The sequence below is a fragment of the Plecotus auritus genome (assembly GCF_963455305.1).
Source record: "Plecotus auritus genome assembly, chromosome: 6".
In the NCBI taxonomy this organism is placed as follows: Eukaryota; Metazoa; Chordata; class Mammalia; order Chiroptera; family Vespertilionidae; genus Plecotus; species Plecotus auritus.
This window is the reverse complement of record NC_137773.1, coordinates 20808287-20931053: the sequence shown is the minus strand read 5'-3', so window position 1 is coordinate 20931053 and position 122767 is coordinate 20808287. Positions and strand designations below refer to the sequence as shown.

At 46.3% G+C, this 122767-nt stretch overlaps 1 protein-coding gene across 2 annotated transcripts; it reads right to left on the bottom strand.

Annotated features, from left to right (window-relative positions):
• Positions 1-1083: 1083 nt before the first annotated feature.
• On the bottom strand, positions 1084-65891 carry GLRA1 (glycine receptor alpha 1). Of its 2 annotated transcripts, none has more exons than XM_080676302.1 (9): positions 64981-65891; positions 34377-34504; positions 28945-29012; positions 15348-15571; positions 12251-12333; positions 10941-11078; positions 9875-10089; positions 5598-5744; positions 1084-2230 (listed from the first exon to the last, which is right to left on the bottom strand). In XM_080676302.1, exons 1-9 carry the CDS (start codon positions 65034-65036, stop codon positions 1940-1942), a joined length of 1350 nt encoding a protein of 449 aa, XP_080532428.1. In that variant the 5' UTR covers positions 65037-65891; the 3' UTR covers positions 1084-1939. The 2 variants fall into 2 exon arrangements, with proteins under 2 accessions (XP_080532428.1, XP_080532427.1); XM_080676301.1 differs by having other exon boundaries at positions 1804-2254.
• Between the last annotated feature and the right edge of the window lie 56876 nt (positions 65892-122767).

Below are 122767 nucleotides of genomic sequence, written 5' to 3'. Positions count from 1 at the left end.
CTGGAACACAGTTCAGCTCTGGTCTGCACAGCCCGAGAAGGGGAGGCTTGACTCACTGGCCTTGGAAGCCCCTGTAAACAGCCCTGTCCTCAAGCCTCAGAGCCAAATCCCTTTTTGGCGGCATAGTGCATCTCCTTTACCTAAGTCCTTCTAGATCCTTGTCTTGGCCTCTGCAGGCATCAGCGGTTGTGCCTCAGGGAACAGGAGAAGAGTCCCTATGGGAAGGTGCTTTAGGGGGAGGGGTTAGGCTCCCAGCGTCTCATCTGGGTCCTGCCCCGGGTTGGGGACACTCTAAAGATACAAGTGAAACCCCAAGCCGTAGTACAAACTGATTGTCAGCTCCGTCTTACCATCGACGGACTTTGAGCCAAAGCAAGACACTAAAGTGCAAAGAAAGAAGTGGAACCCGGTGTCCTGGTTACTGACCAGAGCGGGGAGAAGGCCAAGCCCGTGGTGCCAGTGCTTCAGGCCTGGTGGGGTTGGCAGAGAGGGGCGGAGGCTGCCAGAGACAGCCCCTCTTTCCTCTGTAGGCCCCCTCGCAGGCTGCCGTCTGGGGCAGCTGGGCCCTTCCGCTGGATCTCCCTCCCCTTACAATCCATGTTCTAGTCTCTCTCCTTTCTTTCTGGGGTGCCCTACCTATCCGGGGATAGGTCTGGCATGTCAGAGTTAGAAGGAAAGAGAAATAGTTGTCCAACTTTCCTAAATGTTAAAGCTAAACAAAGCACCAAAAAAGAAAAAAAAAAGACTTATAAAAATATAATGGGGTCATCCCCCCAAGCTCCCTCATTATTTGCGGTACATGAAATGTCAAAATATAATGAACAGACTTTCTACATATTCCCATTTCTTCCCACCCGTATATATCTAAGCTGTAGCAGCTTCAGTACCCGCCTCTCCCTTAAAACTTCACTCTGCAGAACCACCTGTAATAAATTCATTCATTCCACAGACCCCACCTTCCCAAATATACAGCCATTTGCAATTCCAAAGAGACTTTCCAAAAAAATAGACATTTGAAAAAAGTGCATCTGTTTACACTCAAGTCTACGCACATTATTTCTTGAGATTATTACTTTTTTTTTTAACCATAAAAAAGATTGCATATTGGCAATATAATGACAAGACCATGGTGGCATTTCTGGGCGGCAGTGGACAGTAAGGGGGCGGGTGCTGGAGCACAGAAGCGAGAGGGCGCAGAGAGGGGCGGGCGCGACCCTTAGCCTGAGACGTGAGGACTGCGCAGGGTTATCTGGATTCTCCATCCTTGCGCCTCTGACATGTCCCATCTCTTTAGTCATTCCCTTCTGCGCTCCACCTCTGCCCACGTCCACTGCCCACGCTCTGGCCGCACAGCCCTGTGGAAGCAGAGGCGGAAGCTTTGGCATGTGTCCACCTGGGTGGGCGTGAAGACAGGCATGGCGTTTGGAGGGGTGTGATGCGGCCACACACCAGAGCAAGCTTATTTGTGACTGTTTCCACTCTGGGAAAAATTGTCCATCACTTCCGTGACTTTAACAATTTAAGCAGTTACTAGGCTGATAGGTTAAGAAACATCGTTTGTTCTTGTGGTTTTGCATTAATAGTAAGCATGAATATATATCATATATTACATTGCTTTCCTTCTGCTCTGGGGCAGGCTGCACTCTCCTTCCAAACAGCCCATGGACCTCCCCACCCCCACCCGCCCCTCTTAACCCTTCCCTTCCTTCCCACCCCTCAGTTCCTATGTTAGAAACCCCCCTCCCCCCAGCTCCCCGTGGTTAAATAGAGAGTGCCACATTCTAAGACTCATGCATCACTGCCTCTTGCTATTGCACACGGTGCAGAGAGAGAGTGGGAGTCGTGTGTGCGTGCCCCGCCCTCTCCTGCCTCTTCCTCGCCTCTCAGATGCCTGTGCTGGTCCCACCGCCCGCTCCCAGCCTCCCCCGTCCCAGACCCGTCACTGGTTGTGGACGTCCTCCCTGCGGACGATCTTGTAGATGATCCAGTAGAACATGTTGAAGATGAGGAAGGCCATGGGGAAGCCGATTCGCGATATTTTGTCAATCTTCTTGGCCCTCTGGATGAAGAGTTTTCGCATCTCCTCCGGGGACTTGGACGGCGCAGGAGCGGGGTTGGTGGTGTTGTTGTTGTTGGCGCCCTTGACCGAGATGCCATCCTTGGCCTGTAGACAGGCTGGGCCCATCCCATAGGCAGAGAAGTTGAAGCGGCCCTCTCCGGCCTCATCCTCCTGGAATAGATTCAGCATGGGGCTCTACTTAAAATAAGACAGGGGCTGGGCACCCTCCCTGCAAGGCACTCCCCTGGGGCCAGGCCACACCATCTGCCCCCCAACCCCCTGCCTCCCTGCACCACTGGGATTCTGAGGCTTTCTGGCTGGCTGGGGAGTTACGCCTTATAGAGGGGCGCCGCTCACGTGCCTTAAACAGATGCAAACCAGGGGATAGAAACGAGGCATAGGGTCCTGAGACCCGAGTTCACCTGACAGCTCTGTTACCTTCTAACTGTAGGACCTTAGGCAAGTCACTTTCTTCTGTTTGTCTCAGGGTTTATTTTATTGCATTTTTACCTACAAGTGGGGTAAGAGTCATCTCACTACCTCAAAGGTTCTTTTGCCCATCAGAGGTCAGAGATGAGTACACACTCTGGATGCTGCTTTATTGGGAATCCAGGGGACAATTTGGAGAGATCCCCTGCTTTGCTTCTGTTGCTTCCTTGCCCTCCTCCCCCATCCCCATCCCCAGTTAATATCTTCTTGTGTGTGGGTGGGGGCAAGGGGGCGAATTCTCCAGGAAGGAGCAAGTGCTGTGGGCCTCACCTGCATTTCTTAAGCCAGGAAGCCACAGCTTCTTCCTATTTCCATGTCCCCATATCCCTGGCGGTTGTGGCCTCAGACATAGCTCTGGGCCTGTATCAGGGTTTCATTCAAGGCCCTTCATTATTTGGCTCCCACTTACCATTACAGGCTTTTCTCTCCCTGTGCACACCTGCCAGCATTGTGGCACTTCCTGAGTCATCCCTGTGCACCCCACCTCCCTTAGGCTCACACCAGCACGCCTGCTGCCCTGTCCTTCTCATCTCTCCCTTCCTGAGCTAAGTCATCTTGCCTGGATCAGAATCATGGAGCCCCATTGTCTGCTCTCATGGCGTGTAGCTTTGTATCCTTTCCATGTGAGCTCTGAGGGAGGACCCTGTCTGCCTCTCCAGTCTCATTTGTGCCGTTGTCTCTCCAGCGTCCTGTGCTCCACTCACCCTGAAACATTTCCATGGGGTCAAAAATGCCATGCTCGCTCTCTAACTCCGGCCCCTGCTTCATCTGTCCTCTCTGCCCGGGGCACACTCCCACCTCCAGTCCTGCTTCCAACTCCTTCTCTTCCACTGAATTAATTCTTACTCAGAAGCCTTCTCTGAGCCCAGAAACAGGCTAGGAGTCCCTGCATGTTCTCCATAAGGTCCCTGTACACTGCCTCTCCCCCCTCCTTGAAGCTCTTAACATGTTGTGTTCCTTGATTGATGGCTACCTCTCTCATTAGACTGTAAGCTCCGTGAACTCAGAGTAAAATCTATCACATTCATTGACCCCTCAACACTGAATGAACATATGAACAGGGGATGATCACTTAGCTCAGAAACGGAGAGACAAGAAGGATAAGGGCAGCAGGCATGTTGGTAGTGAGCCTAAGGCAGGGAGTTGGGGATGCACAGGGGCAACAGAGAAAGTGCATAAATAATAAATGAGAAGATGTCAGCGTAGGTAAAGGCTGGTACTCGCCACCTCCCACAACCACATCAAAATTACAACTAAATTACAGAAAAACCATCATTCAGAACCACCTGAAAGCTGGCTGAATGGAAGTCCTACAATAGAAAAGTAAAAAAAGCATGTTGAGACTGGTAGGAGAGGCGGAGGCATGGAATGGGCTGGTCCAGCATCCACGTGTACCATTTTTTTTTTCTAACCCAGAGGGAGATCATCCCCGCAGAGGCCACTGTGAGAAGCAAGGAGTCCCAGTCCCACACCTGACCCCCCTGCCACCGAGGGTCCCAGAGCTGGGAAGAAAAGCCCCTGTAACTTCAGGCTGTAAAAACTAGCAGGGGTTGTGGCTGAGGGACATGGAGGTTTCCTGAGATCCAGGTGTTTCTCTTAAAGGGCGAGGCATGAACTTACTCAACTCACTTCCTCTGAGCTCCAGCGCCAGGAAGCGTTGGAAGATGTAGACACATACAGGGAGGAACTGGATTGTTGTCTGGCATTGGGGCTGGAATTTGGGGGCGGCTCACAGGGGTCATTGTTCCTATGCTGAGACTTCCTCTGCCCCAGGACTGACTGGCAACCATATCTCAGTCTCCATCAACCTGGAACACACTGTTTGCTCTGCTCTGCTGATTCCCTGAGACCCCGCTCCATCCAATTTGTAGCCCCACCCAAGCTGTATGTAGCAACTTTTCCATATGAATGGCTTATCTTGGCTCAGCCTTCAGACTTTGCTAATATCTCTCAAACAAGCTGCATTTGGTGTCAGTGTGCCCCAAACTTATCAATAAAAGGCCCAAGATTGGGCACCAGTACCAGCCTGCTTTGCTTCACAGCTAGGCCTCACCTGGGCACTTCCAAACCTGATATAAATAGGAGGAATCTGCAGATCTCTCTGTAGCTCCTGCCGGGTAGCCTCAGGCAGTGGCTGACTTTGCACCTCCTGGGAGGCCCCAGAGCCAGTGCACCTGGTAGACAGCTTCAGACCATACCAGATTACAACTCTACACATCTACAAGCGACACTCAAGGAAGGGGCAGACTTAGTGAGCACCAAAGCCCCACTGAAGCAATCCTGCTCCATAGGGGTGTCTCCTGCACAGCAGTTCTCCCACTGTAGTCACAGCTAGTCCTCACAGCCAATTGGCCTGGAGGTCAAATCCTCCCAGTGACACCAACAGCAATCAAATGTGAAGATGAGGCTGGAGAGAAGAGTGGGTTCTCTGATCTTCCAGGGGAAGTAGCTATGGACCAGGTGTGGGGCCAGTTTGCTCCCACAGGCTGCACACTCCCCAGTGGCATTTGGTGGTTGGTGACTTTTCAGAGATGACCTGCCAAATATTCCTTTATTCAGTCCCTTAGTGAGAGAATCCGCTCATGGGAGGATCTTTCCTGGTGGCCCTTCCTTGGAGGTAGGAATCAGAAGGCTGGAATGTGGACATTCTACTCTAAGATCTCACCTTCTGTGGTACAGTTCCCCTCTGGAACCACGCCCACTGAAATAGTGCAGCCCTACAGGTAACACCAATTAGCATCTCACAGCCTGCCATGCTTTGGTTTTTTTAGTTAGTCATTAACTTGGTGCCATCAGCATTTGCTCTATCAGTTCTGTCTTTGGGTACAACCTGATAATTTCTACAGTGTTATCACAGTTGAAAGAGTGACTGCCTATAGACCCAATCTGGGCCTTATTTATGGGAGAGGAAGCCAGGACTTCTATGACTTTAATTCCTGTTTCATGCCTGCCTTTCCCACTGAGAAGGATGGTCCAGCAACACAAGTATCACAAGACAAGGCTGCCACCAGCTGTCCCTCCTCCCTTGGGCAGTGACCCAAAGGCCTACCTTGTGGTGTCTTCGCTTCCTCCTGAACCGGAGCAGCTCTTTGTGCTGCCGAGACACGAAGTTGACAGCAGCATACTCAAGCAAGGCGGAGAACACGAAGAGCAGGCACACCGCCATCCAAATGTCAATGGCTTTCACATAGGACACCTGAGGCAGGTTGGGGGAAGAACACAAGGGAGTGAGGGCACAGGAGGGTGGAATATTGAGTGTGGTGGAATGTTTTCTGCTGCTCAGTAACTCCTCTCATCCCCCACTGCTGTCCTCTCCTCAGCTGGGATGTTAGGGTGGAGGTTACAGAAGAAAAAAAGAAAAATGCATCAAGAAGACTGGGCAGAATATTGGGCACAACAGAACACGGTGCCTGGAAGAGTACTGGCGAGAGGAGAACGGTGGGCCCAGCACTATTATTCAGTGGAACAGAATGCTGTATTTAGTCTCAGGAAGAAGGAACAGGATGCCACACCTAATGTCAAAGTGGAGAATGCCAGCAAATTGTGGAATAAGAGCAGAATGTTGTGTCGCTCCTCCACCAAAGCAACAAGAGAACCAGCAAAAATGGTCACAATAAACTTTTTTTCAGAACTCTGGTAATTAGCCGTTAGACCAACAGCAATCCTGTGAGCATTTATTTAAGGAAGACAACTGAATCTCAGTGAGAACAGCAAGCTTTGTAGTATTTTAAAAAGCAGCTTCATTGAGATTTAATTCACATACTGCACAACACACACATTTAAAGTGTTCAATTCCATGATTTTTTTATACATTCACACATAATGTGCAACCATCAGCACAGTCCATTTCAGAACTTTATCACCTCAAAAAACACACACCAAAAACCTAGTAACTTTTAGCTGTCATCTCCCTATTGCCCCAATTCCCCTACCCCCAGTCCTAAGCAACTAGTAATCCATTCTCTGTCTCTATAGATTTCCCTGTTCTGGACATTTCATATGAATGGAATAATATGTGACCTTTTATGACTAATTTCTTTCACTTAGCATAACATTTTCAAGGTTTATCCATATTGTAACATGTATTAGTATTTCATTAAAATATATGTATATTGATTTCAGAGAGGAAGGGAGAGAGAGAGAAAAACATTAATGATGAGAGAGAATTATTGATCATCTGTCTCCTGCATGCCCCACACTGGGGATCAAGCCTGGAACCTGGGCATGTACCCTGAATGGGAATTGAACCATGATCCCCTGGTTCATAGGTCGACGCTCAACCACTAAGCCATGCCGGCCGGGCAGTATTTCATTTTTAATGGCCAAATAATATTCCATTGTATGAATATACCACATTTTGTTGATCCATTCATCAGTTAATGGGCATTTGGGTTGTTTCTACCTTTTGACTATTATGAATAATGCCTCTACAAACATCTGTGTGCAAATTTTTGTGTGGACATATGTTTTAATTTCCCTTGGGGCTTTGTGGAGTTTTAAATTGCCCCATTTCTATCCCCTTCTCTCAGCTCCATGCCAGCCTTAAAAACCAATGTCCTGGCAGCTACTGATGGGGCAGAACAGAGTTGGAGCTTGTGCAAAGCTCCATCTCCAGAGGACATCATTATTGGACCTAATGGGGGGCGGGGGGCTCACTGAAAATTGCTGGCCCAGTGTGAACAGCCTTTCCCTGGGGGCACTTGATGAAAACAGTGACAACTGTTAAGCATCAGATAACCACTGAGGCAAACAATAGGTTGATCAAAAAGCTTAAACAGAAAAGTAGGGGTGAGATGTCCATAGGGGCTTGAAATTGTGTTATTCCTAATTCCATAATAATTATTCAATTAATGTTAATTTTTTAGATGTCATAATATCATTGTGATCCCTATTCTTTATTGTCATGATGTGGGTAGCTTTCAAATACTTGAGCAAAAACTGCATCTCTCTACCTACTTCCCTTGCCCACCTACCTATCTATATATAGAGGGACAGAGATAAAGGGAATGAGCCAAAATGCTAACAATTGGATGCAGATAAAGGGTGTTATGTGCTCAATGTGTGTTATTTCAGTGTTTCTGTATCAAAACAGAATGTCAAGTGTGGCATTAATTGGACCTTATGCAGCACATTGCACTTAGCATGAGGCTGAGGGAGCAGAAGGTGGTGTCAGTGTGGAGCAGTGCAGGATGTTGCATCTAGTGTTGGATGGATAAAGCAGAATGTGTCTCCAATGACAGCAGGAATGTAGGCAGACGCAGTGCCTAGCGTTAGAAGAGAGCACAGCAGAATGGGGCACCCGGCATTCACAGCGAAGGGAGCAGAACCTCGGATCTCAAGCACAGGGCAATGGAGGAGTATGTGGTATTTGGCACTAATAGTAAATGAAGCAGAACATTATGTCTGATGTTACAAGTGAATTAAGCGGAATGTGAGCTCTAGTGTTAATAGTGAAGGGAACAGAAAGGTACATTTACAGTGAGGGCAGACTGGAGGAGAGTTAGTGTCTTGCTGTCAGTAATGAATGAAGCGGAATGCTGTGCCTGGCCTTGGAAGAATGGAGCAGAATGTTGTGTCTGGCCTAGAATGAATGAAGCAGAATGTGTACCTGGCATTACTAGTAAACGAAGTGAAATCTGTGGTCTAGGATTAATACTGAATGGAGCAGCATACTATTTAAGAGTTAATAGTGAATGTACTAGAAAGTGGTGTTTAACATTAGAAATATAAGTATCAGATTAAGGTATGTGTAGAGGAGGGTTAACATATCAGGAATAACATATGAGGCTGCTATCTTACAAAGGACCTGCTTGCAAGGCTGGCCCTTGAAGGACATTTGGGAAATTGGATTTGGGGGTTGTTCCCACTTTCCCTAACTGATAAGGGTGCTTGTACTGCTTGTACAAACAACATGGTTTATGCTGAACATCTGTTTTCCTTCGGGTGGTCTGGAATTTTGTTATGTGCTAGGCACCCAGCACCCAGTAAAAACCTTCAATAATGAATCTTTAAAGAAAAATAAGTTTTTTATTGATTTTAGGGAAAGGTAGAGGGAGAGAGAGAAACATCAACGAGGAGAGAGAATCATCGATAGGCTGCCTCCTGCATGCCCCCTACTGAGAATTGAGCCCACAACCTGGGCATGTGCCCCAACTGGGAATTGAACTGTGTGTGACCTTCTGGTTCATGGGTTGAAGCTCAACCACTGAGCCACACCAGCCTGGTCCAATAATGAATCTTAAATGAATCTCTAAACACTTTCTCTTTCTGTCTCTCTGAGCAGAAACATTTCACACTTGTGCTGCCTTTTGTTGCTGGGGTAAGAGGGTGCTCTCTGTGGTGCCTCATGGGAGGGAGGGAGAAAGCAAGGAAGCCTGCCTATGGTTCCTCCAGACTCTGCACATGTCACTTTCCTTGTCATCTAGCTGTGCATCCTGGATATACCACTGTAAGACGTCTTAGCCTTGAGTACAACTATATGCTGAGTCTTTGAGTCCTATTAAGTCTCTGAACATGGGGGTGGTCTTTTGGAGACCCCCAACACAGTATCTACATTAATGGTGAAAGGGATGGAATGTTGTACTCAGCACTAAAAGTGAATGGAGGAGTTGAGTGTTAATAGTAAATGAAGCAGAATGTGTGTCTAATGTTGGTAGAGAATGGAGCAAAAGATGTCTGGGGATTGTATTGAACATAATGTTCTTCCTTCTTTCCTTCCTTCCTTCCTTCCTTCCTTCCTTCCTTCCTTCCTTCCTTCCTTCCTTCCTTCCCTTTCTTTCTTTTTTAAAAAAATATATTTTATTGATTTTTCACAGAGAGGAAGGGAGAGGGACAGAGAGCTAGAAACATCGATGGGAGAGGAACATCGATCAGCCGCTCCCTGCACACCTCCTACTAGGGATGTGCCTGCAACCCAGGCACATGCCCCTGACCGGAATCGAACCCCAGGATCCCCCAGTCCACAGGCCAACGCTCTATCCACTGAGCCAAACATGTCAGGGCCCTTTCTTTCTTTCTTTCTTTCTTTCTTTCTTTCTTTCTTTCTTTCTTTCTTCCTTCCTTCCTTCCTTCCTTCCTTTCTCTCTCTCTCTCTCTCTCTCTCTCTCTCTCTCTCTCTCTCTCTCTCTCTCTGTTTTGCATTTGTTTTGAACATAATGTTAAATCTGGAGGAAGGTTTTGGTGAATCAGAGTGCTGGACCCTGCCAAGTGTGGTAGATGAAGAAATAGTGACTAATTCCTCATGCTGTCCTTATTGCAGGTAGGGGAGGGAGATGAGTGTCCTCCTACCTGTCCAGGTGTTCTGTGTGCTTGGGCAGTGGGACTTACCTTGGGCAGGGATGCTCGGGAGCCAGAGCTCTGGGTGGTCATGGTCAGCACGGTGGTGATGCCCAGGCCCACACGGGCTGGTGCAGCATCCATGTTGATCCAGAAGGAAATCCAGGAGAGGATGACAATGAGCAGGCTGGGAATGTACATCTGGATCAGGTAGTAGCCCATCTGTCGCTCCAGGTGGAACCGAGCCTCAATGCAGGTGAATTTACCTGCAAGAAATGATAATGAGAAGGCAAAGTAGCCTAGTAGATAGGAACAAGACTTTGAGGTCAGAACAATCTTGTCTATGGAAAATTGGGGATGATGATGAAGATGACAGTAATAATAATAAAAAATACCTACCTCACATGTTTACTCATATGGTAACTGTGATGAGAGAATGAGATGGTGCCTATAAAGAACTTAGCACAGTCCTCACACATCATTAGTGCTCGGGAATGTCAGTTGCGATCATCCTCATCCTCACTATTTTGTTGCCAAGAGTGGGCCTAAGTGGACCATTCTCTTTCCTTCTGCCAGTTTTCTTCCCAAAACATGACTTGATCCTGTTACTTCCCTTTGTAAAACCTTTCTTTCCTTCCTTCTCTCCTCATACAAGAAGGTCCCCATTACCTGCAGGGAAAGTTCAAACTCTTTAGTCTGTCCTTCACAATGGAGCTCTGCCTGCTTTTCCATCCCATGTCCCTCCTTTCTTCACCTTAATCGGGACCACCTATACTCCATCCCTTGCCTTGAGCAGTTCCTCTGACACAGAGGTCCTCCCAAGACCAGCTCTTCCTTCTGCCTTAGGAATTGGGTCCATTTTGAGTTAGGTACCATGCTGCCTGGAATAAAGACTATCTCCCAGCTTTCTTTGTAATGAGCTGGGGCCTAAGTTTAAGTTACTTGCCTCAGGACTCACAGGAAGAAAGGGTCGGAGCCACTTTAATAAATATATAACCACTAGTAATAAACACAGAGCTCTGTCCATCATGTTGAAGCAATGACTGAATGAATGTTTGAGATGATCTCTGGCCCTGGTAGGGGGTGGGACCTGCGGAGGGTGGCCCCTCACACCTACCTGTGTTGTAATGCTTGGTGCAGTATCTCAAGTCCTTCTCCTCCTTCAGGATAAACTGGGGCAGAGTTAGTCCATCTGCCACCTGTACAGCTCCCTGCTCCTGCCACTCAAAGATGAGGTCATTCATGGTATAGCCAACTGGGATGGGATCAGAAGAAGAAGAAGCAGTCACCACCCAGAAGCACTTATTTGAGGCGTGTCTGGCTTTAGGGTTAGAGAGAGAGGCACCAGGCACTTGAGGGAACTCATGAAACCATGTTGCTTCCTCCCCCATCCACATAGGAAGTTAAAACTGGTTTAATTGTTTATATTTACCCCACAACCCTTCTCCTTCTCTCCCTACAACTCCCAGCACCCTACCTTAGCATGTCCTGTTGCCCCTCCCCCTTACCTCCTGGTCAAGTTCAGTTGACATCTGCTATTCCTGCCTGTACACCATCCTTGCAAGCTCCCTCCTTTGCTCACAGCAGACTTTCCTCAGGGGAATGACTCTACGGGGTGCTTTTGTAGTGGAACTATCATTTGGGGGCCAAAGTGTGAGATGCTGACTCAACTAGGCCTTTGTCCCAGGACTTTGGCCCTTGGGTGAAGTCACAGGAGGCTCAGCGGTTGACTGGTGCTGATTCTCTCCAGAGGTGTTGCTCCCGAGGGGAGGACCCATTAGTCCCTGCTGCCTAAATGCTCTGCCCCAGTTTCTGTACTTCTGGTTTCTCCTACAAGTCCACGAGGAACCTCCATATCTTTCCATGTAATTCTGCTTTTAAAATGCGTCTGATTGCTCTCTGGGTTTACAGTCAAAGAATCCAACTACCTACCCCAGCTGTTAAAATCCTGGTTCACTTGATCTCCATAAAGCCTTTTCCAATACCGTCCCTCCTTCCCAATCAGAAGGAAGCCCGCTTTCAGCCATGAGGCTACCCTCTTTTCTATTTCTAATAGAACACTTACCACTCGCTGCCCTGTGTTAGCCAGTCATCTGTCTCCCTGCTGGAGGGAGCATTCCCGTAAGTTCAAGGACCATGTCTTATTCCAGCTATTTCCTGTCAGTCCCAGGGAGCATGTTCACGAGGGACAGGGGACAGTGCCTCTTTGGAGAATGCTGCTGGCTCCAGAGCTGGGCCTCTGACAATATAAGGGGAGTTATATTTCTGAAGCATTCTCTAAGAGCCAAGCCCCTCATCTGGCCTTTTGAGCTATTGCAGTAACCTCCTGGGGCCCAGCGGTTGGGAGCAGCTGTGTGGCGATTTCTGCCAGTTCTGTGGTTAGAGGGGAGACTGGTTCTTTCTAGAGGCCTCACGTGAGGGACTCACAGCTTTCCAGTTGCATGATACATGTCTGGACATCCATGGGGAAATTCTTCAAGTCCATGGGGCAGGCCAGCGTCAGGGTGATTCTGGGGAGAGAAGGGAGTCGAATGATGCTGGGTCCACAGACCAGGGAAGTTGTGCCTCCATGCTAGTTACTACCAGAAACCACTTAACTTGGAGAGGTCAAGGGGTCAAGGAGGTCAGGGAACCAACATATGTACATTTCCACACTTCAGATATGTAAATGGAGCAGAGAGGTGAAGGTCACAGAGAGTCAATAGAACTTCTGTGTTTCTTTGGAGTCTGTCTGGCTCCTAGGGGCCTGCCTTTAGCAAGGTGCCTGAAAGACCTGGAGGCCGGGGGCTCCCCTAGCCCTGCTCTTCTGCAGAGGCCTCGGGTAGGGACAGGGCCTGAATGATCCTTTGAGCAGCACCAGGCCTCAGGCATTCCCAGGTGCACTGGCAGCAGGTGCCGCCAGTGGTTCCTGACTCCCTCCCTTCATACCCTAGGCCAGGGGTGGGCAAACTTTTTGACTCGAGGGCCACAATGGGTTCTTAAACTGGACCGGAGGGCCGGAACAAAAGCATGGATGGAGTGTTTGTGTGAACTAATATAAATTCAAAGTAAAGGAGCGGAGGGGAGAGCAAGAGAACCCTCCGCTCTTTTGGCTCCGAGGTCCGGATAGAACAGCCGAATGGGCCGGATCCGGCCCGCGGGCCGTAGTTTGCCCACAGCTGCCCTAGGCTCATCAAAAGTTATTTCAAAAGACTCCTAAACAGTTGGTGTCCAAACACAGCTGGCTCACATCTGTGGGCTCCTGCTGGTGTCAGCTGGGAAGTGGTGGGCATCCCTGGCTTCTGGGCTAGCTGTTTATTCTGGGTTATTCAACCCTTGCAGAGGCCAGCAGCCTCAGACCCAGAGGAAGCCCCCTTAACAGAGCCTGCGGTCTGCAGCTCCGGCTGGGATACAGGCTTCTGCTTGAATGGCTTTGCCAACATCTGAGCACCTGCTGCAGGGGACGGAGAAGAAACAGCCTTAGATCATCAGGCCAACTCCCGCATTGACAGGTGAGGTGCAGAGGAGGGTAGGTAGGGAGGGACTCGTGTAAGGTCACACAGCAAGCCAATGGCTCAGCATCTCCCAGCCTTGGGATGCTGAGAGTGGATGCTGGCTGGCTGGCTTCCCAGCACTGCTGTCCTGAAAGGCACCAAGTTGGTGGTGATCACTCAGTGCTGACAACCTGGCGGCACATGGTGAGATACCAGGCCCTGTGTGAACCTATGCCCTCCAGCTCACACCCACAGCTCCCATGTGGGTCCCTTCAAGCACAAAGTAGAAGAGAGGGGGAATGAGAGAGGGAGATGAGAGAGAGAAGGGAAGAGGAGGAGGGGGAAAGTGAATGCAGTTGATTTCTGAAGTTAAAACCTCCAAGGTGGGGCAGCTGTCACACTGGGTTAATTTCCTGAAGTTGAATGACCTTGGGAATATCACTTTCTGCTGATTTGTTCCTCTGTCATACTGCACTAGGGCCTAGGTTCCCAGAGACATCAAACTAGCCTGGCAGCAGCAAGAACCAGGCAGGGTGACCCTCCCTGACCGCCAGCCAGCCACGGCCTTGGTGCCATTTCCTGAGCCCACCACCCTTCCAGTCTGGATGGGCACTGGGATGGAGTGGGCTCCCAGGTTGGGAAGGCATCTGCCTCTGGTTCCTCCCAGCCTGCCCCTCTGTGGTGCTACTTTCCCTGCAGAGATTTCTAAGTCCCCTCTCCCAGCCAGTCTGCTTTTCGGCCACATCCGAGGATTGGGACCTGTGCAGCCTCTCCTATGAGCCTGGACATTTAAAGTTCACCTTCCAGCCCAGTGGTTGAGCATTGACCTAGGAACCAGGAGATCATGGTTCAATTCCAAGTCAGGCCACCTGCCCAGGTTGTGAGCTGGATCCCTAGTAGGGAGTGTACAGGAGGCAGCTGATAGATGATTCTCTCTCATCATTGATGTTTCTATCTATCTCCCTTCCTCTCTGAAGTCAATACAAATAATTTTTTTTTTAAAAAGCTCACCTTCTAATGGAAATGAAAAGGTTTAGTCCCCTGAGGAATGCGAGGATGAGGAGGGGGAGTAATTTAGGATCAGTGCTCCCTTTAAGCCCTTTCAAATAAAAACATCTTCATTCAGCAAATATTTGAGTGCCCATTGAATGCCACGCCCCTGTTCTTTAAGGTTCTGAGTAGACATCAGATTAGCTGTGGGAACTTTGCTAAGTACTTAACTTTCAGGTCCTCACTTGTTTAATCTGCAAAATGGGCACAATAAAACCTACTTCATTGGGTTGTGAGGAGGATTAGAAATCATCTGTGTAAAGTACCCAGACTAGTAAGTACATTTCAGTGAATGGTGATCTGTAAGAATCACATGGACATTAGTCATTTTCTTCATGTCTTGGGGGACAAGATTGGGAATTAGGTGGGGAGGGGTAGCAGGAGACTCTGAAAGCTTGCCTCTGACCTGGTATAAGGTAAGGAGGATGGGAAGCATTTCCAGAAGGGATGGAGCAGCCCTGACTGGTACCTGTGAGCAGTGCCACTCACCAGCAGGCCATTTACAGTGAAGTTGCTGGAATTTTTCAGGTTTTGTGCCTTTGCTCCTGCTATTTTTAAAAATTTTGGTAAGAACATTTAACATGAGATCAACCCTCTTAACAAGTGTTGAGGCATTCAATACAGTATTGTTAACTATGGCACCGTGTTGTCCAGCGGTTCTCTAGAACTTATGCATCCTGGTAGCTGCATGCTCCTGCTATCCATCGTTGCCTTTGAATCCTCTTTTTCTTTATCAAGATTCTGGGTAAGGGTTGGGGCCTAACTTCTCCCAGATGCTTCCTGGATCTCCCTGGTTAGGCTAAACCACTCACCCCTAGGACTTTGCCCAGTATTTCATTCTCACTTGCTGAGTCTACCTTACAGGTTGGCTCTGCCCATCCGGCAAAGGTGTCAGGTTGCCAGGGCCCCTTCACCTGTTTGACCCGCCTCTTCTGTCTGCTCCCAGAAGACAATGGGTCAGGGCAGGTGCTGAGGATGGAGGCGATGAGCCGTGGGCTCACCTGATGCTGTAGAGGACGTTCCCGCTGCGGGAGATCCGTAGCAGCTTGTTGTCCGTGGTGATCTCGTGGAAGTGGGCCCCCTTCTCGTTGGCGAAGAACAGGTCCGGTTTCCAGATGGAGTCCAACATGGACGGGTCCAGGTCCAGTGAGTCATCGGGGTATTCGTTGTAGGCCAGCCGGGGGTCGTTCCACTGCTGCCGCAGGAAGATGTTGACCCTGTAGTCCTGCAGCCGGGGGACAAGGGTTAGGCCCAGGTGCTTCCGCCTGTGTCTCCCAAACCCGCTGGAGGATGTGGTTCGAGTGTGGTGGCAGCTTAGTGGGAGTCGGACAACAAGTCCGTGCATCAGGCAAAAACCAAAGGAGTTCTAACTATCCCAGAATGTTCTCTAACTGCCCCATCGAGTATATTCAGCTTGAACTGAGATTATTTAAATGTTCTTTCTTTTTTTTTATTTAATAAATCTTTATTGTTCAGATTATTACAATTGTTCCTCCTTTTTTCCCCCTTAGCTCCCCTCCACCCGGTTCCCACCCCTCCCCCGCCACTGTCCTCATTCATAGGTGTACGATTTTTATCCAGTCTCTTCCCACACCCCCCACACCCCTTTCTCCCCGAGAATTGTCAGTCCATTCCCTTTCTATGCCCCTGATTCTATTATATTCACCAGTTTATTCTGTTCATCAGATTTTTTTATTCACTTGATTTTTAGATTCACTTGTTGATAGATATGTATTTGTTGTTCATAATTTTTATCTTTACTTTTTTCTTCTTCCTCTTCTTAAAGAATACCTTTCAGCATTTCATATAATACTGGTTTGGTGGTGATGAACTCCTTTAGCTTTTTCTTATCTGTGACGCTCTTTATCTGACCTTCAATTCTGAATGATAGCTTTGCTGGGTAGAGTAATCTTGGTTGTAGGTTCTTGCTATTCATCACTTTGAATATTTCTTGCCACTCCCGTCTGGCCTGCATAGTTTCTGTTGAGAAATCAGCTGAGAGTCATATGGGTGCTCCCTTGTAGGTAACTAACTGTTTTTCTCTTGCTGCATATAATATTCTCTCTTTGTCTTTTGCTCTTGGCATTTTAATTATGATGTATCTTGGTGTGGTCCTCTTTGGATTCCTTTTGTTTGGGGTTCTCTGCACTTCCTGGACTTGTAAGTCTATTTCTTTCACCCGGTGGGGGAAGTTTTCTGTCATTATTTCTTCAAATAGGTTTTTAGTATCTTACTCTCTCTCTTCTTCTGGCACCCCCATAATTCTGATGTTTGTACGCTTGAGGTTGTCCCAGAGGCTCCTTACACTATCTTCAAATTTTTGGATTCTTTTTTCTTTTTGCTTTTCCAGTTGAGTGTTTTTTGCTTCTTTGTACTTCAAATCTTTGACTTGATTCTTGCGATCCTCTAGACTGCTGTTAGATCTCTGTATGGTATTTTTTATTTCAGTCAGTGTATGCTTAATTTCTAGTTGGTCCTTTTTCATATCCTCAAGGGTCTTTCTAAATTTATTGGCCCTTTCTAGGAAATTCTTGAAAAACCTTATAATCGTGGTTTTGAACTCTATATCCAGTCGTTTGCTTTCCTCCATTTCTTTCATTTGTGATCTGTTTCTTTGTCTCCGCATTTTGGCTGCTTTCCTGAGTTGATAGAGTGGCTTTGTGTGCTAGGTGTCCTATAGGGCCCAGTGGCTCAGCCTCCCCAGTTACCTGAGGTGGACACTCTTGGTGCACCCCTTTGTGGGCTGTGTGCACAGTCTTGTTGTAGTTAAGCCTTAATTGTTGTTGGTATCACTGGGAGGAATTGACCTCCAGGCCAATTGGCTGTGAGGATCAACTGTGTCTATGCTGGGAGAACTTCTGTGCTAGAGACAGAAGTTCTTATGAGAGAAGACTTGCAAAAGCCTCTGTGCTAAGCTTGAATGGGGCAGAGTCTCAGGGCAGAGAAGACAGCATTGGTTTCCCATCAGCCCTGCCCTAATAGGCCCCTGTGTCTCAGTGTCTTGTGCTAATCGCTGCAAACACCTCTGAGAGAAAGCCACCCTCGAGTGTTGCCCGCTGCCAGACAGTCCAGTTTCTCCATGAATGAGTCTGGGTCCTCAGAGTCTCACCCGGAACTGGAGTTCAGTGCAGTCGGAAGCTTTTGTCTCCCTCCCGCTTGAGAAAGCCAGTGGCGTACTCAGTTGCCAGTCCTTTCCGCGCGCGTGCACACCTGGATACCTCTGCCTTCTGCAGTTCCTCTGAGTCTCAATGTGCTTTTCTCTTTCCTGACAGTCCAGTGTCACCCCATATGAGTCTGGGTCCCCAGAGTCTTGCCCGGAACTGGAGTTCAGCGCAGTCGGGGGCTTTTGTCTCCCTCCTGCTTGAGAAAACCAGTCGCACACTCAGTTGCCAGGACTTTCGGCGCGTGCACATGCGCCTGGGTACCTCTGCCTCCTGCAGCTCCTTTGAGTCTCTGTGTGCCCCTCTCTTTCCTTCTAGTTGTAGAATTTCCACTCAGCCATCCTTCCTGTGGTTCTGGATGATGTCCATTTTGTTTTTTAGTTGTAGTTTTGAAATTGTTGTGCGAGGCAGCAGTTTAGGTGTTTACCTATGCCGCCATCTTGGTTTCTCCTCCTAAATGTTATTCTTTCTTTTCTGAAGTTAAAAAAATATAAAGTTCAGGCTGATATAATAAGTGCCTGTTTTCATCCTGTTAGATAAGAGATAAAGTTGAAGTCCCCCTTTTATCATCAACCTGTCAGTGCAGTAATTCTCACGTGCACTCTGGTTTGAGAGCTGCTAGTCTAGACAGATTGAGGAGACACGAGGAAAGACTAAAAGCTAATGCCTGGAACTAAAGTCCTTAGTTCCCATTCACAACCCGGGAAGCAATTAGTGGTAGGGTTAGGTCTCCAAGGCTGGGAACTGGGTAATGAAATGAAGAAATAGTTGCAAAGAAAAGTTTTAAATTTTTATTAGCGAGACATTATAAACCTGGGTCCCATGACTATCACGACACTGCGAGTAGAATTTAGGGTACATCTGAGTTTTCCCAAGAAGAAGACCATAGTTCTCTCTATTGGATTCCCACAAGAGTTTAAAGTCCTCCAAGATGAATAACAGGTCAAATCCAACTTTAAATGCTTTCCTTCAAGACATGAGCTCCACTCATGAGCACCCACTGCCGATCTTTCCCGGAAGGTGCCGATAAATGAGATGTGCTGTATTTCCTTTGTGGTGCTGCTTCTAAATGCTGATCACTCAATCTGTCATCAGCAGGGGTGAACCAAAACAAACATTCCACCCACCCCCCAAGTTCTTCCCAGCACAGTCCTCATTCCGTTTGCCTACAGAAATATCAATAGCTTTATAAATGTTCCAAGGTATTTTACAGGATTGTTCTATAATTTAATTGAAGCCTCTCCCTCCAGTCCCATAGAAAATGACATTTAGTCTCATAATCTTATGTCTTATATGTCCCGTGGTGGAGGGAGAACTTCAGGCCAGACCTGGATGTTGACAGTCAGAGACAGCTCCCGGTCTGGCCCCCTCTGACCAGGGGATTAGAAACAGCTTTCTCTCTTTGATTTAACAGAAGAGAGAGAGAGAGAGAGAGAGAGAGAGAGAGAGAGAGAGAGAGAGAGAGAGAGAGAGAGAGAGAGAGAGAGTCCTATCAGAGTAAACATATTGTGAATGGTTGGGCAGAAAAAGCCTTCAGCCCCCAAACCTCAGCTGTGCTTTTGGTGTTCTTGCCGGTGACATGTCAAGCCTGTTTACGTGGCTAAAAGGAAGAAAAGAAAGTGGCATTTCTTAAAATGATTCGTTAGGCATAGGCGCTGTTCTAGGTACTGTCACACATTTAGTCATCAAAAAACTCCTGCAAGTTAGACATCCAGATTCCCATGGCGAGGAGGGTAAGGAAGCTGAGGATTAGAAGGGCTGAGAAACTCGTCCCAGGCCAGGGCTAGTAAGTGGCAGAGCTGGGCTCTGCATCCGCAGCGTCTGACCCTCCATGCACACATCCCACGGGGTGGAGAGCCGGCTCTGTGCCCCGGCTATGCGCCTCCCATCTTCACAGCCTAGTGGATTCTGCCCGCTCAGTTTAGCCTCACCTCCTGCAGGAGCCTTCCTGCCCTCAGGCTTTTCTGGTTGCTTCCTTTTCTGATCTCCCAGCAAAACAGAATCACCAGAAACGTTTAATTTAGCACTTCCTCACTGTGTGTGTTTTATCTCCTCTCCTTGATTGGCAACAATTTGAGGGGATGAACTTGAGCTTCTGTTTCTCCTGCACCAGCCCACCCACTCACCCAGTCACTTTCTAAGATCACACAGCGATTCAAGAAAGGACCCCCGGGGATTAGACCTGAATTGCTTCTCTGGGTCTCACTGTTAAAAAAAGGAGCTAGGCTAGATGGTCTCTTAACAACCCTTCCAAATCTAATAGCTAATTGTTATTAGTTTTGTTTGTGTAATTAAGAACATTTAACTGAACATCTAGTAAATGCCAGGTACTGTTCTAGGCACTGGAGAATATACCGAGAACAAGAAAGACGCATTTATGCAGACACAGAGCCTACAATGTAACGTCTACACCGAAGTGAGGTAAGGGCTCTGGTAGGGATTAAGTACAGGGTGCTAGGGAGAGAGAGGAGACAGCCTCCCCATCTGGACTTGGGGGTGGAGGGCAGGGAAGGCTCCAGGAAGACATGGTATTTAAGGTGAGACCAGATATAGTTGAGCCAAAGAGGAAGGGCATTTAGGGCAGTTGGACCTGCTAGAGACAAAGCAAGAGTGCAGTACTCTGGAAGAACAGCAAGTGAATGAGGAGAGGAGGGGAAGCAGGCAGGAACCAGGAGCCGTCCTGAGGACTTTGGACTTCATCCTGGGAGTAATGAAGCAATGACGAGTTTTAACTATGGAGGGGCATTGTTTATGTTTTCATTTTATTGTTGATATTTCATTTTTATTTTTAATAGGAAAAGGACTATTTATTGATTGTATACACCTATTAAACTGGTATATAGTGGATACTTTAACATACTACACATCATTTAATACTCATGATATCATTAAAAACTAGCTTATTATTTCCATTTTACAGTTCTTATTCCCATTTTACAGTTGAAGGTATTCAAGCTCAGAATAATTAAGTAATTTTTGTGAATTAATGAAGGAAATAAGAGGCTGGATTCTAAGCCAGATGTTTGCTGCTAGACTTTATAAGTGCATCATGCATTTCCCTTAATCTAAGTATATGTATGCAAAACGTATTTATAACACTCTTTCATGGACAGGAATAGTCTCTATTTTGTTATTACTGATATTTAAAAATATTTTACTCTTCCTTATTCCAAAAGAAATGCATGCTGATTGTAAAAATACAAATATATACCACCTAAAAGAAGAAAAAAAGCCCTATAGGGTCTCATTATGAAATGACGAATGAAAGGCACGAGCTGAGATCTGGAGAAGGTATCTGGGTGTCCTCAGGCAGCCCCACTTCCCCTCAGCAGCTGCCATTGACTTCTCCTGCCTCATTGGTGAACAGCAGTGGGAAATGCAGTTTGGGAGAGATCAATGTAATTGGTGCAATAGCCTGAAAGCTAAATGCTGTTTTGCTCACTTAGCCCTGTGCTCACATGGGTTGGTGTTCGACATGGTGGGGGTGGGGGGCGGTCCATGTTCAGGTTCATGGGCTGGGGAGCAACATTTGAATCCTCCACCTGAGAACCTCGAGCTCCACCCCCAGTAATGCTTTCTAGGTTTCACACTTTCATCTAAGTCTGAGGCGGGAGGGATTTCCTGAGTTCTAGCTCAGCAGTCTTTAACACCGGCTCACCTTTCTTGCCTCTGAGATTCCCTGATGGTCTGATTTCTGGAAACTGGACAATTGCCATGCTTGTAAGACCAAGGTGGAGCATTAACTAGTTCATTCTGACATTCAACGGATATTTATTCAGGGCTTTCTGTGTACCCTCTCTCTATTGTGTCTAATTTTGGTTGGATTTGTGTCACCCCCACCTTGTTTTGTCTAATTTCAGATTCCAACCCTTCCCAGTAAACTCCTCTAAACTCAGCATTGTCGTGAAGTAGCATGCATGAGGTATTTTAGTAGGAGAGAGATAAGAGCCTGATGAGTGTGTTGGTGGGAAGGGGATGGAGAAACCATTGACATCAGAACCAAGAGATATCACCCAACAAGTAGACAATGAATAAGATTCTTATACCTGGTAAAGTCTCAGCAAGCACTTCAGCCCTCAAAGGGACGTCTCTTTTGTAACTCAATTCAACTCTATAGACATTATGCCCTGAGGGAGAACAGTGAGGGTGGAGGCAAATGGTCTTGATTTCTACCCTCACAGATCTTGAAGTATCTAGCAGGCCAGGCAAGATATGGACACAAACATCTACCATGCAAAACTGAAAGTAATAAGGGTCATTGAGAGCAATACCTAACAAATGGCTATTAGGTATTGATTGCTCTCAAAACATGGAGATTACTTCCAGCCAGGCTGGGTGAATCTGGAAGAGCTTTTGGAGAGAAGGTGGCATTTTAAAGGACCCTATCAGTCTATTCCATCCCCCTGAAGTTGGCTTCTCTAGATCTGGTATTATTCTGAGATGTGACCAGTACCTGGTTTCAGCTGGAAAGGAGGCCAGTTATGTGTGAGTAGGTAAATCAAGGTACACAGAGGCTAAAGAACTATCTCTAACATCACACAGCTATAAGTGCCAACTCTGGGATTTGAACCCAAGATGTTAATGTAAGAGCCCAAGTACTTAACCACTAGACTACACTACCCCGGATCTCCCAGAATTGCACTGAGCAACAGTTTGATGATGCCTCGGTGCCATTGGATACTGCCTCTGGCTGCTGTTATGTACCTCTGGATTTGTAGAGACCCACAATCAGCAGGAAGGACAAAAAGCCTCTGTCCCAGGTCCAGCAGTTCACTGGCACTCCTACTCTTTCCTGCACTGGCCCTCCAATTTGACCCATTGTCTGCTCTACATTGGAGTCCAGTGCTGGCGACTCCCCAGATCCTGACTCATTGCCTCCTTGGCTCTGGATGCCTGCTCTGTGCCCTGAACTCTCCTAAGTCACCACCCTGCCTGTGCATTCTCATTTGGATCTCACACAATCAGAGCTACATTTGTTGTAAAGAACTGTAGATGGTTTGGACCAGTGGAGCTGAGCATCTTTGTTTGTCTTTAGGGGATCACTAAAGCCCAGTGTGAGTTTAATAATTACGTGAACATGCTAATAGCAGCTACTTTTATTGGGTGTCTAACACTTGCCAGAACTTCATATACATTCTATCCATAAACCTTTCATCAATCCAACACACTGGGTATTATTACACTCATTTTACAGGGCAGGAAACTGAAATTCAGAGAGGTTAGACAGAGGTTGAGCATCTTGCTCAAAGTTCCATAGCTAGTAGGCGCTAGAGCAGAGGTATGAATCCAGGAGTGGGTAGCAGACAGACATAGTGCATTGTGTCCTACTGAACTCATGAGATAGGTTGGCTCATACATATCCTGATAGTGCTAGGTGGGGAACTTTGGCCTGTTAAGCTGTGAGACGGATTCATAACTGGTTGCCAAAGGTTGCAAATTGAAGGGCAGATGCTAACCTGGAAAGAGGACAGTGTTGGCAGTCCAGGCACCATAGTGAGACACTAACAAATGTGGAAATGCGGAAACAAGGTTGCTCTCCGAGAGTTAAACTAACAGCAGAGATACGTGTGCAGGAGGGAGTTGGGCGAGGCTCAGCATCAATCACAGGGACCTCTGTGCAGTCTCCATGATTGAGGGCTGGCATGTGTTGTGACTTAGTAAGTGGAACCTTAATTGATTTGATCGTGTCTTGTTTAGAGAACTATTTTACCAACACGTGGGAGACATTTATAAGTAGTATAAGAAAGGGCAGGCAGAGGAGCAGGAACCTGGCAGCAGCACCTGGGGAATAGGACCACACTGGGGCAGACCAGCTTTGTTGTCACCGGAAGGAGGGTGTATGTGTGGCGAGGCGAGGATGGTGTCTTAGACCTCTCTCTAAAATGGCCTGGTGAGCGTTCCTTCAAGACTGTTTTTTTCTCCAGTTCCAGGTACATCAAAACAACTTTTGATTGGCTTCCCCTAATATTCAGAAGAGTGGTCAGGGAGTGCATTCATGGAGGACGAGAGCATTCCTCTAATTAGAATGGAAAGATCCGTCATAAACGAAAATGACCTGGCAGCCTCACTTACCCGCTTCAGTCTTCTGTGGGCTTGAGTGTCATGAGTCAGCCTTGCTGAAACTGATCTGAGGGAGAGCCCCATGGGTTGTCGTAAACGCATGCTGGTGATGCCTCCCTTGGTGCTGTCGGGAGAGTCACCCTGCAGATGCTACCAAGTCTGCCTATGATTTCGCTTTCTGCCTGTGACAGATGCTAGTGGCATTTCTGAGAGCTCTCTCTGTGGCCTTCTCTTAGTCTCCAGTTTACCAAGGTTTCGCGGAGTAATGAACCATATCAAACTGGATGACATTTATTATAATTTTTCTTGGATTCCCCCAACCCATGAGTATAAGAAGTGACCTATCATTAGCTGTGTAGAAAGAATGAGGGTGTCATGGAAAAAGCAACCATAAGAAGGGATCTCATCCACAATAGCAACCAACCCCACAGACTATCCAGGAATAAACCTAACAAGCAACGTGTGAGATGTATATATTTAAAAAACAACAACTCTTCAACTTTACTGAAAAGAATAAGGGAATACCTACATAAATGGAGAGACACACCATGTTTATAAAACATACAAAAGATGTCACTTCTTCCCAAATTAATCTATAAACTCGATCACAAAAATTGGGGGCAATTTTTATAGGCTTTGACAGGCGGATTCTAAAGTTTATGTGGGAGAGAAAATAGGCTGAAAAAGTCAAGAAAACCTTAATAAAGAACAACAGAGGACTATCTCTACCAGGCATAGAAATATAATGTGAAGCCTAGTAATGAAAGTAGTGTGGCATTGGTGCAGAAACAGCCAAACAGAGCAAGGGGCAATAAATGGAGAATAGAAACAGACTAGGTATATATGAGGATTTATTTATTTGTTTATTTTTTATATGGGGATTTACTTTATGAAAAAGATAGTATTTGAAATCAGTGGAGGAATTATGGCTACTTAAGAATGATATTGTAAATATTACTACCTAATCAGAGAAAAGTAAACCACCACCAAATAGTTTTCAGAAAACTAAACTAAACCAAATGGATTAGGGAAGTACACGTTAAAAAATAACCTATAATATTATTCAAACTGCCAAATAAACACATGCAAAGATGCTCAAATTCACTAAGAATCTGAAGTGAAAATTAAAAATGACTATGAAGTACCATTAAAAAAACTTACCTGGTAAAATAAAAAATAAATGGTAATATCTTGGGTTGGCAAGGGTGAAGAGAAATGAACACTGTTGGGAGGACAGTAAATTATTAAAACTTATTTGGAAGTTAGCTGAGCAATAATATCTGTCAAAATAATAAAATGAAGTGCATGCTTTTTTGATCAAGTAATTCCACTTCTGGAATATATCCTAAGGAAATGGGCAAAGAGCTATACACAAGAAAATTCATTTGTAATAATGAAAAGCTACATAAGCCTGAAGGTCCATCAGGAAAAGGGTGGTTAAATACCATGAAATGATGTTCAGACCATGGAATTTTACAGGTAGGCCATAAAGTCTGGAAACATAGATTAAAGTCATTTTGTCATATATTGAATATAATAATACTAGTAATTACCTACTATGTTCCCAAATTTGGTGGTGTGTGGAGAGTTAGGAATGAGGTATACCAACATGTAGTGATGTGGACAGGTTCCAGGCCACGATGGAAGTGAAAAACACAAATTGTACTGCGCCATCCTATTTCTACAGAGATGTGTGTGTCTCCACAATGTATGCACAGTCAAGGGGAGGACCTAGTTGGGTGCACACTAGGTTGTTTGTCTGCATTCTTACTTCTCTCTTTCTTTTATTGGACTTATTACAAAATTTGTTGTAATAACAACAGCCATGTGCCAGAGTTGTGCTGTCCATAGCATACTGTGGATAGGCTGTCACTAATCCTCAGGGTCCTGGCCAGTGTGCCTGGCTCTGAGCCAAGCTAGTCTGACCCTTGGTAAGAGAGACTGCAGCTTATGACCTGATAATGGAAATACTGGGATTCATGCCCAGAGGACGCCAATACACACACACACACACACACACACACACACACACACACACACACGCTCTCTCATTTGTTTACATATAGTTCCACATGAATTGAGCGATATACGTGTCCCCATATGTGCACACTCCCATGCACACCTGCACACATGTATAGACACTCACACTCACATACCCATTCACATGTAAATTCTCTTTCACTTATTCATAGGTATTTGTACATGTATTCACATGCACATGCATAGACACACATATAAATATGCTGCCTCATGCTGATGCATACTTCACTATGTGCTTACATATTTGCAAATATCCACACACAATTACATAATGAAAATAGTACCATTCATGTACACTCACTCTTAAATACTTGCTCATATTTTTACATATATACAAACACAGATACATGCACATTCATACTTATACATATTCACATGTAAATTTATAACCAGAAATACACATACTTATTCCTATGCATGGCCATACACATTTCCCTTTGAGGTTACATGTGCAAATACATTCAAACTAACATGTACATATGCACATGCCTATGTGTACATTTGTACAAATAACCCCACAATACACTCATGTGCATGCATACTACTCAGACACATAGAGGCTGTAGTGCACACTCATAGTACACATGTCCAGACAAGCTGGTGGTTCCCGGAAGGTTCTAGCTCCAGATCTTGCTCTTGGAGACTGCCAGAGGGAGACTCTCAATCAGGAGCCCCTTCCCACCTCTCCCTCATTCATTCCTGTTCCAACTTCTACCTTTGTCTTACTGCTTAGACTTAAAAAGAGTCCCTGGAAAGGTCAGGTGAAGGACAGGCAGCCTCAGCCCTCCGCTGGTCTGGAATGGATCGAGACCATTGCTGCTTTGCTGGCTGCCTGTCTCTGCTCACAGGTCTGGTGAACAAGGCCAGGCCCTGGGAAGCAGACAGTCAAGCTCAGGGACTCTAGCTGTTTATAGAGCTGCTGGCACGCCTGCTGCTCCTGCAGAGCAGACACAACCTGGGAGTTCCTGGCACAGGATATGTCAACATTACCGGGGATCCAGGGTGCACAACCTGCTCTTCACGTGATTGGAGAGGTAGAGCCCTGGCTTGGAACTGGGGCCTAAACATGTCTGTTCAATAAGTTTCCTTTTGGCCTTGGCCTGTTTGGCTCAGTGGATAGAGCGTCGGCCATGGACTGAAGGGTCCCTGGTTAGATACCGGTCAAGGGCACATAGCTTGGTTGCAGGCTTGATCCCTGGTCCTGGTAGGGGTGTGTTAAGGAGGCAACCAATAGATGTGTCTCTCTCACATCAATGTTTCTCTCTCTCCTCCTCCTCCCTTTTACTCTCTTTAAAAATCAATGGAAAAATATCCTCAGGTGAGGATTTAAAAAGAAAATTTCTTTTCAGCTCTAACTCCCTATGACCAAACCTTTCTGATCCTCAGTTTCCTTATCTGTAAAATGGGAATAGCATTTCCTGACTCAGGGGGGCTGTGGTGAGTCTAAAGGAGAGAGTATATGCAGAAGTACTCCGCATACTGCCTAGCACACAGCGGCGTTTAATGTGTGATTGTTGCTGTTGTATTCTGAGTGATAAGGAAAGAGGTTCGAATGGGAAAGTGGCCCACATGGTTTGGTTGGTGGGAGCTGGGGGAGAAAGAGCTGAAGGGAGGGTCACCCTTGGCTGCTGTAGAGAGTACCCATTCCATGCTCTTTGACCTCGTGACCTTGCTCAAGTGATGTCACCGCTAGTCATCAGATTCCCTTTCTATAAAACAAAGAACTGACTTAGACGGTTTCTTAAGTTTTTTGCTAGTTCTGAGATTTTTAGATTTTTTTCTCCCCCTAAATCATCTACAAAGCAAATGAAATACATATAGATCATTAAGAACCCAGTGTGGGGAAAATCATAGTACTGTGGATGTGCAAGCTGGAGAATGGCAACTCCTTCCTACTTTGGATTAACTTTAATAAGTAAGGGGAAACCTGTGTCCCTTGGGGATCTCTCCTAAGGAAGCACATCATTGCTAGCCCTGCATTTCCTGTCTAAGATCATTGATCTCCCCGCTGGGGGCCTTGTTAGTTATCTCCCTTATGGAAGTTGAGAACCCTTTGCAGTAATGTGAACAAGACTCATTGGAAGCCTGAAGTAGCCTAGTCACAGGTGGATATCCAGAAATGGATGCTTTAGAGGAGTTTATGGAAGTACCGTCTATAGTACTTGATGACTGGCTTTTCTTACTCTGCTCATAAAGAGAGGATTTTATTTTAATTCTCACTTGAAGATGTGTTTATTGATTTTATTTTTCCATTGATTTTTAAAGAGAGTGGAAAGGAGGGGGACACACACACACACACACACACACACACACACACAGAGAGAGAGAGAGAGAGAGAGAGAGAGAGAGAGAGAGAGAGAGAGAGAAACATTGACATGAGAGAGACACATCAATTGGTTGCCTCCTGCACGCACCCCGACCAGGGCTGGGATTGAGCCTGCAACCCAGGTACATGCCCTTGACCAGAATCAAACCTGATACCCTTCAGTCCTTGGGCTGATGCTCTATACACTGAGTCAAACTGGCTAGGGCTCTTTATTGATTTTAGAAAGAGGAATGAAGAGAGAGAGAAACATTGATGTGAGACAACACTCCAACCAACTAAGCCACCAGCCAGGGCATAAAAAGATGACTATAAATGGCCTTTGTTATTTTCTCACAAGTGAAATCACTCCCTTCAAAACAAGCACAATGGATTATTTTTGTTTTCAAGGAGTGAGAAAAAAATTTAAAGTATTATTGTACCTATTTATAGTTACTAATGTAATATTTATTCCTTGTAGAAATTTGAAAAATATAGAAATGCTTAAAGAAGAAAATAAAATTATCCATCAATCTATGATACAGGGATAATTGCTTTTAACATTTTAGTATTTTTCCTTCTAGATTTTTTTTCTAGTGTAATTTATTTTAAACTTTCTACTATGGGACTTTTTAAGTACATACAAAAGTAGAGAGTAGAGTAGAATCAACCCAACATATCCATTTCAGCTTCTATACCCAGTCTTCTGCTATTCTGCAGTTGCACTTGAACTCTACAAGTAGGTCTTTACGTTTTCTTTTCATCTGAAACTTTAGCCCATTGATATGATATTGTTTTTGTAATCCTGGGTGTTTGGCATGTGCAGGCCCTGCTGGCTCTTTGGCCATTTTCAGATATATGTGCTTACCTAAAACATGGAACAGGGCAGTAAATATGTTCAGTCGCTATACCACCGGAAATCCGCAGGCACACCAGATTCCCCACCTCCTTGGGAAGCCCAATGCAGAGGGGAACTATTTCAGGGAGAGAGAGATGCCCCACAGGAAATAGCAGCTTGTGTTTTGACTCACTCACCATAGTTGTCTCAGCAATGGAACCAAAGCTGTTGATGAAAATGTTGCAGCTCACATTCACCGGGGGACCTGCCAATCAAGAGAGATACCTGCTTTAGCTTCATAGCCATGAAGAAACCCACAGGACAGGACCCATGCCTGAAACACTGACCTCAGGGATGGACACCCCTTGGTGAGGAGCCCCTTGCTTGTTCTCCACCCCACCCCCAAGCATCTGGGACTCCCAGCCACACCGCTCTGCCAGATTTCCTGGTCCCCGAGTGAGCACCAGGTACAGAGCACCAGTGTCTGAGCCGGGATGTACTTTCATTAACACAGGATGATTCATCTTCCTGCCATATGGTTGAAATCCCTTCCCCAAACCCAACCGGCCGCCTTCTAATTTGTGGCTGAAATGTATTTACGGCTACAACATTTGGAGGCCATCTTGGGAATCACAAGGAACAGTGAGTTCCTTGCCTTGAACTTATGAACCAAGAATGATTGCCTGAAAGGGCGTTGATGGGAATTACCAGCTGAGGAATCCAGAGGGAACCTCAAAGGAAGTCCATAAGTCTTTGTTAAATACTTCCTAGGCAGGCTTTTTGAATCCTGCTGCAAAAGATAGGAGAGAAGTGGAGGAATATTTGCTTTTTGGAATCATATTGCTAGAGGGACCTCTGTCCAGTTGAAGCTAAATATCTTCATTTTATGCTATTAATTATAGCACTTAGCATTTATTGAGCATTACAGGGTTTGCTGCTGGGCTGAGTTTTACTAACATGGATCTCCTTCTATCCTCTCAGTAACTCCAAGAGGAGACATGGTTATTACCTCCATTTTACAGATGAGTAAACAGAGGCTCAGAGAGGCTATTTGTCCTGAGCCATACAGTTAGTAAATGGACAAGTCAGAATTTGAATTCAGATTTGTCTGATTCCAAAGTGAATGGTTTTAAAGGCTGTACTTGTAAAAATGAGGTTGAGAGAAAGGAAGTGGCATGCTCAAGGTCATATAGTGGCAGAATCCAGGATTTTAAGCACTGGGCATCCACATGAGCTGTCAAGAGGGCCAGCCTAAATAACCAGAAAGAAATGTGAGACCGTGGGTAAGAGTGATATAAGCAGTAGGATCCTGGGTACAAGAGAAGTTCTGGAGACTGAGGTATTAGGGAAGAACTCATGAAGATGATGAACTTGAGCTGACCTTGAAGGTAGGTAAGACTTAGATTGCAATGTGCAATTTGTGAAATTTTCAGGTCCACTTTCTTGTTACTCCCCATGAGGGCCTGGGGTGGGCAAGGCAAACTTACGGTCCCTGCTGTTCAGGTGGAGCACAGAGAGTCTTAGCAACGCACTTGGGTTGATTTAGCCAGCAAGTGGTAGAGCCAAGACTTGAACCCAAGTTTCTGATTATGGAAAGAAGGAAGCAGATATCCTTGTGTCCTGTTACCATGTCCTCTCTGTCCCCCTTGAAAAAGTAGCCCAAGCATTTTACCCAAGCTCAGCCAAGATTTCCCTCTTTTCAGAAGTCTTGGTGTAGAGGGTGGAACTCAGTCTTGTGGTGAGAATCCAGGTTTTCTTTCCAGGAGAGTGTGAGGATCCCTGGGTTTTGGACACAGCTCCAGCACTCATTGGCTATTTCACCTCAGGCCCGCCCCTTCCTTGTTCTGGGTTGCAGTTTCCCCATCAATCTGGGAGAGTAGCTCCTTATCTGGGTAGTCACTCTGTGCTCCAGTGGTTTGGAATTCCCTATGGAAACTAATCATTCAACTTACAAGGTTATACAATATCAGGGCTTGGAGGTTTCTTAAAGGTCACCTGAACTGATGTGCAGGCAGGGCTGTTGGAGGTAGCATCACCAGGAGAACTAGTTAAACTGCAGATTCTTCAGCCCAACCCCAGACCCAGTGAAGCCAAATCTCTGGAGATTAGCCCAGAATCTATATTGTAATGAGCTCCCTGGGTGACTCTCATGCACAGCCAGGTTTGGGAACCTGCTATACCAGCTACCCTCTCAAAGCTCAGTGCTTGAACACCTCCAGTAGTGGGAACTCATTTTGTCTTGAGTGGTCTGTTCTGTGGTGATAGCTCTGTCTGCTAAAAAATGTCTCTTATGCTGAGTGGACATCTGCCTCCTTGTCACTTCCACCTAAACAAAGGTCCATCAGATTTTTTTTTTTTTCTCATTTAGACTCAGACTCAGGTTTTTCTTTCATTTAGCCTCATGCCATTAAGATGCCCCAAAGAGTTACTGCCTGTGCCTTAAATCACGTGCACAGACTTTCCACCCAGCCCCTGCAGTGCCTGGTGCTGTGATTCCCCTATAAAGTAGGTCCTGATTTATGTGTGCGAGAGGGCGCCTGCCCAGAGGACCCCATGGAGAGATGAGAGTCATTGACATACATCTGAAATGAAATTATCCTCAAGAAAATTACAATCTGGCTGCCTTTGGCAGCAGGATAATGTATATATTTCATTAAATATTAAAGTTTAATTTTGCTTTTGTGTACGTGTTTGCATCGGCTGTGCCCCTGATCCTGGGAACCATTGTCCGACACAGAGTCTTGGAGGAGATGCAGACTATCAGAGCCGGAGGGGCCTCGGCTGCTGGATCATTTCACAGATGTGGAAACAGAGGCCCGGCAAGTGACTCACTCTGGGTCACACGCATCAGGTAAGTAGCGGGCGTCCTAGAACCCAATATTCCTGCTCTTTTACTTCCTATTACAATTTGCATTGCCACTGTGTTCTGCGGACCGAGCTTGCTGTTCCCGGCCTTCCCTGTCTTCAGGAGAGCTGGGAGCAGGCAACATTTCTGGTGCTTGAAGAAAACTGCAGAGTGGTTAATCACTGGGTTTTCGAACAATGCAGGCCTCTTTCTATTGTGTCGGGGTCACAGAGGCCTTCTCAGGAGCTCTGTAGTTTGTGTGGGGCTTTGGGGAATCTTATTGGTATCTGAGTGCAAGTGTGAAGGGACCATGGGGGTCAGGAGCTGGAGGTCCCCTCCTCATGCCAGTGTTTCAGCCCTCAACACCAGGGAGAGAGAGAAACCTTGTTTCCAGCTCCAGGCTGGGTTCCGGGAAGCTGCACCTTGCTCAGAGCCCTGCTCGGAGGGGACTGAAGGGGCTAGAGATGACACAGGGTCGGGAGACTAAGATGATCTAGGTCTGTAGATTTTTGGGCCCAAGTGTTTGGAGGAAGGCTTTCAGAGTGGGGAGAGGAAGGGCTCTGATTCAATGATTTTATAGTCTGGGTGAAATTTTATTTCTTAAAGATGTTCACTGCTAAGTAAGTAAGCCAGTAAATAAAAGAAAAAATGACTAGCATTAGATAAAGAACTGAGTCAGAGTAGCTAGCTGGGTTAAAGTCCCTATAGCCTTGACAGCACGGCTCAGGAGTCATTTAACTGCTGTAAGCCTTAGCACATTTGTTGGTTGGTTGGTTGGTTGGTTGGTTGGTTGGTTGGTTGGTTCGTTCATTCATTCATTCATTCATTCATTCACAAAAAGTTTATTGAGGGCCTTTTATGTGCCAGGTACAGTGGTATGCACAGAGGATAGCTAACACCTGAACCCAGGATGCATGCACATTCAACAAAGGAGTCCCTCCTTTCTCAGGAGAGCAAGACCATGGCACTCAGTATGGAGTTCTGAGAGTGTCCACTAGGGGGCGTAGTGGGCTGGAATTCCTGAAAACTGGACACAATCTGATGGTCGGTTCTCCAACGTGTTTGGTTTGGACAACGGCATTGCTAAAATTTGTGACTTAGCTGCCAACCTCAAAGATTTCACAAAACCCCAGATTCAATCAAGTCTTGGAGGGCCAGCATCCCAGGGCCTGTGTTTCTACTAGGCAGTTACTGCCAGAGCTGAGAAGTAGGTGCCCTTAGACTAGCCCTGTGTTCTCTAGTTTCCTTTTCTCATGTTCCTCCTGCCTCACTCATGTGCCATATCTGCCTGGTTCCTCTGGGTGTTTGAGATTGAGACCCTGGTGAAGGGCGTGGGCCCAGTGCTATGTATGACAGCAGCCTTGGCCCTGACTTACCTGCCCTTGAGAGGACCAAGGTTATGCTAACAGTGCTGGAAGGTGTGGCCTTGGGAATAAAGTGCTGGGGGAGTGAAGGAGCCTCGAGATAAGCAGGGTGGAGGTGGGCCCCAACAAACCTCAGTGCGTCTCTCAGTCAGTTTTCTACGTGCAGAGCAGTGAGAATGGGGGTAAAGTGAGCAAATACTGGGAAGCTGTACCAGCTGTCACCTCCCTTGTTTGGTTTTGGACTTGAGCTAAAAGGAGTAGTGAGGAAGGGCACCTGGAATCAAAATTGATGAGGAGGCTGACAGTGGGTGCTTGAAATAAGATTTTTGCAGGGGTGCTGGGAGGAAGGTTCGTGAGCACAGGCTCCTGGGAGGTCCTAGGACTGCACCTGCAGGGTTCTGCTCAGCAGTGTGAGGTGGGGACAGCCTCCTAAGGCACCAAAGGAACCGACTCCCTCTTGTTGAGATCTCCCAGGACTGTGAGAGCTAAAAGAAACCCCTCAGGTCACCTTGGGGAGGGTTTGTAAACTGGCTACCCACAAGGCATCTTTGGCTCACAACAAACATGTTCTGTTTGAATGTACATATTTTAAGAATCAGGAAACTTTGCATAAATCTTCATTTCTGGCTCTTCTTGGAATACTGGGTGACCTGGCAACACGGGGCCCACATTCCTGTTGGGTAACTGTGGGCTGGGGCTAAGGAGAGGCTATCCCCTTTAGAGGGCCTGCACCTCTGTTTCTCCATAGTCTCTCCCACTCCCCATTGCCTTACTCCTGGCTCCCCTCACTCATTGAAGTTACCTACCTAATTCCTGTAGGCATTTGAAATTGTGACTCTGGTTTAGACTAGAAAGTTTCAAAAATTATTTGTTAATCCCTCGGACCTTTTCAGGAGGTGAATTTCAGTTGGAAGCCTCTTATCTAAAACAAATCGAAGTGGACCGCTCGGGGAGAAGCAGAGTGGTCTTGGTCATTGTGCTCTCTGCTCCTCCCTTTGGGGGACATGGTGGGAGCCCCAGAGCTCCCACAGATAGACAGCTTCATCCCTGCAGAGATGAGGAAACTGAGGCCCAGAGAGAGGAAGAGGGTTATCCGAGTTCAGAGAGTGAGTTTGTGCCTGAACCAAACTTGACCCTGTTTCTTTACATGCCACCTTTATCTATCTGTCTGTTATACCAGAGGTAGCAAGTAGGTTTCAACTCATACACAGACTCCTGGCAGCCAGAGGGCTGTTAAGTCTGAGTGTGGTTTGTGTGGGTGTGGTGGGGGAGCAGTCTGAGATGATTAATAGATAGCATCTGCCTAGGGCAGAGGGGAGGCCTGGGCTCCTGCCATGTATGTACCATCCAATCCCATGCTTCTTGCTTCTGAATCTAGGAAAACAGGTGCCTGGGGATCTGGAAGGAAAGTTTTCTCTACCTTTAAAATTGGGCCTGATCCTGGCATCATATCCAGAGGTTCTCCCCATGAGCTTATCCAGGAAGTCCGAGGGAGACATGGGCTTGGGCGCGGAGCGGGCGGCATCAGCCTCCTTAGAAGCAGCAAGGCTAAGAAAGGAGAGAGGAGAGCAGAGGGTTAACGATGGCCCTTTCTCATGGATCCCAGCTTGGCCCAGCCCTTGTAGACCTGAGAAATAGGTAATACGGGTCCTTAATGAGGGAAAGCCCAGGCTAAATTGTTTATCCAGCCCAAATATCAGCCGGCGTGGGATCCTGGCAGGCAGCTGAGTGTCTGACCGCTGCTGAGACGCTGCTGCCTCTTCTAAGGCTGCAGGCCTGGGGATTAGAGCAATCACACTTGGCTGCAGGTCTCCCCAGGAGAGGGAAGAGGAGATTGAAGGGCTAACCTCCCACTAGGCCCAGCCCTGTGTTTTGGGTGCCTGCACCTCACCCCCCATGGGTGCATGGAACAGCGAAAGAATCTTAGAGATCAAGTAGTCCCAGATTTCCCCAAAGTTTCTCTTCAGAATCGGTCACTAATTGAAAAAAATAAAAGTTGCCCAAGTCAAGTGCATTTGGAAACACAAATTTAACCAGGCATCTTTACCCGAGAGTTCAGAGCCTTTAACTAGCTTAGATGCTATACTTATCTCATGAAACACACACTTTAGAAAATCTCAGTTGGGAAAATGGAGGCACAGCTGGTGGAAGTGACCGACCCCATCATTCCCACTCAACAAAGTGCTTTTAGGCTCTTATTCATACCATAGCAAGAGTTACTGAGGTCTAAGGACAGTGGCCCCCCACCTGCCGCTCTCACTCAAAGGCACGCAGATTTCCAGAGGAGTCAAAATTGGTAGCTGCAGGGTTGGAGGACAACCATTAGTGCAACTGAGCTTTTCTAGTCCTGAAATGCCACCAGGAGACCCCGAGCTAGGCACCCTGTCGTGTGTGCCGAGGGGCTGGTACCTTGGAGGGAGTGCAGGTATAGAGACGTGCGCCTGTGTGTTGCCAACTAGGACATCAGCTCCCTGAAGATTTGCTCTCCACCTCTCTTGTTCATACCGGCCCCTTTTCTGACCTCATCAATCCTGTTTCAGTGATCACCTCTTACAGAGGACTCTCAAATCAATGTCTCCGTGCCAGCTTCTCGCTGGAGCCCCCTTTCCTCATTTGCAGACACCTGCAGGGCGTGTCCATCTAGATGTCCTGTCTGTGCCTCCGGTTCCTCTCCCACCCTGAATGCCACAGTTTTCTTCCTAAACTTGCTTCTCCAGACTGCAGCGTCCCTGGATGCCCCGATAGCTCCCCATCCTCTAGGAGTGGAAGTGTCCCAGCCATCTTATCTCCGTGGCCCCCTCTCCTCACATACCCCTTGCTCAGCAGGTCCTGGTCATGCTACCTTTCAGTATAGTTACTTGTGTTTGTGTCTTAAGACCAGGAGTCACGGTGCTTTTATTTATTGTTTGTTTGTTCTTTTAATCTCCTACTGTGTCCACGATGATGTTTCAAAAACATAATTGGTGCTCAGTAATTGCACAGTAAATGAGTGACTGAATAATTTGCTACATTAATCAAATATCCTGGCGAGTAGTGTATTCGTAAATATGCATATGTGGATCAATAATTTTAAAATGATTAGACTATTACACCCACTAATCAAAAAATACCGAAAGCAATGCCTGGTATTCCTTTGAAGATTCAGAAGACATTCCAGGATGATGTAGACACTCATGCTTAATAATCTGGAGGTCCCTTATTCATAGACTGAAGAGCTAGTTTTGATTGATAGGACAAATGTGTTTTACTGTTTTCATGTGTGTGACTATGGATGTTTGTGACTTTGTGTGAAGTGGATAGGTTTTCAGGTGTGATGTGTATGCATGTTATGTGGACAGCTGTTTGGGTGAGGATGGATGTGTGGGGATTAGAGTGTGCATGGGGGTGTTTGTGGATGGATAGTGGATCCTGTTACATAGATTTGTAAGTGCAAAAATGTGAATACCTGGAATCATGGTGAAGTATGCTGTTAAGTGTGACATTTAGTGTGTACATGGAGTATAGGGTATGAATGTATAAGATGCCTTTGTGGATGTATGTATGTGGTGTGTATATTGCATGTGTGTGCTTCTCGAATGCATTGTGAGATGTGAAATAGAATAGTGCAAAAAAGAGTGAAAAGAACGGGTGATTTGGAATCAATGATGTCTCATACTAGCTGTGTGATCTTGGGAAAGTTACTCTGAACTTTAGTTGCCTCCTATGTCATTTTAGTTTTACACAAGGAGTAACTGAGGTAGCACAGGAAAAAACAACAGCACCTAGTTCTTAGAAGAGAGCAGACATTCAGTATATTTATTGTCTTGCTCTTGACTTGCTGTGTGTGTGTGTGTGTGTGTGTGTGTGTGTGTGTGTGTTTGAAGTAGTTCAGAACCAGTCTGGGGACTTCTTTTGGTCCCACTGCTTTCAGCTGCACCACGGACCCCACGTGGCTGGGAAGCCCTGCCAGGTACCTTCCGTGGCCCACAGGTAGGAAGTACCACATTCCCAGCCTCTTCTCCATTCAGCACCAGACTCAGAGCTGCTCTGTGGCTCTGGTGTGAGCAAGGGGGACCACAAGCAGGCAGCTGGTGATTTACGACTTTTCTGCAGCTCTAATTCACTTCTAGAACCTCTCCAGGAGTGGCAGTTATGAAGCTTTCATAAGCTCCTGTTCTCTGACCAGCCCCTCCTCTCAGATAATAAGATTTGAGAACATAGTGCTCCCTCCCAGCAGTTACTAGAGCACAGGCCATCTCGTGGCCCGTAGGCCTCTTTCATAAGCCTGAATCCTATTAGGTGGCGCAGTGAGAGAATGAATCCACCCCAAATTATCCCTCACCATTTGCTATTAGCAAAATGTGCCATTTAATACCTGAATCCTCCCCAGCGCTGAAGAGTCCTCTGGTTACCTGAGCTTGAGTGTCTGCAAGGTACTTGCAGCTTGGTCACCTGGTACTGACTCACTGAAAACCCTGGCGGGGCGAGCTGAACTGGAGGGGACGGAGACTCTGAGAAGTTAGGTAACTGGCCTCAGGTCACACAGCACTTTAATGAGAGGAGGAATTAGAGCACACATTTTCAAGTGTTGACTCACCCAATGCTACCATGTATGGGAAAGCCTTTTATAAATGGTGAAGAGGATAAATCATGGTAGCCACTATTATTACTATTTGTTTTTTTATTTTTTTTAAATTTTATTTTATTGTTTAAAGTATTACATATAGTAGTACATATATCTCCTTTTCCCCCCCATTGACCTTCCCCCATCCTCCCCTACCCCCTGTCACATGCCCTCATCCCACCTCCTCAGTGTCTTGTGTCCATTGGTTGTGCTTATATGAATGCATACAAGTCCTTCGGTTGATCTCTTTCCCCCGCTCCCCAACACTCCCCAGCCTTCCCGCTGTAATTTGACAGTCTGTTTGGTGCTTTACTGCCTCTGTATCTTTTTGTTCATCAGGTTATAATGTTCCTTATTATTTGTTTTTGAAGCTTGTTATATTCTGTTACGTCCAAGAAAATCAAAACATGTGTCTGACTTCCAGCAACCCTATAGACACATCTCTGGATTTATCACACCTAAAAATGGAGGAGAAATTGCTGTGAATTACCAAATGAGCCTCTGTTTTGCCAAGTGATTGACAGAAGTCTTTGAAACTTCGGGGTTCTCTAGTCCATACCCTCCCATGTATCATGTACCAGTGGTTTCTAAATTGTCTGTTTCTTTTAAACCTACCATTGTAAAAAAGGGAACTTTATATTACACCACTCACAAATGAACAACCAGTATTACTTGGCATAATAGAAATAACCATGGTAGTGAATACAATGAAAACAAAAGGAGAAGTTTAAAATTTGATGTAAACACTGTTGATTGCCAACAGGACTACCCTAAGTCCCACAGGGAGACCATCAAGTGTTGGAAAGGTGTTAGAGATGTATTAACGCATAACTGAGACTTTCTCCTTGAGATAATGAGAAGAACTGAAAGAGAACTGGTTCAGTAATAATTCACCGATATTGTGTGTGAACCACCTAAAATCCTTCCCCATCTCTTACTGCCCCGTCCGAAATTTCCCCAATTCTTTGTGAATTACGAAGGCTCCATTTTAATGTCAAAATAGCCACAACCCTCCACTTGACAATCATTGCACCTTTCTGTGTCTGTATTTAGATACTGTGTACAGAATTAGTCAAGGCCCCTATAGGAAACCTGTGCTCTGTGCACCTGTGCAGAGTAAACAGGCATTAACGGGCCCTTGCTGCACAGTTGGAACCACTACCTGTGCCGAATGCAAACATCTGCTGATAGAGTCAGCTACTGGACAGAGAAGCTGGGGATGGAGCTGAGCCATGAAACATGTGATTGTTAGGATTTGCTGACCCTGTACAAGTATTTGGAAGTGATGCAAATTGTTTCAGGGATTACTGCAATGCAATGTAGTGAGTCAGACTTAGTTTAGACAGATTTGATTAATAGTAATTTCCAGAAAGACAGTGAGGTCTTCTGGGACCAAGTGTTCTGCCCCTTGCAGAGAAGGCTTATGATGGTGGCCGACTGGATGGAGGTAAACTATCTATCACCATTCAGTTAGGGCAGTGGTCAGCAAACTCATTAGTCAACAGAGCCAAATATCAACAGTACAACAATTGAAATTTCTTTTGAGAGCCAAAAGAAATTTTAAATTTTTTAAACTTAAACTTCTAATGCCACTTCTTCAAAATAGACTCGCCCAGGATGTGGTATTTTGTGGAAGAGCCACACTCAAGGGGCCAAAGAGCCGCATGTGGCTCGCAAGCCACGGTTTGCCGACCACTGAGTTAGGGGATTTATCACCTCAGGAGACTTAGGTACTTAAAGGACCTCTGATTTTTAAAAAAAATGTGTTTTTTTTAAAAAATATATTTTTTATTGATATTTTACAGAGAGGAAGGAGAGGGATAGAGAACTAGAAGCATCGATCAGCTGCCTCCTGCACACCTCCCACTGGGGATGTGCCCACAACCAAGGTACATGCCCTTGACCAGAATTGAACCCGGGACCCTTCAGTCTATAGGCCAACACTCTATCCACTGAGCCAAACCGGTTTTGGCGAAAAATGTGTTGTTTTTTTTGATGAGAGAAACATGTATCAGCTGCCTCTTGCATGCCCCCTACTGGGGATCAAGCTTGGAACCAGGTATGTGCTCTGACCTGGAAATGAACTGGTGACCTTTTGGTGCATGGAATGATGCTCAACTAACAGAGCCAGACTGAGCCCAGCAAGGACCTCCTGTGTGACCTCCTGTGAGTCCCTCCCCTTTGGCTTTCAGTTTCCCAAGCTATAAAGTGAGGGGGTTAGAATAATCTCTAAGAGTCCTACTGGCCCTAAACCATCATTTTATTAGTCTACAATATTCTTTCTTTTTTACACATCTGGTCTTGGCATTTGAATTTGTCAGAACTCCTTTGTGGGAATGTGAGCGTGTTAGTGTCTTGGTTCTTCCGCATCCAGTCTCAAGATTTCTCCCCAGTGGACCAACTCATTTTTCAGGGATTTGTTGGAAGAAAGGCCAGATCAATGCTTAGATTCTCATTCTTCAGTTGCAACATCAGTTGGAAATAGGGAATCAATATGGAGCTGTCAATCTGAATTTCAAATGAGCTGGGGGTAGCAATGGTACTGGGAAGAAACAGTTTCAATCACACCCTGCATGGCACCACACCCCCAAGAACCACCTGGGTTAGCAGAGAGGGTCCCTCCATCAGATTCCATCTCTGCAGTTCACCATGGGCAGAAAAGTCAGGAGCTCAGGGGTGGGAAAGGAGAGGAAAGGCAAGGCGAGGGAGAAGACAGAGTGTAAGAGGCTGGGGGTAATCAAGGGAGGGGCAGGTAGGGCTGGGGAGGAAGCTGGAGGTGCCAACTTAGAAGGGAAGGGAGATGGGTGGGGAGAGGAAAAGGCAAGTGAGAAAGTGGAGGTGTTTGAGGTATGGCGGTGAGTACAGAGGTCAGGCACCCAACTGCACTTGGTGGAAGTGTGGGGGTTTCCAAGAGGCATGTGGAGAAAGTGGCTTTTTACAGTAAAACTTAAAGGTTGGGAATGAAGTTGGCCTGGAAGAAATAGGGAGGAAGAGTGTTTTGGGTAGAAGGAACACAGCACGTGTAAAGTCTAGAGGTGAGAGAAGGCTTGGAGAACGGAAACTTTAGTGTGTGTATGAGAGAGGAAAGTAGGGAGAGAAGCAAAAAGAGAGAGAGAGAGAGAGAGAGAGAGAGAGAGAGAGGGAGAGAGAGAGAGAGAGAGAGAGAGAGAACAAGGATAAGAGGTGAGGATGGAATGCTGAGTCTGTGTGGTTGGAAGTAGTAGGGCTCGAACCCAGTTCTCTGCCTTACCATGGGTCTGAAAGTTCAGTGAAGATTATCCCTTCTTAATCCCTTTGCAGTAAAAATAATCCATCCAATTTCTTAGTTGTTTTTGGTTAAAGTGAATTGTGGCCTGGCCAAGCTTGGAAAATGGGTCCTCCAAAGACACCTCCAAAAACACCTTGCATGCAACTTGCCCTCTGACTTGTGCTAGAATGTCTGTTTCCTGTGCTTTGGCAGAGAGGTAGTCCAACGAACTGGTGCTTATTTTGTGCAGAAATTACCTGGTCAACTAGTCAAGGTCATTTGAAGGTCAGCCATGTGTTTCCATGGGCCTTTACTCAATACACAGTTATGAAGGTCACTGTGGAATAGAGCAGAACACATTAAAGTGGGGGCTGAGAAACCCAGGGGTAGTCTTGGCTCTATTTCTAGATTTCTGTGTGGTCTTGGGCTAATTCTTTTTCCCGGATGGTCCTCAGTTTCTTCTTCTGTGAAATGGCAGTTCAGGATTAGGTCAGGCTCAGGGGACAGTTTCACCTTGCGTGCCCACTCCATTCTGGCAGTGGCTGCCCAGAGAAGGGTTCTGGGGTCCAACCCAGCAGGGAAGGGTAGCAGGATGGTTTCCACTCTCTGCCAAGGGACTGCATTGCAGAGTGGAGGCTTGTCTCATTTCTTGCCCTTTTGCTCAAAAAGCCTCTGATCCTTCTGATGGATTAAGCGCCCACTGCACGCATGAGGCAACGTAGGGGAGACACAGATAAGTGTGTCTCTGCCTCCATGTGGGCAGAGTTTGAGTCTGTCTTGTTTCGTGCCTGGCGTGCAGCGGCAATCAATCATCATTTGTTGATGAATAGCCTCTACCCTCTAATTGTGTATAGTCCAGCAGGTAGAATAGATGAGGCACAGAAACAATTATAAGAAGTTGCCACCCAGCCTCGGGGGCATAATTGGACTGCCATGGTGGTTCAGAGGAGGGAGGCGGGGACAGATCAGCTAATTTTCCCGAGTTTTATTAATAAGTCTTTGTGCACGTTTAGAAAGACCCAACATTTGGCAATGTTCCTGTTGTGTATTTGAGAGAGAAAGCTTTCTTCTGCCCCTGGGCTGTCCTGGAGAAAGGTGGTGCGAAGGCTCGGTGACCTAGGCTCCCGGAGTGGGTGGGGCTGAGTGAAGCTAGCACGCATGGACCACACCAGCGTCCTATCCCTGCCTGGCTCTGACACACAGTGACTTTTGGGTTTTGGGCAGCACGGTCCCTGCTGGGTGCCCTCAGCTTTTCCTGTAGGGTTGGAAGTAGTTGCATCCTTAGGTCAACATCTGGCTTCCCCGGGCCAGCTGTGCAATTCGGATTTTATCTGATTGCAGGAAGGGGCTTAGGCTGACGTGGGAGTGCCTGACATTTTATTACTCTCATTCCATGATCTGCTAAGCACCCATGGGAATGTCACAGTTGTCATGCTCTGAGCCCAATTCTCCCAGGGACCAAGACATCCTCCCCTCTTCCTCACTTACCTCCCACCTCCCACAGCTCTATCTGCCTCCTATAAAGAACTTTTACCTGGGTAAAAATCACATGCTTAGTAAAATAAAATCTTGGATCTTTGCACCTTGTTCTTCCCTTGCCCCCAGGGAAGTGTGATTCTCCATGGATCTCTCTCACTCCTTATCACTCCTTCTAGTTGCCCCTCTGACTAGCTTTCCACCCCCTAACTCTCCTGCTTTAGTTTCTGTTCCCCACCAAGCAGGACCAGCATCAGGGTGAGGAGAATGAGGAGCCTAGCAAAATTTAAGGAGGCACTCACTCTCAGGATTGTGTAAGTGGCAGCTCTGCACTCGCAGGGCCCCGAGAAGGAATGCCACCTTAAATGCTGTGCCCTGGTTCACTTGTCTCACCCTAGTCCTGCTACAAAATCATAGACCCTCAAACCCAGTCATGGAGTGTAGAATTTACTATAGATAATCCCATGTGTTTATCTGGAGAGGGAGTTTCTACTTCTCACAGCCTCTCATTTTATTTCCAAAAAGCTTCGTTTTTATTTTCTTGTTTGGTGGCAAAAAACACCATTACATATCTTATCATTTTGTCCTGCCAAACAGCAGGAGAGGTAGGGACGTCTGTCCCCATTTTACAATAAAATTGAGACTGAAGATGCGTGTCTTGAGGTAGCTCTGGCATACCACATGGCTTTGGTTAAGTCATGTCGACGTTTTCTCTTTTCTCACGTCTCCTTTTCCTGTGTGCGTGTTTCAAGGCTGGAATCAGTCCTTGGCTCAGCAGTCAGCTCTCTGACCTTCCTTTTCCTTGGCATTGAGGCGATCAGGTGCAATGTAGACAAGACCCCGAAAGAATGATTTTTGCAAGCTTCTTTCCAGGCTCTTAATAAATATGGTTTTCATGAAGCACGAAGCCTGGCACATGCTCAGGGATCAATAAGTATTTGTTAAATGGGTGACACACACCTTGTATTCCAGAGGAGGTTCAACTTAGCCGTGCAGGGGCTTGGCATCGGTGATGTGATTTGATTGGGGTAAAGAGCCCCACATTCTGCCCCTTTCGCCAGTCCCTGGGGGGAAATACCTGCTCTCCTCTGGGAAAATCCAAGGCAGGAAAACAAGAAATGAAGCCATCCCTTTTCTTTTAGGAGCATCCATAGCCTCTCACAGAATGACTCAGACTACCGAGCCGGGTCAAACCTATGTCTGCACATAAACCTTACACTTCTCCCCATCTAGGTCGCTAGTTATAATTCTACAATGACCATCTTACTTGGCCCTGGCCATCTCTATATGTCTCACTTGGGGACATTTTTCGGTGCCTCTGACTCTCTTGGCTTAAGCCTGTGGACATCAAGAAGGCCCCCAGATGAGAACAGGGGTGGGGAACCCTTTTTCTGCCAAGGGCCATTTAGATATTTATGACATCATTCGAGGGCCATACAAAATTATCAATTTCAAAATTAGCCTGCTGTATTTGGTCAAACATTTAATTAACTCACCCCTAATGCCTTGGCAGGGCCAGACCATATTTCGCGGGCCTTATAGGCTGGATGTTCCCCACCCCTGAGTTACAATGTGAGGAGTCCAGCAAGATTCTTCAGAGGCTTGCATGCTGAAGAGTAGGCCTGTGGGGGTTACTCTGCTGGAGTCAAAGCTCTCAGTAGGCCCCGCGTCATCAGCATGCATCCCACGAGCTGGACAGGAGAGCAAATGGCTCTCATTACCTTCAATGCCGCTCTCTTTTTAATCAGATAAATCTCACTGGGGAAGTACCTCTTTACAGAGAAGGAGCTCAGGGCTTCTGTACAAAAAGTTTGGGGAAAAAAGATTGCATTAATCAGCAGGGATTGGTTATTTGAGGTTGCAGAGACTTGGGAGTATAAATATTGAGGAGAAGTAATAATAGGATGAAAACAGATACAGACATGATATTAGCTAATGATAGCAATAGCTGCCATTCCCTTAATACTAACTGTGTGCTGGGTACTTTAGATATGTCACTGCATTTAATCTTCCCAACATTCCTGTGAAGATGACATTGTTGCCTCCACATTACAGGTGATGACGGCGACACTGCGTTTTCAGAGGTTTAGCTGAGGTCGTGCAGCTTGTGAAAGGCAGAGCTCCCGGGCAGCTGGTCTCTAAAGCCCCACGATTAACCACTGTGCTCTATTGACTCTTCCAAGCGATAGTGATTTACAAAGTCCCTCTGAGGAGCTGCACTAGTTTACAATAGAAACGTTCGCAGGGCTCTTCAGAGCTGCAAGTGAGAGCTCAGGGGCTCTGGGAACTGGGAACTATGGGCTGAGGACAATGCTGTGATCATGTGCACACCGATGACGCTTTCAGTTTATACGGCACTTCCAAATCCATCACTGCATTTGATCCTCATACCATCCCCATGGCAGCATCTCCATGGACAGGGGCTGACATCGAGGCTCACCTGAAAGGTTAAGAGACCTGCTCAGGGTCTCTGATGGCAGGGCCAGAATGTGACCGAGGTCTCCAGATCTGCTCTGGGGCATCTTCTGCTTGACTACGGTATCTTCAAGTCATTCCCAAACGACTGGAAGGGCGAGGGCGAACCCTTCTTGATTATTTATTAAATCGTCTCTCAGAATTTCTCTGCAGTCAGTTTGCCTTTCATTTTATTTTTCTCCATCTCAGTTCACTCATCTTTAAAATACAACCTGCCTTTACCAATTGTAGGCCTTTTTAAAAAAAGAAACATCAATTTGTTGTTCCACTTATTTATTCATTCCTTGTTTGATTCTTGTATGTGCCCTGACTGGGAATATAACCCACACTCTTGGCATATTGGGATGATGTTCTAACCAATTGAGATACCTGGCCAGCACTTGCAGATGTTGTTTGAATGGCACAAGCTCATAGTGCTTTTACAGATGCTGTGGGAATAAACTCTTTTTATTCTCAGAAAAAGAGTTTATTTTTATTCACTAGGCATGTTGAGACAATCCTCATTTCATTGGAGATAGTATTAATGTATTACTTCATTTATTTACTTATTTATCCAGAATAATCATGGGTGCCTACTGTATGTCAGAGATCAAACCAGGTGATTGAACAGAATATAAATGATAAAATAAAACCAGCTAGCTCTCATTGAGTGGTTACACAGTACCAGGCATTACACTAAGAGCTTTATCTGCAATAGTTAATCCTGAATGTAATCCTATGGGTTGGGTATCATTATTCCCATTTTACTGATGAAGAAACTGAGGGTCATAGAGGTTAAGTAACGTATCCAGTTACCCCTGACCCCACAGACTTCTCTAACTGTATCAGTAATAGAATCTGTCATAACCCTTGCTTTCCACGAGCTCCCAAACTAATAGAGAAAAACCTATGTGAAGACAAGTAAGTGCTCAAATCCAGACCCTATTAAAAAACACATATCTTTTCCCCTCCCAAGTCTATACTAGTTCAAACCTACAGTGAAAAATAAGCCAGGTTGCAATGAACCCATAGGAAATGCATCAGCAAAACGGGCTGTTTATCCCAGAGAAAACATGTTTTCATAAAGTGAAGACCATGTATGTGGTCCACTGATTCAAAGGAGAATGCTGAGAAGATAAATCATCCTCACTGGGCACTGAGGAAAAATGGTTTTAGATTGTAGAAAGAGCCACTTGGATTAAAATCTGAAGCTGCCTTTAATAAACTGACTGACTAGCCCTGGCTGGGCAGCTCAGTCGGTGGGAGCATCATCCTGTACAGTGGGAATCAAACACCAAAGGCTGCGCGTTCGATTCCCAGTCAGGGCACATACCCAGGTTGCAGGTTTGATTCCTGGTTGGGGTGCATACAGGAGGCAACCTACTGACATTTCTCTCTCACATCAGCGTTTCTCTCTCTCTCTGTCTCCCTCCCTGCCTCTCTCTAAAATCAATATAAAAAATAAACTGAGTGACTAATCTTCAGAAAGAGAACACTTAACTGTGAGCTGAGAGGGTTTAGCTGAAGTGGGTATTTGCATGTAAATACAGAATTTACGGAAGCTTGGGGCTCTAATCAAGCTCTAAATAGCCTGGCCCTCTGTTGATTCCCTGAGTCCTCAAGACAGAGAGCTGCAGCTCTGCTCAGTGGGGTGGAACTTCTTTGTCTCACTCAGCAGGTTCCAAAGTCGTGGGGAAGAAGTAGGGAGAAGAGTCTTAGAATTATGGGACCTGATCATCGTGTGCATTAAAAAAAAAAAAAAGACATTTATTGAGCACCTGCTATAAATGAATGACTGAATTATGACTGCAATGTCAGTGGGGATGATCCTCTTCATTTTATAGATGAGGAAACAGACTTAGAGATGAACTAGCAATAATAGTAATCGCTACCAACGATTGATCTCTAGGTGCCATGCACCGAGCTTTTCCACACGTGCTTACTAATCCACCTGACAACTCTATGAAGTAGGTACCATTGTCTTGTCTATTTTTCAGATGAGGAAACTGATGCCTGGAGAGGTTAAATGCCTAATCAAGGTGCTTGGGTGGCAGAGTGGGTACACAAATCTAAATGAGGTAGAATTTGGCATAAGGTTTGGAGCAGCTGTTCAAATGTGCTAGAACAGCTCACTCAACTCGAACATGCATTGTTGTAAGTTCCTGCTGCTCTGTGGTTTAGTATAAGCTTCGGCAAGGAGTATTTACAGAGGAGAATGTAGGAGAAGACGTGTGAGTGAAACCTGTGGGACTTAATGAGATGAAAGGAAGGTAGATGGATGGTGAGGGAAGGATAAGGAGCTGTGGCCAGTGCCCCTTCCTGGTTTCAGGATGAAGGGGGACAAAAGGACCACAGGGGTTACTGCTCAGTCTTTCTTTCCCTTTTGTGGTTTCTTTCCTTTCTCCCCCACACCTCAGGATTCTCCGGCAGGGCCACCTCTTTGTAGCTCACAGGGGGACCAAAGCGGGGCCCCAAATTCCATGGCCTCCTGCTTCTTGTTGCATGTCACAGAGGCAGAGAGACGCAGCCCAGGGCACGGGACAAGCTGTGGGTGTGGAGTCCACTTCTGCCTGTTCTGATCCTGTCTTGTGTGATCTTGAGCAAGTCCTTTACTATCCTTAAAGCACCAGTTTCTACATCCATTGAGTGTAGACACCTCCTGTTGTAACTTATAAATTACTATTTGAAATCATGTTGGAGAAAGAATAAGACACCACACAATTAAAAACATTTCTAGACTGAAACAGGGGCATGGACTCCCATCAAATCCAGCCTCTGCCGTTGATCAGCTGTGAGGCCTTGGACAAGTTACTGACCCTGCCTGTCTTTGTTTCTGCATCTGTTAAATGGGGACAAGGGTAGCTGCGGCTCATAGGGTTGCAGTCAAGAATAAACCATTCTTTTGCAGTGCTTACATCGGTGCCTGGCAAATAGTAAATGTTCAATGTGATTTTTATTGATTGAGAGAGAATTGGTTGATCTAGGCTGCATGATGGGGGTTGAGTCTATGAACTTCTAGAGACTTCTCTGTGCTTTGTGCTAGAATCTTCAAGGACCACCCCCTCTCCCACCAGGAGGAGTCACCCTGCTGTGCTCTGAGTAAGTAGTAAATTAATAGCATTGCTTTGGCATTTCAATCAATAGGATTAAGGTGATCTGATGGCGACAGAGCAGTAATTGCTGCTGCACAGATGGAGACGGTCCAGTGGCCAAGTCTGCGCTTCACAAGCTGGCTGGCCGCCCTCAGATTTTTTCAACTCCCCTCTGACAATGAGAGCAATAAATGCACATTGGAAAAATACAACCAGGTTCAAGGAAAAATATAACACCCGCCTGGGAATTTCATTATCTAGATACCTAATATTAACATGTTAGTAAATCTCTTCTAATTTTTTTTTCTTCTAAAGGTTATAATCAGTCTCCTTTCGCTTTTTTCCCGAAGATTCTACATGAGCATTTTTCTCTTGTTATTAAACCTTTAGAAACATAATTATAAATGACTGCCTATGCCAGTGTGAGGCTGTAATAGTATTCATTTAGCTGTTTCTAACTTGATGGGCATTTATATCATTTTCAATTTTTAGCTATTATAAATTATGCTGTGAAAAGCCCCTTGGTCACAAACTTCTGCTCATGTCCTAGGAGCAAAATTTTGCTGAGTCAAAGGGTATGAATATTTCTAAGGCAGAAAAGCTCTGTCTGTGTAAAGGAGTGCTCCCCACCCCAGGACTCGGCTCCTCACTGCAACTTAATTCTTCCTGAGGCGGGGGCTGGCTGGAGAAGAATTGTTCGTATTGTACACGGTCCCGCATGGGGCACTGCATTTCTTTCTTTTTTTAATTATTATTATTACATTGCCCTGCCTATGTCTTCTGTTTGTGTCATACTCAACTTTTTATTTCTGAAAGTCCTTGCATATTATAAACATTCCATATACGAGAGGTAGGGTAGTATGGAAGACTCAAATCTAATTCTGCCACACGCAAGTCATTTAACCTCTTTGAACCTATGTACCGTAAAGCGAAGGTAATAACGGCAATCCTAGGATTGTTGGGGTGAATGGAGCAAATATGTGTCGAGTGCCCATACAATGCCAGGCATATAGAGACCACTTCGTATGTTAGCCATTATTACAAATAAAAATGCAAGTTCCTGTTCATCAGATTCAAATATTCTTCACTACAGTTTTGTGCCAGTTTAGGTCACACACCCAGTAATTCTGAAGAACTTAGAAAAATCTAAAGACTCAGAGTCAGGTATGGCAGGAAACAATGCATATGGGCTGTACTTCAAATCTTGGCTAATTGTTTCTATTCCATCCTTGGTTCTGCATTTTAAGAGGGACATTAACAGGCTGGAGCAGGTCCAGAAAGGAACAACTGGGCTGGTAAACAAACTTGAAATTGACCTGTAAGGAATAATGAAAGACTCCCTGACTGTTTGGCTCAGAGAAGACAAAGAGATTCTTTTTCACAAATCCCTGTTGGGGAAGAAGGATTCAATTGAATAAAATAATGTTCTTGAGTGTTTACCATTTGCCAGACACTGAGCTAAGCCCTTAGCAAATACTACTTATTTTTTTACCTCCAAAAGGCTTTATGAGGTACCAATTTATATACGTATTGTACAGAGAAGGTGATGGAGGCACGGATGGCAGAAGTGACTTGGCTGAAGGTTAGATGGTTAGTTGGTGGTAGGGTAGGAATAGAACCAGCTCTTTCTGAGTCCATGGTTTAGGTGCCTTCTACAGCTCACTGATTCCTTCTAGGTGACCAGGGACAGTGGATGGGACTTTCAAAGACGGAGGCGGCTGCCTAATGCATGTGAGGAAAGACTATTTTGACCATTCGATCTACCCAGTGATAGAAGAGGCTGCCTTCTGGAGTTGGTGAGTTTATTGTCACTGGAAGTATTCATGTACATTGTACAGACTGAACTCTCAGTAACGCTCTATACACATGAACCAGCTGAGGAAGAGGCTGGGATGGTGACCTTACTACTTATTTGTATGACCTTGAAAGTTGCTTAACCTCTCTTAGCCTCAGTTTCTTCACCTGTAAACTAGGAATACTTAGTTCTAATTTTAGGATTGTTGGGAAGGGTAAAACATTCAGATAAATTGTTTAGCCAAGAACCTGGTATTCAGAAGTGGCTCACCATATGCTAAGTGAACAGTTACCTATGGTCTTGCATTTGCACCTGTGCTTTTCACTTGTAGAGTGGCAGTCTCTATTCCCTTCTTCATTGGGGTCAATTACAGATTTGGAGATGTCACCTGTATAGTTGGGGTCCACCTCCCTTCTGCAGAGGCAGGTGACTGCCAGGTTCTGCCCCCCTCAGGCAGGACTTTGAAAGAGGGGCAGTGCAGTATAAACAAAAGGATGTTTACACTGAAATGGTAAGCAGCAGAATAGATATTATTGGGAGAGAGATTAGAGCCAGTTCACCCTATTGACCAGTGATCAGATGGGTTTGGCGAGTGCACTGTGTGGCCAGCACTGTGCCATGGGGATTAAGTATAACCAGGCATTGGAGGCACTGTCTTTGTGGCCAAGGGCCTCGAGGCCTGGGATGGCTCAGACACTATGAAAAGATTGGAGAAGAGGACTGAGTGTCATTCTGTGCTAAGGCCTTTGGCACCAGGTGGTTAGGGAAGGGATGCTTAGAGGCAGGAAGGAGGCTGGAGAAGAGGACCTTGGAAGACTTTCTGTTCTGGGATTTTCTTTGTCTGATGGGTCCCAGGATTGAGTTCTCCCAGGCACTGGGCACTGTGCAGAAATGTCGCAGGGGTAGCTCCCTTGGGCACATTTCTCTAGTCTTTCCCCCAGGACATCTCCCAGGGCCAGGAATATGCCAATCATTGTTGTCCATGTTCAGGCCCGGAGGAGAGGAGCTGTCCCCCTTCCTAGACGAGAACAGGGCAGCATCCTCCCTCCCCGCAGGCCCCTGTTCTTCAGACATTAGCCTCGGCTTCTCCCAACATCAGCCCTGGCTCTCACCAGCGGGCACATGAAGTTGGCTGCCTGAGGATGAATCTCTTATTGTTGTTAATTTTTGATGTGAGAGTCTTTCCTTCTGCACTTTCAACGAGATAAACAGACTCCAACTGTTCTGGGGAATGCCCGCCTTTCTTTCTCTCCTGGTTCCCTCCTCTCATCATTCCTCCTTAGCTTTGCTTCTGCCCACCTGCGTTTCTCTCCCCTTCTGTTCCTCTACCTCCTTCCTTTTTTTTTTTTTTTCCATTTGCTTCTAATCCTAGAATAATGGCGCTAAGAGAGATCTTGAAAATCATCTAGTAGAGCCCACCCACCCCTTTTACAGGTGAGAATGCTGCGCCAGAGAGAGAGAGAGGCCAGTGAAGACCCAAGCTGCCTCTTTATTTCCCCGCGTGCGCCTTTCTCTCCCTCTTTGTTTTTCTGCCTTTTTATTTCTTATTCTCTCTTGAAAATATGTCCCATCCATTACTTGTTCTAAAAACCCCTGTCTGTAGTATAACCTGGCCTTCCATCGCGAGTGACATTTCACTCCCAGTGCAATGATGTCAGTGGGAAAGCAACTCCCATTTGCTCAGAAAATCCTCCCCAACACACCAGCCTCAGCCTCTGGGCTTGTTTCCACTTGTTCCAATCAAGCAGGCACTGGTTCCGATCACTCCAAATGTGTTTTTCTCTCTACCCGTGCAATTAAGGTGGGCTCCGAGTCTGATTGCGTGCCCACGCTCTCTGATATCCTTAAAAAAAATCTATTTTCAGCTTTCAAAAGTAATATGTACATTGTTGTAAAACATTCAAGCATTACTGAAATAGTTAATGCAGGAAATAAAAGTCCCCCATAGTCTCAGTCTCAAGAGATAATAACAACTATAAACAGTTTTGGGTCCATTTCTCTGGACTCCCCCCTCCCTTCCAATATGAGAACAATAAAACATTTAATAAATAAAAATGGGATCCTATTATATATTCTGTTTTGCTACTTGCCCCCCTCCCCCCCGCCCTCGCCCCCATTAGCCTCTCATCCTAGACATTTTGACTCTTCTGTGCGGAATGAGGCCATCTGCCCCTGGCACTTATTGGCTGTGAGACTTTAGATGGATCACTATTCCTCTCAGAGTTTCTGTTTCCTCATCGCTAAAAAAGGAACAGTCCCCTCCCACCTGCCATCTCCTGTGATTAAGGCCCAAGTGAAAGTGTAGGTGCCCTGGGCCCACTCCGGTGGACCATTCTCTGTCCCATTATCCTGTTTTACTGGGTTTATAGCACTGACCGTGGCCTGGAATTCTGTACTTTCCCAGGTCATTCATTGGTTTATACCCCCTTACTCGTCTGTCCCCGGAACTTAGAACAATTGCTGGCATATAGTAATATTTTTTGGGTCATGAACAAATTATCCACTCTCAGCTGGGCTTCCAATTGATGAAAGACCCTTTGGGGGAGAGCAGAGCAGAGCAGGACAGGGCTGAGCTTGGGTAATGGTGGGACAGCTGGTCCACCAAGTGCCCTTGAGCTCCCCCTCGCCCAGCTTGCTTGTTCTGCCAGCCCTTTCCCTCTGCCTGCATCATTCTCTCTTGGCACTCTTTGCCACCTGGTGAATTAGTCATTCTTTATGGCCCAGTTGAAGTGTCCCGACTCCTATGAAATACTCTCCAACTCTGTACTGTCTTCCCACCTCCAGGCAGAGTTAGTCAGACTCTTCTTCATGCTCCCACAATGCTTTGCGCCTATCCCTCTTGAATAGTGATCCCAGCTTTTCTGCTTTGCCCAATTGCTATGTGCCACATGCAGCTCAAACATGCTCCGTGCCTTCTTCCATTTCATTCCTAGGGCGATCTGCCAGGGAAGGATCATCACCATTGCCATTTTACAGATGAGGAAAACTGAGGCTGAGCAATCTTAAAGACAGTCTTGCTCCAAGGCTTTCAGGTAGCAAGCCTGTATAACCAGGATGCTAGAACATATCTGGCTGATTCCCAAGCTGCAGTTGTTAACTGCTGGGCCCTTTGTGGGCCAGCTTAATTGAAGAATTGTGCAACGACAGCCTGGAAGACCCACCGTCTTTATATGGTCCAATCTTATCTTAGGGATGGGAAGACTGTGATTCAGTTACAAAGTCAGAGTGGGGCTTGTGCGGGGGAGGAAATCTCCCTCTAATCTCCAGGCTGCCCAGTTTGAGGCAGCATGGGGGTTACATCTTTTACTGAAACCTTGCCACCCTGATTTTTAGGAAGTGTAGCTTTTTATATTTTAAGGCACATTCCACAAATTCCTTTAAGTCCCCTTTGTCCAGGCATGATGCAATCTTTCCTTGGCTCCTGTGAAGAGTTTTTCTTTTCTACTAGATGGTTTAGGTACCACCAAGAAAACTATCTCCCCTGAGATCCACCCTCTCTGTAGACCAGGCAGTGGTGGCAGGCAGCCTTGTCTGAGGTGGCTCAGGTGGTTTGAGAGGCCCAGAATTGGGACAGCTTGGCCAGACAGCAAGGATAAGGCTGAACAACTCACTGCAGCGGCCACCGAGCCAGCACTGAGCTGCCATGACTAGCTCACTCACACTGTGACTCATTTCTTGGAGCAAAAAGGGGTCACGGTGAGATACGGCAGTGCTTTGGGGTTGGCTGGTGGGAAGCCTTCTGATCCTGGGCTTCTGCAGAGCCAATGAGAGGAGGACAGGAGCAGGCATGTGGGACAAAGCCATTCCATGGAACAAGCACTGAATATCTAATATACACGAACCACAGGGATGGTACTACCCACCAGGGGGAAGTGGAACAAGCGAACAATTCTGGGTAGCACCCCTTGTCCTCTTGTTGGCCTTTCACATGCACCAAGAAATTCATTAAGTTCCCAGCCATGGAAGGGTGTATGATCCCACAGGAAGGTTAGAAGGGCACCTAAATGTATGTAAGGCCACTTAGAGCAAACCAAGTGCCAAGGGTGACTGCATTTCCAAAGGGGTTTAGGAAGGGGAGTCCACGCCCAGTTTGGGGTAGGGATAGTGGCCATCCAGGGGGTTCCTCATGGAGAAAGTGATGCTAGGGGTGGATCCTGAGGCTGGGATCACAGAGAAGTGGAGCAGTAACTACCATTTATAAAGGGCTTGCACTTAGCTGTGGGGAGCGGGAGAGGCTCCAAAGGTGACTTTATCTATCAGTGAGGTTGTTATTTCCATTTTTTAAGAGGAGGAACCTGAAGCTCAGAAAGGTTGAGCAAACTGCCAAGACAATAGACGGTGGAAATGACAGAGGCAAGACTCAAAATTCAATGAGCTTGAATCCAGAGGGCAGAAATGAGGAGAGGGGCTTGTCTAGATGTACAAAGGGACAGACCACAGTGTGAGAAAAGCACGGAGTAGAGAATACTGGGCCTGTTATAGAGACCAGTGAGACTTTGGGCTGGAATTTGGTCAAGGAGCTGGAAATGGAAGGGAGGGGGACTGGACTGTGGCAAGCTGAGGGTTGTGTCATGCTGAAAGCTGGTATTTTCGGCGGAAGGCAGCACCAATGCAAAAATGAATGAGATGGCTGCTTATGTACGATGGCAAGGTACTGACGAGTGAGAAGAGGGAAGTTGCAGAACATGGTTTTTAATATAATCCCGTTTTTGTAAAACAGAAACAGCTTACTATTGTAGCAAAGCAGGTGAAGGCTCTCTGAAGCCAGACTGCTTGGGTCTCAGTCTGTCACACTGTTCCCTAGTGGGCAGCCCAAGGAAAATTATTCCAGCTCTCCGTTTCCTCATCCACAACCTCATCCATACAATGGATGAGCAATAGTATCTGCTTTATAGGTTTGTTCCGAGAATTACATGGCTTAATACACATTCAACTTTTAGAAAGATGTCAGGCACAGAGTAAGCACTCATGTTTTTGTCATTATTATGTTATTAAAATCATTTGCAAAAGATGAATATCCAACTGTATAAGTGATTTACCCCAGGGGGTAAGATTTCTCTGTATTTCAGTTCTAAACATATCTCCCTATGTGGTTTAAATATCTTATAGCAAACATGTATAATGTTCATTATGTAAACAAACACACCAGCAAGTTTATTTCAAGAGCTGTTATTAGGGGACATATATGTATGTTGTGCTTTTTCTTCTACTAGCAACAGGCCTGCGGGGACACGTTCAGAGTGTCGCTGCTGTCACTCGGAGAACTGTTGGAGACAGGTGTCTGCGGAAGCCCTGTTTGGGCTTCACACAGGCCATGTGACACTCATGGTTGGAAAGGCGAGCTAGCCCAGTCCTCACTGCCTCTCCCCACTTTGCTCTGGGCTGAGTGTGGCTTCCTGGCCTCGGGGTGTTCTGAGAAGCCTTGAGGGTCTGCCTTGGGCGTGGCAGATCCAGTTTGTGGTGGACCACCCCTGACCGCATGCTGGAGATTGGGTGGCCTCTCCAACCTCCCATAGTGAAGATGAAGGGACACTGGATACACACAGTCCTATGTGTTTGGGGGTTAGAGCATGCTGCTTGAAAAGGTCTTTGGGACCAGCAAGTAAAAAAAAGAATGAAAACAGGCCAGAGATTATGCTGTCCTGCTTCCTGACCTCCCAACTCAGTCAGAAATTCTCTCCCATCATCCTCGACAGCTTTTTTCAATCGAGTGACTTTGGTCCCAAGGCAGGTGGGACAGAGAAGAAAGGGTGGGCTGCAGTAACCTGTCTCTACCCTTAGACAGATGTCTAACCACGGACCTCTGTGATGGGCGGACGTTAGTGCCATCTTCCTCCTGTGTGCAGGATGGAGATTGGGCACTCACCTCTATCTACAGATGTACGTCAACTTTATTGTTATCTAGAACCACCTGCAAACGACTAGGCCTTGATTATCTGGAGAGGCCAATTCTGCCTCCATTTCCCTCTTCCAGTCAGTCCTGCCCTCCTCTCTCTGGTTCATTCTTGGAGTAACAATGGCAGTGCAGTGATTAAAAGAACGTTTTCTGTTTTTGAATCCTGGCTCTGCCTCTTACTAGTTGTCTTGCCTTGGGCAAATGACATAACCCCTTTATGCTTCATTTTTGTCACCTGTAAAATGGGAATACAATAGTATTTATGTCTAAGGACTTTTGTGGGATGATGAGATGAGGCCTATGGTTGTTAGGACAGTACCTAGCATTCAGTAAACACTCAGTAAATAGCAATGGTTATCATTAGCTAATTGCTACAGTCAAGGCTGAGATGGAGCATTAGGAGGGAGGGAGGGTACAGTTCAGGAAGAAAGGAGTGTCTGCCTGCAGCATCTGTTAACATCGAAGGTGCGCATGCTCTGTGCCCCAGGAATCCCATCTCTTGTTCTTGTTATCTGCCTGGCAAAAAGTCACACGTGCTCACAAAGATGTAGGTGCCCTGTGATCATTGCAACACTGATTGCGGTGGAAAAGTTAGAAAAACTGTAAATGCCCATCAATAGCAGGGTGGCTGGGAAACAATGGGCGATCCATAAACGAGGCCCTGCGGTCGTTAAATGAATGAGCTGGAGCAGTGCCTCCCCGGGGAGGCTTCCCAGGACATGCTGACCCCTGAATAAGACAGACTGCAGGATTATGTGGGTAATCTGATCCCATGACATGGTCGTGTACGCATTTTTCAATAGATAGTATATGTAGCTCAATAAACTTTAATAGATTTCAACCTGTGTGGATAACTACTGAAATACATATACCATCATTCCATGTGTGTATAAAAATAAAATGATCAAGTAGGATACTCCTTAAAGCAATAAGAGCTGGGATGACCTGGAGATCATTATCAAAGGGGATTTGGGGCTTATACCTGGTTTCAGAACAACAACAAAAGAATGTGTACATATACTGTACAATTAAAAATGATCAAGGGAAGAGAAAGAAATTCCCATCTGGCTGAGTCGGAAGAAAATGACTCTGTCAAACCAAAACGCTGAAGGGAGAGCCCAGCTCTTCTCTCATAGGCTTTTCCCACCCCTGCGGCCCTGCAGAGGGTGAGGGCTGCGAGCCGATGTCTGCACCAGCTCACAGGGCTTCAGCTTTGGGAGGAATCTGTGAAGAGGGATAGGTATACTGCACCTAGGGCTAGGGATGTGTATGTATTCCACCCTTAAGGGGAAAGAGGCAGTGTGGTCGGCTAGGAGAAAGGAGATCTGTATTTGAATCCTGGCTGTCCCCTGAGATCAACAGTGTGGTCTTAGGCAAGACACTTTTCTTCTCTAAGCCTCAGTTTTCTGAGCTCTAAAATGGGAGTAGTACCCACTGTTTTGTATCTATTTTTAAAGGTGATTGGGAAGCTCACCTGGGGCTATGGGTGTGAAACCCTCTATAGACTGTAAAGTGCTCTTGTACGAGTGACTGCACGGCTGCCTGGCAGTCAGGATTGCTGCGTTCCTCTGGAGCTGGGGAGCCTTGCAGAACCAAGCACACAGCCATAAACACGCAGCTCTCAGAGGCCGGAGATGCCAGCAGCTACTCTATTCGATGTGGAGGAGAATAACGTGCTTTTGTGGGAAGGATGATAGGTCAGAGAGGTAGAGGAGAAGGAAGGACATGGGTCTGAGGTCAGACAGACAGATGGTAGATGGGCAGCAGGCTCTGCACACCTGGGAGTGCTAAGTAAGCCTGGAGTTCTGCAAGGTTGATATTGATAGTACAGCTGCACAGGAAGACTGTCCCCCTGGTCACCTTGATCTACCTCTCCCATCGGTCCTTACAGACTCTCGTGGCTGGGTCCCAGCATTCGAAGCCCATTCTCTAGGTGCCTCTCTCCTACCCGGGGGCACACAGTGGGAGTTCCAGGCTGTGGGAATGGGAGCATTTGGGGCTCTAGGACTTCAGGGGTGGGAACAGCTGCCTGAGGAGCCCTTGTCGCCGTGCATGTTCGTGCTTCTGAGGGAGGACAGTGTGTTGAAGGGAGGAACGCGCAGTCGCAGAGTCCAGGCCACACGGGCTTTACAGATAACAGACATGAACGAGCTGGGGGGACGTGCACTATTGCAAAGGGCTCTGGGAGCTCTGCCATTCCCTCTATAACCTTGAGGAAGTCATTTTTCCTCTCCTCATCTGCAAAATAAGAGGGTTGATCCATGTCAGGGGTCCCCAGTCAGGTGACTTGGAGCCTTGCTATGCAAACCTTTGGTTGCCAGGAGCATCAGCACCACGGGGGTGGGAGTGGGTGGGGGGCTGTTAGACATACAGACTCTCAGGCCCCACCCAGACTCCTGAGTCCCACTCAGCATCTTCATGGCATCCCCAGGTGACTCACACACACACTGAAGTTTGAAAAGCACTGCCTTAGAGACTCTTGTTAACATTACAGGTTTCTGGGTCCCGGCCCTGAGAGCTTCTGTTTCGGTCATCTAGTATGACGGTGGGAACCTGCATTCTACAGTCTCTCACCGCTAAGTTGAGAGCTGCGCCTCCACGATTCTGATGGTACTTAAGACACTGAAGGCAAGTGTGATTCTCTGGGGTGAGTGGGTGGGAGATTGAGGATGGACCTTGTGGGGAAGGGGGCAGAGCCTGGTTTTCCAGGTGCCTGTGGGCTGCCCAGTATATGAGGCAGGAGAGAACGCTGTCCATTTCACGGCTGGGATTAATGCCCGTCGGCGGCTCCCTGTTAAGACGGTAAACTCATTTAGCAATGGACACTGAAAAACAGCCGAATTCAAAGGCAGAGAGTGGTAATCTAATTGCACTGAATTAGCCTCGGGAAACTTGGACAATATCAACTTCAGAAAACCACAAAGGGATCCTTTCTAAGGAGTTTCAAAAGCGTTGGGGCCTCAGCTCCTCTCATAAGGGCTTGCATTACAAAGCATAGGCATAAGCCCCTCTCCCCGGCATCTCTGGGCATTGTTTCCTTCCAATGTGCTTTCTGAATGAATTTGCCGGCCAGCCGTATGGTGTTTTCAGTTGTGTATCAGGCTTACCAGGGAGGTGGTTCAGGAGAGACGGCAGGAGTTCAGGGCTGAGCGGCCTTCGGCGTACAGACCATCAGTCCTGTGAGCACCAGCCGTGCCTGGGGACTTGTCCATGGACCAGTGCATTTGTTGGTGGTCCTGGCTCTGATATTCACTTACCCTGAGCTCATTCTCACTGCGTAAAACCAGGCTCTTACATAATGAAGGTGATTTCCTGTTAATAACCCTCTGTCCTATTGTGTGTGCATGGTCATTGCCCCCTTTATTCATTATACAATTCATGATAAAGAAGAAAAAGGGCCCGCCTGGTGTGTCTCAGTGGTTGAGCCTCAGAGGTCATAGTTCAATTCCTGGTCAGGGCATATGCCCAGGTTTCGGGCTCGATCCCCAGTAGCGGGGGTGCCAAAGGCAGCCTATTAGTGATTCTCTCTCATCACTGATGTTTCTATCTCTCTTTACTCTCCCTCCCTCTCTGAAATCAATAAAAATATATTTAAAAAGAAGAAGAAGAAGATATGGGTAAGTGTGTGTTTATGGCATGACACAGAGAGATCAGATGGTAATTTGGCAATCAGGAAAGGAGGGAACGTAAGTATATTGAAGATTTGCCTCTGACCTGCATTTCATTTACTTTTCTGGAGCAAATTACAAATCTCAAACCACAGAAGCAGTTTACATTTCTTCTGTGTCACTCCTGGAAGGAGGACATCCGATCTCTGCTTGCATACCTCCACTGCCAGGGACCCTCACTATCACCAAGGCAGCCCCGTTCACCATGTGACAGATCTGCTAGAAAGTTTGAAATTGCATTGACTCAGAATGGACATATGTGCATTAAAAAATTAATCTATCAATTTACCCCAGTTCTTCTCTTGGAGCAATATAGAATAAATCAAATCTAATGTTTTCTAAATGGGGTCCCTGAGTACCTAGGGGGTTCATGAAATAGTAATGAGGACTCAACATCCATTTCAAACATTTCAGAGTCTAACAGATTGCATATTTCCTTCTGACAAGGCTCTATGAACTAACTAAAAACATTGCGTACCTTAAATTTTGTTTTTTCTTAGGTCAACTCAGTGTGGCGACATTGCGTATTGTATGATGCTCATACTTCTGGCAGTTACGGGTGCCTTTGATTAATAAAGACAAGGACAATAAGTTAATTATGAATGGGGCTTGGTAAACAAAAAGTTTTAAACGTAGTCTTGATGTGGGAGAAAAGACCAAGCAGAATCACTGATAAAAGTACAGAACACTTTGGTCTTTTTCTTAGACCACGCTTGACATTTCTGAGGATAGTGATCAGGCATCATGATTTCTCATCATAAGAAGCAATTTCTGGGGAAACTGACATATTTATGGGACCTGTCCATAATAGTTTCCAGGTTGAGATAACTATCCAGAGAGGTAAGTTGTTAGTGAGGTCCTCAATTTTTTCAGAACTTTGAGCCTGAATAGAATTCAGTGTTGCTCTTTCTTGTAATAATTGAAATATGCTGATAGCTGTACCCCAAACTGTTCTATTATGGAGGAGATGGGGAGAATATAATTTTTGGCTGACACAGCTAAAAATTATTTTAGACAGAGTGAATTGTCGATTCCCTTCCTTTTGTGGCTAGGGAAACTGAGGCTGGAAAGGTCATGGGACCCTCTCAAGGTCATGCCACTAGCTAAATTCTGGATTCCAGGTCTCCTCCCTTTAGGCCAAGGCCGTTTTGCCCAAAGCAGCAGAAAACCTGCAGGATAGCATCAAGATGGCCAGGCGGGAGACAGTGCCATCCATCTTAAAAATCATTCTGGCTTCTGTCAGCTGATGAAGGAAATAAAGTTAATGATGCCCACATGAATGCGCTGTCGCAGGACGCGCACAGGCTGTAGGAGGGGAGCTCTGTGGGACCTCTGGAGAAGGAGGTAGGGTTTTGATGTAGCCTTACAGGGAGCAGTGTCTCCCCTTCCTGCAGGGACAGGGGCTGTGGCATCTGCTACCTCTGTCTCCCCTGCAGAGTGCCTAGTTTCAGACTGGACACATGAGCACATGATAAATAAGTGCCTGGTCAAGAAATGAAGGCAGTGTGAGCAGTGAGGCAGATTCATCCTGAGCCTGTGTGGGTGCAGCCTCTGTCTCTCATAAAGACCTGAGACGAGGCTGCAGGGAACTGAGAGGTGCTGGAGTCAGTCATTTGGTAAGAAAACGGGAGTCCCCACAAGGGAAAGAGTCTTGTCAAAGCCATGCTGCAGGCTGGGAAGAGAACTGGCTCTGGGAGAGGGAGGAGGGCTCTCAAATCACAGCCTATCTGCTCTTCCCACTGCACCCCATGGATGCAACCTCCTTCACAAGGTGGTCTCCACAATGAATTCCCTGAATTCCCCCTGAAAGGTCATTATCAGTTTTGCAAACATGCGGAAGGTATGTGCCGATCCATAACTCCACTTACCAGTCAAGGGTCCTAGGCCAAGTCCCACGGGGACTTAAGACATGATGTTTTCTCTTTCTCATGGTTCCTAAGCCCCCAAAAGGGGGTAGAGTGACATTTTGATTGGCCCTACTGCAAACTTGCCCTAGGGGCTTCTCTCCTTAGGAAAAAGTCCTTGACCCATTTTAGGAGCTCCTAGGCACTTTCTGCAGTGCCCCAACTGCTGCGGGTGAGATTTCAGGAGGCTCCTGCTGTGCTACCCGGAGGGAAAGATCCAGGTGGTCATCTGCCCTCTTGGCAAGCTCAGAGACCAGGAAGCCAGAGGGGCCACTTTGATGGGAAGCTCATTTATCTTTCAACTGGGTGGTTTTCCAGCACCGAGATCTGAGCAAAAATCTACTTGCCATGTTTCTTTTGAGCCCAGTGTGCTAGAAACATCTTCCCTTCAAGGTTTCGGTGACCTTTCTTAGCCAATGAGCGCCATATTCAGTCCTGTGCAAGGAAGCATTTGCTGGGACGGCAGGTGGAATTGGCACATAGAGAAGAGCTGTCATCATTTGGGGAAGCCACCCATGGCTTAGACTTGGTTTATCTCCTCTGCCTTTATTCCCTTCTCAAGCACAAGCTAGGGCTCTCTTTGCTTCACTGCGATGCTTTAAGTGTTTCATGAGGGGCATTTTCTTCCTTCCTTATTCTAATTAGTACATCAGAGCAACAGATTAAACAGTTGTCACTGTATACCAGTGGTTTTCAACTGCAGCCAAGTTGGTCCCTACCCCTGGATTTTTGGCAGTGTCTGGAGAGCTTTTTGATGGTCAAGACTGGGGAGGAGGTGCTATGGTGCTAAGGATGCTGCTAAACATCTTACAATGCACCAGACAGCCCTCATAACAAAGAATTATCCAGTTCAAAATGCCAACAGTGCTGAGATTGCGAGATATGGTTATTTACCATGGGGTCTATTTGAGTAGGTGAGAAAATTGTGGGGTTTCCCCGGTACCTTCCCACCCATAAGCCACTGTAAGGGCTCTGGGAGTCAAAGCTAGTTCCCTTTGACTCAAGAGGAATGCATTTCTACTATGAAATAACACATCTTTCTGGATATAAAGCCCCATCCCCATTGATAAAAATAAAGAGACAAAATTTTGGTTATTGCATCCTAGAATGGCACTTCTGGAATTTTAGACCCACAGGCTTTTCAAATATCAGAGCAGGAACTTCAGCCAAATCACCTCATTTTAGTAATGGGGACACAGTTGATGAGCACCGCAGTGCTGTTTGCTTGTCTCCCAGGACCCTAGTCTCTCTCCCCCTCAGCTTCTTCTAAGGCCTCGATTGTTCTCTGTGTTGGCACCGGAGGAGATTTCTGCCTCATGCACTCTGATTGTTGTTTTGTTGGTTTTGCTGTCATTATTGCCATTTCGCTGGTTATGTGCTGATGCAGCAGCATTTCTGTTATCCAGGGTCTTTCCTTCTCTAGCCCCCAGATTTCCCAACAAGGTGAGCAGCTGGCATCATCATTCAATATAAGGAGTACCTGGGTGCCTGAGATTATTGGATTGTCTTATTTCAACACAGTGCCTGTCCCTTGGGGGAGAAGGGATTATTCACATGGAACCTTCTAGGGAGCTGCCAGTCTCCATTTACCCCCACATGCATTCTATCGAACCCCCAGATTTTAATGCTTCCTTATTTTCACCTAAAATTTAGAAAATGAGGGAGTTAGAAACGAAAATGCCAATTAGACAAAGATAATACTTTTCCTCCTTGTAACCTTTCTCCCCCTCTCCCCCCACCACCTCTCTGAAAAATTGCTGGGGGAATTTTCCTAGTTCAGCTCTCATTTTTATTATTTTATGTCTCAGGACATTTCTGAAGCAACATTGACTCCTCAAATGATGTAGCCATTTCTGTATTTTGAAAGTGCAATGGTACAAATCCCTTTCCAGCCCTTTAGTCATGACTCTTCTTTCCTTATAAACACATGGAGTCATATCCCATACCCATCGTAGCTCATGTATGTCTTGACACATGCAGGGAAGGAGATGTAGAGTGATGCTCCCTGATAGGCCATCATCACTTTACTTAAAGTCTTAACATGGTGCATTTCACAACCTTATCAAAACGATTACAATGCAAACCTTCTAAACTGTGTTTTCCTTTTGTGAAAGACAATGTCTGGAAGAATAAAATCAACCATACATACTGTTCACCAAGAAAAAAGAGTAGGGGGTGGGTGATGTGCTTGGTTTTATTAATTTGCTCTTTAATCTCTCTGGTTCAGTTCTGTCTTCTTAAGCAAAACAGAGAATCAATTTGCATACAAATGTGACCAAGTACTTCACCTCCACAGCATTTTATAGTTCTACTATGTATATAGGGGAGAAAGGATTTGATATTGTTAAATTAAGAGGATACTTTTGGCCCTTTCCCCCATAAAGTAGCTACATTTCACAGGGCCCTCGATTGTTGCACTTTTAAAATTCTATCTGACTCTCTGACTATTTGCATTCTGAGCTGTGGGCAGGACTGTGGCCTATCAAAGAATGATTTGAACCGGGGATTAGAAGCTTTAGCATTGGGTAGCTCAGAGAAGGAGAAGGGTCTTCTTTTCATCTCAAGATAAAGACATGAAGAAAGACTTACATATAGACCCTTAAAATCTAGGGGGAGGTGCCATTCAAATGAATTTATTAAATAATAAACCAACCGACAGATTAGTCAAATCAACAATTCATATGCAGAGCTCTCTAAAATGTAATAAAATAAAACAAAAAACCCCAAGAATTACTTGCTGATTTATGATAAGAGAGAATAATATTTGATGTTACTTATTTTAAAAAGGAACCTAGAGTAGGTTTTTCAAATTACTGTTAACCTAATGCCATGGTAAAACCTGAGAGGCAGGCATCTAAAATGAGGAAGATTAATGATCCCTGCAGGTCATGGAAGAAGAATAATTTTTTTCAATTCATGTAAATGGAATTTATCATAACCATCTCTGAAGATGGCATGATTCACCCACTCTCAAAAGGACTATCTATTTCACTGCTTCCTGAAAAGGTGATTTTTCACTTTTTGCTTGTATTAACATAAGAATGCTAAACCTGTAGGCAAAAAATTTTAACCTGGGAGACAACGGGTAGGGGAACTCAGCTATTTAGTCAGGAGTAGACAAGTTAAAAAACCAAAACACAAACAGGAATTGCCAATCAGGTCAGGATCTTCAGCTAAGTAGAGTTTGGAAAGGTGAGTGGGGGAGAGGAGGGAGTCAAAGTTTCGAAAGGGAAATGTTTCCCAGGATCTGATTCTAAATCAATCCACTGTACACCCAAGTTTAGGGCTTTACAACCTGAGGTCGTAACACTATTTTTTTCCAAGCACGAAGCCTCAGTAACATTCACCCACACCCCGCAGAAAACGGAAACAAAAAAAAAAAAAAAAAAAAAAAAAAAAAAAAGAGAGAGAAAATGAAATGTTCTGTGTCCAGTGAGTTAGAGTGCAACCTCCCCCGTCACCACTAGTTGTCACTTGGTTCCCCCAGACAGGAGAGCTGAGATTTTCGGCACTGCGGTTAGAGAGAATGCAGTCCTAATTAAACTGAGTAACTCCTAAAGCTTCCCCTTAAAGTCCCCAGCTGAGTGAGAGCCAAATGCAGGGGGCGTGGGGCCAGTGATGGGGTGGGGGTGTAGCAGGCGGAAGGACAAACAAATCACAAGAAACAGGTAAACAGCTGCCAGAGCAACGGCTGTCTCAGACCTCCACGCACAAGCCAGACACCCTGCGGGCGGGGTGGGGGTGGGGGGAGCGGCGGATGGAAGGACCCGATTGCAGCGGGGTACGACATTCCCTCCCCCCCAAATAAGGGGATCACGGACAGAGTCAGCCTCCGTGCTCCTTTCCCCCATTTTCATCTGAGCGATGTGGTTAGTAGAAAATTGCATACCTGAAGAATACAATGGTCTCCCAAAGGTAGAGTCGAAGAGTATTGAAGCTGTACATTTTCAGGTCCTTGTGCTTTGTAGTCCACGAGTTATGGAGCCAAAAAATGTTTCAAATTGGTACTTACAAAACCAGCGAGCGCTATTGAAAAAATAATCCGGATGCCGAGGGGAGGTGGGAAACGGGCGCGGAGGGAAAGCCCCAGGGGAAATTGGAGCGAGGGGTCTGTAGGTACCACGGACAGCCGCCGCCGCCGCCGCCGCCGCCGCGAAGCGTTTCAGCACCACGGAGAGCGTCCAGCCCTGATTTTCGAGAGCGCGAAGAGTATTGCTGCTTGTTAAACTCCAGCGTGTCTGTTGGCTCCCTGCGGCGCTGGGGAGGCACGTTTGGGGGTGGGTATATTTTCTTTTTTACCCGTTTTTCTGCTTAAATGGCCAGCTTCATGCAAGAAAAAAAATCTTCTGTGGAGATCAGAGCGCTGGCCGCGGACGGTTAGATGGGGCAAGCATCTTGGGCAGAGAGAGTGGGGCTTAATGCTGAGGGGGTTAGGGGCGAGGGGAAGCGATTGACGGTGCTGCCTTCAGTTAAATCCCAGAGAATGTGCCAGGCTGGCGCATCGCGACCGAGTCCCGGAATCTCGTTCCCCTGCCTGCGTGTCCGTCTGCTGTCGCCTTGCGATTCCTGTTCTCTGCCCCCCGACGAATAAGTTATGATCACTGCAGGAAAGGTGTCCCATTGCTCGGGGCTGCAGATGTGAGGGAGCTCAGGGCAAGTTTCGGGGGCTGCCAGGGTCCATGGCGACTCCGCGGGGCTCAGGAACCTTAGGCTTCAGATGCATCTTGGTTTTCTGAGCTCGCCCATCTTCCTTTTGCCAGGACTCCTTCAGATCTCCAGACTTTCTTACTGCATTAATTTAACAAACTGGCGGCGTTGGGGATTGGAAGTGGCGCGGGGGGGGGGGGGGCGGGGAGGGGGGCAGGCGATGGCGATGGGAGGGGGTGGAGAGAGGAAAAAAAGGGGGAAAACTCCTTAGTATCTTCAAACCCTCCCACTCGAGATGCTCATTGGCCAACGGCTGCAAAAACCAGATCTTTTCCCAGTGTTTGGCCAATCGCGTGTTAGACTCTGGGTTGAGTTTAACGCTTAGAGTGCTGGAAGAGATTTCAACTCCTCTCTCCTTTGCATGGGGGCAGTGGGGTAGAGGAGGTTATGGAGTTAATCTCTCCAGGTCTCTCAAAACAATGTCTTGTTTTTTAAAGAATGTAGTTGTATGTGAATAAAACAAATCCATGGGCCCCAGTTCAGACACGAGTCTGGGCTCATTTTGTCATCTTAAATGGGAAGAATTGAACCAGGTCCTTGAGTTTCTTTAGAGCTCTGAAGTTATAATATTTGGCCCCAGAAAAAAAGAGAGAGGTTTCAAAAAGAAACCTAGTCGATAAAAGAAGGCACCCCCCTCTTCATCCCCCAGGGCCACGGCAGCAGGAAAATTCCCTGAGCAATTTCCAGAATCAAGAGGGAGCAGTCCTGGTCTCACTGCTTGCACCCCTTTGGGAGACAAGGAAGATATGATGTCTTCCAGCTAGACAGGAGACAGTTTCATTTACATCTTACAAGCTGGGGAACCAGGTCCACAGAGAGCTGTGGCTTGCTCCAAAATAATGGTGGGGCCAAGCGGTACATACAGTGCTTACCACTCCCATCCCTTTGCTTTTCCTTCCTCCTGCTGCTGTTTTCCCACCTTATTTGAGTCTCAGAAACCAGCTATACATTTCACTCTAGAGCTCAGCTGGGGAGGTGGAGTTAATCAGATTTTCTCCAAGCTACCGGGCTCTAATGGATTGCTGGCCTCTGAGGGTTTTCTGGCTAATTTGAATAGGCTGGGACTGTGGGGTCTCTTCCTCCCAGCCTACCAAGCCTCCCTCCTATCCAGTAGCTCTAGGAACTCCTTCTTTTGAGTTTTTGGAGGCTGGTTCTCTCTAGAATAATTCATAATAGTTCAGCTCCCTCCAAGTCCAGGCCTTCTCCCCAGGAAAACAAACACAATCAGGAAAGCTTTGTTCACCAGCCTCCTCCCCGCCCCTAGGGTGATAGCACACCCCACATCCCTTCCTTTTTATTGGTTCCCACACACCAGAAAGTAATGAGCTACTTAGAATTTCCACGAGGTTCTGAGTAGTGACTGGAAAGAAAATTTTGCTTGGAAGGTGGGTCTTCATGTAAGTCTGATACAAATTTATATCATGTATCTATTGATCACTAACCTTTATTAGCATGCCTTCTATGTGCCAGGTATTATTGTGCACTTCACATAATCTCATTTAATGTTTACTTGAGGTAAACATTATCTTTGTGAATGTGTTTGTGTACTTGTGTTTTTACATTTGTGGGAATGCTTGGGCCAGACAAGCATGTATATTTCTGTGTACATAAATTGATTTGTGATTTGTAAAATGCCTAATTCTGAAGTGAATGTTAAGTGCATATGTGCATTTGTGTTTGTAAATGGGTGTCTATCCACAGAAGCATACGGGGTGAGGCAAAAGTAGGTGTATAGTTGTTTGTATGGGAAATACAATAATTAATAAATAATAATACCAGAATAAACTCTGTTTCACATACAACTGTGGGGCATTGTACACCTTGAGGTGCCAAAACAAACTGTGAGCTGGCAACTTTGTCCTTGCTCCTCATCTGGTTAGGAAGCACATGTGCAGGCAGGTGTGAATACAGTGTGTAGAAGTTACTTTTTCTTTTTTTTCTCCTTCAAGGGTTGCTGTGTGTGTGTGTGTGTGTGTGTGTGGTGTTGTTCTTTGTGGATGTGAATGTCTCTGAGGCTGTGGCCTCTGCAGGAGGTGAGAGTAATTATCACCTTAGAATAATTATTATCTACTAGGCTGCTACTTTTATGGAATCAGTACACATGAATTGAGCATGTGCCAAGCGTCGAGGATATGACAATATGTAAGAGAAATAGTACTTTGAACCCCTGAAACATGCAAACACTTCAGAGGTTCCGTGGGAAAAGCTCCTCATGGTTATGAATCTACACTTTTTACCCCATATCTCACATATTTCTTTTGCCTGTAAAGAGTACACCCAGGCCAAAACCGGTTTGGCTCAGTGGGTAGAGCGTTGGCCTGCGGACTGAAGGGTCCTGGGTTCGATTCCGGTCAAGGGCATGTACCTTGGTTGCGGGCACATCCCCAGTGGGAGGTGTGCAGGAGGCAGCTGATCGATATTTCTCTCTCTCATTGATGTTTCTAGCTCTCTATCCCTCTCCCTTCCTCTCTGTAAAATATCAATAAAATATATATTAAAAAAAAGAGTACACCCAGATCTTCCTGTCTTGTGTAGGTTACTATTGAAAATAAACAACTGTAGGCTTGGAGATCAGGGACTTAAGTTCTTATTGTATCTCTGCCTCAAAAAGGCTGGATGATGTGGGATAAATGACCAAACTTTCTGGGCCTAAACCAAATAAGGACAGTAATGCCTACTCTTTGCACCACATGAAGCTGCATAAAAGAAATGGTGTTCAGGTCTCATCTTATTGTGAAACTACCATGCTATGAAACAGAAACCCAAATGGAAGGGAATGGACTGTTTTCTGCTGATGGTCCATTTCTATTGGCAAGTATTCTGTGTAGCTTAATTCCAATACTGGACTGGTCCCTCATAGTCCCAGTAGCCAGACTTGAATCCTCCTAAGTAGGAATAAATTTTGACACACACTGAGACTTATTTTATTATTAGAGAAGATTCAATCTTTCATTAATTCAACAGATATTTATTGAGCATTTACTGTGTCAGGCACTGTTCTAGGCAGTGGGCCAAAGAAGGTAGAGATCCCTATTCTAATGGAGTGTATTTTCTAGTGGCAGGAGACATAAGATAAACAAGTAAATTTTGCTGCATTAGGCAATCATAAAGATGGAAAAGAAAGAAGTACAGTAAAGGGACATGAAGCACAGAGAGTGACACGAAGGGGCAGTTTTATATAGGGAGGTCAGATCAGGGAATGGCTTCCGAAAAGGAGATATTTGAACACATGACTGAAGCAAGTCAGGGAATGAGTCATGTGAACCTCAGGGAGGGGCGGGTGAGCTCCCCAGGCCGTGGAAAAACAAATGCAAAGGCTCTGAGAGGGAGGTGTGCTGAGAGTGTGCAAGACACATCAAGGAGACCAGTGTGCCTGAGTGGAGTGAATGAAGGAAGAGTCCCAGGGTAGGGAAGTAGTTTGGGGATAGATCATGTACTACCTCCAAGGCATAGTAAGGACTTTGGGTTTTATTCCGAATGCACCCGATTGTGGGGATGTGAGCAGAGGAATAACAAGATCTGACAACATTTTAACAAGATTAGGCTGGCTGCTGTATTTAAAATAAAAAACGTGGGGAGGGCCCTGCCACTGTGGCTCAGTGGTTGACTGTCAATCCATGAACCAAGAGGTCACTGGCTCAGTTCCCAGTCAGGGCACATGCCTGTATTGTGGGCTTGATCCACATGCAGGAGACAGCCGATCGATGTTTCTCTCTCATTGATGTCTCTATCTCTCTATCGTTCTCCCTTCCTCTCTCTCTCAGATCAATAAAAATATGTTTTAAAAAAGTGGGGGAGGGAAGGGCCAAAACGAAAGCAGGGAGATTAGTTAGGAGCTACTGGGAAAAACCTGTGCAAGAGACTCTTAGAGACTGCTCTTGCTCAACCACTGAGCACACTGGCCAGGCTTGTTCAGCACTTTTATTTACAGAAGAGGAGAATTACATCAAGACAGGTTAAGTGACTCACCCCTTAGACGAGTCGCAGAGCTGGGACAAGAGTACAGGTACCCTGATTAGAACTAAGGAGTCTTCCCACTATTTTTTGCTTCAACTCAGATGAAAGGCATGCAAGAGAAGGTCAAGGAACTCTCTGAGGGAAGGGACTCTACCTGATTTGTTACAGACATATATCTAGCACATGGCACAGAGCCTGTCACATGTACTCAAGTAGATATTTCCTGCAAGGATGAATGGCCAAATAAGTGAAAGAAGAAAAAAAGATTCATGAGGGGCCTGAAGAGAGGAAAAGAAGAGAAAGGAATAGTGTTAATCAAGTGAGATTATGTTGTCCCCAGCCAGCTAATAAAATCAACCCAACGCCAAGCCTCTGACATTCACAGAGGAGAGTGCTGGATGCTTCAACACTACGTTGACAGGCTTCAATGACACTTTGTAAAGAGAGATGGATATTTGGAGCAACTGAGTAGCTTGCCTAATTGTGCTGAAGTATTATGATGAATATGGGTCTGAAAATGGGACGATGGAATAGCTTTTCCTCCAGGGAGCTGGATGCTTACCACCAGCCTCTCCTAACACAACTTAGAGATGCACTTTCTATATTTAAAAAAAAATTATTATTGCAGCCCTGGCCAGTTTTGCTTATTGGTTAGAGCATTGCCCCACAGACCAAAGGGTCATGGGTTTGATTCCCGGTCAAGGGCACATACCTCAGTTGCAGATTCCTGGCCCTGGTTGGGGCGTGTGCAGGAGGCAACCAATTGATGTGTCTCTCTCACATTGATGATCCTCTCTCTCTCTCCCTCCTTTCACTCTCTCTAAAATAAATCAATGGAAAAAATATCCTCCAATGAGGATAAAAAAAATATTACTGCAAAGTAATAGTCTGTTCTTTGTGCTTTAAAGAAGGGACCTCAGAACTATTTGAGAAATCTCAATGGCACCAGGAGATTTTTCATTCATCAGAAGTAGATGCATAACATACTGATAGACCTTCCCTTCCATTTTACTGATTAGTTACACAGGGGCCAAGAAAGTGGCATAACTGGCTTAAGGTATCACCACAAAGCTGAATTTACAACTCCTGTCTCCCAAGTCATGGGCCCAACCCATGGGCTCAGGGACCTGAAATAAAAGATGAGGATGTGGGATCAGTGAGGAAAGAAAGCTCCGTATCAAGCTGGTTGGATCTTGACTTTCTGCCCAGAGACTCTGATTTTTTGCAGCCAAGTCTATACTTGTCCTCTGGGCTCTAGCAGCTCGACATCCCTGTGAGACTTTTATCTCCTTGTGCTTCATCCCCATCTTTTCCCCAAACCATCTCCACCTCTTTCTCCTACTTTCCTCTCAGTCCTTAACTCCTTTTTTTTTTTTTTTTTTTTAGGATTTATTTATTTTTATTTTTTTAATTGTTTGAAGTATTACAAATAGTAGTATGTACATATGTCTCCTTTTTTCCCCCCCATTGACCTCCCCCTGGCCTCCCCTTCCCCCCAGTACATGCCTTTACCTGCCCTCCCCCCCCATGTCTTGTATCCATTAGTTATGCTTATATGCATGCGTACAAGTCCTTCGGTTGATCTCTTATAGCCCCCCCACCCCCATCCTCCCCTGCCTTCCCGCTGTAGTTTGACAGTCTGTTCAATGCTTCTTTGCCTCTGTATCTATTTTTTCCCCCATTTCTTTCCTTTAAAAAATCTTGCCTCTGCAGACTAGAAATAAACATATAATAACAAAAAATGTTTGAGTCCCAATTTCAATGTCCAACAGTTCTGAGTCCCCGTTTCAACGTCAAACAGTTCCTTATGTGTACATGTCAGCAATGATATCTGGATGGTGGGCACATGGTGGCAATGCAAGTCCGACCCTCTCTGGTTTGGTCCAGTCCTTAACTCTTATTTCATGTTTATTCAGTCAGTTTCTCTTACTAGGTCTCTCATTTTTTTCCCTCACAAGCACTTTTGACATAAAGAATGTTTGGCTGATCTTGAACTCATATGCGTATATGCATAACCCATAGACACAGACAATAGGGTGGTGAAGGTCTGGGGGTGGTGGGCGGGGTGGGAGAGGTCAATGGGGGAAAAGGGGACATAGGTAATACTTTCAACAATAAAGATGAAAAAAAAAAAGAAGGTTTGGCAGAGCACTCACTTTTTTCCCCCTGAGCTTTTATTTATTTGCTTAAAAAGTCCATATATATTAAATTCTGGATGCAAGTCTGACCCTGGTCTGAGGTTTTACATCTCTAACAAAAGATTTGTTTGTTCAGTTTTGAACAAATATTTATTAAGTACTTTCTCTGTATTAGGAACTACAGCACACAAAGCACAGGAGAGTGGAGGGAGGAGGTGATGAAGAGTTTCCTGTACTGCATAATAAAAACCATTTAAATGGAAATGTACACATATCAAGTGCATACATTTTGATCAATTAATTTTAAAATGGATGCTGTCCATATCACGATGTAGAACATTACCCGCGCTCTAGACGCGTGCCTCATATTCCCTTCATGTCATTATCTGCTGAAGGTACCTACTACTTAATGTCTGTTTCTTCTATTTTACTTGTTTTTGACTAAGTGAAATTATCTTTGTTCATGAGTGGGGCTGACCTGTAACTTTCCTTTTTAAAAATCTCTTTCAGGTTTTCAGAGAAAGATGTGGCTTCATCTACAAGTTGTGAATATTTTCTCTTTTCTATTCTTTACAAATGTCTATATAAGATTGTAGTTATTTCATATATATATATACACATATAGATAAATATTGTTGATTTCAGAGAGGAAGGGGGAAGGAGAGAGAGATAGAAACATCAATGATGAGAGAGAATCATTGATTGGCTGCCTCCTGCACACCCCCTCACCCCCCACTGGGGATTGAGCTCAGAAACCCAGGCATGTGCCCTGACTGGGAATTGAACTGTGACCTCCTGGTTCATAGGTTGACACTCAACCACTGAGCCATGCTGGCCAGGCTGGATATATTTTTAAGAAACACAATGGATTTGAAATTTATCCATTTTATGCCCTGTCTCCTGCTATACTTTCAACAGAAAGTATAAGAATATGTGATGTATTGTGACATATTGTAATGATGTGAAGGATGATTAGATTTTGTTTGTATAAGGACATCATAACACATATTGACATAAATACCTATTATTACTCAGGTTTCAGGTTCTCCAACTAGTAGCAGTTTACACAGAAATGTCTCAATTAACCTTATCTTTCATGCCAATCTGTGATGCTTTATATTTTTGAAACAGATTCTTCCCAAGCAGAAAATAATCCTGATTATAAGTTAAGCCTCTTTCAAAACTGCATAAGTTTTTTGAGACCAAGATAGTTCTATTTAAGAAATGCAGTTTGGATTGTGTGACTAAGGATGTAACCCTCATTTTTATGAGATAGATACAAGATAATGTTTTCTTATGTATTTATCAACTCTTAGTGTTGTTTATTGATTCTTTATATATTTTTGCAAGTAAAAAATGCATATAGATTTATACACAATAAAAAGTTTGGTGCTTAAAAAAGTGTCACTCCATTGTTTTTTGCCTTATATCTTATTTTTGATACTTTAAAGACACTGCACCTTTAAAAAATATTGTTGAAAGTATTACATAGGTCCTCCCTTTATCCTCATTAACCTCTCCAGCCTGCTCCTGTTCACTCCTGCCCCTCCCCCAGGCCCTCAACACCCCATTGTCTGTGTCCATGAGTTATGCATATATGCATTCAAGTTCATTGGCTGATTTCTTCCCACCCACCCTTGCCTGCCTTCCCTCTAAGGTTCAACAGTCTGTTCATGCTTCTATGACTCTGGGTCTATTTTTGATCATCAGTTTATTTGGTTCATTAGATTCCACATATGAGTGAGATCATGTGACACTTACCTCTCTCTGACTGGCTTATTTCACTCAGCATAATTCTCTCCAGGTCCATCCACGCTGTTGCAAATGGTAAGAGTTCTTTCTTTTTTATTGCTACATAGTATTCCATTGTGTAGATGTACCATAGTTTTTTTATCCACTTATCTGCTGATGGATACTTAGGCTGTTTTCAAGTCTTAACTATTGTAAATTGTGCTGCTATGAACATAGGAGTGCATATATTCTTTCTAATGAGTGTTACAGGTTTCTTAGGATATATTCCTAGAAATGGGATTACTGGGTCAAATGGGAGTTCCATTTTAAATTTTTTGAGTAAACTCCATACTGTTTTCCATAGTGGCTGCACCAGTCTGCATTCCCATCAGCAGTGTACTAGGGTTCCCTTTTCTCCACATCCTTGCCAGCACTTGTCGTTGGTTGATTTGTTGATGATAGCCATTCTGACAGGTGTGAGGTGGTAGCTTATTGTTGTTTTGATTTGCATCTCTCGGATGATTAGTGACTTTGAGCATGTTTTCATGTGTCTCTTGACTTTCTGTATGTCCACTTTGGAGAAGTGTCTATTTAGGTCCTTTGCCCATTTTTAATTGGATTGTTTGTCTTCCTTTTGTTAAGTTGTATGAGTTCCCTGTATATTTTGGAGTTAACCCCTTGTCAGGTGTATCAGCAATGCATCTTTTATTCTGGTGGTTTTAATATTTAACTGTCTTTATTTTTCATCATTGTTATATGATGTACCAGGTTTGTTTACTCCCCTCTAAGGAATCAAACACAATTTGTTTTAGAACTAAGTAGGACAGATTGAATAGCAGAAAATTTTATCCTCAAGTTCCTCAATGGACTTTTCCTCACCAGGCTGCATGCTATTGCCCGTATCAGTCCCACCAGTGGCTCTCACAATATATTCACAAAAGTTCCACAAATTGTGTCATTTGGTTGAAGAGTCATGTTTTTAAAAGAATAATCTTTCCATTGTTTGTGCTTTATAATTCTCAAAACACATTTGTTATGCTCTCTGCCCCAAATTGTTCAATTAAGTTTTTCTTCTAAAAATAACTGAGAGCAAGAGAATCATTTACTTTATACACATTACAAAACAGAACTCATCGGTTTTCTCCAGGGTTCCGTGGAGGGGAACCGGCCCAGCCACACGCAGGTAGCAGAGAGTTATGTTTTCTATTTGGCTTCTCTGTTTTAAGGACTAGAGAAAATGCGGTGTTGTTTTCATCTTGGTTTCAACACAATGGTATCAATATCCCTTTCTTCCTCTGAACCTTGATCTGGCATCTAACACTGATCTTCTACATTAAAAAAAAATAAGATTTCAAAGCTTTTGGCTTCCTTTCTTCTCACACGGTGGTGGGCTTTTCCTTCCTGGAACACACGGTCTTCCTGAAGCCAACACGTGCCCAGGTCCTCTGCCCTGTCTGCTGCCTTATGTGGCCTGACCCCCTTCAGTCCAGCTTTGGTTTTCTTTATGAATATCCTGCACGGAGCTCACAGAGCCTTTTGAATTTGTGTCTTGATGTATTTAATCAATAGCATTTCCTTAATTACTGCTGCTTCACTCTCTCCTCTCCATCTAGAATCCCAGCCTCACGTTAGACCTTTTCATTGTGTTCCCACATCACTTGTGCTTGTTTCTGTATTTTCTAATCTGGAGCTTTTCTTCTCTTTGGTCTAATCTTCCCTTTGGCTGTGTTTAATCTGGTTTTACACTTACCTACTGAATTAATTTCAATTAATTTAATTTTCAGGCTGGCGGGGGTGGGTATCTTGGGGATGGGGTATTGAGCAAAAAAGAAAAAAAGAGAGAACTCATAGACATGGACAACGGTGTGGTGATTACTGGAGGAGGGGCATGTGAGGGAGGGGGAGGTGGAGGTGGAGGAGGGCATAGAGGGGATAAATAGTGATGGGGGAAAAGATTCTCTGAAGAAATTCTTCATCTTTTTATCTATTTTCTGGAACATGTTCATCATAATCATTTTATGGTTCCTGTCTGATAATTCTAGAACCTGGGTTATCTATCTGCATGCTTCCATTGCCTGCTATTTGATTTTATGGGATTTAGGTCATTGTGTCTGATTACTGGCATGCTTAGCATTTGTGTAGTGAATACCTTAAATCGAATATAAACAATTATAGTGGCTCTGAATCATGTTATCTTCCAGAAAGGATTAAATTTCTGTGTGGCTGGCAGAGTCGGAACAGATCACCTTGATCCAATCATGGGCTGTGATGATTTGAGCTTTGTTTCAGGCTTTGAGGGGTGCTATTTCTGATTTGCCTTACTTCTTGGGCATAGCCCATCAGGGTCTCTTCTTTGGTGCCTCTTCTTTGGTGGGCTCTGAATCCCAACTTTTGTTTCCCAACTTATGGGAATACTAAAATCATTGCTTAGCTGTTTCATTTTTAGCAGCTGCTTTTTAAAAAATAATCTTTTTGTTTTATTTTTATTTATTCTTTGTATTATAGATGGTGCCCTTGACTGGAATTGAACCTGGGGCCCTTCAGTCCCTAGGCTGACACTCTATCCACTGAGCCAAACCAGCTAGGGCTTTATTTTATTTTTGTAATAAAGCCTTCCCTGATCATCCTCCCTGAAGAACACCCCCCATTACTGTTGTTTATTTTTAAAATTATTTTCAGATATACAGAAAACTTCCCATATACCCTTCACTCAGTTTTCCCTAATTTAACATTTTTCATAACATGGTACATTTGTTGAAACTAAGGAAGGAATATTGGTATATTACCTTTAACTAAACTGTAGACTTTATTTTTATTTCTTCAGTTTTTCCCTTATTGTTCTCTTACAGTTGCAGGATCCAATCCAGGAGACCACATTACATTTAGCATCAGACTTTTTAGTCTCTGAATCTTAAAAGATCCTCAGTCTTTCCTTGTTTGTCAAGAACTGAACAGTTTTGAAGAGTCCTGGTCAGATATTTTGTAGAAGCATCACTCAACTTGAGTTTGTATGAATTTTTTCTCCTGATTAAATGGAGGTTATGAGTTTTGGGGAGAATACCACAACAGAGAAGTGCCCTTCTTGTCACATGATATCCGTCGGTACGTGGTATCACCGTGATCTGTCACGGTGGATATGACCTTGATCACTGGTTATGGTTGTATCTGGCAGGGTTCTCCATTGCACACTCTGTTCTTTGGAAGTGAGTCATTAAGGCCAGCTCTCACTCAAGGAGAGGAAACTTACTTCCACCTCCCGCAGGAGGTTGTCAGTGTTCACTTGGCCTCCCAGACCCTCACCACAAACGTGCATCTGAGAATTTGGCCAGTGCCCTGAGGAGAAATTGTATGCAGAATGTCTGTCTCACTTGTCTGTGGTTCTTTTTTCTCCTGGATATCGGAGCCTCAGTTTCTGGCTGCTTGTAACTTACATTTTTGTTTTTCTATTTGTCTTAGCCTGGTGAAACTGCTGTAAGCTCTAGGCCACTGCTTTCTGTCTTGACTTTTTGTTCTGCAATGACAATCCGAAAATGCCCCTCATGGAGAAAACACAGATTTAAGACCCACTTCACTATGTTTTCCTTTCCTCTGGCCCTTCAAGTCACGGCTGCCTTGGTTGCTCCCCTGATTTTATTTTTGATCCAGTTTTTATAGTTGTTCTCAGTAGGAGGGTTTGCCAGATACGAATTACTTCTTCAGAGGCAGGAGGCACTGGGGAGCCCCTGCGGTTCCCACCACCACTCTGCACTATGCTCAGGGCGCTCCTCAGCTGGCTCACTGTGGCCAGTCTTTCCCTCTGTCTCACCGTCTTTCTTCAGGGTTCAGCTGCTAGTTTTCTTCTTTGTGTCTTTCATCCAGCGTTTTTCCTTCTCTAGCTCTTACTGCTACTTTTATACCTTCCCCGTAGTCCATTCTTTACACAGTAGCCAGAGCCATCTTTAAAATATCAAGTCTTTGTGCATTGAATTCCCTTTACATCTAGAATAAAACACAATTCCTCACCACAGATTTATATGATCAGCCCCGACCTCCCTCTCTGACCATACCCCACGCCACTCTCCTTTTATTTAATCAAACTACAGATTTTCCACTTGTCTTTGAGCTCAGATCTTCCTACAATTGGTGCTTGTCCTTCATATCTGTTACAATGTTACCTCCCCAACCATCCTCTCTGAAGTGTCTCTGCCCCATCACTACCATTCATTTCGTTTTATTTTTCTTCGTAACAATTATCCTTATCTAAAATTATTTTGCTCATTTACATATTCACTGTTTTAATTTCGGAATACATGCAGCACAGTAATAGAAACACTCTTCTTCTCCACTGTATTGCCAGTGTCTATAGCACTTCTTGGCACGTAGTGAGCCTGAAACGAACGAGTGAAATCCCACCAGATGTATTTACTATGTGACATGCTCTGTGCTTCATTCTCCTGCTATACTCTCTCATTAAATTATCACCATAACCCTGTGGAGGGGAGTCTGTTATTGCCTCCATGTTGCAGAGGAATAATGTTTAAGGCACAGAGAGATCAAGTGTCTTGTTCATTTGAGCAGGTAACCGGTGGTCCTGGGATCTAGCCCCATGCCTGCACTTTAACCCCTAATGTCATTTTATAGGCTTACGCTGTGTGGTGTACACTTTAGGTTATTTCTTACAACCAATTTGGTTTTTTATTAATTTTACATGTGGCAATTTCATCTCAACTAAAGAACTGTTTCCTTGATGACAAAAATATGGGCTTATTATAGATTTCCTCTTTGGATTTCCCCCAGAAGAATTTTGAGAATAAGACATGTTGTTTTTGCTCAACCAGCATCCATTCGTCATTCTTTTGGTAACAGCATATGAAGTTTCCTCGGGGAAAACCCCTCACCTCCTCCACTGTCAGTCCAGGTGGTCTGGGTGGGCTGAGCCCAAGATCCAAAGATGGGAGGGCCTGACTGAGGGGCTGCTTCATCAACCACCCAGCCCCAGACTAGGGCCCTGCTCAGGAAGAAGCACAGAACCCAAATCCATCCAATCACTAAGTGCTTCGAGGACGGAACTAGAAAAACACACTCTCCCCCCTCATCCACCAGAAGGAAAGAAAAAGGACGAAGCCAATACTGAGGACATCAGAATGAGAGCTGGAGAGAGCAGAGAGCCAGGTTCCCCATGACATTGGCTGCATCCAGCCAGCCTCAAACCTCCATCTCCTCTGGCCTTTCTAGTTAAATGGGCCAATTAATTTGTTCTGTGCTTAGGCCAGTTGGAGCTCTCTTCCCTTTACACCTGTGAGAGCCCTGGTTCACACGGTGCTCCACAAATGCCTCTTGATAGTTGGCAGACTGTGTGGACATGGAACTTGTACCCAGCTCAAGAGTGTATCTGTATAGGCCGAATAGAGGCAAAAGGGCTTCCTGTGTGACCTTGTGGCAAACTCCATCGCAGTCCCCAACCCTAGCGCTCTGCTTGGGGCCCAGGACAGGGTGAGGGCGGGCTCCACTCTCAGGCGGTGGTAATCAGGAGCCAGGTGGAGTGGTGGCCGAGGCTCGGCTCTCAATTAGTGAAGCTCTAACTACAGGAAAAGCTCTCAGACGTGTCCTAATCTCTCCGTAGGCCTTTTCCTCTAAAGGCTCCGGTGGCTGACAACATGTTTGAGCTGTTGATCCTTTCTCTGATCACGCCTTACAGGATTATTCTGCAACGAGATGGTGCCGAGGAATCCAGGCAGTTATCTGGTTGCCTTGGCTCGCCCTTAGGCCACGTGACTTTGTTCTGGCGTTTCCACTGTCTTTCTTCTCCCTCCGCTTGTGCTGGGACCGGAGCCCCGCGGTGGGCTCTCACCAAAGCGTGTGTCTTCTTGTTAGGGGCAGAAACACAATACTGGGGACTAGCTATTATAAGAAATAAAATAAGAAAGATCAATCATGCTCTGCTAAACATGATTGTTTTGTTCTGATGAAAGAAAGCACATTCTAACCTGGCTGGGAGCTGTATGCCCTGGGACATGGGAGCCAACATTGGAATGCAGTCCAGCCTCCTGTCCCGAGAACTGCCTAGCGTTATGGAAAGACTTACAGCCTCGTGGCTGAAACAATCTGGTCCTGGAGGCACCTGCTCTTTACAGCCCCCAGCCCCTGTTGCCTGTGACCTGGTCCCCAGGTTCCCATGTACTCTTTGTCCTACCCAATACAAGCAGCTGGCTTACTGGGAGAGGCAGAGCAGATTGTTGTGGGTGACCTGCTGCTCTCCCAGGCTACCAGCAATATTGGAATAAACGCTCATATATGATTCAACTCTGTCTCTGCTCAGTTGGCTCAAGCAGTGACAGGCAGCCCGGACCCCTTGGTTGTCCTGTTACATTCTTTTTTTTTTTTAATATATTTTATTGATTTTTTACAGAGAGGAAGAGAGAGGGATAGAGAGTTAGAAACATCGATGAGAGAGGCACATCGATCAGCTGCCTCCTGCACACTCCCCACTGGGGATGTGCCTGCAACCAAGGTACATGCCCTTCACTGGAATCGAACCCGGGACCCTTGAGTCCGCAGGCCGACGCTCTAGCCACTGAGCCAAACGGTCTAGGGCTGTCCTGTTACATTCTGATTCCTCCAGCTCTCGGCAAATGGTGGAAGCCCCAGAGTACTCTTCAGGCAGGAAATGGGGTTTAAGAATTCCTTGCACACCCAGGGCATTTTTTGCTCATTATCATCTTATTTCAAAGGCCCTGCACCTGATCCCATACGGAAACATGATCAGGACAGGTGTTACCAATTCTAGTTCCCAGGTGAGGAAGGTTAGGTACAGGTGTGCATATCCATTCTAAGTCCAGCAGTAACTATTGACCACCCCGTGGCCCTCTCACCACCCAGTTCTTTGCCACAGCAGATGGTCCTTGATAGTTCTTCTTCAAGGCCAGGCTTGAGTCCTCGCGTGTGACCGGCTGGGCACGGTCTCTCCTCGGCACCCGTGCTGCACTCTTTCAGGTGTGTGTACAGTTTCACGATGCGATACCTGGTAATCGAATCATTTGTGTGTATTTTTGTCTTCGCTCCTAGCACTTAGCTCCCTAGACCCCTCGGCACATAGATTGCACAGTGTTTGGTCGGTGGCCAATATTGAGGCAGTGTTTATTGAGAGTGTGAGCAGTAAACAGATGCCTTAATTGTGTGTGTGTGGGCAGGGTGGGGGTGTATGGGGAGGTAAGGGTGGTATATCTGAAGGGTGGTATAACTGTTTCCAAAGTTGCAAAGAGGTCTGTTAGTTGGAAGGAGGCTTGAATTTGTTCTGTGTCATCCCAAAGGGCAGAAATAACCAATGGATAGACATTTAAGGGAGAAATATTTTAACTCAGTATAGGATTTCCTGTAGCCAAAGCTCTTAAAAGGTGAAGGGGCTGTCTTATAAGATGGTTAAGGTCTGTGTTGTTGAAGGTATGAAGGCGGGTAGTATTGGGTGATCACTTGGCAAGGATGGTGCAGAGGAGAGGCGGGCATCTTAGGAGGAGCTGGGCTTCGGGTCCCCTTCCTGCGCACACAGTAGTATCCAAGAGATCTTAGGTGCAGTTGGCTTTTGGGAGCAAACCTTATATGCAAGAGGTAAATCCTCACTCATCTGTTATACACACAGGCAGTGGTCACAATGACTAAGAATGTGGGCTCTGGGGTTCAAATCCTGGTTCCCCTACTTACTAGTGTGTGGCTGTTCAATTTCCTTATCTATAATGATGACAACACCTGTGTTGTTGGTATGTTGTGTAGTCACCCACAAAGAGCACAGAGCCCATAGCCTGGCACAGAGAAAGCGCCCAGTTATTGTGGTTGTACCACCACTTCCTTCTCTCACCACGATCCCTAGTCTGTGTGTGTGTCCTCTTCCTGGGGCTGTCTCAATCCTTCCCTGCTGGCAGCATCTCAGGCCTCAGGCAGAAGGGTCAGGGAAGGCCCCCCCAGAGCCCGGGGCTGTGCCTCTGAGCAGGTGGTGGTGGGTGACAGCTGACTATGAGACTGCAGAGGCAGCCCTTGGAGGCTACTGCCATCTTCCAAAGCCAACAATGCAAGAGAAAATCACAGGATCGTTTCTCCAGCCTCCTCCGGGCTCCTGGTTGTGGGCACTCATTAAAGGCAGTTTCCCTCTGAATTTCAGAAGCAAGGGGTCCTTTTTTTTGCTTTAAAAGCTTATGGTCTAACATTGGGTTCCCAAAAGGCTGGCAGCGTTTTCTTCAGTTTCCCCCCAAATCCCTGACCTGAATTTCCAGTGCCTGGGTTACTAGTGCTTCAACCCAACATGTGCCCCGGGGATAGAAAACTCAGGTTGTCCTTCATTTAGGGAACAGCAAGAGGAGCTCTCCAGTGCCCAGCCCACCCCTTGGCTGAGAGCACTGTTGCTCCCAGTTACCTGTCCTGGGAAATTGGAGATTTAATAAGGGTGAAACAAAATGGACTCGAAGGCTCTCTTATATAAATTCTTCTTTTATATAAGCTCCTCGATAAGAAATTATTACACATGGCAGGTAATTAATAAAATGTATTATCTACTTAATAGCATCTCCACTTAAAAGAAGATAAATAAAAAAGTATGATCACTTCTGCTTTAAAGATAAGGAGAGAGGCACAGTAGCTCACCCTGCTCAGCTAGTAAAGGAGAGAGTGGGGGCTCGAGGCAGAGCTATCTGACCCCAAAGCCTGGGCATTTATGGTGAATCATGCTGTCTTCTGTTAGTAGGGCTACAGGAGAGGATTTGTTATTCATAGTTAATAAATTGAACAAATTAGCAAAACACAGTGTGGAAATCTCAGACATGATGACATACATGTACAATGAGCTAATGTGGACGTCTTCACATTTAGCACCTGAGAGATCCATGTTCACATCCCTGATTTATATGTCGTAAGTGTTGTGGAGCGAACGCGAGTGAACGACCACTGGAGTCCAGACCAAATTAAAATTTGGGGAGCCTTTATTAGCTGGCCGGCGACTGCTCTGCCTTTCTCCACGCAGGGAGTCCAGAGAGCAGCCCCGACCCTTTGTGCAGGACCGCTTTTAAGCACATTTACCACATCTTGTTTTTGCAGAGCAAGCAATTTAAGACAAAACAGTTTTTCTTAAGTAATGTCAGGGTCATATTATTGATGACCATGTTATTTATAGGGTCATCCTGTTCTTCAGAAAGCTGACAGTGTTCTATCTTGCAAGGCTGTTTTGTGAGGTGCAGCTGGGATTTAAGGCTAAGTCGACTAGGAGGAAGCATGCTCAAAAATGTCTACTCTCTAACAGGAAGCACAGATGAGGAGGTTAAGGAGTTTGCCCAAGGGAACAAACTAGCCCAAGGAAGCAAAGCTGGGATGCAACCCCTGCTTCTTGAACAACTGGGTGATGCATTTTCTATCACATCACAGTGGTAGACCTACAATAAATACATTTTAAAAATCATCCTCAAAATATACCTTCTTTAATTTTTTTTCAAAGCACTTTAAGAAATCGTCCCGGAGTCTCTCAGTGGTCCAACCAGCCTGGCAGGTGCATTCAGCACTCTGTTTTCATGATGACTGGCCTGAAGCTAGGAGGTTTGCCTAACGTCAAACAAGGAGATCAATGAGCAAGATAGGTTAGGTAGGTAGGGCCAACCGTTCTCACTAATATGAGGCTCAGCTTTGATTTTTCTCTACTTCTTCTTCTTCTTTTTTTTTTTTTTTTTTTTTTTTGGGAGTCGTGCTCACCTTGCCAGTTCCTTGAGTTGTTGTTTCTTTTGACCATTGAGTTCTCCAACCTGGTGCTTCCTTGTGTCTCTTCTTCCCAGTCATTCATTCAGTCAACTCCTTGCATGCCAGGTGGTTGCCTAGGGAAGAGTTTGCCTGAAAACCAGTTGTCCTGCATTACTCCTCACTTCCCCACTTCTTAGCTCTCTCCCCAGCCCCATTTACTGGTACCCATCTTTCCCCAGGGACCTCAGAGTTCATAAACAAATGGTGTTTTATAGATTTTAGCATAACCTAAAGTGTTACCCTGGTGTAACAGGTCAGCCAAGGGTGGGAAAAGGTCAATGACAAGTTCATAGAGACAAGAAGAGAGCTTGGTTTTGAGACTAAGGGATCAGTCTGTGGAGCCCTGTGTGTGCAAGGGTCTGGCCCCTTGTCAGCCTTGTGACCTTAGGCAAGTTAAGTAACTCAGCCTTGTTTTCTAACCTGCCAAACGTGCCTAATTTGTAGTGTTATTGTGAAGATCACAGGAGATAATTAATATAAACTGTTTAGCACAAGCCATGTGTTCTTTTATTACTGTAGTAAGTGCTGAATAAATGGTAGCACCATTAATAGGGCAGATAAGACCTACATAAATATAGTAATTCAAATACAAAGCAGGGGCTGTATCTTAATGATGGCCAAATCCTCAGTGTCTAGCTAGGTACCTGGCATAAAGTTGAGGTTCTAGGTCTACAGCTATGGGGACCACTTATTGAATGCTTTTCTTGCTCTAGGCACGTGCTAAGAGTTTAGCATGCGTGATGTCATTTAACCCTCCCAACAACCCCTGAGGAGAGTCTTCGGGCCCTCTTATACACTATAGACCATGAAGTTGAGGATTGGAAAGTTTGAGTCACTCATGGTCACATGGGCCACTCTAGAGACTACACACTAGTAGGGCCAGGGCTTGAAGCCAGTTATGTCTGACTCCCAAGCCTGTGCTCACTTGCTTATTCAATGAGTGGTTTATCCATTCAGGCGACATTCTTTGAGAATCTCCACTGGCGTAGGTGCTGGGTTTAATGCAGTGGGAAAGATGGCATAATCCCTGCCCATAAGGAATTCATCGTCTGGGAAGCGGACTCCTATAACATGGGGATGGGAGGATGAGTGCCATGGGGAGGGTAGTGTGGGGGCCCTAGGCACACTCAGAGGGCCTTGCCTCCTGGTGGAGACGGACTTCAATCTTTGGAGATGAGTCAATGGTAGATCAATGAGAAGAAGGCATACTAGGGAGTAAATATAGCCTGTGGGTCTCAGCAGAGGGCATGGAGGCGGACAACGAGGAATGAAGCTGGGGAGAAAAGGGAGGACCGAACTGGGGGAGTGCCATAGAGCAGGTTAGGGGGTGAAGTAGGGTGGGCAAAGTCGAGGTCGAGATTAACACAGACTTGGGCATGTGGGCGTTTGCACACTCAGAGTGGGTACCAGAACATGGAAAAGTCACGATGACTTTGTCACATTTTGGGTTATTTTTAGTAGACAATCTTCCACACCAAAGGCGAAAGCTGTGAATTTCAGCAGGTGGGCAGGATCAGGGGAGGTCATTTGAGGCAGTGGGAGTTGTGGGGTCATCTCACATTAGACACTGGGTCTCAGTGGTCTAGTCTCACTTCTCTCCCAGGAGACTGTGAGCATGGAATGAGATAAGGAGAGCCCTCTGCAAGCTTCAAAGCCCTCTGTTCCCTGGGGATTAACTGTCACTAAGGAGGTGCAAGAATGGGACTTGTTTCTCCCACGATTCGGCCAGTGGCCGTCCTGCTGGTCCGTGGAGCTCATTGGAGAGGCCCTGCTGGGCATTTTCTGCAGCTGCTCTGCAGCCACATTGCCTTACACTGTTATTCCTCTGACCAATCGTGGGGTTATCGAGTTATCGAACACTCCGGGAGCACTGCAGGTGGGAGGCAGCTCCGCAAACTGCATTTGCTTCTCTGTGATTACATTGCAGTCTATAAAGGAGGAACAGATCCCATATTTATGTATGGGTTTCCAAATGAAGACGAAAGCAAGCAGTTGAGCATACGATGCTCTGTTTTTTCTTTTCAAAAATTACCTTCAAGGCCATTCCATTTCTATTCCTTTGCCAGTTCCGTGCAGGATAATATAGTTGGTGGCCCTGGAGAACTGGCCCTGAATTCATATTCTGTGTGCGAGGCCAGAGCAGGGCAGTGGGGCCCAGCGTTGAGAGCACTTGATTTGGAACCAAAGTTCCTCCCTACAGTCACACAAATGAGACCACCCCAATTCTCTCCTGAAATTAGAGCAACTCAGTATGGTCAATGCTAGTCTCTTGTGGTGACTGGGGAGGATGCATGTCATTGGTTAAGAAACAGAAAGACAGTCATCAAGACTTAAACCTTCAGTTTGGTATTTGAAATATGTTTAAGCCAGGTATGCAAATGGGTCCTCATAGTACACAAGCCAAGAGCCACCAGTCCTAATCATACCGTCTGTTCCCTGGGTCTTCTCTAGAAACCCTGGTCCACATCTCCTTCTCTCCCTCACACAGAAGAACCTAGAAATATAACCTTGAGCCTCCCCTAACACAGGGACACTTGAGAAAGCAGACAGATTGTGTCTCAAACCTGTTCATGGCAGTCCGGGCCACTCTCAATTTAGAAGCCACACCTCTTTTTAGTCTCATCTCCGGTCACTTTTGTTCAGTCAGCCTGGAGTGTTCTTCCTGAATTTTATGTCAAATGAAGCCCTAGATGCTACCCAAAGCCCTGCTGAAAGGCCACGCCCCCCTGAAGTCTTCTCCTCCACTCAGTCCAGATGCTTCTCTCCTGCTTGTACATACCTATGGCTCTTGGCTTGTGCGGTTCCCGGAATGTGGGCTTCATGAGCCTGGTGGCTGGGAAGGTCGTTTTACATCGACAGAGACAAAGACATGGAATTGAGGCACGTGGTGAGGAAGTTGTTTCCTCTTCAGTGTTTCTGACTACAGCCAGGAGCAGGTCTCATGTTGCCGCTGCTGTGACTTCAACGCCTTTTTGTCACTTGTCAGTTTCTTTTTTTTCTTCTAAATAAAGGCAAAGGGCAGAGCAGACCTCAGGCTCAGAGTCTTAGGCATTAGCTGGAATTTAATAGCAACCATTGAATTGTATTGTTTTTATTTATGTTCATCTTCTGTTTTGGCAAGTAACATGGGTTTTTCATTGATAAAGGTATTATAACATGAAAAAAGAAACTTAAGTAAAAAAGTGAGTTGGGCCCAGCTGGTGTGGCTCAGTGGTTGAGGGCTAATCCATGAACGAGGAGGTCAATGGTTCTATTCCTGGTCAGGGCACATGCCCAGGTTGCAGGCTCGATCCCCCATAGGGGGCATGCAGGAGGCAGCGGATGGATGAGTCTCTCTCATCATTGATGTTTCTATCTCTCTCCCTCTCCCTTCCTCTCTGAAATCAATAAAAACATATTTTAAAAAAAGGTGAGTTGGTAGGGAAAAAAAGGATTAAATAATAGCAGAAAATTTTCAAAGTTAGGGTAAGTGCATGGAAATTGTAACACAGTGACTGAAATGGAATTGAAATTCTCTCAGAGCAGAATTGGTTATGCCTCCTCTCCTCTCTAGTCTCCGAGGGCCGGGACTCCTCCTTGTACATCTCTGAGATATTCCAGCACAGGGGTTGGCCAACTTCCATCTGGAGGCCAAATCTGGCCCACTGTCTATTTCTGAATGTCCCACAAGCTAGGAATAGTTCTTACATTTTTTTTCTTTATTGATTAAGGTATTACATATGTGTCCCTATCCCCCTATGTCTCCCCCCCTCCCCGAGTTCTTACATTGTTTAAAAGGTTATAAAAAAGCAAATTTTCATTTGACACATGAAAATTACATGAAATTCAAATTTCAGTTCTTTTGTAAACACGCCACCCACTCCTGTTCCTGTGTCATCTATGGCGGCTTTCGTGCCATAGTGGCAGCCTGCAGTGGTGACTGTCTGGCCTTTGCAGAAAAGGTTTGCCGATCCCTATTCTGGAGGGTTACCAGGCTTGGGTCAGGAGGCCTGGGGTTGACCCTGGCCACTCCCACTCAGTCACTGGGTGACCTTGGTTGAATCAAGTCCTATCTCCAGGCTTCCGTTTTTCCATTTATAAAATGAAGCTAATAATAGTGCCTACCTCATAGGGCTATTATGAGATTGGATACGTGTGAATCCACTTCACAAATGTGGACGCATTATACAAATATGAGATATTTTTATTCCCCTCCATAGTTCTAACTTTTGTTTTGTGAACACAGAGCATACTCATAAATACCAGCTCAAGCTCTTCATGTTTTCAGTGGAAGCTGGAGGTCTATTTTTAAGCTAAGGAGAAATTATGCGCTCCCTTTTTCTGCTTCTAATATTCATTGTCTTGCTATATTCTACTGTTTCATTATTTCCTCACTGGAAATTAAGAAAGTACTCCCTCCCCCCCCCCCGGCCCCTTTTCTTTTGAACTTCTTCCTCTTGGCCATTGTAATCAGCTGGACCCCAACCCAGAATTCTTCCTCCAGACCAAATTTTACTTAAGGAAATATCAGAGCAGAAACAAAGTATTTCTATTCAGTGCTGTCTTAGATCTGCTGTGTGCTGTAAGAACATACTTAACCTCTCTGCCTTTTCAAATAGAATTTACTCAGGCAGGGATATTTGGATGAACTTGTGTGTGTGTGCGTGTGCGTGTGCAGGTGTGTGATAGTACTTGAATGAAAGATGCTGAAAGAAATTATTTAGAATTTATTGAGCATTTACTATGTGCTGGGCACTATATTAAAGCATCTATATATAAAAAAAGTCAGCAACCATAACAGCCATAACGACCCTAACAACCAGTCGCTATGACACCCACTGTGGCCACTGAACCGGCCTGATCCGAAGGTGGGGCCAGCTGGCCAACCTCATGGCCACTCCCCCCTGCCAGCCCATCCCTGATCGGATTCTCCCACCCTAATCAATAGCGGGCTGCTGGCCAAACACCCCCTCCCTTCCCTCTGGCCAGCCCCCTCCCAGATCAGCCCGCCCCACCACAATAGGCCTGCAGCCCCTCCCCCTGGTTGGCCCGCCCCTGATTGCCCACCACCCACCCCAATAGGGGGCGGGGCCGGCCAGCCAACCTCCTGCAGCCCCTCCCCCTGGCCTCCCCTCCACCCCAATAGGGGGCAGAGCCAGCCAGCCAACCTCCTGCAGCCCCTCCCCCCACCCAGCCCCACCCCAGATTGGCCCCCCTACCCTAATCAGAGGCCTGGCTGGTGGCCAACCACCCAGGACCTCTCCCCCAGGCCACTGGCCCCCAATCAGCCCCCCAACCCCAATCGGGGGCAGAGCCCACCAGCCAATCACCTGTGGCCCCTTCCCCCAGTCGCCCGGCCCTGATTGGCCCTATCGGGGCAGGCCAGCTGGCCAACCTCCCACCATCTTCTCCTCCCGACAGGCCCAGCCCAATCCGGCTGGACCCCACCTGTGCATGAATTCATGCACTGGGCCTCTAGTTTGAAAATAAAAACCACCACGGGTGCTATCTCATTGCCTTGTTTAATTCTCTCAATGCTGTCATGAGGGAGAGAGAGTTATGATGCCTACTTCATGGACTGAGGGTTGAAGTCACTTGCCCCAGGTCTCCTTGCAGGAAAGGGCTGGTGCTGGGATCATCTCCTCTCTGGCTACACTAGCGCTGGTTGGCTTAGCAGGCAGACTGCTGCCTGTGTGCTCTCAGTGGCGTGCCGTCCCTCCTCCCCCAGTCTTTGTGACACTACACAGCAGTTGCCCCTGTAGTCCTCCGGCCCCCTGACTGGCCTTGTAAGCCTGAGGAAGGCGGCTACCTGGTCTTTCCTGTTCATTGCTGTTGTGGCACCTGGTGCAGAACTGGCACAGGGTGGACGCCTGCTAATGTTTACTAAATGGATGATGAACGGCTAAATGAGCATAAGGAGCATTTATACAGCTCAAAGCATTAGCCTCGTCCTAGAATCTAAGGGGAAGCAAAGGGATATAGTGATACCTCCTGCCAGCCACAGGCTTCTCTGCTCAGGCAGTCCTGGGAGGGAAAGGGACAAGGAATCGGGGGAGCCCGTTTTCATTTCAGCTGGAAAACGGCCACGAGACATGTTATTTAACTTGAGGAAGTAAGAAAAATATTTCATGTTATAAATTTCTTTCCGAATAATCCAGTGTTTCTCCAATTTTCGTCTTTGTGGTCTGTCTTCATGATTGTTGCCGTATCTGTGAACCAGCTAGAATATTATTAATTAAAAAAAATCATACCACTTAAAAAACATGTGTATATTTATTTTGAAAGAATTTTAATAACACTACAATAAATGGGGAAGCCATTGCCACTTGCTTTAGCAAGTAGGTGATGTGAAAATAAAAAAAACAAAAATAAAAAGTAATTACATTCCAGCAGATGCTGTTGCTGCTGAAAGGAAGGACCTGCTCCTCTGTTGAAAAGGATGATTAAGAAGCAGTCGCACAGTGTTAAGGACATACTAGTACCAAGCCGAGGCTTGCTCTCTTGTAAGGAGAAGAATTTAAAGAGAGCGAAGGAAATAACTTCCTCACTAAGTGACTCAGCGCGATTTAATGTCGCGTCCGCCGTCCTACCCCAAACCGGCTCCTGGTCCATGGAAAGGGAGTGGTACGCTGATCGGAAAATGCTGAATCCGGAGCAGGCTTTCTCTCCCCTCTTGTGATATCTTAGACAATTCTGCTAAAAGCTATCTTCCTCCTGGAAAGAAACAGGACAGTTTCTTTCTTCCTGTCTCCATTTACAACTCTCTTCCCGAGGGAGGCAGGGGGACAGAGGGCGAGCTGCCAATGGTCAGGGCCCTTCCGCCCACAGCCACCTCCACTCCGAGGCTGCAGGGGCTAACCCAGGCCACGCCGAGAGCCGGGAGATGAGCTGCAGCCCCAGAAATCGAGGGGGTCTGGGAACCTCTGCAACCACAGCAGACCTACTTCAAGTCACCTCTTCAGCTCAGAACATTTTATTCTGGTGAAATCTCTCTCCTGCTCCAATTCACTCACTGCACAAACCAACATGATTTATCTTCTGGAGGGAAGGGTGCAGATTTCAGCCTGGGTTTTTGTTTTGTTTTGTTTTTGGCTCAAGCAACAGCTCAACCTGTCACTTGAAGCAAAAGGGGGAAGAGCCAAGAGAATGTTGCCAAGTTGCAAGTTGGAAAATAAAAACCAACACGGGCGTTAGCTCCAAGGTTGGGGAGAGGATTGCCTTGGTGTTCTTGAGAGGCAGCGAAGGAGGTTTCTGTGTCCATGTTTGGTTTGCCCTATTTGCATGGGAATCACAGACCTAAACAATTTTACCAGTCTTAGGGCCAGGGGACCCTAGGCTTCTGCATGCTCCCTCAGAAGGACGGAGGGAACCAGTGCCCACTGAGCTCCTATGTGCCTGCAGGGTGCAGGGTTCACCCCCCATGGTCATCTCGTCCCCAGCACAACCCAGAGGGTGGAGGAAGAGTCAGCCCCTTTTACCCATCAGGACACATCACCCAAGGCCATAAGAGCAGGACTCAACCGCGTTATCCTGATTCTGAGACCTCTGCTGCTTACACTGCTGCCCTCCAAAGATCACGGGGCGAGAACCCAAGATTTGGAAGGGCCTTCGAGGCCTCTGACTAATGTTCTTCCCAAAGGGTTCAGCGTCCCTTTGACTCTGTCCTATGGAGCCAGCCCACCCCAGTGACCAAGAACCTTAGTTGTTGTCAGGCTTTCAGTGAATGAGAATCACCTTCTTTCTCCGCCTTCCCCAAAGGCCTCCGTATTCTCCACTGATATCGCATCAAAGACCCCCGAAGTGGGGTTACCATCCCCCGTCTCCACAGCAAAGGCACACCAGGAGACTGGGCATTTAAGAATATAGTGTTGCGCCCTAGCTGGTTTGGCTTAGTGCATAGAGCATCGGCCTGAGGACTGAAGGGTCCTGGGTTCGATTCCGGTCAAGGGCAGCTACCTTGGTTGCAGGCTCCTCCTCATCCCAGGCCCTGGTCAGGGCGTGTGCAGGAGGCAACCAATCAATGTGTTTCTCTCACATTGATATTTCTCTCTGGCTTTCCCTCTCTCTTCCACTCTCTCTAAAAGTCAATCAAAAAATATCCTTGGGTGAGGATTAAAAAAGAAAAAAAAAAAAAAGAAAAAAGAATATAGTGTTGTATAAAGGCAGACCAAGATAGGATTTTTTTTTTCAAATCAATAAACACTCCAGGATTTATTCTCTCTGTGTGTGTGTGTGTATGTGTGTGTGTATGTGTGTGTGCGTGTGTGTGTGTGTGTGTGTGTGTTTTCCTGCTGCCAGGATTTTTTAAAAGTATTTCTCTGACCAAGGAAGCTATTTATTACAGAGCAGATGAGAGGAGTCCAAGGTGATTTATTCGGGCCGTACAGGGGCTAAAGGACTATGTTAGGTTAGGCCAGAGGTGATCACTTGCTGGGACTGGCAGCCTGGCCACGACATGAGGGAGCCACGGGCCCCTTGTTAGGGGTCTGTGCTGACGGCGGCACCCAGCCCTCGTGCACGTGCGGGGTTGTGGGCAGAGGCTGGGGACACGCTGGGACAGAGGCCAGATGGCGGGGGTTTCCCAGGCTGCCTGTCCAGTGAGTGACGGTCCCCGTCTGGGCCTGCTGGGTGCTTCGGAGGACGTGCCTGATGAAGACAGGCCAGAGGGAGGAGCCCTGCATTTGGTTCTTGGTGCTAATTTACTCTGTGGTCTTGGTCAAGACCTTGCTCTCTCTGGGCCCTCGTTTCATTTTCTCTAAGAAGGCAATGGTGTCACTGGCTCTCCCAGATCACACAGTCCCCGGAAAAGAGAAACACTCCCTTGGAATGGGGCGCCCTGGGCTGAGCACGGCAGCCCACACCTTCCACTGGAGCGAATGGGATGTCAGTGTTCGTTCCCCGGGACCTCCTCTCCTGCCACAGGGCTGTTGTAAGGATGAACTTTAACGTCTATTAAGCAATGAGAACAGAGCCTGACAACGACTTGGAAGTCAATAAAAGCTGTTATTGCTGTGACTGTATTCGTATTTTTATTGCCATTAGTGTCGGCTCTGAATTGTGTAGAGAGGGAATTTCAAGTCTGGGCAGAGAGGGATGAATCAGCAGGACTTCCTGGAGGAGGGAGGCTTTCACTGGTCCTTGGAGCCTGGGAAAGTCTAGGCAAAGGGAAGGATGAAGGCAAAGGCCCGAAATGGAAAAGAGGCCCATCGGGAAATCTAGCTGTAAAATGCTAAACTGCTGAATGTGTCTTTCCTTCTGGGGCCTGCGGGGGGGCGGGGGGGGGAGGGGGGGCTTGTTTGTTTTGCTCCCTCAGGGTCAGGCTGTCACTGACCCCGTTTGGGGCAGGGGATAAGGGGGACCAAGAGAGCAAGGGGTTTTCATTCAGACAGATCTGGGTTTGAATCCTCTGCTCCTCACCGGCAGAGGGACCTTGAGCTAAGTTATTTAACCTCCTTGAGTCTCAGCTTTCGCACAATGAAGAGATCTCCTTTTCTGTCCCTCCACCCTGTTCTTCACCTTCCTCATCCTCGCCTCTCCCCGTCACCCTTTGGGGAAGGCAGTCTATGGGACTGCTCCCGGGCTGGCTCCCATGAGCACACCTGCTTGCCAGCGCTGGCAGGGTGCCCTGGAGATGGTGCCCTGGGAGAACTGTAGACACCGCTGAACCAAGGAGAAGGGATCCATGGAATTGGGAAGATCCTAAGTGGCTCTTCAGTGAGAGTCACAGACAGGTGGATAGAGTGTTTTGCTGTATCTTTTGTTTACCCCTCTGGAATTTTAGTCAGGTGTCAGTATAAGCAGCTTAGTGCCAGTACTATCTGCTTACCCTTTTATATATGTATGTATGCATGTATGTAAACTGACCCCCCCAGCCATTTACATTTGTGCACCCTGCTCTGATTCACCTTTCTCTTCTTAAAGCTGAGGAAGCTGAGGTCAAGAGGTCGGAAGTGACCTGCCCAAGGTCACAGTGGTTGGGCTCTCAAATCTGAGCACTTTCTCTTGCCCCAAGAGTGATGTCTAAACGATAGGCTAGGGCTGGGATGGGAGGAGATACTTGGCAGGAGAAGGGGAATTTGTCTTAGAGGTGAGGTCGATTTTTCTTAGATTGTTTGGACTGTTCAGTCCAGAATGTTCCTCTTTGGATCATGTTCACAGCATCCTGCAGATTGGATGCTTCTCACCATCCTTTTAGGCTTGCTGAGGAAGAAAGAAAGAAAGAAAGAAAGAAAGAAAGAAAGAAAGAAAGAAAGAAAGAAAGAAAGAAAGAAAGAAAGATCACAAGCCTTAATTTCCCTGAGAACCTGCGGCTTTGGCTCCCCTGCCTCCATCCTGGGCCCCTCCCGCCCGCATGTTTTTAAACATGATGAATTGCGTGGTCAGCGCGGCAGCCTGCAGTGCCCAGGGGAGCCACCCCTGGCTCCTTGGCCAGCCTGTATCTCCCCTGCGGGCTCGCCTGCTGCATGCGTCCCAGCGTAGACACTGTCGCTGCTGCTGCATTGCCTCCGTCCTAATGCAGGCGTCACAAATCACCGAGAGGAACGTGTCCACTGCCCGGCTTGGCAGAGCAGAGAGAAGAGGTGGGTGTCGCAGAGTCGGGAGAAATTGACCTGGGGCTGGAGTTACCCCCTCCCCGCCGGGGGACTCCTTAGATTTCACAGTGTTTCTTGTTGGAATGGATTCAACCTGGGGCTGTGCTGTGGCCATGCCTGGTGTCCCGGTCACTGTCCCACAGGCACAGCCAGTGCTTTGCTGTTCATTCAGGGATCTCAGCAAGCGTTTGTTGAGCCTCTAATCTCATGCTGCATGAAATGGGAGACACAGAATGGAAAGATAGGTCCTGACCTTCTGTACTTACATTCTATTTGAGGAGCATGTGCAAGAGTTGTAATGTTGTAAACCTACAGGAGAGACATCACCAGGTAGCATGTTAACCCACATATTAAGTGTTATTGACTGCCTACTGTGTGTGGTTTATTGGATTATTGGGGTGGAAGTTCACTGGCCAGTGAGCTCCAGGGGTCTGGAGGAAGGAGACATCGCTGCAGGGTGCACATTTTCATCATCCTTATAGTTACTGATACTTATTCATCACTGGCAGGGCGTCACACACAGCATGTGGGAACCTCAGTATCACCTTGAGAGGGCGGGACAGCCATCATCCCACTTTACAGATGGACCCCAGGATCAGAGAGTCTAAGGACGCCTCCCCCTCCCCAGGTCACCAGGTGGTGGGGGTCGGGGCTGAGGCTGAGCCCCACATCTATTTGACCCTAAGGCCTTGATCCCCCAAAGCCCCGGCTCATTCTGGTGGGAAGTGAGCTGGACATTGACGACCAGGCAGGGCCCAGGAGGCAAGCTTCTCCTGGGTTGGGCATTTTCAGAGGTTGGAATTTCCTAAGTGTTTCAAGCTTCCTTTCTATTCCAAAGATGAAAAGGAAACTGATACCAATGTAACCTTCCAAATGCCCCCTACGAGGACATTGACTTTTGCATGGTTACACTTGTTCCTATGGAAGAACAAGCAAGAAATGAGTCCACCTTCCCGGGCCCATTTTCTCCCTTTGCCTGTGATGACCCCCAGGCTGCCTGGCTCCCCAGGTACTACCTGCACAGGGATAAATAGACACTGCCTTCTAAGGTGTTGTGAGGATTAAATAAGATAATACTAAGTGGGCCATTTCTAGAGTAAGAGCTCAAACAAGTTAGCTATTCTTAATTATTATTCTGTATATTATATTTGGCTTTAATTTTGATTGCCGTATTAGACTCTAATCTCCCTATGGTACTTCTTACCTCCCACAAACTAATACCAGGCCCAAAACACAGCATGAGGCAAAAATGAATGGATGTCTAGTAAAGAGATGTTTTCGTATTTATGTTGGACAATGCTCAGCAGGAGCTTAGTTAACTGTTGACCTCCTGAGCTTCAATCAGTTATATTTGTGTTTACTTGTTTATTTTTTCACCATTACCCACACACTCACCAATCATTGACTCAATTCCTACTAAAGACAAGTAGTGGTGTTAGGACTTAATTTTTTTTTTTTTTTTTTTTTTTTTTGAGCATAGTCAGCATGGCTCAGTGATTGAGCATCAACTCATGAACCAGGAGGTCACAGTTTGATTCCTGGTCAGGGCACATGCCCGGGTTGTGGGCTCGATCCCCAGTGGGGGACGTGCATGAGGCAGCCAAGCAATGATTCTCTCTCATCATTGATGTTTCTATCTCTCCCTTTCCCTCTGAAATCAATAAAAAGATAGTAAAAAAAATTTTTTTTGTAATGGAGTCCAAAAAGGTACAAAAATTTATAGAGAATGGTATAATAAGCTCATCACCCAGTTTTAGCAATTATTGACATTTTGCTGATCTTATATTAACTGTCCCTCTACTTTTTTTTAAACTGAAGCATTTGAAACACTAGAATCATGCCATTTTAGTTGCAAATATTTCATATCTAGCTTTACCTGATAAAGACAAAAATTATTGTGCCTTGTGGCATTTATAATAATCCCTTAATATCATCTATAACCAGTCATACTTAAATTCCCCAGATTATCTCAAACATTGCTTTTGAATCGTTGATTTGTTGAAATTAGGATTTAAATGCGATTCTCACATTTGGTAATTATCTGTCCCAAGTCTCTTTTATTTTCTAATAGTGTCCGCTTCTCTCCACTTTTTAATACCATTGACCTGTTGGAGAAATTGGGTCTTTTGTAGACCATCCCATATTATGGGTTTAGGTGATTACTTCTTCCTGATGGTGTTTAAATTGTTCTTTCGGACCCCCTGTCTCGTGTAGAATGGCATTAGTCTAAGATGTGATTATCTTCAGGCTCAATTGTTTAGGCTAGGTGACCTTGTAGTGAGTGTGTTCTTTCTTTTCTTTGAGGTCCTAGACATGTAATGTCAGGTTGTCCTGGGTCCTGTGATGTCAGCACAGTCCCACCCTGGCAAAGCTCTCCATCAGCTTTCACCTGTGGGTTTAGGATTCACTGATCATTTCGTTCACATTCACCTTCTCTCAGTGCTTGCAGATGGTGCCTTCTAAGTCTTTCCTTCCTTCCAAGCCCTCTTTTATCTCCTTGTCCTACCCTGATCTTTTTTTGGTAATACCCAGCAATCTTCAAATGTGAACACATATAGGGGTTCTCAAATGTAGCTCATGGATCAGAGTTGGGCTGGTTTCGTAAACATCAATGGGGATCTTTATAATAATACAGATGCCACGTTTTTTTTTTTACTCCTGTGGTTTCTCACTCAGAAGGTGAGGAAATGTTTTCAGTTTTTTTAAAAAAATATATTATATTGATTTCAGAGAGGAAGGGAGAGAGAGAGATAGAAACATCAATGATGAGAGAGAATCATTGATTGGCTGCCTCCTGCATGCCCACTAGTGGGGATCAAGCCAGCAAACCAGGCATGTGCCCTTGACTTGAATCGAACCTGGAACCCTTCAGTCTGCAGGCTGACGCTCTATCCACTGAGCCAAACCAGCTAGGGCTGTTTTCAGTTTTTAAAAGGAGTTGCTAAAATGCATCCAGTCCAGGGAAGGGGAGGTTTTTAAACCCATCACCGCATAAGACAGCAAAGGATGAAATTGGCCGCCATGTACAGATGTCCTCGTTTGATGGGATACTCAACTGGGGACAGCAAGGGTGAGAGAAGCTGGAATGAATTGGGGATGTTCCAGGGATCTTGTGGCTTCCCCACGATGCCCCTTTGCTGGTCCTGATCTCCCTCATTGCATGAACCTCAGAGACTTTAAATTGCATTAATATATTATTCCTTTGTGCCTCTCCCTGGTCTAGGTCTAATTACTCTGAGCTGTTGAGACTTGCACATGATGACAGAGGATTTTCTAGGATTATGCTCAACATGTGACATTTAATTACCACTCCCCAGGCAGGCAGGGGTTAGCTGGGCAGGGAGCTGGGAGGGATGCATAGCATTTGCAGATGAGAATGGCAAGGGGCTCAGTTTCCAGAGAGAAACTTGAGGAGTGCTGCCTAAACTTTAGTGTCAGCTTGTTAAAAAGCAAATCCCAGAACCCCACCCTTGTCAGTGGGATTTTGTAGGGGTGGAGCCCAGGAGTTAGCATTTTGAGCAAACTCCTAGGTGATTTTGATGTGTGAGGCTCATGGACCTTAGAGAGTCATTATGATAGACCCTCAGAACCCTTTGGAGATGGGGACTCAAAGGCATCTGGAAAAGCAGAGAGGGGTGTGGAGTATGTACTGACCTAGGAACTGGGACACCAGGTCCTAACCTAGGTCTGTCGGTGACCCCCAAGGGATCCTGACAAGAGCTTCTCCTCCCCAGGCCTCACTCGTCCTTGTGTAAAACAAGGGGTTGGTTGGATCCGTGATTTAATTTTTCAAAGCAACTGTTTCTGCACTCTCAATATTTAAATGGATGACTTGGGGGCTGTTGAAGTGGTCACAGGGGCATGAAGTTAGCTCACTCAGCATAACCACTTGCTTCTCCCATGGGACTTTGGGGCGCCTGCCTCCTGACAACCACACAGCCCTAGAGCTTTGTAGAGTCAGTTTGAAGACCGCTGGACTGGGTGATGGCTGAAGCTTCTTCTCACACTAACAATCAGTGGTTCTGTTTTAATCCTGTGCACGAACACAGATCCAAATCCTAGGCAGTGCTCTTTCCATGAACCTAACGAGGGAGTAAGACTGCTGTGAGCCAACTTACCAGCAGCCCCTAGTAGAAATCTAACCTAAATGCATGTCTGCTGGTGATGGTGTGTGTGGGGATGAACTCAGCAGGGCTTTCTGAGTTCCTGCTTTAATTTTAAAAAATGCTTTTATTGATTTTGGAGAGAGAGAGAGAGAGAGAGAGAGAGAGAGAGAGAGAGAGAGAGAGAGAGAGAGAGAGGAAGGGACGGGGAGAGAGAAAAAGAGAGAAAGATCAACGGGACAGAGAAACATGGATCCGCTGCCTTCTGCATGCCCCACACTGGGGATCGAGCCTGCAAGCCAGGCATGTGCCCTAACCAGGAATCCAATCTGTGGCCTCTTGGTACATGAGACGATGCTCAACCAATTGAGCCAAACAGGCCAGGGCTTGAGTTCCTGCTTTAAACAGTGCATGGTATTGGGCATCATGGAATAAGGTAGACATAGCTCCTTCTTTCAGTGAACTTTCCTTTTATTTGGGGAGGCCCTGACAAATGAGAAATGAACTAATAAACAATATGTGGGAGTATGGGGTACAAAATTGGTGCTAACAAGAGAGAAGCGAGCGATGAGGACTACACTGGTAGCTTGAAAATGATTGGGTTTATTTACTGTTGTTCATAACAGCTAGTATACATACCCATATAGTTGCTTATTAGAAAATGTGTTAGATCTCTTATAGAAATCCAATTCACTGCAGTTTAAGAAGGGAACTATTAGACCGCGTGTCTAGGAGCTTCAGGGCTGACTCCAGCTTCAGGCATGACTGGATCCAGGAGCTCAAACGATGTCCTTAGGGCTCTTTCTCCATTTCCTGAGTCCACTTCCTGCTCTGTCTTGCCCTCATTCTAAGGAAGGATTTCTCTAAGTAGAAGTGGCAAAATAAGCCTCCCAGTGATTCTTGGTTTATTGTGATCTTTTCAGCTTGAAACTTCAGGGGGAGATCAGGGCCCTCTCTTTTAAGATAGTATGTCTTAGAGGCTGAGGCTGAGGCTGGGCCATGAGCTTCTGCATGAGCCATCGTCTTAGGGGAAGGGGCACTCGGCTAGGCTAGGCTGAGCCATGTGCCAGTGTCTGTGGGGGTGGAGGCGATGGGAGTGGGCACAAGAGCACCATGACTGCCCTGAACAACTGTTTGGGCAGGATGGCTGTCCCCCAAGGAGAAGCAGGCATGCAAAAGCAACAGCTGCCCCCTCACTGTGGAATAGGAACAAGCAAATCACTGGCAACCTAGCATGAAGAGGCTCACGCACACACGCGCCTGTGCAGGAGAATGTTATGGTACTTTAAGTGGAAAACAAAACAAAACCAACCAACACACAGATAGAACACAGGGCGTACACTAACATCCCACTCTTATGTTTTAAGAATTATGTGTCGTCTATTTGTATACCACAAATATATGTGCTTTGAAAGTATCAAAAGAAATGTGCTATTTTCTTTTTTTGTACAGGTTTTCCCACTTGAGTTATGAACGCCATTCTTTGCCATGATCCCCCTGCACTATCCTTCTCGGGGTTGTATTTGTTATATGGCTGTAGAATGATTCGGCTGATACCCGGGTCCCTTTATGGGAGCTGGGAAGCACTGAGAGCTGGCATTGGGATCTGCAGTCCCCACTGTGCCCGCTCACCTGCGTTCCAGGTCAGAGGACGTCTACCCAGCATCTTCTTTTCCACTGAGACCCAGCCACTCGGGTCCCATGCAAGCTTGGGGACAATTAGGCAGGGATGTATTGACGACTGCTGCAGTGGGAACCTCCGGCCCAGGCATTTATATATATAGCCTTTTTCCCAGCAGCCTTGTGCAGTGCAGCGTTTTTGGGGTCAAGGCAGAAGAGATCAGGGACGAGTGAGAGCTGCAGGAACTGGAAAGTAGGTTGTTTCTGCAGCTCTTGGAAACAGGTTGTTCCCAAGCTGAGGGCTGGGTTTGGGCTTGGCAATGGCAGTGTGACTGCAGAGCGGGCGTGCGCACGCCGAGGGTCCAGTTGTCTCATCCACCTTGCAGAACTGTTGCAGGTGACCTGCTTCGGGTGAAATGGGTGAGGAGAGGGAAACACGGAGGAGGTGAAATAACAGACTGGACGCTGTGGTGGCCATGGTGACAGTGCCTTGGTGGCAGTGGAAGGCCTGTCTGGTCACTAGCCTGGGTCAGGCTGGAGGAGGGCACAGTTTGGTGAGACCCTTACATGGTGGCCATGCAGAAGGCCACCCACTTTACTCCTGGGAAGACTGATGTGTTGGCTGGCTGATGCCTGAGACACAAGGCAAGGAGCTTGGAGAGGGGAAGTTGGCTGCCGCCGCCCCATCTCAGAGCAGGGCCTTGCAAACGGAAACAAACAAACAAAAAAAGATTGGAAAAATGGTAGGTGGGCTGTGGGTCCCTTTGTTCAAAAGAAACTGCACTTGGCCAGGAGAGCATGGGGGCTGTCTGGTCAGGCCCTGTGGATTTGACTCCGGCCCTACTTCTTGCTGGCTGTATGGCTTTGAGCAAGTTACTTACTCTTTCTAACCCTCAGTTTCCTCATATCTAAAATGGGAATAAAACTAACATCTTTCCGGCCTGTGGCTCAGTGGTTGAGTGTCAACCTGTGAACCAGGAGGTCGCAGATTTGATTCCCGGTCAGGGCACATGCCCGGGTTGCAGGCTTGATCCCCAGTAGGGGGTGTGCAAGAGGCAGCCAATCAATGATTCCCTCTCATCATTGATGTTTCTCTCTTTCTCTCTCCCTCTCCCTTCCTCTCTGAAATCAATAAAAATATATTAAAAACAAAACCAAAATACTAACATCTCCCTTGAAGGCTCATTGGGATATTAAATGAGATAATGCACTTAAAAATGCTTAGCATAGTGTCTGGCAGGTAGTAAGTGCTCAGGAAATATTATGATGCTATTAACAGGCAGTAGAGCTCAGTGCAGCCTCACCCTGATTGGAGCAGAGGAGCGGCCTGCCTCGCCCTGTACTCGGCCCATCTCTCCACCTCTGCTGAACCGTCAGGCTCTAAGGATCATCGCTGGAGAGCCGCTTTCCAGAACACTGTATTTTATATCATCCACATACAGTTCCATGAAGGAGACAGAAAGGGCAGCCAGCATGCTGTAGTAGGAAGTCACTCAGTCAGACCCTGTGAGCCCTGTGTGCTAGTCTGGATTCTGTCCTGAAGTTCACTTTGAGTTACTTCACGTCTCAGTTTCCCCATCTGTAAAATGGGCTCTTAGCTGGCTGGTCTGCAGACTATTCCCTGGTGCACTCAGATTCCCAAGGTGATTGTTGGGGTCAGGGTGGAGGCTTCCTGCCCCAACTATGGCAACCAGGGCAGCAGCTCAGATGTGCTCAGTTTGACATGTTGAGGTTCTACATAAGGATCCGTTTGAGAATAGGGTCCACCCTACCCTGCCCTGCTGGGTGCTTTCTGAAGGTTCCTGCAGCTCTAACCCTGGAGGAAATGGGATGAGAAATCCAAGGGGCAGTTCCATGCTCTTACCGCAGCATCGTCACGGCAGTGGCTCACACCATCTCCTCACTTTGCTTTATTTATTTTGTTAATCCTCACCTGAGGATATTTTTTTCTATTGCTTTTCAGAGAGAATGGAAAGGGGGGCAGGGAAGAGAGAACAGGAGAGAGAGAAACATCGATATGAGACACACATTGACTGTTTGCCTCCCACACTTGCCCCGATGGGGGTGTGGGAAGTGAACCTGCAACCCAGGTATGTGCTCTTGACCGGGAATCTAACCTGCAATCCTTCAGTGTGGGGCCGATGCTGTAACCACCGGCCAGGACTCCTCATTTTAAAGATAAGCAAAAGGCGACTGAAAATGTTTTAACAACAAGGTCCAAGGCCCAGCACCTGACCCTTCGGCTCACTGTGCATACTGGTTCGCTGCCTTCCAATGCCCACATCTCTCCATTGCTCTGCCTTTTATAACTCGTGGAAACTGCATTTTATAAAACGGAGCTGCCACAGGCAGGTGAATTCAGTGTCGCCGATAAGCATCCCATCTAAAACATCCCCATCTCCCTGTGCTCACCTCTCAGACACATGTGTCATGAAAGAAGGGCAGAGAGACATCCAGCCTTCGTCTGACCTTTAAGTCACCCCTCTTCACTGCTCTGGCTGATCTGCGGCTCTTTTTGAGAGCAGGTGGGTCAACACGAGATTGATTGGTTTTCTCTGCAGGGGATGTGGCTTGGCCCCCTCCAACCTCTGGCCTGCAGAGGTCCTCTGAGCTCCGAGAGCCTCAGCCCGAAGCAAGAGCATGGATTAGCCCAGCAGGATGGGGGTGGGGGGATGGGAGGCCTCTGTGCCTGGATCGGGGAGGAGGAGAGAATAGCTGATGAGGACTCAGAAGCCCAGTTTTTGGGACCTTGGACAAGTCCCTTGGTCTCTCTTGTCCCAGGATCCTAGAATGTTTCTGACCATCATATGCGGTTAGATAAGTAGGTAGAGACTCAGGGCCAGTGCATGACATTTTGGCTCTAAGGCCATCGTGCTGTGGTGGAACCGTGTGGACTTTGGGCCGGCGGACCTGGCCTGGGATCCCAGCCCTGGTGCCTGCAGGAGAGAAAGTGTGAAGGCAGCGGTGAAGCCTGGGGCAGGTGATGCACTCCTCTGTGCTTTGGTTTCTTCATTTGGGAAAAGGAAATGGTCACGCCAGCCTCGCAGGATTGTCACAGGGTTAGGGTGGTCACCTGGCTGGTGCCTATCGTGGTGCTCAAAGGGAGTTTTTGTTATTGGCATGAAAATGTTTTCTAAAGTAAAGACCTAAGGGCTTATGAGAGGTGGTGATTATTTTATTGGTTAACAAGATGTCTGTTCCTGCTGGACCAACGGATAACAGTTAGTCATGTCAAAAGAAAAGAGGACTTTGCCTGACTGGCATGGCTCAGTGGTTGAGTGGTGACCTATGAACCAGGAAGTCATGGTTCAATTCCTGGTCAGGGCACATGCCCGGGTTGTGGGCTCAACCCCCAGTGGGGTGCATGCAGGAGGCAGCTGATCAATGATTGTCATCATTGATGATTCTATCTCTCTCTCCCCCTTCCTCTCTGAAATCAATAAAATATATATTTAAAAAAAGAAAAGAAAAGAGGATTTTAAATGGGATGGAGCATGCGCCTTTCCTTGGTGGTTTTGTCTGGTGGGATCTGATTGGTTGCATTCTGTGAACCAAGGGGTTGAACGGTGGAGCTGAGTCACGCACTGGCTGGAAAAGGCCACTTTGAAAAGACGCAGAGAGGTCTTAGTTGTTTGGGAGCCAGCTCATCATGAGCTAATATGTGACCTGGCTGCTGATAAGAGCACGGGCTGTTGGGAGCGCATTAGCAGAGGTAGTAAGCCTAGAGTGAGGGAAGCGATGGCCCTTCTTCACCCTCCTCCGGCTGGGATACACTTTGACATCTGGGTTCTGTTCTCTAAGAGTCCCATTGTCAAACCTGAGTGGGTCCTGGAGAAGGTGATTGAGATAGGAAGGTTCCAGAAAACTTGCCAGATGGGGAACAAGAAAAAGAAAGAGATTTTGATCCTGGAGCAGAGATGTGTTGGGGTGAAAAATGGCTTTAAATCTCCAGAGGGCTGTCAGGAGGAAAAGGGAGATGCTTGGTTCTGTGGGACTGCGAGGTCCCAGGGATGGGGTGGGGGAAGCACAGAATCAGAGGAGGCACATTCAGCTCAATTTAGGAAGCTGCCTGTAGCAAAGAGCCCTCTCCGCTGGCACTGGGCCACCTTCTGGGTAATGTGCACCCTGGCAATAGAGACACTGAGCCGGAAGCCAGCCAAGTGAGGTGGCATGGTTTGGAGGTTTGTGAGAACAAGATTCAACGTCAGATCTGGTTCACATCCTGGCTGTCATTTATTTACGAGCTGTGTGGGCCAGGAAGCCAGCCTCCCTAGATGTTGTTTTTGTAGCAACACAATGGCCATCGTGTTTATCTCTCCAGATCACGAGGATTAAATGAGATAATATATGCAAAGCCCCTCACAGTGGCTGGTGCTCCCCAGGGGTCCCTTCCCGCCACACTTCTGAGCTCCGAGGAATAAACAGGCCGCTGCTTTTTCTCCTCCATTGTTCTCCACTTTGAACCAATTGCTGTTTCATTGCATTTTGTTAATAATATAATTCTAGAGAAAGCTGGCCCAATGTGATTGTTTTTAGTGTTTCTTCCTCATTAATTTAGATCTTCTTCCCCAACTGATGAACATTTCTGCTTCACAGTTCATTACTGCTCCCCTCCCCCACTCATTCCAGCAACGCAATTTAAACAACACCAAGCCTGTGTTTAGTGAGAAAATAGAGTTTTATAATGGGAAACACTCAGATTGAGAGTTAAGCTTCTCTTTTCCTTCTTTTTTAATTATTTTATTTTATTTTAAACATATTTTTATTGATTTCAGAAAGGAAGGGAGAGGGAGGGAGAGATAGAAACATCAATGATGAGAGAGAAGCATTGATTGACTCCTGCACGCCCCTTACTGGGGATTAAGCCCGCAATCCAGGCATGTGCCCTTGACCGGAATTGAACCTGGGACCCTTCAGTCCACAGGCTCGTGCTCTATCCACTGAGCCAAACCAGCTAGGACTCTTTTCCTTCTTAAACAACATTTAAAAAAATATTCTAAACCATCACTTGTCCTGGAGGAACATTTGGGAAGGGATAATAGATGCAGGTCATGGAGTTCTGGAGTCAGACGGACCCTCGTCCAGCCCCTCGTCCTGTAGATGAGGAACGTGGGCCTCAGGGAGGAGGCTGAGGTATGGGTTCCGGGCCCCCAGAGGAAATGGCACGCTCTTGGATGTGACTTTCTTCTCCCTGGTCCAAGCTGCATCTCACTGCTGTGGGGGCAGCAGGCTGAACCTGTTCCTCCACCGTCCAGCCTGCACTTGGCAAGTTTCTAACTTCACCGAAGCCCAGTGTTTTTCCATCTATAACCACCCATGAGGCAGTAGTTTCTTCCTTGTAATTATTAGGGGCAGGAAAATACACGTGAAGCCACTACAACACCGCTGCGACTAGAAGGGATAGAGTATCTGTTGCATGAAGGAATAATAAGGTTGTTACTCTTCATAGTTATTATGTACCCAGTGTCTCCCATGTGCGAGTCCTCCCAACAGCCCTCTGTGGCAGGCATCATGTGTCTAATGTTAGGAGAACTCCGGAACTGCGGTCATTTCCCCATTTCTGCCTTGATCATTGCCCCCAGACCTCATCCATTTCCTATGGGAATTAACAGCAAAGCCCTTAAAATGGAAAGTTTTTGGGGATCTGTTTCTGGACAGCAGGGAGGGGGTTCCTGGGGAAGTGCCTCTGAGTCCAGAGTCAGGGGCGGAGGTGCCTCCTGTACAGGGTGGGGCTTGGCAGCTGTGAGAAGCTGAGTAGGAGCAATCACGGTGGTCCAGGAGGAGGAATTTGGCTAATCGGACCTTCTACCAGTGGATCTCAGCCAGGGACAGATTTATTCCCCCTCCCCAGGGATATTTGGCAATGTCCAAAGAAATTTTTGATTGCCACAACTGGGATAGGGTGTGTGCGTGTGTGTGTGTGCACACACACATGTGCACCTGTGAACTATTGGCATCTTGAGGTTTGAGACAAGGGATGCTGCTAAATATCCTAAAATGCACAGAACTGCTCCTGCAGCAAAGAATGTTCTGACCCAAAATGTCAATAGTGCCAACGTTCAGTTGTCCTGCCTCAGGCCCATCCTATGATTTGATCTTCATAACAAATTGTGAAACTGGAGGAAGGGAGCTAATATTTAATAAAGATAATGGGATCGGCCTCTTTTGTGCCAGGCATTGAATTAGGATAAAGTTGGGGAAATGGATTTCAGTCTGCTTGCCAACTTGACCCGTTTGTAGGGGCTTCTTGGAACCGGCTATGGACAAGGGTTCTGAGGCTCCGTAGGAAGGAAGGCTGCATGCACTTGGCCCTCAGCCCCACCCCCTTTGATCGTGTAGCATTGGGCAATTGCTTATAATCTTTCTGTGCATTAGTTTTCATATTTATTAAATGCTAATGATAATAGTATCTAGTTCATTGGATTGGGAAGATTAAATGAATGAATCTACCTAATATACAACAGTGCCTGGTACTCTGTTAGTTACCATCCTTCTCCTCCTCACCATTAGGGACATACACTTGCCACGTATTGGCCACCTTTGTTCTTTTCACATTGTATACAGTAGCCTCTTAACGTAGGCCTGACGTGTAAGTGGCCCCATTTTTAGGATGAGGAGATTGTGCTTCCCACTGGTTAGAGTTCAGAGAACAGGTTCACGGTGTTCAATGCAGAGGAGAGACATCCTAAGTCACAAAACACCTTGTCAACCAGCGCTATCCTTTGCCCAACTCAGACGTGTGCACAGATCCCCAGGAGCTGCTCTTTATTACTCCTTTTCATTGTTCAGACTTGTCTGAACCGTGTTCTTGTCATCAGTCAATAAAGGGCACCGCAGCACTGACCTGCCCAGGGGCTGCTGGGAAAGGGAGGTCCACACAGAGGCAGCCCACGTGTGGCATTCTTTTGCTTGTCTCACAATTTTTCAACTTCAAATTTGTGGTCAACATTTAAAAATAGAGACAGCAAATAAAAATGTTAAGTCTCAGTGTCTCCAGGCTCACATGACTGAATTGGCAAAAATTGCCTAGGGTAGCCACTCTCCTCCCTTCAGATGCCAGACTTGCTAATTTGCCCCACTCCCCACCATGCCTCAATGTTTCTCAGCTCTGAGACTGAGGGGCAGCTGTCAGCTGTTCACTCACACTTGGCCTGCTTCCTTGTTTCCATTGCCCCCTGCCCTGCAGGCACAGGAGTTCATAGCTGTTGGCACAGGGCTGATTATAATGACCGTTTATATTGAACACATTTTCACATATGTTGACCTTTTCTACTGGTGAGGAAGTCAGGGCAGGGATTACTGTGCCCATTTTCCAAACGGGGAAATCGAGGCCTAAAGTTAAGCCACTTGCTCAAGATCGCACAGCAACTTCTGTGCTGAGTGGGGATAGTTGTAGGTATGCTCAAGCTTTGGATTTGGTTTGTGATCAGCTATGAGAACACGGAAACATTTTACTTTTTTTCAGGGTCTTCTGCTCCCTCAGGTGTAAAAAAAAGGAAGGCTGTAGTTTCCAGATTTCATAGATTTCTAAAACTTGCCCCAAATCGGGAGACTCTAATACAAGCTTTTCAACTTTGCTGTCAACTTTCATTTTGCTTGTAAGAATATTAAAACAATACCCCAAAACCAAGTGCCATCTACTGCCACCACCACTTTATTAAAGAAGGAAGCACACAGTCTCAGATTAAAGGAAGGTCTTTCTCGGGAAAGGCATCTTTCCAGACATACAAACATCTTTAAACATTTCCTTATTTTTTTCACTTCATAGCAGATATAGGGACTAGTTTTGGGCTGGGAGAGATTTAAGCTACTCATTCTAGATCTTTTCCTTTTCCTGTGCTGTAGTAAGAGCCAGTATAGCAATCCCGCCCCCAAATATACATCAGCATGCCAGACCGTGTCCTGGGTAGGACACTGGGGCACATGCTCTCTGGTCTCTGCTCTGCTCTTGTTTCCTCTCTGGCCTCGAGAAGGAAGAAATTATCTGATCCTTATGAAAAGATTATTCAAGAGCTGGGAGTCCATTCCTGGTCCCAAATGGAGCTTCCAGCAAGTAGAACCACGCCCAGGGCTCTCCGTGGCGGTGACACACAAAAAAGCTGGCCACACAGGCCTGCCCGACCTCAGAAAGTACCACCTCCGAAAACACAGCCGTAGAGAATTGGACGTGTGGTTGAGTTCCAGTTTTGCTGCCAATTTGCTGTGCAACCTTGGAAAACCCACCTCCCCTCTCTGTGCCTGAGTTTCTTTCTCTATAAGGCAAAGGGATTGGATTCGATGATTTACATTTCCTCCTACTCTGACAAGCTATGATTCACTCTAATTCAATTCTTAAAATCAAAATATGAAACGGGAAGGCCCTTAGAAGTCATCAAGCACAAGTACCCTTCAGTCTGTTCAATTAAATGCCAAGGAGAACTTCTCAGCCTCAGTGGCAGGCATGGGAGCTGTCCCTCCTGTCCTGCAGAGCTGCTGCGCTTTGTCCCAGAGGCAAGGCAGCGGAGGAGAGCAATGACCTGTGTGGCTCCGGTGGGCATGGGCGAGGAGAGGGCCTCATTGTTTCACCTGAACTCAGTTTTCCTGCGTCACTGGCTGCCAGGCTCTTACCACAGGAGAGCCTTCCTTTCCCATTGCGTTTGCGAAGACTCCAGTTCATTTTTTTCTCCTTTTCAGGTAGGAGCCCATTATGGCAAGCTCTGTGGGTTGACATCCTGCCGTATTTTTTTCTTGGGAGCCTCTGGGAATGAGGGGTAGGAAGGTGGGGTGACACTCGACAGTCCTTAGAATAATAGGGTTTCGAGAGACACACTGAAAGGATTCAGTTTGGATCTCCATCTGAAGAGAGACTCACTCAGGTGCCTTCCTCCCAAGTGCTTATCCAGCCTCTGCTTTGGTACCTAAGGGGCCACTTTATATTTTGGCATAACACTGAGCGATAGTCTTTTTTTTTTTTTTTTTTGTGTGTGTGTGTGTGTGTGTGTGTGTGTGTGTATTTTTTAACTTTAAAAATTTATTTTTCAGTTACAGTTGACATACAATATTACATTAGTTTCAGGTGTACAACATAGTGATTAGACATTTATGTACTTTACAAAGTGATCATCCCGAGAATCTAGTACCCATAATACTTATTACAATGTTATTGACTATATTACCTATGCTGTACTTTACAGCCTTTGACTATTTTAATCACTGGCAGTTTGTACTTTTTAATCCTTTCCCCTTTTTTACCCATCCCCCCAACTCCCTTCCATCTGGAAACCACCAGTTTGTTTTCAATGAGTTTGTATCTATGAGTTTGTTTCTGTTTTGTTGGTTCATTTATTTTGTATTTTAGATTCCAGGTATAAGTAAAATTATATGGTATTTGTCTTTCTTTTTTTTAAATTTAATAAATTTTTATTGTTCAGATTATTACAATTGTTCCTCTTTTTCCCCCCATAGCTCCCCTCCACCCAGTTCCCACCCCACCCTCTACCCTTACCACCCCCCCACTGTCCTCATCCATAGGTGTACAATTTTTGTCCAGTCTCTTCCCGCACCCTGACACCCCTTTACCCCTGAGAATTGTTAGTCCACTCCCTTTCTATGCCCCTGATTCTATTATATTCACCAGTTTATTCTGTTCATCAGATTTTTTTATTCACTTGATTTTTAGATTCACTTGTTGATAGATATGTATTTGTAGTTCATAATTTTTATCTTTACCTTTTTCTTCTTCTTCCTCTTCTTAAAGAATACCTTTCAGCATTTCATATAATACTGGTTTGGTTGTTGATGAACTCCTTTAGCTTTTTCTTATCTGTGAAGCTCTTTATCTGCCCTTCAATTCTGAATGATAGCTTTGCTGGGTAGAGTAATCTTGGTTGTAGGTTCTTGCTATTCATCACTTTGAATATTTCTTGCCACTCCCTTCAGGCCTGCATAGTTTCTGTTGAGAAATCAGCTGACAATCGTATGGGTGCTCCCTTGTAGGTAATTAACTGTTTTTCTCTTGCTGCTTTTAATATTCTCTCTTTGTCTTTTGCTCTTGGCATTTTAATTATGATGTGTCTTGGTGTGGTCCTCTTTGGATTCCTTTTGTTAGGGGTTCTCTGTGCTTCCTGGACTTGTAAGTCTATTTCTTTCACCAGGTGGGGGAAGTTTTCGGTCATTATTTCTTCAAATAGGTTTTCAGTATCTTACTCTCTCTGTCTTCTTCTGGCACCCCCATAATTCTGATGTTGGTACGCTTGAAGTTGTCCCAGAGCCTTCTTATATTATCTTCAAATTTTTGGATTCTTTTTTCTTTTTGCTTTTCCGGTTGAGTGTTTTTTGCTTCTTTGTATTTCAATTCTTTGACTTGATTCTTGCATTCCTCTAGTCTGCTGTTGGGTCTCTGTATAATATTTTTTATTTCAGTCAGTGTATGTTTAATTTCTAGTTGGTCCTTTTTCATATCCTCCAGGGTCTCATTGAATTTATCAGCCTTTTCTAGGAAATTCTTGAAAAACCTTATAACCATGGTTTTGAACTCTATATCCAGTTGTTTGCTTTCCTCCATTTCTTTCGTTTGTGATTTGTTTCTTTGTTTCCGCATTTTGGCTGCTTCCCTTAGTTGACAGAGTGGCTTTGTGTGCTAGGTGTCCTATAGGGCCCAGTGGCTCAGCCTCCCCAGTTACCTGAGGTGGACACTCTTGGTGCACCCCTTTGTGGACTGTGTGTACAGCCTTATTGTAGTTAAGTCTTGGTTGTTGTTGGTATCACTGGGAGGAATTGACCTCCAGGCCAATTGGCTATGAGGATCAGCTGTGTCTATGCCAGGAGAACTGCTGTGCTGGAGACAGCCTTATGAGACAGGACTTGAAAAATTGCAAAAGCCTCTGTGCTCAGCTTGGGTGGGGTGGAGTCTCAGGGCTGAGCAGGCTTCCCATCAGCCCTGCCTTATGAGGCCCCTTGGTCTCAGTGTCCCATGGTAATTGCCACAAGCACCTCTGAGAGAAAGCTGCCCTTGAGTTTTGCCCGCTGCCAGACAGTCCATTTTCTCCCTGAATGAGTCTGGGTCCCCAGATTCTCACCCGGAACTGGAGTTCAGTGCAGTCGGGAGCTTCCGTCTTCCTCCGTTAGAGAAAGGCAGTGGCACACTCAGCAGTCAGTCCTCTCTGCGCGCACTCATGCACGCGCCTCCAGACCTCTGCCTTTCGCGGCTCCCCTGAGTTTCTGTGCACTCCTCTCTTTTCCCGACAGTCCAGACTCCCTCCATATGAGTGTGGGACCCCAGGGTCTCGCCCGGGACTGGGGTTCAGTGCAGTTGGGAGCTTCTGTCTCTCTCCCGCTAGAGAAAGCTAGCCAGGCACTCAGCCGCCTGTCCTCTCCACGCACGTGTCTCCGTACCTCAGCCTTTTGCAGCTCCTCTGAGTCTCCGTGTGCCCCTCTCTTTCCTTCTAGTTGTAGAATTTCCACTCAGCCAGCTTTCCTGTGGTTCTGGATGATGTCTGTTCTGTCTTTTAGTTGTAGTTTTGGAATTGTCGTACGAGGCAGCAGTTTAGGTGCTAACCTATGCCGCCATCTTGGTTTCTCTTTGAGCGATAGTCTTTTTATTGAGCCAAGATCTCCTTTCTGTGATTTTTAAAAAATCAATTGTTTCTGGCTCTGTCCTCTGCAGCCACTCTGATGAAATCTGTTTCCTTCTCAACTTTCAGGTTGGCCTTGCGTGTTTCCTCTCAGCTAAACATTCCCTTCCTCCTCAGCCACTTCTCAAGCTACCATTCTAGACTCCTCCTCAGCCACTTGGGACCCACCCTAATGTACTCATTCAGTTACTCAACAAGTATTTGTTAAGCGTTGCCCAGGTGCCAGGCCTTGTGCTGGGTGCTGGCCACGGAGGCCTGGTTTCAGTCTTCTGGAGGATGGCGGGAAAAGCGCACAGGAGTAGATGATTCTGAAGTTAGATTGGGTGGGTTTAAACTCCAGCTCCACCATTTATCATTGGTGACACTGAGCAAGTCGTTTGACCTTTCTGGTCCACAGCTTCCCCATCTGTCAAATGGGGGGAAATAATAATAACTTTCATTAGGGTAGTTATTAGGAGTTAATACATGAAAGTGCTTAGAACTATGCTTGGCACATTGTAAACACTGAGAAAATGCCAGCTACTGTTACTGCTGCTGCAGTGGAGCAGAAGCGATGCTAGGCGCCTAGCCTGAGAGAGCGTGGGATCATGGAAGCTGCACTAAGCAAGTGGCATTTAAGCTGAGGTTTGCAGGTGAACAGGAGCTGGCCAGGTGAAGGGAGAGAGGAGAGCAGCCTAAGCAGAGGGAACAGCACGTGCAAGGTCCTGAGGTGGGGAAGGTGCTTGGCAGGTGGCAGGAGCTGAAAGCAAGCCAATGCGGATGGAGCTTAGTGAGGGAGAGCACAGAGGGAAGGATGGGGCTCAAGGGGTGATGAGGGCTGAGTGGGGCAGGCTTCACAGGTCATTTGAGGGCCTTGGGTCTCCCAAGATAATGGCCAGCCATGAATGGGCTTCAAGTGTTGGAGAAGCATGACAAAGATTTGCCTTTTAAGATCACTCTGGCTGCTCTATGGAGTCTGAGTGCATGTAATTCTTTGGGATCTTCATCTCTTTTAATTGTACCCTCTATTCTTTAGTATAAAAAGCAAAAAAATTGTAGCCCTAACCAGTTTGGCTCAGTGGATAGAGCGTCGGCCTGCGGACTAAGGGTCCCGGGTTTGATTCCGGTCAAGGGCATGTACCTTGGTTGCGGGCACATACCCGGTGGGGAGTGTGCAGGAGGCAGCTGATCGATGTTTCTCTCCCATCGATGTTTCCAACTCTCTATCCCTCTCCCTTCCTCTCTGTAAAAAAAAAAAAAATATATTAAAAAAAAATGAAAAGCAAAAAATCGCATTTGCTCTTCGGGCAGTTTTACTAAAACAGCGGCTCATCTCCAGGGTCTCCTTCCAGAAGGGCCTGTTTTTCGCTTACTGGTCTTCAAACTCCTTAAAGAATTACATGATAAAATGTCAGCAGTCGTAAAGCTTCAAGCATTATCCCATTCAGGCGCTGAGGACCCTGCAGGCTGGAAATCTTTAGGTGACAAAAGCCCACATCCCAGTAGTGTGGGTTCAGGCATTGTAGCAGGTGGTGAGGGTGATAGCTCTGGGCAGGGGGATCGTCATTCTGTCCTGGAACCCCGAGGCAGTCCTAGCCCTCTGCTCTCCAGGGGTGGACACCTGCCATTACATGCCATTTGGGGATGCCCACAGAGTAGAGGGAGACCTTTGAACCAAGCCTTGTGGAGAGACAAGCCTTTTGTGAGCACCTTGCCCTCATCCCTTTCCAAGAAGCTGAAGCCCTGCTCGGAGCATCTCTTCCTCCTTTTGTCAGTGGCACTGGAATAACAGGGCAAGAGTCGGGTAGAGTGTAAGTGACCTGCTAACATCAGAGTGACAGATCAAATAATGTATTTTCTTCTAAATCCGGATTATGTTGCTGTAACTCCCAGGAACTATTCTTAGTGCCCGTCAGTCTTGTTCTAGTCTTGAGCATTTGTTGAGGCGTGCACACATGTACACATACACACTGCTCCAAGGAACACACACACTCAAATGGAAGCGGGTATGGGCATGTGCACATGAACCACCTTGATCTCAGTACACATGCAGCCCTGAACCCACACTGTCTCCGCTTTACCTACAGACCCCCTGCACTGACCACACCCTGCCCAGGCTGCCTTCAGATCTGCAGGGTCATTTGGCCATCCCCTGCTCTCCCTTGGGTCTTGGCCAACTGCCTGCTAAGTGCTTAGGATCTTGGTGGACCAGCAGGGTGGGCACCACCCCAGGCCTCTGGGTCAGAGTCTGTCTTTTAAAGAAAATATATTTTTATTGATTTCTGAGAGGAAAGGAGGGGGAGAGCGAGAAACATCAATGATGAGAGAGGATCATTGATTGGTTGCCTTCTGCACACCTCAACTGGAGATTGAGCCCATAACCTGGGCAAATGCCCTGACTGGGAATCAAACCGCGACCCCCTGGTTCATAGGTCTATGCTCAACCCCTGAGCCACGCACGCTGCCAGGCAGAATCTGCCTTTTAATTACCCCCCACCTCCCCACCCCCCTGTGATTTGTATGCATGCTGCAATTTCAGAAGCTCTGGGCTAAAATATTTGCCTTCCTTGGCAAACACAGCAGCGCTCTCACCAGAGCACCTCTCCTTTCATGTGTCTGTTAATAGATTCCACAGAGAACTTCGCTGGAAGGAAGGGCTCCCCTGCAGGTCTCATGTAAAAGGCTGCACCACGCTGTGCCAGCTTCCAGGCTGGGAGGATCTGATCTCCCGGCAGAGCCGGCCTCGGTGACCACATCTTCCCATCTGCGACCTTTTCATATACTCCTCCTGTTTCCTGGGACTTTCTCTCCCCCTCCCTTTGCCTGCTAAATCCCAGACAGCCTTCAGATCTCTCAGCTTTAGTTATCCCTCTTGCAGGTGCCCAGGTCACAGTGAATGTCTCTTTCCTAGCACTGGGCAAACCTGGAATCATGTGATCAATACCTGTTGACCTTCCCCAAGAGATTGCAAACTCCAGCAGGTGAGAATCATGTCTGTCTTGTTTCCTGAAGAGACACACAGTGAATATGCATGGAAACAAGGAATGACATAGGTAGCTTACTCAAAGAGGAGTATGAGTAAAGGTCCTTCATTCACTCATTCATTCATGCAGAAACCACTTATTGAACATCTACTAGGTACCTGCCAGTATGTGGAGTCCTGAGGACACATGGCTCAGGCCTGGGTCCTGACTGCAGTTGCTCACATCCTAGTAGGCAGAGATGGACATGAAGCCCTGAGGTACGGATGAAAGCTGGTATGACACACAGGAAGGAGCAGAGGTGGGGGAGGCACGAGGGACAGGACCTCGTAGCTGAGATGATTTGTTAATATCTCAGGCAGGGCTCTGGCCCCTCTGTTCTTCTTTCTATGAGGAATTGGCCATTCTAAGGAGCTTTCTCTGAGGTAACTTTTGGCTGAGGACATTCTGAGTCCTGACTCTGAATTCTTCTTAATTTCCATGGGAAAAAGTCTCAGGTACAGGTATTGATTTTTAAAGAACAAATTGTTACGCTTCAACTTCTCTTTCCAGTGCTCCCCTATTTCAGTTCGTTGGGGGTGGGCTCCCTATCTTCCATTTCCTCCTAGAGGTCAGATGGAGAAGACACCCAAATGGAATGACAGAGCAAGGGCCCGAGGAAGGGAAACTTTGGGTAGCTGAGGCGGTTTCTTCCTTCCTGCCTGCTTTCCCGCCCTTCCCTCCTTTCCTCTCCTTTGTTAGGTTCTCAGGGTGCAGTATTGGCCATCTCCACACAGTGCTTCCCGCGTAATGGGGCGCACAGATAAGCAACTGCAGCGAATGGTGACATGTGCTCTGGTGGGAAGGGCCGTCTCTCTGGGAGTGTCTGTCCAGTCTAGAGTTAGGAAAAGCTCCTGGAGGAAGGGACATGTCAGTTGAGAGCTGAGGGATGAATACATTTAGAGGAAGAGTCAAAAGTTGAGGTCAGTTAGGGGAAGGAAGGAGAGGGAAGCGGGGGCAGAGTGGTGGGAGAGTTCCAGGCAGGGCACAGCACGTGCAAAGGCCCAGAAGCAGGGGGAAGCACAGCATGTTGGGGAGCCAGGAGAAGAGCAGCAGTGGCTGTGACGCAGGGAGCTGGGAGAGACGGGCTTGGGGGTGCTGGGCCGAGGCAGTGCCCTCACCATGCAGGACTCAATAAGCCGCTCTAAGTTGTTTGGACTTGATCCTGGGCAAATGGGGAGCTAATGAAGGGTTTTAAACTGAGGAGTGGCATGATCAGACTTGAGTATTGGTAAGATTGCTAGTGTGGCCTGGGCAGCGTGGCTCAGTGCTTGAGCGTCAACCCATGAACCAGGAGATTACAGTTCGATTCCTGGTCAGGGCACATGCCTAGGTTGCGGGCTCATTCTCCAGTGGACAGCGTGCAGGAGGCAGACAGTCAGTGATTCTCTCTCATCATTGATGTTTCTATCTCTCTTTTCCTCTCTGAAATCAATTATATATATTAAAAAAGATTGCTAGTGTGGAGAATGCATTCATGGGGTAAGTCTGAAGGTAGGGCAACTGGTTAGGGGCTGCTGTAGTTGAGCAGGTAAAAGATAATGGTGTTCTGGACAGAGCACAGTCCATGTACTCCTGGAGATTGGGCTTGCCGGGGCTAAAGCCACCTTGACCCCGACCACCCCTCAGGGAGCCTTTCTCTTGTGCCACGTCTGTGCTAAGTGCCTCATTATTGGACTTTATTCACCCCTTAAACAATCCTACCAGGGACTTAAAAAAATAGAGAATATTACAGATGTCTCCCATTTTTTCCCCTTTGCCCCCCTCCATCTGTCTCCCTTCCACCCCAGGCCTTCACCTGTCTATTGTCTGTGTCCGTGGGCTATGCATATATGCTTATGTGTTCTCTGGTTCATCTCTTCCCGCCCTCCTTCCCTCCTTCCTCTGAGGTCTGTCAGTCTGTTTCATGCTTCCATGTCTGTAGTTCTAGTTTGTCTGCCAGTTTATTTTGTTTCTTAGATTCCACATATAAGTGAGATATTTGTCTTTCTCTGACTGGCTTATTTTTACCTTCACCTATCAAAGAGGACAAGGATCCAGGCCTTGGTTTTCTCTGGCAACTACCAAAATAAGATGCTGTTTAGGGAAGGGCTTTGCAAAATGTAGCCTCACTCATAAAGATGATTTGAAAATTTTTTTCAGTTACTAGCACAGTTGACATACAATGTTATAAATAGTTTTAGGCCGATGGGTTTGCTCACTTTGAGAGTTTTTGTCATGGAAGACAGTTATTGAACACATTTGTATTTATTTTTAAATGTCCATACCATAGTCCTTTATGTTATTTTTTACTTCCTTGTTGTTTTATTATTTTCTGTGTTTTATCAAGTATATGTTGTTATTTTTTGCCTGGTGATGTTGAATAGTTATATTCTATTTGTGACTACTCTTAGTGTTTCGAGAGTACTATTTTATCTATCTTTACCTAATTTTGTCAAGAGCAAAATTGCATTTACTTTAAGACATTTAGTATACTTTAAAAAAATCCTTACCCGAGGATATTTTCCCATTGATTTTTTAGAGAGAGTGGAAGGGAGGGGGAGAGACAGAGAGAGAGAAACATCTATGGGAGAGAGACACACCGATTGGTTACCTCCCGCACACGCCTCAACCAGGGCTGGGGAACAAGCCTGCAACTGAGATCCGTGCCCTTGACCAGAATGATATCTGGGACCCTTCAGCCCATGGGCTGACGCTCTATCCACTGAACCAAACCGGCTAAGGCCATTTAGTTTACTTTCAGTAAACTTCTGACCTCCTTTATGCACATCTCACTCTCTGTTAATGTGATCTTGGGCTTTAGGTCTAGATTATTTATGCTAAATTAGTACTTTCATATTCTATTTCAGTAATAATTTTCTTTTCAATTGCAGTTGACATATAATATTATACTCGTTTCAGGTATACAACATCGTGATTCGACACTGATATACCTTACGGAGTGACCACCCCGATAAGTCTCGTGCCCATATGACACCATACAACAATACTTCTCACATTATATTATTGAGATTCATTTCTTGTTACCTTTCAGTGTTTACTGTCAATCTTTTTATACCATTAGTCCTCCATTTCTGAGGGAGGTCTTCCTACTTGTTTTCTGTTTTTTTGGGGTTATATTTTTAATTTTTTTAAAGGAAGGGAAGGTTTTCTAAGCTCTTGCCTATCTAGTACAAATTGGCTGAGGGTTATAATTCACTCAGAGTAGAAATATGAAAACTGTCTGATGCTTGTTCCTTCGTAGAAGTTTCATTAAAAGAATCACTGCATGTATGTAACATTAAACCCTATGTTCATATAATTTCTAAAACGATCATGCTTTTTTTTTTTTTAAATGTGAGGATGGCTTTTAATTGAATTGATCTGGAAACCGGTGGACCTTTTCAAGCTCTGCATTCAGGAGTCTGTTCCATCTGAGCGCATTTAATTTCTATTTTATCTTTGATTATTGCCTTGATTTCTTTTGTTCTAATGCCGTGTTCAGAAATGCTGTCCACACAGTAGCCTTTTAGTTTCTGTCTTCTAATTTCCTCGCGGTTTTTATCTTTCCCTTCCCCTGTGCCGTCGGGAGAGCACCTCGCATTACTGTCGTGATTTCCTGCTTTATCAAGTCTGCTCTTTTACCGCCTCTCCTGTGTATGTTGATTCTGTGATGATATTTTTAGTTTCTGTTAAATCTTTTAAAAAGTCTCATCCATTTCTATTTCGCTCTACCCTTTATCTCATCAGGTCATATTGCACTCGCTATCTGTCCTCTCTGGCCAGGCGTCCTCATGGGTTCCTGATGCTATTTCACGGATGCCAGATCTCTGTTGAAAACTGAAAAAAAAACCAAACAGTTTTTTGAAATTTTCCTCTGTATCTTGCAGAAGATTATTTCTGGGGTCTTTAGGAAAACCTTCCTTTTCCTTTGTTCTGCATTGTTTTTCCCCCTCCTAAAGCCTGTAACTTTTTTTTTTTTTACACTAGTTATCCTTCTAAGTATCTCAGAACCTTCAGTTTGTCAAAATCCGAGGGCATGGCCTTCCCTGGCTCTCACGTGGATCTGTGTGGGGATGGGTGAACGTCACAAGCAGGGGGCTATACGACGTGAGTAGCTGCCCCTATGGCTTCTAGTTTCATAAACCTTCATCTTTCACAAACCTCAAGTGAGGGTGGTTTTGTCCTCCAAGGGACATTGAAGAATGCCTGGGGACATTTGTAGTTGGTACAGAGTGGGGATGGGTGTGTATGACACTGGTATCTAGTGGAGAGAGGCCAGGAATGCTGCTGAATACCCTACAGCATGAGATACTCCAAACAAAGAGGAGGATGTGGCTCCACGGTTAATAGGGCCAACACTGAGCAACTCTGAGCCATGACACTCTGTTCTGCTAAGAAGGCATTTCAGCCTACTCTCTCCACCTTTCTTTCTCACACTCTGAAGCAACAGAACACATGTAAAATTCAGTTTTTAGCACATATGGGGTGGGCAAAAGTCAGTTTACAATTGTGAGTACATAGAACAGTTTATTCTTGTATTATTCATTAATTCTTGTATTATTTATTTGTATTACAACTATAAACTGACTTTTGCCCACCCCTGTATTGCTACCAGCAATGCTTTTGTTCTTTTCAGATTGAATGACTTTCCGTATAAGAAGGACACGTTCCAGGGTGCAGTTGACCGTTGTCAGCTCTCCCTGCTCCCTGCCCACAGAGTGGCTGTCTCACCAAGGATGGAGAGTGAGGCCATTAGGAGCAGCAGTGTGACCAGAGGGGTGTTGGCCATTTAGCAGAGATTTGGTTACTGACCAAGTACCAAGCACCATGTCCCAGGCACCGTGCTTCAGCTCCTCCCAGGGCGGCGTCCATGTGATAGCCGGACAGCTGTTGGGTGGTTGGCCTGAGTCCCGAATAGGGAAGACAATGGAGGGTCCTTCACAGGGTAGCCTGAGATGCAGCCTGGCTATCTTGAGGCAAGGCTTTGGTAGACATTTCTCTAGCTGTCTAGCACAAGCACATCAAACTCGCGGCCCGCGGGCTACATGCCTTGTTTATTTGGCCCGTGTTAGCCTTTGAGTTTGACATGCTTGCTCTAGCAGCATCAGCTGCCTTACCATTAGTAAACATTCTGACTGGATTCTCTCTCTCTCTCTCTTTCTCTCTCTCTCGTTAATCTTCACCCAAGGATATTTTTCCATTGATTTTTAGAGAGAATGGAAGAGAGAGGGAAAGAGAGACAGACATTGATGTGAAAGAAGCATATCGATTGATTGCCTCCTGCACTTGTCCTGACCAGGGCCCTGGGCCATGGAGGACCCTACAACCATGGTACATGCCCAAACCCGGGACCCCTTGGTCTGCAGGCCAACACTCCATCCCCTGAGCCAAACCAGCCGGAGTTCTTTTTTTTTCATTATGAATTTCTGTGTGTTTCCTCTGTCTCCTGGATATTTTAGTGGGGAGTTGACAAAGGCTGCATCAGGGCTAGTAAGCAGATGCATCTTAGAGTTCTTTGATTTTTATTAAGTACATATTATGTCTCTCCTACCAAACTCTCAGCTCCTTGGAAGAAGGAACTACATTTTATCTATCTTTGTAACCCTCATGGAGTCCTGTGCATAGTGAAGCTTGGCAACTGCTTGTTCAGTGATTAGAGTTTATCTGCATTTGTTTTTAAAATATGTTTTTATTGATTTTAGAGAGAGAAGAAGGGAGAGGGAAAGAGAGATAGAAACATAGATGAGAGAGAAACATGGATCAGCTGCCTCCTGCATGCCCCCTACTGGGGATTGAGCCCGCTGTACCCTGACCAGGAATCGAACCCGTAACCTCTTGGTTCATAGGTTGATGTTCAACCACTGAGCCACAACTGGCTGGGCTTTATCTGCATTCATGACATAAGGACTAGAGAGGACTTTCCACATTTCTGTTTGGAATTTTAGTGTAGCTGAAGTGAGGGTGAGTGACTTGGTCTACAGATGGGGTTTGTAGAAAACCTGGGCAGTGTTGCCTGTGGATCTAAGATGGGCATTTTGACCGTCATCTCTGCAGAATATTTTAGGCTGCTTTCCTCAACATCATCTGCAAAAAAGCCCGTATGAGGGCCAGCAGCAGCAGCAGTTGTAGCTGCTTCCTTTTTGTATTTTATTGGCTAGAAACGTATTAACTCCAAGACCATCTGGCCAATAAGAAGAAGCCAAGGCATTCACCATAAACATGGGGCTAGATCATCTTTAGATAGCCAAAGAATAACCTTTTCCCTCCCTCTTGGCTGTGTCTGAAGCTCCCTCCTGTTCCGGGGGCCCTGCAGCAAGGATACCAATGGCATGTGCATCTGGAGCCCCTCAGGGAAGCATGGCATGGGGACATTGTAGAATTCAGTGGGCTAGACAGTCTTTAGGGCATGTCTGCACAGCACTCAGGCACGGAAGCTGAGGAAAGACAGCAGGGAGGGTGAAGGGCAGATAAGCCTCTCTTACCTTGATTTGGGGTGGGGGAGAGAGCACACCTGCTTATTCCAAACACCACTTTCCTGTGCATTTCCCTCTCAGAGGACCTGTTTAAGGACACGTGGGTCACTGCCTGTGCCATAATTTCCATTTCTAAGTACTTGCCCTTGTGGATGTGATCTTGGACTTGGGTTCAGAAATCCTGGCTCTAGTCCCGACTGCCACTCATCAGGTGTGTGAGCTCCGGCAAAAGCCTTTCCCTCTCTGGTCCTCAATTGCATCATGTGTAAGTAGGGAGACTGGATGGAGAATCCACAAAATTCTCTGTGACATGGATAGGCATTTTCTGTCATTGTGCAGAAATGAGTTTTTGGTCAGCAACTTGGCAGGCTGTTGAGAGCTTTGTCACGCTGCTAAGTAGACGCAAGCAGAGGGCCAACCAGCTGCAGAACCCCTGTATGAGAGCAAAGCTGCTTCTCTTGCTCTCTCTCTCTTTTCAACCCCTTCCTTCTGCTACCCTCAGCACCCTGCACACTTCAGCACTGCCCTGCAAGTCACCGAAAATCCTAAGTATGCCACCATCCCCACCCTGTCACTTTGACTTTTAAGGGCCCAAGTCATCCTCACATGGTGGGGTATCAGGGGCAGTCACCATTATAAAGATAACAAGGATGACACCATCATATTATAATAATGACATTTTAGTAATGGCCATCATTTATTTAGTACTTATTCTGTCAGGACTGGTACCAAGGGCTTTACTTAAATAGCCAACACTAATAATGTCCAATGCTTATTATATGCTAGTGCCAGATGCTGTTGTAAATATTTTACATATATATTAAATCACTCAATCCTCATAACTAGCGATCGTTTGGGTACTGTTATTATCCTCTAATAACACAGAGGCACAGAGAAGTTAAGTGACTTTTCCAAGGTCACACAGCTATTAAATAGTAGAGCTGGGTTTACACCCATATAATCTGACTACAGAGGGCCTGCTTTATCCACTACATTATGCAGGCTCCATTGTCTTTTTTAGTTTTCTCAACCCTGTGGAATACTTAACATTTAATTGTCCTGTGTTATCAACAGACAAGCTGAGCCTTAGAGGGAGGAGGTAACTTGCTTTAGGCCACACAGTCAGAGCTAGGATTTAACTCAGGTACCAGTGACTTTAAGCCCAGCTTTCTAATTACTGGATTTTGTCAACAAATTTTCCTCTGATGAAACACCCCCGAGAGAGCTCTGTCTGATTTTGTCATGCCCACTGGTCACGACTTGAGGCTCAGAGAAGTGAAGTCTCTTGCTCAAGTTTACCCAGGACTCCCTGCTTCCTTCTCCAGTCTCATTCATCCATAACTCCTCTCACGGCCCCAGAGAAGGACCGCCCTCCATCCACCCCGAGAGAGGGGACTAGACATGAAAATATTCTTAGTAGCGAAAGCACGGGAACTGCCCTTCTCGCTCGCTCGGCCGGAGAGGACAGACGTGAGCTACCTTTGGTGGAGGCGGGCTTTGATAAAGGGAGAGGAGGGCGACGTGAAGACAGCACGTCCCGGTGGGAGGAGAGGCATGATGGATTGCGGAGAAGGCGGAGGCTGAGGTGGCTGACGTCACACCTGCCCTGCGCAGTGTTTACTGGGCACTGGCTTCACGGGATGCACATCTTTTCGGCATCAAATCAATTTCTCTCGGCGAATGTGGGTTTCCTGCAGCAAAGATACATTTCCAATCCAGTCTCGTTGCCAAGAGTGCAGTTTCCGCCCAGAGAAGGGGGAGGGGGCTGGATCCCAGTCCATCTCCTTGAGGGCAGAGGAGCCGCCCCAACCCCATCTCCATGCCCAGGCAGCCGTGCACGTGCGCTGGGGGGCATGCGTGGGTTGGGTGGCCGCAGGGGTGCGTCAGATGGAGGTTGCTGGGCTGGGGTTGGGGCTGAGTGGAGAGCCGAGGCCCCTCAACTTCCATCCACCAGCCCCAGCTTTGCCCGGCAGCCCTGTAGCTCTGGGTCCATGAATTAGAGAGTCCTGGGCGCTGCTCTCCGCGCCATGCCT

What these genes read in the sequence shown, in the direction of transcription:
- GLRA1 (XM_080676301.1), bottom strand. Translation starts at nt 65,036, where the DNA reads ATGTACAGCTTCAATACTCTTCGACTCTACCTTTGGGAGACCATTGTA. An exon ending in AACGTCCTCTACAGCATCAG is followed by an intron (nt 12,334 to 15,347) that starts GTGAGCCCACGG and finishes TTCTCTCCCCAG; the next exon opens with AATCACCCTGACGCTGGCCT. An exon ending in CACCAAGCATTACAACACAG is followed by an intron (nt 10,090 to 10,940) that starts GTAGGTGTGAGG and finishes CATTTCTTGCAG; the next exon opens with GTAAATTCACCTGCATTGAG.